The sequence below is a fragment of the Sinohyriopsis cumingii genome, unplaced genomic scaffold (genome assembly GCF_028554795.1).
Source record: "Sinohyriopsis cumingii isolate HCF-2022 unplaced genomic scaffold, ASM2855479v2 utg001180l, whole genome shotgun sequence".
In the NCBI taxonomy this organism is placed as follows: domain Eukaryota; kingdom Metazoa; phylum Mollusca; class Bivalvia; order Unionida; family Unionidae; genus Sinohyriopsis; species Sinohyriopsis cumingii.
The window spans coordinates 891,827-1,028,551 of record NW_028315969.1 but is presented as its reverse complement, the minus strand read 5'-3'; the positions used below and the strand labels follow the sequence as shown (position 1 = coordinate 1,028,551).

Sequence of the window (136,725 nt, the reverse complement as noted above, 5' to 3'; positions counted from 1 at the left end):
TCTCCACGTTGGACCAACATCTTCTTCTTTTGACGAATGGGGATTTTCTTTTGAACCATTTGGCGAAGAACGAACGTGACGATGTTTGCCTAAGCATTGTTTCTGATGTTTGGACAAAGGGATCGTGCCTTTCAAAACGTTCAAACAACATTCGCACACGGTATCGATGACCTCTTTGGAGGCTGTTTGAATGAGTTTTTTTCGTAGGGGTGGAGAAGCTTTGGACAGGACAGATAACATGTCCCCATGTTTGACTTGACGAGGAGGCAGTCCTTTCCTTTTCTTTTTCTTGGGGCTTAGAAGAGGGATGTTCTCTGGAGGGTGACATCTTTGAGTCTTCAGGAGCACCAAAACACTGATACCCTACTTTGTCAGACACTTTTTTTTATACTGGAACGCGTCGCCACTGATTGTCTTTACGTCGTATTAACTTGAGGACAGGCATGACACGTCATGCACGGGTACGTAACGGACTAAGTCGAGCCAGTTCTTGCTTGGACAAAATCCAATAAACTTTGTAACATGCCCGATCTCTCTTGGACTTTGATCTTGGGAGAAGGTACTTTGTGAGCAGCGGCCACTGCCACTAAAGAGGAGGGTCCTGCCACTGGAGAAGTTCTTGGTGTCATCAACGGAGAAGTTTTTGGTGTGATCAATGTGTTCTAAGTACTTCTCAGTTCTTGGTGTCATCAACGGAGAAGTGAATGAACCTAAGGCTACCGGAGACGCGGTCACCGTCCTTGCAGGTCGTGGTTTGCGAGTGTAAGGTTGTGTCCTGGCCGAAGTGCCTCTCTTGCGACTAGTTTTCTGTGGGCTTGTCTTTTTCTGGGGACTTTTTCTCTGTTTCTTTTTCTGTGGGCCTTTCTTTTTCCTGGGTGGTGACTGGTAAGAGGAGGGTTCCAACACTGGAGAAGTTCTTGGAGACACGAGTCTCCTTGGGGACCTGGTCTTGACACCGTGGTTTCTTTTCTTCTTGGAGCTTCGTTTGGCTTTTATATTGGGGAGAACTTTGAGAGCATTAGGATCCCATTTTAAGAGAGAGCGAATGATGACCCCTCCTAGAGTACCGCTCCCTCTAGAATTCAAAATGATTTGTTTTTTTGGTTTGAGTGTCGATGCGGGGATCGGCCAGTTGGGTAAAAGCGACTTCGTTTCGAGGAATCTGAATGATGCCTTGTAGTAATTGACGTGTTGTCACCGTGAACCATCGTAAGACTTCTTTGAGACTGGCTTCTAAAGCACGAGCCCGTATTTGTGGATGTTTTTCGCGACTGATGCCATACAAGGCACGAATCAAATTTCACGGGAAGATGCGACTGAAGGGACATCATGTTGAGACTGTGTGAGACAGACGAAAAGTGTCTAAGGTTTTTATAGATTTTTTGTGGGTTAAGTCGAGAACGGAGACGTGTACAGGACAGGCCCTCCGTCTTGGCACAGTGGTGAAACAATTGGGTACGAAATCGCAAATCATCAGGGGTAGTAGGTTTCAAATCGACGAGTAAACAGGCGTGTGGAGTTTGAGTGGCATCGTCGTACGCCTGAGTAAGCCAAGGCGTTCCTAACTGTTTGGCTAAGACTTGCACTTGCGATTTATCTCGAGGGCTTTTAAACAAGACCATGTAATGAGCATTGAGACTGATGGTGCGATGGGCTTTACTTTGTTGAAACAAATTTGAGTGATGTAGACGGCACTGGCATTACGATGATGCCCTTTGCGTGTAAACCAAAGTTTAATTTCTTCTTCGTCTTCTCCTAACATGTCGTCGAAAATGACCCAATGGATTTGACGGGAGTCAGACACGATTCCGTCGTCTTCTTTAGGAATGCCTTTCACAAACACGATGGAATCGCCTTGACTTTCTCCTAAGAGGCTGTACGCCGATTGCCACTCTTTGTAACACCACACGATTGCGTTGAGGTGAAACGATCGATCAAATGATGTTTATGTTCGATCAAACGTTTGACAAATTCGGTTCGTGTGCACTTCTTCTTGTTTGTCCCGGTATTCGTAACCTTAATTTTTAGGACCGCCACTTGCGAAACTTAAAATTTTCTCGTCGGGGTGCTCGTCTGTCCAGGCTCCTAAGCGGTCTTCTTCGATGATAGGGTGCTGTTGACTCGGGTGATCGATGTAAATGCAACTGTCCGTGTCAAAGTACAGGATACGTTCTCCTAACAGTTCTAAAGCTTCGTAACAATTTTTAAGCGAGCATGAGCTGTCACGTAAGCCGCAATGATGACATTTCCAAATGGGTCAGCTTCTACAAAGTCCAGATCTTCTTCGTAATTGACTAAGATCAAATCCTCGCGAACGACGTCCACGTGTTTCATGAATTTGGTTTTGTCGTGAATCATCTGAAAGTAGGGAGAAGGTTCTGTCAAATACTCCGTCTTGGGTAAACACGGTCGTTGTGCCATTTTACCCCACAAGCAATTTAACATCACTTTGGCAAACCATCTCCTGCCTTCGTTTTTCTCGATGTGGTCTAAAGTAATGCCTTCTTGTGCCCAGTATTTCTCTTTGAATGTCTTTTGGTCTTCGGGAGTGTGACACCAGGAAGGATAGCCACTGGCTTCTTGCTTTAGTTTCAAAAAGGCATCCACGTGGTCTGCGAAAATGCCTTTCTGACTTGGGTCACCCTTGTGGTATTGATGTGTCTTGGGAAAGTGACAAATTTCGTACACTTCTAACAGTTGGTATCCACGTCCAGAGCTTTGAACAATTCTACGCTGACCCACGTCCCCGTCAAGGCACGTTCTTCCTGGGTGTGCTGACAAGGTTGATCTTGGTTGCACGTTTCGGCACAAGTACGGCACAAGGGAAACATCAGTTTGTCTTGACAATGGTGAGGTAACACGGATGGTACAAGTCTGTGGGAGGCAAAACTTTACATTTGATCAAACCTTCGTATTGTCGAATGTTTTTCAGGTCGATGTGTTCCGTCAACAATTGTGGGTGCCCTGCAGGAAAGCGACAATATTTGCACACGTAGGGATACAGCGAACACACGTCCAAGTATTTGATTTCTTCCCCTTTATCTTCGTCGGCTTGGTACAGTAAACAGGTGGCAATGGTTCTTCCTCCGTACAAACTATCGCTCGGATCAGGGGGTCCATGAACTGGTAACTGTCCACTATGCGTTTAAACTCGGGATCGTTTTCAAACGGTGATCGTATTCGTGTTCCCACATTTCCACCACTTGGTATCCTTGCTGTTCTAACTTTAGGCGTCGCTGACAAGTGGTCTGGTACAAGTCTTCCATGGTTCGTTGTAAAAACTGATTTTTAGTGTTACGATCAGGGTAACAAACGGGACATCCGTGAAATAAGCAACCGTTAAACTCGTACACGATCTTGGGGTTTTCTCACAGTAATAACTGTATCCCAGGAATCCAGGGACACTGGTAATGGTATCGAAATGCTCAACGTGATGATAGAGGTGAATGTATTTTCCATCCTTAAAATCTTGACCTCGAAACAACAGAGACCCACGCATTTCTTGAGGGTGCACTTTCAAGGTGAATCGTGGAGCTAGGGCATCTTGCAATTTTTGCATCTCAGGAATGCCACAGGGTGTGTCTTTAGACAGTCCGGTTTGTTGTAACAGGAGTTCTGCTTCATTTCGTTGTTTGGCTCGGTCGGATTGTTGAATAGTTTTCCAGGTTCTTTTCCATTCTACCGTGTCGTTCTTGTTGGCATACGTTCGTCCCACCACGATGGCACGGGCTAAACACATCTGGTCTTGAGGGTTGTTAATTCGGACGAGACTTGTTTTGGTGATGCGAAGCTCGTCCACCAATAACATCTTCTTGCGTCCAGTCCCTTTGGGAGGAGAGACGTGGGTCATAAACAGTGTCGCTTTTCCATCGGTGATGTCAAACTGGTCATTAGATTGTTGTATGTGTTGAATTTTGTCCATGACTTTGGAAGGGGTCAATTCTGCAGGGCTACTAAACTCGATCCAAACAGGGGATTTCAAACCGTCCTGTTGTATGGAAAGTCTCAAGCGATCGTCTTCTTTGGCTTGACATTGGTGTTTCAGTGTGGTGAGCAAAGAATTACACACCTCGGTGATGACGCTGTCTGCTTTCTCTAACGGTACTTCGGACTTGAAATCTTTAAACTTCACCGTGTATTTGTAAGCCGTGGTTCTAAATTTTCTAGAGGGACGCTTTTCTGTCTCTCGAATGTGATAGTAATTTTCAGGGTTAACTAAGGGTGGTAAACTTTGTTTAGAGGAAGACTCTCTGGGCTCGGATTCTGGTTCACTCATGTCCTCTTCAAAGTCACTGGGATGAATTTGTGCCAAGACTTCAGCTATGGTACGAGGCGATAGATCACGTTTCTGTCTTTTACTTTCTTCTTCTTTCTTCTCGATTGGATTGGATCGTTTCATCTTGACTGCAAAAAGTCAAATGACTAAAGTTTAAACACCAAGGGTTACTCTATAGCCATGACATACCAGCGTATATAAAGGGTGTGTGTCTTGTCCTTCCACTATTCATTTCACTCTCAAACTGAGCAGAACAATGGAAGAGACTACACAGATCGAACTTTTCATCAGAGCTTTGCGAGGGGTCATCCGAAAATTTTCTTCAGACCAGCCGAGGGACTACTCACCCTCCCTTCGAGATAAAAGTCAAGATACTTGCTATATTTGTCAGAAGAAATGGCATTGGTCTTCAGAGTGTCCAGACCGTAAAAAAAAAACAGGGGTTAAAAGAGACAAAAGTCAAGATACCTGTTATCATTGTCAAGAAAAAGGACATTGGTCTCCAGATTGTCCTAAGAAACAACAGGAGCGAGAAGAAGAGGGAAGTGATCGAGAGGAAGAAGAGGAAGAAAGCAGACAGGTGAAGAAACAGAAACAGGAGGAAAAAAGAAGGGATGAAAGTGAGAATGAAGAGGAGGAAAAAGCTGTAAAAGTGAAGGCCTTTAAAAAAAAGAGAGAGTGAAGGGAGACAAAAAAAGAAGTTTATGGACTTTTTAAAATGTTATATGGTATTGTGAATTAGATTGTAAGATTTGTACAAGAATAAAAAGTCTATAAAACGTAAGTGTCTCTTGGTTTTGATTTTTAGAATAAGAATCTACACTCACACGCACTCAATCATTCTCACGTACTATAAGGGTAAAAAAGGATTTGTTTGAGTTTTAAGTGATGTTGGCAAATTGAAACACTATCTCTTTTCGAGAGACATGGGTGGCCCTGAAAAGGGCCTTTGGTTCTTGATGAGTTTTAAACAACAAACTTAGGAAGCAATCAACTTTAACTGCCTTAAGCCTCTGCCACGGCCAAGGCCTACTTCTGGACTGCGTACTGTCGATGATGATGATTTGGTAGAAATAATTAAGGGCGGTAAGGTAGGTGTTGTCACAGGGTTGAGTTGTTTAGCTCGGGAAGGCCTTTTTCTCTTCGGTCGTAATAAAGAAGTCTGATACATTTGTTTCAGACTTCTTAACTCTGCTAAAATGTCTAACAATATCGTGACTGTTTGACTTTCACCCTCTTGTTTCTTTGCTGCTGCTGCTTCTTGTTGTTTCTTTCTTACCTCTTCTTCTTGCTGCTGTTGCTGTAGGAGAAAAGCTTATTCCGTTTCCTTTTGCTGTTGTATAAATTTCTCTAATTCTTCTTTCTGTCTTTGTTTAAAATTCTCCACGTGCGGTAATGAAGGAGAAGGTGGCGAAAGTTCCAGAACAAATTCTTGCGAAAGAAAATCCACAAAATCCCAATTGACCTCTTCTGGAAGTAAGTCCGGGTTCACTTGGGTAGTCTCCGTGGCCGGTGCACCCCAATTCATTGTCTTCTGAGTTTGCGCCATATTTATGCTCACTGTGTCGCATGGATTGACTGCGCACAAACGCTAGTGCCTCTATATAGAACATGTGACGTCACGGACTGCTTTCTTCCGATTGGACAAAGGGTCACTGAATTTTGTAACCCGTGTTTGGATTGGTCAATGAACTCAATCCGTTTCAATCCTCCCTCTCCCTATAAATACCCACAGTTTGTTGCATTCCTTCACCTGTTCTCGTCACCAACATGTGGACCGACGTGGAATCATCAACTCTTGTCTCTTCCATGAAGTTTAGAACGGACTTACCCATATACGTCCGATCCTCGTGGTTTATTCTTAGAATGACAGAAACCTGTGTGTGGAAAAGAAGAATATACGTGGAGAGGCAAGGATGTTTAAAGAGGGTTCTCATTTATGGCCCTGAAGTAAGACAGAGTTTGAGGACAAGAAGACCAATACGATGCCCTCTATGTTAACAGCATGGTATGTTAACATAACCCAAAGGCCCTTTTCAGGGCCACTCCCATGCCTCGAAAAGACCTTGACTTTCATTGCCTTTCAAATATTTTTTTTACGAATGTGGTCTCTATGTTTATAATCCCATGTTAAATTCCCCTTGAGGCTAGAGTTGCCCAAAGACTTTTTCCCATGTTCAATTCCCCTTGACGCTAGACAGGCCCAAAATATATTCCCATGTTCAATTCCCCTTGACGCTAGACAGGCCCAAAATATATTCCCATGTTCAATTCCCCTTGACGCAGAGTGCCAGGCTTTTTCCCATGTTAAATTTCCCTTGATGCTACAGTGCCGGGACCCTGTCTGTAATGCTAATTCCCATTGACGCTAGGGTGCCCCACTACACTACTTACGCACCTCTTTTTGCTTCTTTGTTTTGGTATACTGTTAACTTCACTTTCATAATGATCCAATTGTATGTAAACTTACATTTATTTAGGTTTGTTTCATAGTGATCCAGAAGGTGCAGGTTCATATATTTTTTTATTTACACATTTTTAACCAGTCTTTGCCTATAGGTAAGAAATATGATAGTTTTGTTGATGTTTAAGGAAGTATTTTGCAGTTTTATTGTTACTTTTACCTTCTGTTTGCATTTTTGATGACTAGACAAATCAAATCTTAAGGGAAGTAAATTCATTTGAAAAGTATTGAAATATTTATATGAGAAGAGAGAATCCATCTTAAGTGATGCTTATGTCTTGTAAGTTGTGATTCTTCTTTTGTGTTAATGACATTTACAATAAAGATATAAAATCAAACTTTACCTGGTCTTGAGTTCATTCTTTCATTCAGATGTTGTACCTTTTCTTGATTATTACACTGTTAGGAGCCATCTATTCAGTACATAGGCAAAATTCTGGCAAAGCTTGACTCTCCCCACCCCCACCCGTACACATGCGTACTTTTTACACCTCCCAACCTGCGGACGTACGCTTGACGCACCCTCACCCCGATCTATAGAACGGCTTACATTTAATCCACGCAGAAACGATCAAGGATTAATAATATTAACGTGTTTAATAAAACAGATAGTCCACCGACGGTGAATGTCTGACTGCATCAAAGAAATAAGCTGCGTAACTCTAAAATGTTTGTCTTTTGTCCGCTACAATTCAAACGCCGACTGAACCCGACTAACCAGGTTAAGAAGCAGTTGTGTCTTACCCGATCCAGATGGTCCAATTATGATCATACGAACAGAATTTGGCAACGCAGCATGATGCTTGACCGGTTCTTGCTTTCGTGTTGCAGAAAAATCAATTACATTCATGATATATATATAAAAAGAATATGGATTTATATTGTGTGAAGTGCAGGACGCGTACCCCAACAGGTGATCTAACAACCATTACAATAAAAAATAACAGATCAGCGGTTAAGGGTAAGTGTGAACGATGTGGTACAAAGAAATTTAAATTTATTCCCGCACAGTCGGGTTTTAAAAAAAACGAGAAGGTGATACTGCAGCAAGTTTGCCATATTGCCTGTCGGGATAACCATTTTTTTGCAGTAACACGCGTAACGTTTGCTGCTTGTGCGAGTTTACTAATCGCTGCGGTACCCTTCGAGTATCCTCTTGGGGAATAATAAATCGATTCCATTTATAAATTACCAGCACCTAACGCTAATTCACCTTACGTACACATGGAGGGGGGTAACCCAAATGCATACGCTTGCATATGGTGTGTGTGTGTGTGTGTGTGTGTGTGTGTGTGTCTACTGATAATGGTACGTACGCATAGGAAACGGGAGGCGGGGGACATTGATAATATTTTTTCTCATACGTAAGCTGTTCGACTGGGTTCAGTCGGCGTTTGAATTGTAGCGGACAAAAGACAAACATTTTAGAGTTACGCAGCTTATTTCTTTGATGCAGTCAGACATTCACCGTCGGTGGACTATCTGTTTTATTAAACACGTTAATATTATTAATCCTTGATCGTTTCTGCGTGGATTAAATGTAAGCCGTTCTATAGATCGGGGTGAGGGTGCGTCAAGCGTACGTCCGCAGGTTGGGAGGTGTAAAAAGTACGCATGTGTACGGGTGGGGGTGGGGAGAGTCAAGCTTTGCCAGAATTTTGCCTATGTACTGAATAGATGGCTCCTAACAGTGTAATAATCAAGAAAAGGTACAACATCTGAATGAAAGAATGAACTCAAGACCAGGTAAAGTTTGATTTTATATCTTTATTGTAAATGTCATTAACACAAAAGAAGAATCACAACTTACAAGACATAAGCATCACTTAAGATGGATTCTCTCTTCTCATATAAATATTTCAATACTTTTCAAATGAATTTACTTCCCTTAAGATTTGATTTGTCTAGTCATCAAAAATGCAAACAGAAGGTAAAAGTAACAATAAAACTGCAAAATACTTCCTTAAACATCAACAAAACTATCATATTTCTTACCTATAGGCAAAGACTGGTTAAAAATGTGTAAATAAAAAAATATATGAACCTGCACCTTCTGGATCACTATGAAACAAACCTAAATAAATGTAAGTTTACATACAATTGGATCATTATGAAAGTGAAGTTAACAGTATACCAAAACAAAGAAGCAAAAAGAGGTGCGTAAGTAGTGTAGTGGGGCACCCTAGCGTCAATGGGAATTAGCATTACAGACAGGGTCCCGGCACTGTAGCATCAAGGGAAATTTAACATGGGAAAAAGCCTGGCACTCTGCGTCAAGGGGAATTGAACATGGGAATATATTTTGGGCCTGTCTAGCGTCAAGGGGAATTGAACATGGGAATATATTTTGGGCCTGTCTAGCGTCAAGGGGAATTGAACATGGGAAAAAGTCTTTGGGCAACTCTAGCCTCAAGGGGAATTTAACATGGGATTATAAACATAGAGACCACATTCGTAAAAAAAATATTTGAAAGGCAATGAAAGTCAAGGTCTTTTCGAGGCATGGGAGTGGCCCTGAAAAGGGCCTTTGGGTTATGTTAACATACCATGCTGTTAACATAGAGGGCATCGTATTGGTCTTCTTGTCCTCAAACTCTGTCTTACTTCAGGGCCATAAATGAGAACCCTCTTTAAACATCCTTGCCTCTCCACGTATATTCTTCTTTTCCACACACAGGTTTCTGTCATTCTAAGAATAAACCACGAGGATCGGACGTATATGGGTAAGTCCGTTCTAAACTTCATGGAAGAGACAAGAGTTGATGATTCCACGTCGGTCCACATGTTGGTGACGAGAACAGGTGAAGGAATGCAACAAACTGTGGGTATTTATAGGGAGAGGGAGGATTGAAACGGATTGAGTTCATTGACCAATCCAAACACGGGTTACAAAATTCAGTGACCCTTTGTCCAATCGGAAGAAAGCAGTCCGTGACGTCACATGTTCTATATAGAGGCACTAGCGTTTGTGCGCAGTCAATCCATGCGACACAGTGAGCATAAATATGGCGCAAACTCAGAAGACAATGAATTGGGGTGCACCGGCCACGGAGACTACCCAAGTGAACCCGGACTTACTTCCAGAAGAGGTCAATTGGGATTTTGTGGATTTTCTTTCGCAAGAATTTGTTCTGGAACTTTCGCCACCTTCTCCTTCATTACCGCACGTGGAGAATTTTAAACAAAGACAGAAAGAAGAATTGGAGAAATTTATACAACAGCAAAAGGAAACGGAATAAGCTTTTCTCCTACAGCAACAGCAGCAAGAAGAAGAGGTAAGAAAGAAACAACAAGAAGCAGCAGCAGCAAAGAAACAAGAGGGTGAAAGTCAAACAGTCACGATATTGTTAGACATTTTAGCAGAGTTAAGAAGTCTGAAACAAATGTATCAGACTTCTTTATTACGACCGAAGAGAAAAAGGCCTTCCCGAGCTAAACAACTCAACCCTGTGACAACACCTACCTTACCGCCCTTAATTATTTCTACCAAATCATCATCATCGACAGTACGCAGTCCAGAAGTAGGCCTTGGCCGTGGCAGAGGCTTAAGGCAGTTAAAGTTGATTGCTTCCTAAGTTTGTTGTTTAAAACTCATCAAGAACCAAAGGCCCTTTTCAGGGCCACCCATGTCTCTCGAAAAGAGATAGTGTTTCAATTTGCCAACATCACTTAAAACTCAAACAAATCCTTTTTTACCCTTATAGTACGTGAGAATGATTGAGTGCGTGTGAGTGTAGATTCTTATTCTAAAAATCAAAACCAAGAGACACTTACGTTTTATAGACTTTTTATTCTTGTACAAATCTTACAATCTAATTCACAATACCATATAACATTTTAAAAAGTCCATAAACTTCTTTTTTTGTCTCCCTTCACTCTCTCTTTTTTTTAAAGGCCTTCACTTTTACAGCTTTTTCCTCCTCTTCATTCTCACTTTCATCCCTTCTTTTTTCCTCCTGTTTCTGTTTCTTCACCTGTCTGCTTTCTTCCTCTTCTTCCTCTCGATCACTTCCCTCTTCTTCTCGCTCCTGTTGTTTCTTAGGACAATCTGGAGACCAATGTCCTTTTTCTTGACAATGATAACAGGTATCTTGACTTTTGTCTCTTTTAACCCCTGTTTTTTTTTTACGGTCTGGACACTCTGAAGACCAATGCCATTTCTTCTGACAAATATAGCAAGTATCTTGACTTTTATCTCGAAGGGAGGGTGAGTAGTCCCTCGGCTGGTCTGAAGAAAATTTTCGGATGACCCCTCGCAAAGCTCTGATGAAAAGTTCGATCTGTGTAGTCTCTTCCATTGTTCTGCTCAGTTTGAGAGTGAAATGAATAGTGGAAGGACAAGACACACACCCTTTATATACGCTGGTATGTCATGGCTATAGAGTAACCCTTGGTGTTTAAACTTTAGTCATTTGACTTTTTGCAGTCAAGATGAAACGATCCAATCCAATCGAGAAGAAAGAAGAAGAAAGTAAAAGACAGAAACGTGATCTATCGCCTCGTACCATAGCTGAAGTCTTGGCACAAATTCATCCCAGTGACTTTGAAGAGGACATGAGTGAACCAGAATCCGAGCCCAGAGAGTCTTCCTCTAAACAAAGTTTACCACCCTTAGTTAACCCTGAAAATTACTATCACATTCGAGAGACAGAAAAGCGTCCCTCTAGAAAATTTAGAACCACGGCTTACAAATACACGGTGAAGTTTAAAGATTTCAAGTCCGAAGTACCGTTAGAGAAAGCAGACAGCGTCATCACCGAGGTGTGTAATTCTTTGCTCACCACACTGAAACACCAATGTCAAGCCAAAGAAGACGATCGCTTGAGACTTTCCATACAACAGGACGGTTTGAAATCCCCTGTTTGGATCGAGTTTAGTAGCCCTGCAGAATTGACCCCTTCCAAAGTCATGGACAAAATTCAACACATACAACAATCTAATGACCAGTTTGACATCACCGATGGAAAAGCGACACTGTTTATGACCCACGTCTCTCCTCCCAAAGGGACTGGACGCAAGAAGATGTTATTGGTGGACGAGCTTCGCATCACCAAAACAAGTCTCGTCCGAATTAACAACCCTCAAGACCAGATGTGTTTAGCCCGTGCCATCGTGGTGGGACGAACGTATGCCAACAAGAACGACACGGTAGAATGGAAAAGAACCTGGAAAACTATTCAACAATCCGACCGAGCCAAACAACGAAATGAAGCAGAACTCCTGTTACAACAAACCGGACTGTCTAAAGACACACCCTGTGGCATTCCTGAGATGCAAAAATTGCAAGATGCCCTAGCTCCACGATTCACCTTGAAAGTGCACCCTCAAGAAATGCGTGGGTCTCTGTTGTTTCGAGGTCAAGATTTTAAGGATGGAAAATACATTCACCTCTATCATCACGTTGAGCATTTCGATACCATTACCAGTGTCCCTGGATTCCTGGGATACAGTTATTACTGTGAGAAAACCCCAAGATCGTGTACGAGTTTAACGGTTGCTTATTTCACGGATGTCCCGTTTGTTACCCTGATCGTAACACTAAAAATCAGTTTTTACAACGAACCATGGAAGACTTGTACCAGACCACTTGTCAGCGACGCCTAAAGTTAGAACAGCAAGGATACCAAGTGGTGGAAATGTGGGAACACGAATACGATCACCGTTTGAAAACCGATCCCGAGTTTAAACGCATAGTGGACAGTTACCAGTTCATGGACCCCCTGAATCCGAGCGATAGTTTGTACGGAGGAAGAACCATTGCCACCTGTTTACTGTACCAAGCCGACGAAGATAAAGGGGAAGAAATCAAATACTTGGACGTGTGTTCGCTGTATCCCTACGTGTGCAAATATTGTCGCTTTCCTGCAGGGCACCCACAATTGTTGACGGAACACATCGACCTGAAAAACATTCGACAATACGAAGGTTTGATCAAATGTAAAGTTTTGCCTCCCACAGACTTGTACCATCCCGTGTTACCTCACCATTGTCAAGACAAACTGATGTTTCCCTTGTGCCGTACTTGTGCCGAAACGTGCAACCAAGATCAACCTTGTCAGCACACCCAGGAAGAACGTGCCTTGACGGGGACGTGGGTCAGCGTAGAATTGTTCAAAGCTCTGGACGTGGGATACCAACTGTTAGAAGTGTACGAAATTTGTCACTTTCCCAAGACACATCAATACCACAAGGGTGACCCAAGTCAGAAAGGCATTTTCGCAGACCACGTGGATGCCTTTTTGAAACTAAAGCAAGAAGCCAGTGGCTATCCTTCCTGGTGTCACACTCCCGAAGACCAAAAGACATTCAAAGAGAAATACTGGGCACAAGAAGGCATTACTTTAGACCACATCGAGAAAAACGAAGGCAGGAGATGGTTTGCCAAAGTGATGTTAAATTGCTTGTGGGGTAAAATGGCACAACGACCGTGTTTACCCAAGACGGAGTATTTGACAGAACCTTCTCCCTACTTTCAGATGATTCACGACAAAACCAAATTCATGAAACACGTGGACGTCGTTCGCGAGGATTTGATCTTAGTCAATTACGAAGAAGATCTGGACTTTGTAGAAGCTGACCCATTTGGAAATGTCATCATTGCGGCTTACGTGACAGCTCATGCTCGCTTAAAATTGTACGAAGCTTTAGAACTGTTAGGAGAACGTATCCTGTACTTTGACACGGACAGTTGCATTTACATCGATCACCCGAGTCAACAGCACCCTATCATCGAAGAAGACCGCTTAGGAGCCTGGACAGACGAGCACCCCGACGAGAAAATTTTAAGTTTCGCAAGTGGCGGTCCTAAAAATTAAGGTTACGAATACCGGGACAAACAAGAAGAAGTGCACACGAACCGAATTTGTCAAACGTTTGATCGAACATAAACATCATTTGATCGATCGTTCACCTCAACGCATCGTGTGGTGTTACAAAGAGTGGCAATCGGCGTACAGCCTCTTAGGAGAAAGTCAAGGCGATTCCATCGTGTTTGTGAAAGGCATTCCTAAAGAAGACGACGGAATCGTGTCTGACTCCCGTCAAATCCATTGGGTCATTTTCGACGACATGTTAGGAGAAGACGAAGAAGAAATTAAACTTTGGTTTACACGCAAAGGGCATCATCGTAATGCCAGTGCCGTCTACATCACTCAAAATTTGTTTCAACAAAGTAAAGCCCATCGCACCATCAGTCTCAATGCTCATTACATGGTCTTGTTTAAAAGCCCTCGAGATAAATCGCAAGTGCAAGTCTTAGCCAAACAGTTAGGAACGCCTTGGCTTACTCAGGCGTACGACGATGCCACTCAAACTCCACACGCCTGTTTACTCGTCGATTTGAAACCTACTACCCCTGATGATTTGCGATTTCGTACCCAATTGTTTCACCACTGGTGCCAAGACGGAGGGCCTGTCCTGTACACGTCTCCGTTCTCGACTTAACCCCACAAAAAATCTATAAAAACCTTAGACACTTTTCGTCTGTCTCACACAGTCTCAACATGATGTCCCTTCAGTCGCATCTTCCCGTGAAATTGATTCGTGCCTTGTATGGCATCAGTCGCGAAAAACATCCACAAATACGGGCTCGTGCTTTAGAAGCCAGTCTCAAAGAAGTCTTACGATGGTTCACGGTGACAACACGTCAATTACTACAAGGCATCATTCAGATTCCTCGAAACGAAGTCGCTTTTACCCAACTGGCCGATCCCCGCATCGACACTCAAACCAAAAAAACAAATCATTTTGAATTCTAGAGGGAGCGGTACTCTAGGAGGGGTCATCATTCGCTCTCTCTTAAAATGGGATCCTAATGCTCTCAAAGTTCTCCCCAATATAAAAGCCAAACGAAGCTCCAAGAAGAAAAGAACCACGGTGTCAAGACCAGGTCCCCAAGGAGACTCGTGTCTCCAAGAACTTCTCCAGTGGTGGAACCCTCCTCTTACCAGTCACCACCCAGGAAAAAGAAAGGCCCACAGAAAAAGAAACAGAGAAAAAGTCCCCAGAAAAAGACAAGCCCACAGAAAACTAGTCGCAAGAGAGGCACTTCGGCCAGGACACAACCTTACACTCGCAAACCACGACCTGCAAGGACGGTGACCGCGTCTCCGGTAGCCTTAGGTTCATTCACTTCTCCGTTGATGACACCAAGAACTGAGAAGTACTTAGAAATGTTGATCACACCAAAAACTTCTCCGTTGATGACACCAAGAACTTCTCCAGTGGCAGGACCCTCCTCTTTAATGGCAGTGGCCGCTGCTCACAAAGTACCTTCTCCCAAGATCAAAGTCCAAGAGAGATCGGGCATGTTACAAAGTTTATTGGATTTGTCCAAGCAAGAACTGGCTCGACTTAGTCCGTTACGTACCCGTGCATGACGTGTCATGCCTGTCCTCAAGTTAATACGACGTAAAGACAATCAGTGGCGACGCGTTCCAGTATAAAAAAAAGTGTCTGACAAAGTAGGGTATCAGTGTTTTGGTGCTCCTGAAGACTCAAAGATGTCACCCTCCAGAGAACATCCCTCTTCTAAGCCCCAAGAAAAGAAAAGGAAAGGACTGCCTCCTCGTCAAGTCAAACATGGGGACATGTTATCTGTCCTGTCCAAAGCTTCTCCACCCCTACGAAAAAAACTCATTCAAACAGCCTCCAAAGAGGTCATCGATACCGTGTGCGAATGTTGTTTGAACGTTTTGAAAGGCACGATCCCTTTGTCCAAACATCAGAAACAATGCTTAGGCAAACATCGTCACGTTCGTTCTTCGCCAAATGGTTCAAAAGAAAATCCCCATTCGTCAAAAGAAGAAGATGTTGGTCCAACGTGGAGGAATTTTACCCCTCTTGTTAGGCCCATTGCTGAAAGGAGTCTTGGGAACCATGTTGGGAGGACTGGTGGGAGCAAGATAAAAAGGACCTCTGAAGTCCCAAGATCTCAGAATTGACCCTTGACATCCAATGGAAGGACGAAAACTAGCTTTAGTGCCTTACAAACGATGGATGGAATACCATCGTTGGCAAGAACAGCGGACCCCGCATTTACCTCCCAATCCCCATTTGAGCGAGATGACCCAGTTACAACACGAATTGCAGTCCTTGATGGATCGCCAAGATTTGTCCGAAACAGAAAAATCGCAAAAGTACGGTCAACTCTTGCAACGACTGCAACTATTTCACCAAAAAGCTTTAGACGAACAGCTCTACCCACTCTGAAAGATTTTAAGACCTTGATGAAAAGTCCATCCCCCACACCATCACCACCACTACTACCATCCCCAGGTGTCACCAGAGATTCTACCCCACGAAGACCTGAGGAAGAAGAGATACGAGAAGTTTTTCAAACACCGTCAGCAGCTCCCATTTCTAGTAAGATTGCAGCATCCTTGTTGACCCCTTCTCCCACACCCCAACGAGAAGAAATGAAAGCTTGGTTTAAAAAGATGATGTCCACTCCTCCTTCGACAGAAGTGAAAAAGAAAGAAGGGAAACCAGAAGTGAAAAAAGAAAAGAAGACCAAAGTCATTCCATTGCCACCTCCACCACTACCTTCGACTTCTACTCCCGTAGCCCATCGGACACGTAAATCCGTTTCCAAACCACCCTTTCGTCCCGCCCAAAGTAGCATCCTCGAAGAGTGGATGCCTTATTAACAAACAAACAAACAAAAAATGGAGAAGGTGTTAGCCAGCATTTACTACGATCCATCCCATCCTGCAGGTTACGGAGGTGTTCAGAAATTGTATCGTGCTGCCAAAACTCGACTGAAAAGTCTCCGTTTACCTCAAGTGCAATGATGGTTACAAGAACAAGCTACCTACACTTTACACAAACCCATTCAACGCAAGTTTTCCAGAAGTCGCACACGAATGGAAGGCATAGATCATCAATGGCAAGCCGATTTAGCCGATGTCTCTCATTTGGCCAGCTACAATCGCGACTACAAATATTTGTTTTGTGTCATCGACGTCTTTTCCAAATTTCCCTGGGCCGTACCATTGACTTCCAAATCAAGCAGTGAATTAGTGCGAGCCCTGCAACGGGTGTTGAAACAAAGTGGTCGTCACCCTCTTCGATGGCAAACGGACAAAGGCACCGAATTTCTGAACCAAGCTTTCCAAAAAGAATTAAAGAAACCTGACATTCATTTTTTTACCATCGAGAATCCTGAAAGCAAAGCCAGCATCGTGGAACGTTTTCAACGTACCTTGAAAGAACGAATGTGGAAATATTTTACGCATCACCACACTCTGAAGTACATCGACATCTTACCGCACCTGGTGCAAGCGTACAACCAATCTTACCATCGAAGCATTGGACGTGCTCCGCAAGAGGTGACTCCCGACAACGAAGTGCTGGTGTCTGATCGCCTGTTTGGTACGTCCCCGATGAGGGCTGTCCCCAAGAAAAGTGGAGTGTTGGCCGTTGGAGATTGGGTGCGCATTGACAAAACCAAACGCACTTTCGACAAAGGTTACTTACCTAACTGGACCACCAAATTGTTTCGTGTCTCTGGACGAGTGCATGGTCGTCATCCTGCCGTCTATAAATTGGAAGACATGAACGGAGAAGTGTTAAAAGGAACGTTTTATTTGCCCGAGTTACAACGTGTCGCCAAAAAAGAAGACGACGTGTACGACATCGAAAGCATTCTCGAACGCAGAACCCGTAAAGTAGGCAAACGACGTGTCAAAGAAGTCAAAGTACGTTGGAAAGGATATCCACCCGGTTTTGATTCTTGGATCGACGCTTCGCAAGTCATCGACTATAAAAAGAAGTGACCATCATGCCCTTTCACACAGACTCAGCTACTGCGACCACTCCTTCACCCAGTTCTTCTCTGCAAGATTTACAGAAACAACCCTTGTGGGTGTGGTGTGGAGAACGTGTGCCTAAAACGCAAATCGTCTTTTTCTACCAAATCTTTGTGGTGTATTGTGTCATCGGTGCAGCCATTGCCAATTTGAGTTTGCAACAAGGAGACAAACAATTATGGACCATTTTATTGAGCTTCCCAATCCCTCCCTGAAATTCTCCTCGAACGGGAACAACGGGAACCTTGTGTCCAGTGCCAGTGTCAGTCACCACTCCAACAACAACAACCCCATTTTGGGCGGATACACTCCTCTGACTTCCAGTAACTCCTCGGACAGCCACAGAACTCTGGAATTATGAACAATAACAACCAATTTTACTTAACCTTACCCAGTGACAGTTCTATGGAGGTGTTTCCCAATAACATTTTGTGCTGTTACACGGCCAAATTACCTCAGGCCATCCAATTAGATCACGAAGCCCATTGGGAAGTGGCTTTGGTAGAAATGATTTACCCAACACAAATCAAAAGCATCACTGAAACTCAAAACACTTTTGACGTCGAAATTCTGGACCAAACAGTGCAGCAAACCATGATTACCACTAATCAACATAAATCACTTCCGAAGGACACAGTACCCCGAAGCAGCAGTGACACTTCTCCTCCTTTTTACATTTATCACTTTAAAATTAACTCAGGCCATTATTTTAGTGGTCAACATCTGGTGGAGGCAATCGCTGACAAATTCCATGCAGCATTTGAGTACCATACAGTGTCTCATCGTCTACTAATCAAATCTGAAAGTGAGGAAAAAGTATACGTATTAAAGTTTGCCCTGAATTGTATGACATTTTGGGTGGAGACCTCAATATGGTCACGGATAAGCAGACCAAAAGGATTAACATAGCAGACATTGACAACAACGGACATTTTGCGAGGTATTTTCGTTTCCCGGTAGAACTGAACCAGGGACTGAATTTGATCTTTGTGTACTCCGATGTGGTGGAGTATAACGTGGTGGGACACACCTCCGTACCGTTACTGCGTGTCATTCCTTTCAAAGTGAATTCTGCCACGACCAATGACCAGGAAGGTGGAAACACTTATCACGTTCACCGCGAATTTGTACATCCTCATTATTTGCCCGTCAGTAAGTCTTATTTGGACACTGTCAACATTGCTATAAAAGGAGATCTGGGACAAAATATTCCATTCACCAAAGGAAAAGTCACGGTGAAACTCCATTTTCGAAAACGATTCTCTAACGACTCGTAAGTCATGTATCCAGCGTACCGAGGTGTTGCTCGACAGTGAGGACACGGTTTAGGAGATATGTTGAAATCAGCCTTTCGTTCAGTGGCTCCAGTGTTGGAACCGATGGTGACACGCGGATTGCACACCTTGAAAGATGCCGCGTTGACGCACGGCAAAGAATTTCTCCAAAATGTCATCATCAACCAACAAAACCCAAAGAAGCCTTTTTGAGAGCAAGCAAAAATGTCTTGTTGCAAACGGGCAAAGACATTTTGGGTCGACGAGAAACACCTATAAATGCCCTGAATGCTACCGAGTCAAGCATTCCGGCTTCCCCGAAGCCACAGCAAGGACAAGGCAGAAAGAGACGACACCCTTTTACAAGACTTCACACGTCTAAAGCTAGAAAGACAAAGAAAAGAAGAACTGTTCGAGACTTAGACGTTTTTCATTATTAAAATATTGAGAAACAGAAAAAATGATGCACCGAGAGTGTTGCCCTGTTCTAAGTCGGAACTAGATCTGTTTGCCATGCCACCCACCATGACAATCATGCAAGAATCCCAATGGGTGGAATTTCACCCTGTCTTCTCATTGACAGATTCCGCTCCCATCGAGTTTGAAATCAAAGGACAGCCCGAAGATTACATCGATCTGAATAGCAGTTACTTGTACTTGAAAGTCAAGGTTCTAGATAAGGGAGGAGAAACTATAGTAGACGAGAAAGTAGCTCCCGTCAACAATTTCATGCATTCCTTGTTCAGCTCAGTGGATGTGTACTTGAATAACAAACTAGTCAGTAGCAGCATGGATACGTACCCTTACCGTTTCTACCTGGAAAATCTCTTGACGTACGGAATAGACGCCAAGAACACCCATCTCAATGCCTGCGTGTTATGGGAACCTGACGATGCGGGCGAGTTTAACGAAACCGAAACGGATACAAGTAAAACACCACACAATGAGGGATTTGTAGAACGAAGAGAGAAAATATTAAATGGACAGAGTCTAGAACTGATGGATCGTTTGCATTTGGACATGTGGTTGCAAGAGAAATATTTGCTGAATGGTGTAAATGGTCGCTTGAGACTGAATCGCAGCAGTACCGCTTTCCATTTGTTGGCTGATACTGCTGCTACTAGTGGTGGCAATCCCAAAAGCAAAATCGAGGACGTCAAACTCTACGTACGACGCGTGGAAGTGGGAAATGACATCAGTCACACTTTGAGCAGAACGACCGCCAAGTATCCGATACGACGCGTGGAAGTGAAAACGTTCACCATTCCTGCTCACCATCATTCCATGATCGAAGATCATCTATTCCAAGGACAGTTACCCAAGCGTTTAATCCTTGGTATGGTCGAGAATTTAGCCTTCAACGGAGCCTTTACTGAAAATCCTTTCCACTTTCAACACTTCAAGGAGAAGAAAATCGAAGTCAGTCGCGATGGCAAGACCTTGTGTACCAGACCTTTCGAACCTGACTTTGAGAAGAAAAATTACTTGAGATCGTACTTGTCCTTGTACGAAGCCACCGGCCAGTTAGGAACCAACACCAGTCACGGTATTACGTACGAAGATTATGCAGGAGGCTATGCTTTGTGGGCTTTTGATTTCACCCCTGACCAGGGCAGTGACGAGGGACATTTCCACCCTATAAAATCCGGCCAGATTCGTGTGGAACTTCAGTTTGCAGAACCTCTACCCAAGACGGTCAACGTTATCCTGTATGCAGAATTCGATAATACCATAGAAATCAACAGTTTGAGAGAAGTCATTCTAGATTATTAGAAGACATGGAAGCCATGGAAGACTGTTATCCCTCTTTACCTAGTGGAGAAACTTTGAACATGGAATGTGAGGAGACCATGGAAGAAGAATCCCAAGACAAAGACGAAGAAGTCATGATGAAGTCGAGATGGCCAGAACAAGAAGCGCATTTAGTCTCCTGTTTTGCTACAGTCCTGGCAGAAACAATGAAGGAATTGATCAAGGAAGATTGCTATGGATGTCACAACAATAATCACAGTCAAATTCAACACGATAAATGTCTGATGTTGAGTCAAGAAGAAAACTTGGACGAGTATCTGGACGAAGCTTGGGGTCTCATCTCGAAAAAAGTCGTGTTGCATCAGTGGTATAAAGGCTTGCGTGAACATTCTTGTCCTCCATTAACGCCTCTGGAGATCCGTCGCATCGAAACTCTCGTGAGCCAGGGTCCGAAGTCAGAGCTAAACGCCTTTTACTTGTCAGACATTTTCCAAGAGAAAGTCAGGATCGAATTGATCACTTATCATTACCTGTGAAGAAATAAAGCCACACAAAACATGGATACCTGGGAACTTTATTATATTTTGAACCACAGTTCGTACACTGCTTCTTGGAATCCTGTCGTATGTGCTAAAGATGAACTCCCTCACCGCAAACCTCAAGAACATCAAGCTTATGTGATCAACACGGACGACAGTCATCTCCCAGGAACCCACTGGATAACCGTCTACTTTCCTCAAGAAGGGTGTGTGGAATATTTCGATTCGTATGGATTGCCTCCTTTGGAAGACGATATCATTGACTTTTTGAGAAGAAATGCTCAAACGATTCAATAATGTGAAATTACAAGGCACAGATTCCTTGGTGTGTGGCAGTATTGTGTGTATTTTCTGCATCATCGCAGTCTGGACTATTCTTTAGAACATTTAGTGACTCATTTTGATTCTCGTTCTTCTTCTAGAAACGATGTGAAAGTAGATCGATGGTTTTGTGACCATTATACTTATCTTTTGTCTCAAGCTAGAAAACGTCGTGTCCATCAATGGCACAATGACTTCCAACAGTGGAAATCACAATTTCATTCACAACGTTGTCAGCCCTGTCCAAAATAGTGTTAGTGATTTGAGAAAAAATGTTTGTTATTTGAAAAAATGTTTAATGTTAAATTGAATGGTTATTGTTAAAATCTTATGGTTAAGTGTTAGTGTTAAGTGATTTTGAATAAAAATGTTGTGTTTTGAAAAAAAAAATGCCTTTGTGGTTTGTTTGGCTATAGGTATCCTGATTTATGCTCTTTGACTTCTTACTATCCCTCCCATGACACTCATTGAACGTTCCGACTCGAAAACCGTGTAGGTATGTTTTCCTTCACGTCCGCGCTTTGACTATAAAACCGGGGAAGTCTCCAGTCTAACCATCTATTGTTGACTCATCCTCCTATGAAGATGTGCTCCAGACTAGCTAAGCTAAACGAAGCCTACGTAAATTTGCATAGGGTCAGACACAGTCTGATACCGAAGCCAGAAGAGATAGAGAATGTTTGAATGTTAAAAGTCACTGAAGACCTTATAGAAGAGCTCTTCAGAGAACAAATTAACAGGGAGAAAGAAGAATGGACAGAGAAGTACAGACTTCAGAAACAGCAGAGAGAGAGAGAGAGAGAGAGAGAGAGAGAGAGAGAGCAGCAACAGCAACAACAGCAGCAGCAGCAGCAACAACTTGAACCTGACAGAGGTTTTGTCGACTGTCGTATCGATACCAAAGAGTTCTTCTTCTCTTTCCGAAGAAGCAGACCTTATCCTGGGAGAAAGCCTATCGTCAGAGGAGGCCGCAATCTTAGAACCTAAAAGATTGCCCTAGCTTCAAGTTCACACACAAAAACAGCCCTTTTCAGGGCTACCCCAACCTCTAGAAAAGAAATAACAATAGATTGCCTATAATAAGTTAAGAAATAGAAGTGCGTGTATAAGCACATGAATTCTTTATCTTAGTTAAAAAAAAGTGTGTGTGTCTGTATAAGTATTTTATTTAAGTGGCTTGTCAACATTTTTAGGATAGTGATGGTAGTATAAAAAGTGAGTGAGTGTTTCTTTTAGGTCCGCGCGTTGTTTGGTCATGATCTAGGTAATATAAGTTTTGGGTATTAGGGGGATGTTTTCCTTCACGTCCGCGCTTTTCGTATAAATTGAAAACCGCTCGTTGATTGATCAACACTAAAAAATGAGCAGAAGGCTAGCGAAACTTCTTGAACTCCATGTGCACCTGGAATATGCCAGGGTCATACTGAATGAGCTGGCCGCAGATGCTATAGTGGAAGAAGGAAGGATGAAAGAGGAGGAGAAAAGAAAAAAAGAAGAGGAGGAAAAGGAGAGAGGAATGGCTGTACCACAGCCACAACAAGGAAATTTCAGAATCCCAGAGACAGAAGATTGGGATTCTGAAGCCACTCATCCCGCCTCTGCACTCCCAGCGAAAAGAATGAAAGGAGACTGGAGTAGGAGATGCGTTTGCGGTGCCAGGCCGGGGAGATGCAACCATTATCAGGTGTCTGTGGAGTTGAAAAAAAACAGCCCTTTTCAGGGCTACCCATGCTCTAGAAAAGAAATAGTAATAGATTTGCCAGTGTATGTATGTAGAGTAGTGTGAATATAAACACTCACTCTTTTTTCCTGGTGTGATTGTATATGTTTATGTGTGTTTGTAAGCACTAAATGAACCTTTGTGTGTATGGTAGATTGTTGGGTTTTGTAAGTGCTCAAGTACGTTTGTGTGGATAGTAGATTATGGATATGTTTTTGTTGCTTGGCGTGTGTGGATAGTATAGTTTGGGTTTGATTTGGCTGCTTTGCGTGTGTGTGTGGATAGTATATAATGAGGTTAGATTATATGGCTCATCAACTTTGTGTGGATAGTAGATAATATGAGATGAGAAAAGTAGGGGATGTTTTCCTTCACGTCCGCGCTTTTATATAAGAACCCACAAGGTTCGTCGTTCGCACCATTCTACGGAAGAACCCAAGAAAATGAGTATCGAACTATTTAATGAGCTAAAGGAGAGTTGGTACTGGATGACAGATGCAGCCTATGTGGTGGAAAGGCTAGAGAAAGAGTGGATGCATGAAGTTACGAAGGACTTTGTCAAAAGTCAAGTGACGAGTCTAAAACTTGCCAGGGATCTGACTGGGGACATGATTGAAGAGGAGGTTAAAAAGTTAAGAGGCTTCATACAACTTGACTATGTGAAAGTGGGTAAACTGAAAGAGGCCCTTGATTATGCTACTGAAGTCAGGTGTTTTTTAACAGATATTTTGGAGTGGACTGAGTGGTCCTATGTGAAATGGGGTTTAAACCAACTGATGAAAGCAGAGGAGATGATGAGGAAATTGATGAGAGAACAAGTCAAGAAGATAAAAGACATTTGGACTGTAGAAAGAAAAGAAAAAGAAAACAAAAAGAAAAAGGAAGCGTTTGAGCGGCTTAACAACAATTGGATAAAAATACAGACCAAGTTCAGAGCGTTGGGTCATCCTGACGGGATGCCGGAAAATGATGAGAAGAAGAAGAAGAAGAAGAAAGGAATAGTGGAAAAAGTCAGGAACTGGATAAAGAACTGGAGAAAATAAAAGAACAACAAGAAGAAGAAGAAACCCAAAGGCCCTTTTCAGGGCCACTCCAATGCCTCGAAAAGACCTTGACTTTCATCGCCTTTCAAAAAAATTTTTTTTAAAATGTTGTCTCTATGTTTATAATCCCATGTTAAATTCCCCTTGAGGCTAGAGTTGCCCAAAGACTTTTTCCCATATTCAATTCCCTTTGACGCTAGACAGGCCCAAAATATATTCCCATGTTCAATTCCCTTTGACGCTAGACAGGCCCAGAATATATTCTCATGTTAAATTCCCCTTGACGCCAGAGTGCCGGGCGTTTTTTCCCATGTTAAATTTCCCTTGACGCTAGAGTGTTGGGACCCTGTCTGTAATGCTAATTCCCACTGACGCTAGGGTGCCCCACTACACTACTTGCGTATCTATCAATTCAGAAACAGAACAGGCCTAGATATTCTGGTACTTAATGCAACACATCTACACTGCCCACACTTGGGTACACATCAATTTATGATTAATACATTCGTTTTTAAATGCTGTGGATTTTAATTTTACCTTATTTAAAGAATTTGTTGCAAAAGGTAGTATATACAAATACGACACATTATATACAGTTATTCATGGAGTAAAGAACCAAGAACCAGCAAAAGACTTAAAACATATCACTTAAGTTTTCACTTGACGAATCCAATATATGATGGAGTTAGATAAATCCCAATTTGTTCATGTATTATACATAATGTATTAATGCTGCTATTATATAGATATGCACTGATAATATCATTATTTGTATAATCACTTATAATGTATTGCCACTATCATATTGTGATGCATACAATACAACATTGCAAAATATTATTTTGTACTAATTTTATAAAAGATGACACTCTCAAGTGAATAAAGTTATTTGACTTGTACACTAACTGATTTTATTTCTTAAATGATGTAAAGCAAATGAAATGGCTTGCCTTCACAAATCCCCATGAATTGCACAGCATACTTCAAGACAACTACAAACACCCATGCTCATCACTCAACCAGTACCCAGGGGTCATATGTATTATCTGTCACACATATGAGGGTCTTCCTACTGTGAGTACATATATGAAGTTTATTTAGAAAATATATGAAAATGTATCATTGTAATTTCTTATATTTGACCTCTGAACTGCTCCCCCACCTTCCACCAAAACAAACTGGACCCTGGACCCTTGGAGCAGGAAGCAAGAATGTCAGCCCTCATATTAGAGACAAAGGGCCCCACAATATCCAGAACACCTTATAAGATGAATGGCAATATTAAAGCATGCATTATTTATTCAAATTATGTCATACAATTAGTAGTGTTGGCAATTAAATTAGACTATAAATTTATTTCAATGGATAACGAGACCAAGTATTAAGATACTAGTCATGTCAATCATAAGCTGTTTTGTGTTGGTCATGCATGACATGTACAGTACCATACAAGGACACCTGTATCATTATGTGTGTGTGTGTGTGTGTGTGTGTGTGTGTGTGTTTTAACATAGCGGTGATATGCACATTATGTCATTAAAGACGATGTCTTCCACTAGGTTCATCAGTTTAAGTAAGCAAATGTTTTGAAAAGTTCAGTGAAACATTGCAAGAACGAATGGAAATCTTATATTGAAAAACTATTCGATCTATTCTTCTAACTGTAACAAGGTCCAGTAATTTTCCAGGACAAAGCATTATTCATGTTTAATACCAATGATTTTCCAATTCAAACTGAGTGCAAGAAGCACAGTCTTTTCCCAAATGTTAGACCGCTTTACCTTGTATGATTAACTTATTTATAATGGTTCCATACCAGCTAAGGCCCCCATCTTGCAGGACTGATGAGAAAGAAAACGCTGGTATGAGAAAAAGCAAAACAAAGAAATAACTAACAAAGATACATATAACAAACATTAAATATGTGTCCTGAACTGCTGGATGAACACTTTGTTCATCATAAAAATTACCAAATATTATATAAAATAACAAACGCAACTAAGATGTCAAACAATTCAAGGTTTGTAATTTTTTTAAGAATCTTAAAGTCCTTCCTTACACTAATTGGGTCTTACACATCAAATGAAAAGAAATTAAAATAAAAATACAACATAACTTGTACTAAAATCTGGAGCACATGATAAATACAATGGACTCCTGAGAAATTATTGAGACCCAAGTGTCAGATAATCGGATCTGTACACACTTTTGATACCTCATAAATACTCATTTTCATATTCAATATGTATCATCACCCCCCAATTACTTAAGCCATTTAGTCCATACTTTACTGTTAAAGAAAACCATTATTTTCACTTCTGACAAAAATTATGAGACAGATCTTGTTTCTTGGGGTTTACAGATTATCTTCTTCAAGAAATAAACCCTATTTTCAGAAAAAGATAATCCTGTTTCATCTAAATAATTTCCATTCTTAACATCTTGCTGTCTAAAATATTATCAAAGTGCTCACAAAGAAGAAGAAAGTTGTCATAGCTAGTGGATAGCTCTAGTACACAGCCACATGTATGGGCATCTGGTCTCAGGGTAAATGCAGACATTGATGGTGTAAATCTAACTTGAATTTGTTTGCCAACGATCAGATCACTTCTAGTACAAAATCGCAAAAATGCTGTTATTATGTCCTTCAGCTTTCGATGTATTGCCTCAAAGCATCAAGTGTGAGCTTTTCTGCGTTTCAAATATCATCTGGTAATTGAAGCAACTATCTGTATACTTCGTCAAGTCCTGTGTTGGTTAACGATGATCTCAAATAACACTGAAGTAATGGTGACCAGCAATCTGTTACAAATTAAGGTTTTTGCACTATCTGATGGTGGGAGATATCTTTAATTAGCTTTCTGATGTTGTTTTTTGTGGGCATAATGCGTGCTTCATAGCTTGAAATACATTGCAAAGATCCTCTTCATCCACGCTATCAAAATCATTCAGTGCCATTTCAAAGATTTCCCTATCCATAGTGGGCAGAGAAGACAGAAAAATATTCAACAGTTTCTCATCTTGGACATCCTTTCCATCATCTCTGAGAAAAAAAACTTACAGCTGAATGGGCAAGTACCCTTCCTGTTTATATCCACATATGAGAACCTTGGCCACTGCCTCCCAATGTTCTCTCCTCATGATATGCACAGTTGTTGGGATTCTGATGTCAGACCCAACTGTATGTTTAATATAGAAGGTCTCCCAGAGTTCGGATACAACATCTCTGAAAACACCCCCAACATCCTCACCTCTTTCAGATACAAGTTCTACCTGTAATTGATTTAATCTAGAATCAAAGTTGGCATCCAGAAAATAATTCATCATGTCATTAAACACATGACCTCTCTTAACTATTACTTTCTTAACACTCTCATTCAAAGGAACTGTGGCATCTAGTTCTGATCTGGTATTCAAATGGTGATCCCCTGGGTGAAACGATACATTTCATTGTCAGAACTGTGCTGGTCTAACATAGAATCAAATACAACAAAAAAGGCATGATGGTATTTTCTGTACAATTTGCATAAATGTTGGCGTAACTTGCATGTTGAAGTGCATGACTGGGGGGTGCTAAGGCTTTCAACAGATTCAGATATTGACTCAGCAACTGGCTGTGACTGACTGAGTGTGACTTTCAGCACTGACTCAAATGAAAACTCTTCTTTTGACTGAAGATGTATTGGTACTGCTCTATCCAAAGGACATGCAGTCAGAATGATTTCAGCTTGTTCACAGTTTGATTCTTTAGGATTTCTATTCAGAAAAGTTACAGGTGGTTTGTGATAGGACTCTAAGCCATGATGTAATATTTCTGGTATGCTTATAGTGTTCTCTTCAGTGAGTGGCTCAGAAAGTAACGTTATTTGATCTTGAAGAATTTTTGTTGTTTTTGTTGTTGTTGTTGTAGGGTTTAACGCCATTTTTCAGCACACGATAGGCTATACATGGTGGCCAGTATTAATGGTGGAGGAAGAACCCGGGAAAGCCCGGAAAGAACCACCGACCCACGAGAAGCTACTGGCAAGCTTTCTCACATACCCACATTAGCCGAATCCGAGACTCGAACCCACGCAGACAGAGGTGAGATGGCAGTGATCCGTAACGGAGAGCGCTTTAGACCACTCTGCCACTCGGGGCCCCCGATCTTGAAGAGTGAGACTTTCTGTATTGACTGAATCTTTTTTCTCTGTGACTATATAAAGTCTCAGCAACTTACCTTTGATGATTCACATAATTCTTCAATTGTTTCATTTTGGATTTCTCTGTTGGAAAAATCTGTTAAATTAAATATTCGCAATTAGCATTGCGTTTATTCACAAAGTATTGCGTTTATTTGCAAAATTATTGCGAATATTCAAAATAAGCATTGCCTTTATTCGCAATAGTATTGCGTTTATTTGCAATGTATTGCGAATATTCACAAAAGGTATTGCGTTTTTTCGCAATACATGTATGCTTCTTTTTTTGACAGACACTATTTGGCACTAATGGGCTTCCGTAGAGTTCAAAGGCGATGTTGAAGGTTTTCATTACCAATCGTTGTATCGGATACTTGGCTGTCGTTTTGATCTAAGTTTGACTGATATCACTACCCATTTTAGGTTGGACTTATACATTGTGCACGTAAACTCTGGCTTCTTAAAACATGGTTTTGTACTAATTAGCATTGGCCATAGTACACGGTACTACTTCGATTCAGTCTCAGGTGCACACACATTCAGTTGAACAAATACTCGTTTTCAAATCACATGTCCACATGTCTAAATGCAAACGATCCATCAGTTTTAAACTGCTCCCCGTCTGATTTTGTTTCAACGGTCGTTTAATCCAACATTTTGGCCGATATCACAATTTGCAATCAGCACCGTATCGTTGAACTTGACCACCGTGCCAGGTTTCCATGCCACAGAAGCAGCCAGATGTGTGTTTTGGTTTCTTTTCCGCACGTCAAGATCTTTTCTAGGTACGCGCGGTAACTGTACGTTTTGTTATTCAAGTGAGCGACGAATGCATGAAATTGTCGATGGGAGCCACTCTGCAATCGGAACCTGTATTGGTGTTGTTCATTTTGAGAATATTGACTCTCAGTCAAAAGTGACTGCCATTTAGATTGATGTAATCTTCTGTTTTAACTTTGATTTCAAATTCCATAGAGGCTGAGTTAGTCAATGACGACACAGGACCCACTGGGAATCTTGCATCGTCTTCATTATCAGTAACATGGCAAAATAAAACGCAAACCACTCTCAACAAAAACGAAAAAATAAACAACAAAATCCACAAAATAAAAGGACGAATCATGGTTTGCGAGTGTTAGTTACATTGTTACGAGAGAGAGAGAGAGAGAGAGGGGGGTAAACCTTGCTGTTCAAACAGGACGAATGATAGGGTCGTATGTGTCAAATAAACACACGTTAAAAGCATTAAATGACTTCTCCCTTATGATGTTATCTTTTCTACCCATTCGCTTCTCAATCGACAAACCAAACGCTGCTATCGATTTAGGTTGCTATGCACTATACTTTCACCTGACAGATCAATGGAATAGTTTTGCTCAGGCAGTGGAATGTATTACAAAATATATTACTGAAATTGCACTTTTGTTACAGTCAGAAAACAAATATTGTCGTATATCTATTAATAAAAGCTGACATAAACCAGCTTTGAAAATGGGTACTACGTTATTAATCTATTAATCATCATCATCATCAGTCTCTTGACCTAGTGTGGTCGTCGAGGCGCTGTGTTGCTGAATATCTGACCGGTTCCCTCCACTTGTCTCTATCATGTGCCAATGGCTGTGTCTCCGCAAAACATTTGCTGGTCCATTCTGTGATGTTGTCAGTCCACTTTCTTTCTGTCTACCTATCTATATAATATATACGCACAAAGACCGATATGTTTACATCTTAGACTGGTCTCCTATTGTACTTAAGTACATACGGTCCGGAAACCAGGCTAACTTACCTCTACAATATTTGCATCGAAGAAAACTCGTGCCATCTCTGTAACTGATCATTCTATTTTTACCACCCACCAGTTGTATGCAAGATAGTCGTAGCTATTAGTAGCTCACTCTCGCCAAATGTATGTATGTGAGAAAGCTTGCCAGTCGCTTCCCGTGGGTGGGTGGTTCTGGTTTCCCAGGTTCTTCCTCATCAGTTATAATGAACGACGTCTTTATAGCCTATCAAGCGCTGAGAAATGGCGATCAACCCAAAGCAAACATACATACATACATACATACATACATACATACATACATACATACATACAATACGTACGTAAGTACATACCTACATACATACATGTACATTCATACATATAAACATCCATCCATACACACACACAAACACACACACACACACACACACACACACATATATATATATATATATATATATATATATATATATATATATATATATATATATATATATATATATAGATACATAGATAGATACATACATACATACATACATACATACATACATAGACTAAACTTTTACATTATGTGAAAGTGCTAAGTAAACGATGTATAAGCTATTTACTTAGTAGTTTCGTTCTGGCCAGTAACAGCGAGACGCACTATTATCGATTTTGTTGATTTTCATGTTGATTTTTTTCTCAGTCTGATTAAAAATCAGATCTCCACTGACCCATGTTTGACAGTGGAGATATAATTTTAATTATATTGTGTTGATTTCCAACCCGTCTGACAGAAATATTTTGATGTCCATTCGTAGCTACATATAATCTGTAGCGTATCATCCCGTAAGGTTCAGATTTACTTACCGTCTGTACTTGACCTTAAGTCGAGTCAAACTGCAAATAAAAGACCATAAATTGTCGTTGCATAATGATTACTCTAAACAAACTATAGTACTAATATTAGTACCCTTACTCGTACCTCGTGGACAGGGTACTAACATGAGCATATACGTGTTAATGGAGCAAGCCGGGTGTGATTCACACCCGGCACGCTTTTAGCCTAATAATAACACTTTAAACATATTCCTTGCATATAATCCAATAAATTGAGTAGTCTTCTTATTTAATACCGGAAATATCGACAATCATTGTAGAAATAGTTGTAAAATCTCGTTTACCTCTTTTAGCCGATATTTTCGTTTAGATCGTCCGCCATATTATTTCAAATAATGATTACTTCCGTTCTCAGCCTCGTTTGTTTGTGTGCCATATAAGGACATTGACGCCTTATTTGGAAATGTAAACAAATCGTAGTAAAAATTTGGCGCCGTTTGGGTCAGAAATTCTGCGCATTAAAAGTAAATACGGTTTATCGGCAACTTTGGAATTCCACCAAGAAGCGATTATTCGCACTTGATTGATAATAATGTAGCGTAGAATATCCAAAATATGGTCTGGCAAGCCTTACGTAGAAAAGGGGTCACGGCGCGAGTCTCGCGTTATCTGTCACGGTGGACAGGATAAGGGTTAGAGTAACCATGCCAATTTATTTTATCGTGTAAGGGCTTAATACATTCAAAATAAGCCAAACTTCTTTTACAACATGATTATACTCATGTAGTTGATTTCTACACTGTTTGTTTTTCTGACTTTAGTGATGATTTTGTTTTGCTCCATTACATGATATGGGATCAGTTCGTAGCCTCGACCACAACAAATCAAGCTGAGTCTACGACATCGTAGCTAAACAAACTATAGCTGGAGAATCGAGTATGATGTAAAGTTAATGTTTCACTGTTTCACAAATGCTTTTATCTGAATATCGATTCAAGATAAGTTCCAAAGGAAATTACAGTGGTTTCTAAATAATAACGAAAGTTATAGCAAATATCGGCACGTTTTAAAAATTACTTTTGACCTACCAACCATTTCCCCTCCTTGGGCCTGCATCCTGGATCCGAAAGCTTCGTTGTCGTCTGCACATCCTCGCGAAACCTTATACTAGTGTGATTAAGTGTGTGTGTGTGTGTGTGTGTGTGTGTGTGTGTGTGTGTGTTAGAAGGAAATCGAACTGAAGGACGACATTGAGCACAAACATACGATTATCCTTAGAAGTATGGAAATAAACAAGTTTTGAAACTTGAAAATAGCTCCAGTACACAATAGCAAACGCCGGAAGAAAAAAAAAAGTTGAATGACATGAGAAAATTTTATTTGCGAAAAATTCTTGAAATCTCCACCGATTGATCGGTACAGTTAACTAAATTTTTATCGCATACAAAGAACGGTTAGAGTTTGCAAGAGCCAGAATTGCCAGTATAAAAAGCAGGAGCTTTTATTTAAAAAAAAAATACAATGTTATGTATACACATAAATCTTCTTCAATATCAATACTTACGCTGGTAGGGTTTCGAAATACGTAAAAATATATGTAATGGCTGAATGTGCTCAAATTGTTAATAAACTAGAATTTACATCATAACTGTCAAGAATTGCTGCATTTGGCCAGGGACGAAGAATTTCCCACTTTTCGTCGTCAGCTAGTGACAGATAAAATCAACTAGCATAAAGAGACTCTCTCTCTCTCTCTCTCTCTCAGGCCCAGTCCTAGGATGTGCGGGGCCTAAGGCAGCAAGCGATGAGCGCGGGGCCCCAGGCCAAACAAAATGCATTGCGGAGTTGATCTCCTGACAGCGCGGGGCCCAAGGCGCTTGCCTGTTTTGCCTTGCCCTAGGGCCGGGCCTGCTCTCTCTCTCTACCTCTCCAGGGCCGGCTCAGGTCAATTTTTTGTTGTTGGGGGTAGGGGTCCAAAATTTCAAATGGTACCTGACTTTCCTCGAAAGGCCATTAAAGTATAATTCTCTAAAACGATAGTCAAATTTTAAGTGACAAGTTAATGTGTGTGTGTGTGTGTGTGTACTTTTTTATAACAGGGGTTGGATCCGGACCGCCTGATTCGGCCCTGCTCTCTCTCTCTCTCTGTCTCTGTCTGTCTGTCTGTCTGTCTCTCTCTCTCTCTCTTCTGTGTCACATAGGACATATAACTCCCGTTAGTATGAAGATACCAATTCAGCTCGCTTTCTTTCTTTAATTTTGTCAGTTACAGACAGATACAACTATACGCGTACAGAAAATCAGTCAGCCGACTTTTTCCATTTTCCGTTATAACAATCAAATGCAGATAGCACCAATATGTAAAATAAAGAGAAGCATTACCTTTCTCTTGGGATAAGGCACCTTTCTTATAGACTTAGCAATGTTTTGAATATAAGCATATTGTCTGGTACCAAGGATTACGCTAGTCGCTCCTATGAATAATTGTCTTCAATCCTGAGAGTTTCTTTATTACAGGTATAAAATATCTTATTCTGTAAATACTAGATATTAACCCTTTGTCCTTTGTATATTTTAAAGTCTTTTCTCGAGGCTTATTTCATCATAACAAGTATAAATGTTAATAAAAGGTTGGCGGACGAATGAGAGTCATTGATGCGCCGTAGAAAACATGTAAATATTTTCCAAACATGTAAGTGTTTTACAAACATGTAATTAAATTGTTCATGATATTATAATGTCATACCATCATGTCAATGTTACTTTGACTCCTGGTTAGATTAAAAAGTTGCAGTTGGCATCAAACAGAATTCTGGGGCAAAAGTATCTCTGAAATCAGAGGCATTGCAAGGCCCAAATAACTTATCGTTGACTGAACATAAGCTCAAACACTAAAATAACGTCAAGAAAGCAAAACCTGGTGTGAGACTTGATCTTTATGCGAATGCGATCAGCGATACAGCAAAGACCGGCGGCATATTTCCGCTTCTAGCAGCGATACCAGCGCTGATTGCCACTGCAGCTCCAGCTGTTGCAAAGGCAGCTGCACTCGGTGCGGTTGGAACAGTTGCCGGCATGGCACTGAAAAAGTAACAGGACATGGATTAAAGACCTCAAAAAATGGGGATGGGGTCCAATATTACTATGAACGCGGTACGGTCAAGGTCTGATACTGCTAGGCACGTATCCTTACTCCCCCCCCCCCATGTCCATTTTTGATTACTTGATGCTGCTTGGCGATTAAACATAAAAAGCATCAGAGGTGTTTTCATGCATGATCAGTTACCGGAAGGACAAAACCAAACCGTGTTGAAACTGGTATGATTAATCTCGATGGCCCTTCTGGTCCAGGTACTCACTGGGTTGCATATGCAGTTGATCCAGGCGGAGTTGTTTATTTTGATCCATATGGATTGGCGCCACCGAGAGAATTTTCAAGGTACAGCGGTACTTCCGCTCCGTTCTGGTCTTCAACATTACCAATGCAGACATTAACTGATCCACCTACATGCGGTCCAGAAGTACTTGCTGTACTTACCGCTGTGTCAAGGTCATAAGCGCAGTCTCATAAAGTCGTGCACAAATATACCACCCGTGGTTTTAGACAGGTCAGTGGTTTATAATGGTAGATATTTACGGAAGATCTGCTAAAGGCAAAGCCCAGTATGACATTGATTTGTCAGCGCATGCAAGACGAGATGAACTTGCTGATCTTATGTGTCTCTTCGGGGTTGACACGGAGGTTGTTGTTTTTCAGGATCAACATGGGCGGCTAAAGGCGAGCAATATCAAATGGGTAGATATTATCCTGTGAGTCTCAGGTGCGACCAACGATAACATCGTGGTATTTACTGATGACGGAAAAATCAAAGACTGAAGCGTATCAATCGGAGAGACTATAGGATAGATCTTTAAACGTGTTGCAAAAGTCTGCTATAAAATGACTCGTGAAGTTAGCATGAGAGGAAATTGAATTGCTAAATTGAGAGAACCAGAATCGGAAGATAACGCTGCAATGAAACAACATAACAATCAGTGATCAAATGGCCACAGTCAGGTCTGAATATAGTAATCATGTAAACGCGTTTACGAGTCATTGTAGAGCTGTAAATATAGTCACCGGTAATTTTTTGGGAGATCCAATGGCCGTCGACATTAAAGTTGCAAACGACTCGACTCGATAATAACGCCGAAAAAATCTAAAAGATTACCACTGGTGTAATTCACGCGTCTTCATTCAACAGCGCGGTATACACGTTATCGTCTGGATCAGTAACATGGTCACAACAAAACAACTCACTCAAACTTAACATTTTCATTTGTCGGAGCCACAGCGAGATGAGTTTTATTACTGGTTGATTAAAGTGACTCGTGTTCATTTGGTAGGTCGTGCAAAATTTATAAAATTTGAGTATGTGTTCAAGCGTATCTTTGAGCAGATTGATCTGGAAAGAGCTTGATCGAGTAGTAAAATAAGATTATTTCGAAGATGCTATCGTAGTCAAGGAGGTTGAGGGAATCCACGAGTTGAATTATTCAGGATAACCAAACCACTTGACGAGCTATTTTCTTCCCTTTGGTAGAGATAACTTTTTCAACTCTGAAAGTGCTTTGTTGGATTGATTTTCCTGAAGAATCTGTGATTGGAATGGTTTTCTGAACGACATCGACTACAAAGACTTCTTCAGTCCAGTTAGGAATGTATCATTTTTCCAAGGTAGTTTTTTTTTGTCTGCTGATTATGACGTGATCACGTACCTTGAATTTGGATCTAAAATATTAGGCCTTTACGACCTGCTGGTTTTTAGCTAATCGAAGAGGCTTTCGCTGCATTCATTCGAATGCTTCGATGAGAGGTATGATTGTATTTGTGACGACGTCTGGCAAGAAATCTAAGTATTGATTGGTATTATCACTGGTGAATCTCTTCCACATAGGATTTTCGAGAGTTCTGTTTAATCGTTCGAACACGGTTGCCTTGATGGGATTATGTGTGCTGTACAAGGTGATGTTATTTTTTTTTAAGCCAATCTGAGACGGTTTTCTTATAAAGTTCACTCCCGTGATCTGTCCATAATTTATGAGGCTTTCGTTCGATTTTTTCCAGTTCCTCCACGATAGAAGTTCCTTTTTTGTGTTTTTGAAATGAATAACCCGTACATATTTACTGAAGACATCGACGACTGTCATGAGATATTTGAAATGATCGTTGTGCGTGTTGAAATCTGTCATATCGACGAGATCTGCTGACCATATATTATATATGTCAACTGCAATGACTCTATATTTATATCCTGGCAGCGTCCATCCGCCGCGATGTCTGGGAAGCTTTCCGATGAGTGCATGCACAGCCATGACTCCTCCGAGAATTTGTCGATGTCCACATCCTTTGTAGTCTCCCACGCACATATTTCTTATCGAGATCCAATATCTGTAATGATATATTTTGTATACAAAGTCATGACACTAAGCTGTACCAGCGACAATGTGTGCTTTTTCAGAAGCACAAATGGCGCACCTCAATTTGATCATCTGACGATTATTTTTGGAGACTACCTAGACGGGGTCGGCACTCTCCGTTTTGGCTTGACACTTAAGACATCACGATGTCCATCCTGCCTTTTCTGTATGGAGTCGATGCAGTACCATCCACATGTGCTATTGTTGACGTTTCAGTTGTAACGAGTTACACAGCTCCCTTATGCGCTGTTTTGAGATATCGTACGACTTCATCTGGAGGAGATCAACCAAACGAATCGAAATACTCAACATCGTCACAATGAGGATCGTTGACGATGGCAACCCAGAGATTTCCATGTCCATCGTAGTAACTTTGTAGGTTAATGACGCAGCTCTCATCGGATGTGATATGTTGAGGAAGTTGATCCTTAGAAAATGTCAGTGACCTATCGGGAATCAAACAACAGCGTGGTATCATTGAGAGCCATTCTGTATCAAGTCCTCCTACAAAATGAAATACTGATCCGAAGTCACTAACTGTTGGTAAATCCTGTCTTCCTCTTGTCTGCGCGTGTCGAGAGCAGTTTGGTGACTCTCCTTTACTCTTCCATCTTCTGCAAAGATGCTGTTGTATCTTTTTCTTTTCGTCTATTTTTTTAGCTCAGCCCTTCTAGCCTGTCCTTTTTGTTCATCCTCCGTTTCGTCTCATCATCTACGAGATGTCTTTTTCTGGTGGGGCTGATGTTAAGTCCTTCAGCAATCACTGTTTGATTTTGCTGAGCTGATTCAGCGTATTCGAAAGCTGATCTTTCTTGAAGTGTTGAGTCGTGTTGGCCTCGTCAATCGTCATCAAAAGTGGTTTGAACAATTCTGCAGCCTCATCACGTTAATAAGTCATCTGACCTGCTTTGTCCTCGAGGCCACCCATTGCTCTATAAACTTTTTGAGGACATCCTCGCGCTGAAGACGACTGGTGACTTTTTCGAACGACATTGTTATATTATTCAGGGAAGGTAAAATTCATCAAAGCCTTTGAGACAGCGTTCCGGAATCGTTTCTGGTTCTCGACTAAAAGTCGTAAAATCGTGCTTGGAGTACGACATTGCTATGGTATAGGAGTCTTTAAATTGGTTCGCGGATATGCCACTGCAGTGGTCTCTCACGATCGCCTCAATATCTCGATTATCGAATCCTGAAAACAGCACAAAGCATCCCGTGTTTTGTCGGATGTATTTAGGTACATCTTAGTACGAGCGAGTGAGACAGAGGCTTGTATATCTTGGTTCGCGATAACTAAAAGTACTCGGAGATTTTATTCATGTTCTTACTTTTAATGTCGTCAAAGACGGTGATCTGGTGCATGTCTGAATCCATTTCCTCCACCAACTAGATCTCCTCTGGATCAGCTATCGTGAAAACATCAGAACATTCGTTTCCGAACTTGCTAAGCATGTTGAATTTGTCCTGATGAGGTTTAAGCATGTAAATGACCAGTCGATTGTACTTCAGCATGTTATTCAGGAGTATGTTCAGGAGAAGATTGATATTTTTCTCGACCTAACAGACCCATGATCACGTCATGAGGATGGCATTTTGGTTTTTCCTTTGTGTCGAAGTTCATTTTCTATATAATCCACCATATTGCATACATCCTTTAGAACACTGATTGGGTCGGAACGTTCGATAAATCAAGATGAGAAAGTCAACCGCACTGGGGATTCCATGCAGGGTCACCTCATCTTATGCGGTCAGATTCTCACCCATCTCGAAGATGTGAGTTATCATCCTTCAGCTGTCAATGATGTGCATTGATATCACGTGAATATACTCGCGAAGACTAAATTATGCTGTGGGGTGGAACGATGACGGAACATATCAATATGGGTGGAATGAAGTTATGCGGATTTCTTTCTGCGACGGCGAGGTCTTCTCAACCCGTGAGAGCCTCCGATCTCAAGATATCTCTGGCTCGCAAAGACGATAAAGCTGGTAGCACTATCAGGGGCAATTCTGCCATGACTGGAACGTTTTCCGTAGCAGGTCAAGTGACGAGCGATATGTTGATGTCCTCTCCAACATCTGAAACCTAGTCTCAGAATCCACGACCCGTGGGTGTGTACAGCGGACTCAGATCGTTCCAGCTATATCGATAGAGATGTTGGTGGAGATTACACACCCATCACAGTTCAAGCGGTAGAAGGATTTCGCATCAACAACGCCAGTTAATACGATTTGATGGATGTCAATGGTAGTCAAATTATTCTGTAAAGACGACAACGATGCAAAACCAGAAGCTGTATGGACTTCCTACCACATGGCCCATCATTGATAACACTCAGGCGATTTCTTACTCCCAGATCAGCTTATCTGGAAGCACTACATTATCTACAACAGGAGGAAGCATGACAGGAGCGCTATATAATCTATGTTGGGGTTTGGGTCAAGACAAGGAAATCCCAGTCAAGGTGTTACATCACATGTCTCCCCCACTCAGCAAGCCTCGTGGGAAGAAATTTAATCTGACCCCGCGACTGGGATTTCCTTGTCTCGGTCCAAACCCCAATGTAGATTATTTTACTCCCCATATATTTTCCTTTAAAGTAAAAGAACTCTTCAATAGTGTAATATTATTCACGCCCAAATGTATACATTCGGCTCATTAATACAGATATGTTAATGAGGGCTGTTGTGTGACCATTGCATCCGAAATACACAGCTTTTGCGCGTGAGCAAAGAAAAATAACAACATTAAACGTCTCATAGTAATGAGGCATTATTACATTTAATTTATGAATGTTATATGAAATATTAACAATAAATAATTAACATTTATTACAAGAAATGTATCATTTTCATCAGTTCCCATTTTGAAAAGTTATATTGCAAATAATGAAACGATACTGGGTAAACATCTCTCCTGTAGTTATAATTAGTACAAGATGTAATGAAGAGTAACATATTGCATTAGATTATTCATGGGTAATTAGAGATCTGTCACTATCGTATATAACTCTCGTTTTCTTTGGAGGAGGTGAAACTGACATAGTTGTGTTGTAATTAATATTGATTGTAAAATCACCCCCGTGTATGAAAGACCCTCCAAATACGGACCTTAGCGATAACCATGTGCTGAACTATCACGGCTTCTTTGAAAATGTATTTTTCTGTCTTGGAAATATGGAAAGTGCTACAGTGAAATTTGCGTATGGATTAATTTGTGGACGGATAAATGATTCCTTTTCACTGGTAAGTGCATTATTTGTCATTAAAGATTGTAGATATATTTTGGATTCAATTGGGGCACCATGAAGATGCTTAAAAAATTAGGAGAAAGCATGTTTCACATAACACATTTGTGGCTGGTACTAAGTTTTCTGTAGTTGTTGAAAGAGTTGGGATTTTTATGGCAGGTAATGTGTATAGCCTGAGTGTCCCGTGATTAATATAATCTTTGTTGGGATTTTGGACCAAGACAAGGAAATTCCAGTAAAGGAATTATATTATTTGTCTCTCCACGAGTATATAAAGTGTATAAGCATTGTCTATGTGCATGGATCAGTGTTTTCTGTCATAGCTCATTCCACATAGCATTGAGAAGTTTATCCTATCTGTAACACAGTCCATTTTCAGGTCAACGTCATTAAATGTAGCTAGCTGTATATAATTTGTTTCACACTAAGTATTTAAAACTAGTTAGGTAGCTTTAGCTACATTTAATGACGCTGACCTGAAAATGTACGACTTACGCCTGCATATAGGATAAAATTGACCATGATGTGTGAGACTAACACATAAATTACCAAACAGTTCGACATCATGTGCGTTTGTGTCTCTCGAGACAAGTTTTGTGTGGTGTGTTCTCACAGATAGATTGACCTTTAGTTCCTTTAGTTATGTATTTGTTGTTATTGTTGTTTGTTTTAAAAACAACTACGTCAGGCCACAGGATTTTGACGTTTTATCAATAAAGTTCGACGAAATCTCTGACAACATGAAATCAAATAGTACCGAAAAGGTGACTTCATGTTGTCAGAGATTTCGTCGTACTTTATTGATAAAATGTCAGTCTCCTGTGGTCAGACACATTAAAAAGAAAACAAGTTTTTTTTTTTAAATAAAAGCAGTTCTGACTGAGACGACTGGTCTGAGATGACTATACTGAGATAAGAAAAGTAAGGTTAGTAAAACAGCTCGATTTCTCTGTCGCATGGGTGAGAAATCATCATCTCGGGAAACACCATTACGGTTTTCCCATGACTTATCCGTCGAGCAACGATAAAGCGGCGAGTTATGGAAATGTGAAAAGTTATGTAGTCTACAAAGCGGATACATAGTTACTGGCAAAGTGTGTTTGGCTGCTGGACCACGATTGATGATCACTGGCTATCATCCAGTACTCGACACAGAGTCCACATGCGGAATCAGCAGCTCAGAGAGGCCATCGATCGACACTGGATGGTCTTTAAATTTTATAATGACAGAGAGTAAGCATGATTAGTTTGGGTAATCGAGGGTTTCGTCCATGGTATCATTCACGAATTACATCCGGACCTCGTGAACGACATCATGAGAGCAGGCACTGTCAAATGACAATTTGGTCGAAAGGAGGAGGATGAGCCACACAAAAAGATCACGACTGCATGGACAAAGTGGTATCACGGAAGCGCTTTCGCGGTAATAAAATACTACGTGACTCTATCGAAAAGCGTTAGCTTTTACAGCAGGTTGGTCTGGAATACGAGGACGTTTACATGATCATGACTTTCATGGCGCTCGACGAACGATCTTCTGCGGAGGAAGCGATGATGAAGCACGTGCGGAGACATTTGTTGCTCAAACGTTCTGATCTACATGCATTTGTATCATCATGGAAATATGTAGCAAGGTTTCATCCCTGGACTTCCACGCTTGATAAGAGCGTGATGCTGTGCGCAGTACTCTCTTATTTAAGACTTGTTGCACTTTTTCGTACTACCCTGAGGTAACCACACACACACACACACACACACACACACACTTTTGCGTCCCAAATTTATTTTCCTGACAAAATAAACAGGCAATCAAAGAAATGAATGACCGGACTATTTTATATTGCATCTCTGTTAGCGCAAGGATAGACTAAAATCTTGCCTAGTATAAATCGGAATCTGATCCAGGGAAAGACTTTTTTCTTAGAGATGATATTGCTCATCGACTCAGAACCATTGCTCGATCGTTCCATGATACTCAAGTGCCATATCCCAGATCGAATTCCGCTCTGTACGAGTTGATGGAACGAGTTAGACGAGATATCAGGACGATGACAAACAATCATCCTGAAAGCAAAGCTTTTCGTCGTGAGCACAAAGCACTGGCAGAAAGACAAATACTCGCCAAGCAGCAGTACCTGAAGCAACTGCAAGACAAGCACAAGACTCTCACAGGAATAAAAGCTCAGCCTTCCATGTTTCTTCAACTTCAATAAGAAATTCTATGTCGATCAGGCAGAACTGATATCAATCTAAAATCTCCTCAACGATAACGCGATCACATCACGCATCTTCCTCCACCCAGACGTACCGAAAAAGCTCAGGGAGGTGCTGACAAAGGAACACCAAAGCATCGACTGTGGATCAGAACCAAATCCTTTATCGTGTATCGCAGTGATGATTTCAGTCACATCGTCGACATTGCCTGGTCGTTTATCCAGCGTCGCATCGAAGATTATCAAAAGTCAGGATCAACATGGGTCTTTGCTGGAGTCAGTTCTATCTCGTTTCAAACTTTCATAGTCACACCACTGCGAGGAAGCAAGTACGTACCACTACCCAAGCGAATCCGAGCTACCAAAGCCTGTATCAATGTCAAAACAACGAAGACTACTGACTCATGTGGGCTACCCTTTCTGCGCTACATCCAGCCGAGGATAATGCCGATCGCGTCTCCAATTAGAGGCCGTATTTTGATACAATCCACACCACCGGAATCATCTTTCCTGCAGCCCTCAAAGACGTCCCTAAACAGAATGAGTTCAACAAGGGACTCTCCATCAACGTGTTTGGACTCGATAACAAGAAAGCGGGCGATAAGCAGTTCATGACTGTCCGATGCTGATCTCCAAAACGGTCTCACAACTAAGCATCAAATTACCTTATTACCAAAATCATTTCGTTTATATTAAAGACATCAGCCAGGGCTATTTCTGTTATCGCTGAATTCTTTCCTCAATCACGACGACAACACGATCACATCTCGTCAGGATACTGTCAAGAACTACAACCCGTTCAGATGCCAAGAGAGGAAACACTACAGTTCAAACACCACTACAAAAATACACTCACATGTATTACATCGCCACGAGAGGAAACACTACAGTTCAAACACCACTAAAAACATACACACACATGTTTTTACATCGTCTTTGATTCGGAAGCGATCCTTTAAAATGTACGAGGACCCTTTACTGATCCAATCCATTCTTTTACTAAAGTAGAACACAGGCACGTATCATACGCTATCGGAGGATTGCGTCGTCTGGTTCTTTGAGAAACTCGTCATTAGCAATCTCACCTCGTCACAACTGACACAACACACCTCAGCACAGCAATGCCACATTTTCGAAGAGTACTTTAAACACAAGATAAAAGATCAGAGATCATTATCATGTCACAGGTCACTATCGAGGAGCTGATCATACAGATAGTAATCTACCCTTCAAAGATCCAGACTTCTTTTCTGTCATCGCTCATAATCTACGAGGATACGATGGACACTTCATCGTAGCAGCACTCAGCCATCCACGACTCAAGACACTTCTCGCTGAAGTTGGTTCCTGTCTTATCAAATGTATTCCTAATAATTTCGAAACATACATGTTCTTTTATTGGTTCATTTCGTTTCATCGATTTGTTGCAGTTTATGGAGTGTGGCTAGAAAAAATTGCTATGCATTTAGAAAAATCAGTTGGAGCTCCTGCAGCGAAAAGGAGTTTATCCCAACGAATATATCGATACGGGGGTCCAGATTCGATGAAACGTCATTGCCTACTCTTAACAGCTTCTATTCTCATTTACATCTCTCCCACATCACTAAGGAAGAATACCAGTACGCGAACAAGATATGGAACGATATCGGATGTCACACTCTCGGAGATTATTACGACCTGTACCTAGAAACGGACATAATTCTATTCATGGATGTCTTCAAAATTTCAGACGCATGTGTCTAGATCATTATCTACTCGATCGACTGTGGTATTTTTCCTCACGGGGCCTCTCCTAGGATAGACTCCTCAAGACGAGTCAAGTGCAGCATGAGTTCTTCAAAGATCCAGACATCAGCCAAAACATGCCGTTGCTAACAATAACTACATGAAACACTACGATCCCACTAAATTCTCCATGTACACCCTCTATCTTATACCAATAATCTCTATGATTGGAACATGTCACAACCCGTTCTCGTAGGAGATTTTCATTGGATCACAGAAGAACAATTCCTTCAAGAAAGACAATCAGGATATCATGACCACTGGGCTATTTCGTCGAAGTAGATGTCCTTTATGCATCTCATCTCTACGACGCTCAAAAATGTATCTCTTATGCACTGACCAACTCCTCGTCACACCCTTGATGCTTTCTTCACTAGAACTCGAAAAAAAAAAATCCCATTTCGGAATCGGTTATGCCAAGATCCAAAAACTTGTACCCAATCTAAATCACAAAACACGCTAAAAGATATATATCATCGACTACTCGAACAAGCTCTTCAACATTGATTCCTTCTTGACCAAGTTCATCGAGCTCTCAAGTTTAAACAATCTCCATGGATAAAATCTTACGTCGACATCAATATCCAACAACGAGCTAAACCACTACGGACTTCGGTAAAAATTTCTTTATAATCATGAATAACAGCGTGTTCGGAAAAACCATGGAAAACATTAGAAGCAGAAAGAAAAATCGAAATCGTCATAACCAACGACGACGAGAAGGCTAACGATGCCTTCGTCAGCATGAAAATCTGTGACGAAGAACTCGTCGCCACTAAATCCAGAAAAACGGATCTCATGCTAGGTAAACCCATCCACGTCGGTCCAGCTGTTCTCGACACCTCCAAAATGCTCATGCTTGAGTTTCATTACGACTTCATCAAAAGACGCTGCCGAGATAAAGCCAGACTGCTCATGAATGATACAGATTCACTCATCTATAAAATTCGCACCGACGACTTATACGCAGATCTCTATCAACATCGAGATCTCTCTTATCTTAGCGATTAGAAAAGAAACTTGGAAAGTTCAAAGGTGAAACTTGCGGAATACCCATCACAGAATTCATAGGACTTAGATCCAAAATGTATTGCGTCACGTTCAATGACAATGCTATCAAGAAAAACATAAATGAGTCATCAGTCGCATTGTCACTATCGACCATTACAGACAGTCATTACAGGGACATCTATGTTACTACTCCATGAGAACTTTCCGATCACAACATCATCTCTACACTATGCTCATCAACAAAAAAGGACTATGCTCCTTCGACAGTAAAAGATACTTCACACACTCGCGTATCGACATTATCGCACGAAATGACCCAGCAGGATTTACCATCACAAGTGAGACCCCGCCAAGTGAGCCAGAAACCCCATAACAGAGTAGTAGGTTTAAAAGGGGACACTCTCACTCATTCTTTCATCACTCACTGATGTACTACTTACAGGCTTTCCGTGTTTAGCTCCGCTAAATTTAGGATATATACGGCATATCAATGGCGTCATTCCATCGATAGATTTTCCGGAACCGTGTCAGTCGTGTTAAATCAAAATACCGAGAAAACATTCATACTGAATCTAGAAGACAAAAATTTGACCGCAACGAAGTATTGGTGGTGTCAGGAATTCGTCGCGCAAATACCTCAAATGGTAACTTAGTATATAAGATAATGAATTTCACACAGTCCTTTCGATACAATCGAGCATGTGGTGGAAGAAATCGCTGAAAGAAATCATCGACGAGCATATGACAAAACAAAAAAATATGGCAGACAAATCATAGGCATCGACAATGTTGTATATGCAGTCTCCTCTCGCTGGTCGGTGAAACAGCGACCTTAATTGGTACGTTATCAGTGACGCACGTGATATCACCCGTAGTTGGAATCGGTGTTGGTGTTGTCGGCATTGCTGGTATCCTTAATATTATTACGAAAAGCTACACGTGCCGGTAAGAAATTACATGAACACAAAGAAATAACGTACGCGGCCACGTATGCGTGTATAAATATGTAATCGATGCTGTCAGGGTGTAAAAGATGGTGCAATATCACAAAATGAATTATGCACTATAAAGGCTATTTATTATCGGTATCACAAGAACGCAACCGAGCCTCTGCCAACGTTGCCAACGGCACATTTAGAATCAGTCGTATAGATAATAAGGACCGCACAAATATCCACAGACTGGAACAGATCATCGCAAACACAATGGCGCCAACGACACAGTCATATCAGCGACGTCAACGTGGCCAGAATTTAAAATCAGTTTTTCAACTCCGATAAAAGCCCCCAATGGTCAATCACTTGACATTGCACTGGGACAATTACGACTTTAGTATAGATGGCCAAATATCAGAGAAAAATCATTTGGTGGTTTAGACGCCAAAAATTCGCTGGTATTCGCTTATAGGAATATTGAGGGATCCTTCAGTGGAGATTCGTTGGCATTCCAACAGGATCATATCAAATCGAACAAATAAATGATGAACTTTATGTAGAATTAAATCAATAACAGGATAAAAATATACGAGCGCTGTCATTGAAATATCGACACCGGATTACGCTGTTGACATATTTAGGTCGTAATTCAGAACTATGTTGGAACGGCCGATGGTAGCACCAGTTACTGTTGGACCACCACAACCAGAGCGATCTGATCATTTACCAGACGTACAAAGATCCGTAAGAATTCCGGGGTATACAGGACACAGGCAGTGGATATCTAGGGAAACCGTGATACATTCAGTATTATCCTTGAAGAAATTAAAAGTGACGGTAACAAATACCCGGTATTGTTCTATGATGATGCAAGAATGGCGGAACCAGCATCAATGGAACCGTACACAGTGGGGATTTCTAAAAAAAAAACACGTATCGATAAAATAGTTCAAGAGCATACAAATACACAAGATGATCTGAGAGAGCTGCTTAAAACAGTATATAGTTGAATGTCCTAATCAAGATCTTAAATGCAGAATCATGGAGACAGTTGAATATCTTAACCTGGTTAAATGTGATGCAGAAAATTCACCGGAGTGGTATTAGGGTAAAAAGTGTTGCAGTAGAAGACAAAATATTATTTCTTGCCTAGTTTACGATCACCAAGGACCAACTGAGTACATTCGAGCTACCGGGGTTGGATATCGATAAAATGCGGCGGGATCTCAAATAAATAATTGATGAAAATTTCTCAAAGATTTATGCAGCACGATGCAAAATAAGGAGCCCTCCAGATATTCTCCGACATAACAATGATCCCACAGTTGTGGTTGTCATGCATCGCCAGGCAGTGTTAATTTCACAACGAATGTTTTTGTAAATAAAGTTTTTGACGCATTCGACAGTAGTTACACCTCGTCTGGGCAAGCATCCCAAAGTCAGGCCCAACAGGGATATGTACTTTACAGCTTTTCTCCAGAGGTCCCGCCTGGTCATTTGGTTATGTCAGTGCCTGTTAATCCTGTTTATTTACGATATCATAGTCCAGAGCTGTCGCGAATACATTTTCGTCTAACCGACCAAAGCCGTAATTTATAGTACACGCATGGAGAGGAATTGACTGTTAGTTTGTATACGCGTGACAGACTGTGACGGACCATCCTGAACGCTCCACCATGAAAAATAAAATTAACGATAAAAAATAACATCATTTCTGTCTTTTTTTTATACTGTCACATTGATATTCCGCCAAGATGGATTCAGGAATTCTAACGAATTCCAGTACAGTATGTTTTAGCTGCCTCGCATGCACACTTACAGCCGCTTGAATTTCATATTGTCGAGATAACTTTGATCGCATTTGCTCAATGTCGCATGCCAGTGGAACGAATTTAACTAGCTCATGTTATTCGAGTAAATCCGCCAATAAAAATTCCATTTCGCGTTGGAGTAATTTGATAAATATATACTTTTCCGATAGTTTATATCTGCCCTCTTCCCGTAGCTGCTATATCATCTCAAAATTATCGTTGATTTTTTCAACATCAAGTTGAACTGCAAGACCATCTTGTTGTAACTGTTCAGTCTCATATATAATTTTGTTAATATTTTGTTGTTCCATTATACATTATAATGTATTTCTTTAATCAAATATTTTATCAAGACCAATTCAATAACGAGTTGTTGGATCGTATAAACTTATCGTGATGGATCCATGCGTGGTTTTCTTGCAGGTGCAAAGACGTTTTAAAATTTATTTATGTCTATATCACCATCAAGTCTATGTCACCATCATGAAATCAAGTCTGATGAATATTTCGTAGCGTACGAAACAAAATAACCAAAAACTTACAGCTATCTCTGATCACCTTGGGGATTTGAGTGTATCGCTGTGTAACGTAAACGACATCTGTGTTTTTATGCCTGCCCCGTGAAAATATTCTGGCTGCTTTTGCTTGTTTGTCAAGCATGACATTAGCATGAACGACTAGATTATTGATATCTCCGTTAAGATCCTCGACGGACAGCTCATCATCGAGGTCAGTGATAAATTCAATAACATCATCTTCATCCTTTGCCTTTTCATTAAATTCCTTAAGAACATTATAGCATTGTCGGTCATCCACAGTTGGTGTTACTAAATAAAGTTTGTCCCATTTGAGAAAACTCATTATCAGATTGAGCAACAACTAAGTTTTACAAGACCCAGACGGACCAATTATGATAGTTCGAATATAATTTGGTAACAGGGGATGGTACTTGACTGGTGCCTGATCTTGTATCGCTGTTAAGTCAATCATTTATTGTAGAAATATAGTATTATTTATAGTCATGAGATTATATTGTGATCAGTGCAAGACGCTAACAGATACAACTGGGTTAAAAACAACCACGTTGAAAAATAACACGCGGGCTCTCACAGGTAAGTGTGTGAGATGCGGCATAAAAAATATAAGTTAGTGAGTGCCGATACAATCACTGGGGGTGATAATGCCGCGACACACGGAAAATTGCCAGGAACACCATAGGCTCAGTACCCAGGGGAAAAACATCTTCCCGGATCTAATTCTTGCGGTCCTGGAACCTGACTTGATATTACACTTGACGAATATTAGTTTCACGATGGAGATAATTGTCCGAGTAGCTATCGAACTTTACCAGTAATTGTTCGACGATACTTTTAAGGAAGGATGCGTCGTATGCTGAAAATGAAAATCACGTGCTCAAGCAGACCGCGGAGATTTCAACCAGTTGAAAAATTTGTGTAAGTTATCAGCATAATAAAGTGCACATAGCAGTGGAAACACAATGAGATAAAACTGTCTCATATTTTGGTTGTATATATGGGACAACAATAGCTCAGAATAACCAACGACAAGTATGTTTCCGCATTTAAATTTTGTAATATTAGAGAATCGAAACGGCTGGCAAAACATCGAAGGAATTGTACACACGATTGTCTAAGAACTGCATCTCAGCATCGTTGATACCGTAGTGAAATAGGATACAAATTAAACAACGAAGATGAAGCACACAAAAAGATCATGACTGCAGGACGAAATAGTATTCAAAAAAAGATTTCATGGAAATCGAAAACTGTGCAATGCCATCGACAAAAAAATATTCAACATGCATGATTAGAGTACGAAGACATCGATGTGATTATGGAAGTGATGGCGGTCGACAACAAAAGGCAGTGGTGCTACTGATGATTAAGCGGCATCAGATACGCCGGTGTTTGATAAGGATAAGGCCATATAGGCCTTATTTTATGTGATGATGCACGGCAAACATAGAAAAGTTGATCCAGATCTGGCTGAGAAAGTGTACAAAATACCATGACAATTTTCATCTGGAAGAGACTAAAAGTACTGAGATTTGTCTAGTTGACGCCGATGGCTAATCCGATGATGCTGATTCTATCCAGAGTCTGACTGGCCTTACAAACGATGATGAAACGCGTCGAGCCACGACTACATGTCAAAGAAACGCCACTAAGCAGGCCATGATGTCGCATCAGGAAATCCTCAATAAAATACACTCGTATCTTCGTGGAGCCCCTTTGACATGCAATTGCTCATCGGTGAGATGAGAACCGTCGACGATCTCATCGTGAAATGGTGGACATCCAGTGTGAGTTGACGTCGCTGACAAACGATGATGAAACAAGACGAGCCACGACCAGAGGCCAAACAAACACCACTAAGCAGGCCATAATGTCGTATTAGAAAATGCTCAATAAAAGACGCTGATATCTTCGTGGAGCCATTTGACATGCAATTGCTCATCGTCGATATAAAAAGCGTCGACGATCTCATCATGGACATGGCAGATATTAACTGCGGGTTGACGTTGCTGAACCGATTCGTAGAAGTCGATGACAAAAAAATATTTCACGGATTATATATAGAAATTGTCCGGTTACGGCAGCTATACTGCCGGTCTTGATGATGACAAGTATTTGTCACCAACGTGATCTTTCACAGTCCAGAAGCGCTCCGTGAAGCTATCACGACTGTGGTTCGAAATGAGGTTTCTGTGACGCTGGCCAAAACTCAGAGAGCAGCGCTCTAACAGGTATAACTTACGCGAGAGCGTCTTGCTGAGTTATCCTGAAGCGGCATCGCAAGTTCTCTTACGACGAGGATCGGATCAAACAGCACATCATGCGATGCATCAGCAGAAAAACGCTGCAAAAAATCTTTAAAATATCTTAGTTGTAAGAATAAACATCGAGAAAGTGGGTCCAATCAGCTCGGTTGCCATACCAGTCAGCAATGATGCCACATCTATCAATTCCGAAGCAGACCCAATCAACTCTGTTGATTAGACTGGATATCTCACGTACGTCATCGTGGAAAATCGGAAAGATCTTGAGAATGCTATCGTGAACGCTTTCCATCTCAACATAGATAACACCGACTTTCTCGCGTTCACCAAGGTGGCCGGATTATGAACCGATCTCATCCTGCTTACGGCGGAACGACATAATTAGCTCTACAATACTGGCATGCTCAATATCGTCTACGATAAAGATCTCATTTTCAAGCACTGCATCACCTGCATGCATCTAGAAGAGCACCTCAAGTTGTTGTACAAAACCCTTGAGGCATAAAACACATTTTTATTTGTTAATACAAATTTGTTTTACTATCCGTTCAGATGAACGACGGAGTACCCTATTAGAACAACTCCACGATGAGCTTCAAACACAAAACGATGACGGTGCATCGTGGTCCTGATTCCATGGATGTATCAATGAACGATGCAGTATCCGGTGGTGCTGAACCTAACCACGTGTCTGATCTTCGCGAGCGTGCTACGTACCTCTCCCTCCAGATTAGCTTCGTAACGACTAAACACGGGATAAACTTTCCACGGAGTACCAGTTTCCCGAGGCGTGGTTAAGTTTGTTGACAGCGTCATGCTCAATCTTTGTCAAAACCTCGTCGAAAATCGCCTAATGTTTTTTGAGTTGCTGACTGGTTTTCTATTTTTCACAGTAATATTTAATCGCCTGATGTTTCGATCACCGCAGCGCAGACACACCTGGAGTTGGCCTAGACCTCCTTCTTGACAACCCATGCAGGGCTTAAATCTAGGACTTTTCCGCTTGATGACGACATTATGCTGAGCGCAATACTCTTCTATGCACGATTTATTGCACTTTTCCGTGCTGCCTTTGAGTAACTACACGCATCTATTAGGTCCATGCAGAGGCATTTTGTTAGATTACATTTTATCTCACAAAAAATAACAAACAATTAAAGAGATAACAAAATTAACAAGCACTTAAAGAAATGGCAGACAGGACTAAGTTATATACACATCTATAATCGCAGGAATAGATTAGAATCTTGCCTAGTATCATTGGAACGTAAAATGCCTCACAATGTAGCTGAAGTTCCAGGAAAAGACTTATCCAGCGGTATGATATTGCTCGCGACTCAGGAACGTCGCTCGATCTATACAAGGTACCCACATGACCTATCGCAGATCGAACGAGTCAGAGGAGCCTTAAAGTCGATGTCGAGAAGGAATCCTGCACACCGTAAGGTCGTGAACAAGTACAAAACCCTGGCAGTAGATGAAGCAACTGCGAGACAAGTCCAAAGAATCACGGGGAAAACTGCTAAACCTTTCAAATTCTTTCAACTTCAGCACAAAATCATGAGCCAATCAAGACGAGCTGACATAAAAAAACTAACCAAATTGATCCATAATCCATTCATCGACAATGCGATAAGAGTCTTCCACCACGGAGGCCCGTAGAAAAAGCGTACGGAGGTGCTCACAAAGATTTATTTAGTCTTAATGTGCTTGAGCGAGGCGTCCACAAAGAACTCATGCAACGCATTCTAAAACCTACCACAGATGCAGAACTGTGGACACACACGGCTATCAAACTCGGAGTAGCTCTTAACGTTCATTTTGTGTGCAGCAATAAAAGAGCATCGATTTGTGGATCAGAGCAAAATCGCTGATCGTGTATCATAGCGACAGTTTCAGTCGCATCGTCGACGTCGACTGGTTGTTTATCCAACCTCGCTTCGAAGCTTTTCAAGAGTCGGGATCAGCATCTGTCTTCGCCGGAGTCAATTCTGTCTCGTTTCAAACTTCTAAAATCACACCGTAAGTAAGCATGTGCCCGTTCCAAGGCAAATCGTGGCCACCAAATCATGAATCAATGGAGAAAAAAAACAACGATGATTATTCCTCTTGTGGACCATTCCTTCCGCTTTACATCCAGCAAAGAACAATGCCGATCGCGTCTCCAAGTACAAGCATTATTTTGATACCACCGAAACCACCAGTATCACCTTTGCTTCAGCTGTCAAATACGTCCCTAAACTAGAAGCGTTCATCGTTGGACTCTCAACGTGTTCGGACTCGATCCAAAGAAAACGGGCAATAAACAGTTCGTGGTCTATTCCATGCTGATCTCGAAAATGGCACCTAAGCGCAGTATCAATTTACTGTATCACCATCACCAGTTCGTGTCTATCAAAGACTTCTGCCGGTTATGTCGAACACAGTATACTGCCGGTTATGTCGAACACAGTATATGCAACATTACAAATGGATATTTCTGCTATCGCCGCTTTCAGTGTTTTCCTCAACCACAGAGATTACACGGCCATGTGACGTCTGGATACTGCCAATGACTACAAACCCTTCAGATGCCACGAGAGGAAACACTACAGTTCAAAACCCACTACAGAAAATACACGCTTACGTTTTATATCGTCTTTGACTCGGAAGCGATCCTTGAATTAACATGACGTCGTCGCTAATACAACCCGTTAAAACCTGTCCTGAGTTTACACACCTAGAAAAAGAATTTGAAATCCACGCAGGTCTACTCCAACGAAAAGGAGTTTATCCCTACGAATACACCATTACGTGGTCGAAATTCAATGGAACCTCGTTGCCACCACAAGACGCCTTTTATTCCCATTGAATTTCTCGGACATCACCGATGAGGAATACACGAGCAAGATATGGAACAACTTCGGTTGCCAAACTCTCAGAGATTATCACGACCGTTACCTGATCTTCGAAGATTTCAGGCATACATGCTTGGATCATTACCAACTTGACCTACCCTGGTATTTCTCAGCACCAGGCCTCTCGGGGATGCTCTCCTCAAGACGAGTCAAGCCAGCTTGAACTCTTTACCGATCCCCATATGTTCATGTTCATCAAACACATGATTCGCGGTGGAATCTCCGTCATCAGCCCAAAACATAAAACACTGTGATCCTATCAAGCCATCCACGTATATCCTCTACCTCGACACTAACAATCGCTTAAAATTGGTGATGTCACAACCCTTTCTCGTTGAAGATTTTCACTTGATCACAGGAGAACAGTTCGTTGAGGATGGACAAGCGGGAATGATGATGATCATTGATATTGCTATCTCTCGCATCTCTATGATGCTCATAATGATTATCACTTCTGTGCTGAACCAGTCCTCATCACCAACTCAATGCTTTCTTCATAGCAACTTGAGCAAAAATGACAATTCGGGCTCAGAGACACCAACGTAAAAAATAGCACCAAATCTCAACCACAAAACATGATACAAGATACATCATTGACTTCTCGAGCAAGATTTCCAACATAGACTCGTTCTTGACAAAGTTTATCGTGCTCTCAAGTTTAAACAACCTCCATGGATGAAAACTTCAACAAAAAACGAGCCAAAGCTACTACGGTAAAAATTTCTTCAAACTCATGAACAACGTCTTCGGAAAAAACATGGAATAACCTACGACGACGAGATAAGCTCGTGGTCAACGGTGCCTTCGTCAGCGTGAACATCTTTGACGAAGAGCTAGTCGCGATCGAATCCAAAAGAAACATATCTCAAGCTGGACAAACCCGTCTACTCTGACGCAGCCGTTCTCAACCTCTCAGAAATGCTCATGCACAATTTTCGTTATGATTTCATCAAACGCCATTACTGAGACAAAGCCACACTGCTCAAGACCGATACCGATTCACTCATCCACGAAATTCACACCGACCACATCTACGCGGATCTGTATCAGCACCGAGACCTTTTTGATCTTGAAACTAGTCCACTCCACTGCAAAGATAATGAAAGGGAACATGGAAAGTCCAAAGATGAAACTTCTGGGATACCCATCACAGATTTCATAGTACTTAGGTCCAAAATGTATTGTCACAAACTCGATGATGATGCCATCAGGAAAAAGCAAAAGGTGTTAAAAAACGAAATTATCGATTACTACAGACGGTCACTACAAAGATATCTTCGCTACTCTTCCATGAGAACTTTCCAATCACAACGACATAACATATCTACCATGTCCATCAACTAAAAGGGGCTCTGCCCCTTTGACAGTAAGCGTTTCTTAGCCGATGTTATTCACACACTCGCACACGGACATTACCACACTCAAAAGAAAACCCAGAACAAGGGAACACTCTTTATCACGCAGTGAGCCACCATACACCTCCAAAACACACCCATTTTTCCTGCGCTGGAGTCAACATGGGAAAGTGAGACAGAAACCCCATACCCCATTAGTATATAGACCCATTGGGGGTCTCTCGACCACTTTTTATCATGCAGTGATAACAGTGAGCCAGAACCCTTAGTTACATATACTACTGTCGTTGTTTTAGCGTCAGGATAAATTCAACATCAAGATCAAACTGGAGCTGGGATTTTTGGTTATCTCGCGGATAATCAGCTTCTTTTTCTTCACCGCGTTGTTTCTTGGTGTAGTTGATACAACAGGTGATGTTGGTGGCTTCGCCAACGCCTCCGTAACGAAGAAGCCGATATATTTGTGTGACTCGCGATACAGCCAGATAAATTAAATTTAACCATTCGATGCGATCATCTTCAATCTAAATACTAGTATCTCAGAGTGTTAGTCCAACACAATGGATGCAGTTGTCGTGAAACTACTGGTTGCGTCTCCTACGCCGGCAGCGCCTGCTGTACAGCATCTACTGGAACCTCGACGACATTATTAGGAACCAGTCGATCTTGTGTGTCCGTTCCAGGAAATGTCAACGTGTATATTTTGTCGACGGGTATATGCAGGGCGATAACATGGTAGAACTGGCAGCGTTGGAAATTGTTTTTTGTTAAGCTCAGATAATTTATCCTGATGCGAATCCCGTACAATATTCCTGGATACAACAATCAGATCATTAGGTTGACACGAGTTTCAGAAATAAAACACTAGTGTCTCTGTAATTACGGTACGCATTATTTCACAGAGTTTTGTCTAGCTGTAATCTGATTAGCGATTTCAACTGTCGTAATGTTTCTTCGCTCGATCGGTGGTCATACAATATTTCTTCGTAGTGGCTAGCCAGTCGAGAAACATTTTTAACGTGTCTTCTGAGACCGCGCATATTTCGTCTCAGATGATGATTTTAGGAATATATTTTTCACCCATTCGCTTGGGGGGGGGGGGGCTACAAATCACCTTGCATCGAAAGAAGCTGTGATACCTGCACGACTTATCTCCCCGATCTTTCATCTCTCTGGCAAGACGGTGAGTTGGCGTTAGCACAATCATGTCTGAGTTTTTAAATAATTCCATCGCACGTGTTGTTTTACTAAAACCTCCAAGACCATTAATATAGATCGTGATATGTCTCGTGATTGGATCGTTCACGGACGGTGAAGATGATGGTTCTGATGTGTCGTTTCAGTAATAAACGCCGACTGGTTTAACATCAGCTGATTTAGAATAATTACGTATTTGTTGACATTTTTTTCTCCATTGACCCCAGCGGGTCTGTCCGAGACCATCATCGTCATCACTAAATGGTTTGACAAGGCCCATTTTTGATCGACTTATATAAAATTATTCCGTGGCGAAACTAACAGCATCCGCTAAAATCGGTTGATCGTGGATAACAGGTTTATCGACGAATATGTGAGCATTAAAGATTTCAAATGAGTAAACTGCACCAAATCACCATCGTAGTAGCTGGATAACGTGCCAGTATTTATTCCATCTCGCGTGATTGTATTTTTCCGCGACAACAATACTTCTCTCGACGTTGTATTTTATTATCAGATGACGCAGAGAATGTAAACTTACCGATGATTTGTCTGAAAATATCTTTATCATCTTGAGGAAGCCAGATAGATTGTTGTGGCCTGCACGGTATTATCTCAGAAGGTAGTCAGAATCGTTAAAATACTCATATCTAATAAGCACCGTAATATCACTACTGGATCACAGTCACGCTGATTTTTCGCAACAATCGTTTAGATTAACACTGGTATCCGGTTTATTGTTATTGTTATAGGGTTTAACGCCATTTTTCAGCACACGATAGGCTTTACTTGGCGGCCAGTACTAATGGTGGAGGAAGAACCCGGGAAAACCCCGGAAAGAACCACCGACCCACGAGAAGCTACTGGCAAACTTTCTAACATACGCATATTGGCTGAATCCGAGACTCGAACCCAGGCAGACAGAAGTGAGGTGGCAATGATCCGTAACGGACAGCCCTTTAGACCACTCGGCCACTCTGGGCCCACCATTATCCGGTTTATTAACATGACGACCAGACCAGATGGGTATCACAGGATAAATACTCGTTGAGAATTCGAATGATTCAATCTCGGCATATCCAGTCAGATCGTAGTCAGTCGGAAGTTTGCCGTTTATTGCTATTCTGCTCATTTCGTGTATTGGATTACCAAATCGTTCAAAATATGGTTGACATTCGCCGTATCCAAGGAAACTAGCCTGATAAAATGCCACATTGTCAACTGAGATAATATCGGCGGAATTATATTTTGAGTTCCAGAGATCACCATGTCCAAACTCTACACAAGATCGTGTTATATCGTCGAGAAATTCTTTTGGAGTTGGACGCCATGAATTTTGTTTATTATGCTATACGAACCACAACAAACGACGTAGCAAAATTGTTATTAAGTAATTCAACACTGTCGCCGTCATATTTTACCGCAATCTATTTCATCGCACGATGGATAGATTCCTTCCGATAAAGTATACCAGATGGTAGCACAAACTGATCAAATGTTGATTCGTTTGGAGCAGATTTATCTGTGACAGATAAATCTGCGTCGTCACCGTGAAATAGCCATACAGATACAGGGTCACGCGCACTAATATATTAAATCTCCTCAAAAATACCGCCGTCATGAAATCTTGTTCTTTCTCGTACAAATTTTTGTTACCGATTCAGTCTTGGCGTGTGAATTATGGTCTAAAATCAATTTTGGGGCGCCCTTACTGCTGTATTTTCCGCAATCATACGTAATCTCGCTTGTCATTGTTTTACGAGGATCGGAAACTTCAATGTTTATCCCAACACTGCTACATCATTTATTTTAGCTCCACCGACAAGAAAATCTTCCCATTCGTCAATTTTTTTATTCGTGATTCTGTTAGTCCGTTTCCACGTCTCGAGTTAACTAAATGTTCTCTGACACGTTGGGCTACGCAATTTAATGTGCCTGTTCGCATCGGGGCAAGAACATTAATATCAGGATCGTTTAAACGGTATAGGGCATACACAAAAGCGAATACTGGATACGCGTTATTGTAATATGGTTTGTCTATTATGGTAAACGTGTCTGGTTTAAAGTTTTTGTCTACGCTGACGATATTGTTATGTCGCCGTGATTCCTTAACATGGTCGAGTTTATCACGAATAATCCAAGTTGGACCATCTTGGCTAACGTGTTCGACAATAAATTTTATCCTGAACAGATATCGTTTGTCATCCACACGATTATTAATAATAGTAGCTGATCGTTTGTCGTTCATGGTGGAGTCTGCAAAAATACCATCGCCTTCTATCCTAAATGTTGAGAAAACATCAGACGCATCATCTTGCGTAAACTCAGTGTTAGCCATTTTGATAAATTTGTGTAACTGTAATTAAAATTGTGGACTTTTTTTGTCACCTGAGAATCTGTCAAAGTCAAATCTAGTGGTGTGTTGTGATTCAATCTCAGATAATCTTGTTCGTTCTCGTTCAAAAACCTTGTATCTGCCTTCCTCTGGTTCTATCGCCGATAATTTCAATTTCACTCGCGGTTAATGATTATTTTATTTCTTTATCCCAGCTAGACTAAAATACTGTTCTTGCAGCTGCTTTACAACAGTAGAATTAGTCATTCGTATAAATAAGAAAAGTATTTTCTTCAGTTGGACTTTATCCAAAGATTATAATATGCATCAGGCAAAACATAGTTGCAGAAGGTTCATGATCGGATCAGGCACATATTGTAAAAACAATTGTCGTTGTGAGTATTGTGCTTATGATATGGCCAGTGTACGTCGTGGCACTACAGGACCACAACCATGTCTGAATTGCGGAGTTGGCGTCAAGTTGAAATCACAGTTATGTGTATCTTGTGGAGGAGGAAAATATCGTGAACTTAAACGATATTACGAGAAACAATTGCTTCTGATGACATCAGACTAAAAGACGGAAATGATTATCTTGAGAGATATTCCTCTGCTGAGAAGTAATGCTATATTGGATGATTTTTTTATATAGATGGAGCAAGTTGAGATTAATGTAGATGAATTTAGATGTCATAACGTATTTACACATTATGAAGCAAACAGAATCGGTGTGATCAGAAATTGTCGTCTTAAAAAGCCAGTCGGTCTTGTCAGTAAACAGGGATATTATTATCGGTATAAGAATACCCTGTACAAAGAATATATCTTGGTCCCATATTTGTTTACGAGTGCTTCAATGGCGTTATCAATGACGCTCTCGTGTTTGATTATATCACTTCTAATAAACAAGATAATCATATTGAATATCTGCAAGCGACACACAAAGAGAGAACATAATACGTGGAAAACCGGGAAATGCAAAAAGACACCACGTCCAATTAAATCAGTTAATCTTGATACAGGAGAAGTAAAGCATTTTTCGTCAATATCAGCTGCTGAAAATATGTTAATATTTGCAAAAGATCATTACAATTTACGGCAGTACATATACAAAATTCATCTACGACAAAACGACTTAACCAAAGAAATAAAATTCACATACATCACACAATAAACATCTCTGCTACCAGACCACATACAAATCAGTGGACATAAAAGATTTCAGTACATTCAGTAACGAAACATAATTTTTTCCTCCTACATTTAACTACCGAAATTCCAATTCGACTCACAATTTAGACATCCCCGTGCCATGTGTTGGCTGTGCTAAGAATAACAGAGCCTAACCTAAATATAGCTGTGACGCGTTGACACACTAACAGGAACACACGGCTCAATCAAAAATCAACACCTGTTACGATTTTACATGATTTGTGGTTTAAAATACTGAATTATCTGTTTATAAATACGTTGATACTAATAAAATTCCCTGTCTTTTTATGCTGATAAAATTATCTGTGATCACCGATGTTATCGTTTCTGTAATTTATTTCAATTGTGTATTCGCCACCGTAACACGTTAAACAGACGACATGTACAACAACTACCCGTTAAGCGGATGACATGTACACAATTTCAAATGCGCGTATATTGTTATACCGCTTATTTAAAATTCCCGCAATGTACTGACCAGTAAGTTTCCACTGAGGTCAGAATAGACCAGACTGTGAGAAAATCACGTAGTATGCACGTGATAGGAATTTTCCGTTTAGGTCAGAATGGACAGTAACCAGTGCCAGTAATTTTCCATTAAGATCAGAATGAGCCAGAATGTGAGAAAATCACGCAGTGTACACGTGACAGCAATTTTCCGTGGACAGTAACAGGTGCCAGTAATTTTCCATTGAGCTTGATAACGGGAATTAATGGGCGTTGATTGCTCGGCGGTAATCTACACGCTTCAAATCTCTGGGGTCTTCTCTTGTTAACACCTGGATTCTACACGCGCAAAGGCGGTCGCCCTTTCAAAACAATTTTTTTTTACGGTTTTCAGAGATCCACTATTTAAATAAATAAATAAATAAATAAATAAATAAATAAATAAACTTAAAGCCATCATTTTAAAAGTCTGCACGTTATTTGAAATTGCTTTGCATTAGATGTTAACGAACGAGAGGAATGGTGACCAATTTTCTCATACATGTGCCTTTCCTCCATTATTCCACTGCACCTTTGGAGAAGATTAATGTATTGGCTCCACCGAAAGCATTTGTGGACATAGTTACCTCCTTCTGCAAATTGAAAAAGGCATTTTTTCTTCAAACGATGGAAGTACAATTATTGGTTAATATGCACATCTTAGACTGATGACCATGGTACGTGTAAGTACAGTACCCATGCAAGGATACTAGGCTAACTTTCAACAGTACGCAACCCTCCCCATCCCGCACCCCGGCATCGTTTATTATATACTTTCAAAATGAATACTTCATAATGTGGCATTGTTCGTTGGTATTAATTTCATTATTTAGTCTACATAGAACTGGAGTAGGTTATAGTTGTTATGTAGGAGGGAACGAAAATTTAAAATTAAAGTTCAACGACGCTCTCTTTTCTTTCATTCATACATTCTCCAGCAATTGTGTCCAAAAATAATTTTCGGTCACCACTTTTTGGTGCCCCCCTCAAAACAAAAATTGGTGCCCTGAGCGATTGTCTAGTTTTCCTAGTCGTTAAACCGACCCTGATCCAGTATCACTAACATATATCTGTATCTACAATACTAATTAATGTATCGCCGTATGTCACTCATACCCTAGCATGTGCCGATCCACATGAACCACCAACCGCTGGCCAAGGCGTCATCGTCACATGATTTACAGGCACACTGGCAGGTTGACGGACTTTGAGGCCTACTATCCATTACGAGACAAACTGGTACTATATATTTATATAGAAATTCATATAGTGAATATAACAATTATCTATGCAATCAAAGTGTAACATTATTTCATACTGAGCAAGCGCCAACACAAAATAATTTGATTTTATAGGATGCACTATGCTCTGCATTACCTTGGAGTAAAACTTTTGGATATTAGAACAATGTTTGTTCATTGGTACTAGCTCTAAGGTTTCATATTTTGCATAGGGTTTGAATTTTAAAGAGAAAAAAAAATGTTCCGGTTTTCTGACTGGTTATACTGTCTATTACAAAAAATCCTTGTATATCTTAATATTGTTTCTAGAACCCTAAATTCACTTTATTTTGGTGTATGATTGATGGATGCAATATGGATTATAAATTATACAGCTTGGCCTTACTTCAGATGTTCATCTCTCAGAAAACTGCTAACTCCGTTTGGTCATTTTCATTTTCTGGGCTTCAGAGGTAAATTGTAAAGAAAGGAGCCCATACTTTTTTTTACATTTTATTTTTTGGTAATTAATTCATTTCACTTTCAGAAGCTGGTATTGTCTAGTCTTGCAAAATTCATTTTCCCTCTCTCTCTCTCCCCCATTTATTTCTACTCTTCTTTCTCAATTTGAATTTCCACCATTTCTTTCTGAAGCTGAAGCTTTTTAAGTTCTAATTGCATTTTATGCCATAATTCCTTTAATTTTTATCAAAACAAGATACAGACTTACTAATCAAACCTGAAGCAATATCATCTAGAATTTCCATTCCCAACAAATACTTGATTAAAACTGTCTTTATCTCCTACTTTACAAAAGATGCTTTCTCTTCAAGAAGCTCACCATGTCTAGCAAGCTCAAGCAGCTAGTCCTTTTTCATTGACTTTAGCCCTCAATGGATAGGACCAGAAACAACATTAATTGATATTGTGAATACTTAATGGTTTCACTAAATATTTCTCAACTGTGTGAAATTAAAATCTTTACCAAGGGCAATACAAATTTCGAAGCAAAGTGAATGGAAATTGTAAAGATAATGTTAATATCTTTGAAATGTTATTTAAAAAATCACATCCCGGACGAGCCCCAAATATAGTTATACTCTAGGTATAAATAAGTAAAAGAGAGCAAGTGAAACCAATTTAAATAAAAAAAAATTAAAAATGTATTTCCCTGTAATACAAAATTAAACTTCAAAGGACTCTTCCAATACTTTGAATTAAATCCCAAATAATCCTAAATGTTCTATCACACGTCCAAGAGTATAAAATGTTCTGAATGAAATCTAATAGTCTTGAATGTGTTGATGAACCAAAAGTATTAAAGTCCTTATGTGCCAGCAGTCTTGAATGTCTAGATATAACTGTAGTCTTGAATGGACTGCTATACCAAAGATGATCTGTAAACTATCTTTGAAATTTCAGTAAATAAATAAAAATAATGAACAAGCAATAAGTAATTCCTGCGAATAATTATATATATATATATATATATATATATATATATATATATATATATATATAACGCCAGTCATCAGTCTTTCACCCGACACAAATTTTGCGCTAGATTTATCCATTTAATTACATTTGTATTATTTCATTGTTTTTATTATTATTATTATTATTATTACCCGATAGACCATTATCTTATCATCTTTGCTTCAGAACTTCTTTGGATGAATTATAAAAATTTCTTTACCAATTTCCTACGATGCAGTTGATCTCTTGACACGCTGTTTCCATCCTTTGTTCACAACTTAGAATTTGGTAGAAACATACTGGTTCGCTATGTGATAGAAGCAAGAACCCGCTCGTAAATTATTTTTGCACAACTCTGTATTGATATTGGTCTTGTAAAATTGTCCCTAGTGATGCTAAGATGCAGGAGTCTAACATTTTGCTTAGATATTGTTTTCAATGTTTTGTTTTGCATATGTAAGTTTTTCTTTTCCTGACTAAGAGAGTGTTTAGGCAGAAACGTTGAAAATTTCTTTTGTATTTTCACTGTTACCAATTTTGTTATATATATATATATATATATATATATATATATATATATATATATATATATATATATATATATATATATCTGTGTGGTGGGTGGGTGACAGAGGATAGACGACATGACAAATATGTCAGATTTAAGAAAGTCCTAATGGATAGTGAAAATCGATAGAGAGAATGAATGGATAATAATTAAATGGACATTTGTGCTTGCTAGCGATACACAATAGTTAGCATTGGAACATAAATCACTTTATCTCATATGAAAATAAAGGCCGAAGTAATATGATCCGAATAACATAAAATATAAACATAAAAGTCACTCATTAGTTTTGTTGGTAAAACACATCCTTTGCTTTGCGACATATACTCTTTCACACATCATCATAGTACTTAGTCATTAGTGAAACATGACTTAATGAGTTATTAAAAGTATCCATTACATTCACAATTGTACTTAAAAAGCCACCAATGCTATATGACGCTACGCATAATTGTTCCACCATCTTGCTTTTGTAGGAATAGAACAGCACTAAAATAAAAGAATTCAAATTTACATGCGGAGGTAGGCGCAGTATAATTGTATTAAACCATTCTTGTCGTGTACGGAGGATACCGCAACACTAATAAAAAAAAATTACTAGCCAACTAGAGTGGTAAAAGATAATTTATTAAATTTTAGTTTATGTACAACTTGAGAATCTTGAGTTAGTTTAGGTACAAATTGCCTGTTTTGCAATGGGCTTGTCTGATAATGACCATTAAGGTAGGAATTGTTGGTGTGGTAAGCTGAAGTAACGTCGAATTATAAGGCTTAGTCAATGGCTAACACTTGAATAGGGGTGTTATACATGTGCCTTAAAAATGAGAGACGGAATTATGCAAGAGACTATTATCAGCCTCTTTACTTGCTGCCTTCATGGGGCTTGTTGGAGGATCACGGGGGGGGGGGGGGAGGGGATGGACATGATCAGAACTTTTCCTATGGGTTGACATTGGCAGCTGAATTCAAAGAGCCAACCAAAGTGTATAATCTTACGTAACATTGATCATAATTTAGATTACCACGGTATCAGTCATTTCTCTGACTTTTCAAAGGTACAGACAACGGATTTAGAGTCTCGGCATAAAAATATTCTTGTGGATTTGTATTTGATTTGAATCTGGTGGTTTTCCATAACGCTTAAACAAACTTTCTGCTAATCTTCCTGATCTTGCTCTATTTCGGTTGGAATTCACATCGCTGTTGTGACTCTTATCCGTTAGTAGTCCACACTTGGACAACGTTAAAAATATGGCTGACAGGAATTGCAGAGGCCGCCGTAACAGTAGAGTCGACCGTCTTGCTCGCCATCAATGGCTAACTATGACGTGACATTACCAGGGAATTAGTCTCTGCCAAAGCTTAGACAAGAACTTTCTAGTCGAGGCATTCATTAAGGAAATATCGTTTAATTCGTTTGTTTAGGGAATGTAGCAGCAACACTTATACTGATAGCTTATTCTCACAACAGACATTTCGCCCATGCGCAACTGGAAGTACTTTCAACACAGCAAAATGTTTAGCCTAGACAGTGAAGCAATTGTCGAGGACGGTGTTGGAGATGAAAAAATATGGTGGCTCCGTTAGCAGAAGTGTTCGCTCTTTGATTGACTCTAGGATTATTGGCACGAAGGAAGCACGGACCAATCCGACCCACTATTCATTAGGTCTCACTGGATCGTTTCGTATTTTGACACCCACCCACCCCCCAAAAAAAATAATTTTAAGGTAGAAGGAATAATAATAATAATAATAATAATAATATAATACAGACTTTATTTAGAGAAGGTAACTCAGTTAGTTACAGAACCTTCTATCTGTTATGTACAATATATACAACATGATGTGAAGAGTCTGGCTTGACAATAAATAATTAAGTAATTTTAAAATTCAAAGTATCAAGCCTGGAACACATTCACAGGCATCAGTGAAAACATAAACATATATAAAACATAAAATATAATCCTGCATTGAAAAATTCAGCTATGAAAATGAGGTAAAATTACAGAAAGCTAGGCGGTAGTTTTTGTACTAGAACTGTTCAATTTTCTAAAGATTTCATCCATTTAAGACATTGATTGTAAAAAGATGAAATGTTAGGAGCCTGACTTATGTTACCGGGAATGTTGTTCCATACCAGTAGACCAGTATATTGAAAACTTTTTTTTAAAACAATTCCTTCTTTGGCCTTGGTATAATGTAATTTTTTCTTCTTATGGACCATAAATTTGGAGTGCCATCAGCATCTCTTTGGTGAAAGATATTGCTTATTTAGACAGGAATGTCTTTCCTGGATACTTTATAAATCAATTTGGCCTTTCTAAGAAATATTCTTTCATGTATTGTTAAAACCTTTATATTATTCATTGCATCCTGAAAATTGTCTATACTTTGATCTAGAATTTAATGACAAGCCCTCTTTTGGAGTCTTAAAAGTGTTGTTATGTTTGAATTAGAGGTATTACCCCAAATTACATTACAGTAGTCCAGATATGGCTGAATATAACTTTTATAAAAGATGACCCTATACTGAAGAGGAATGTATGTTTTGATTTTCCCCAGTAGCCAAAGATAAGAATTAACCGTTTTATTTATTATAAATATGTTTAATGTGAATAGACCAAGTAAGATTGTTATCCACGAATACACGAAGAATTCTATCTTGAGAGGTCATATTGAGGCTCACGTTGTCAAATAGAACCTGGAGTTTGTCGCCATCTAGCCTTGCTCGTTTTTGTTGTGTTGTAACTAGTAGCGCTTTCGTTTTTTTCTGTATTTATGATTATACTGTTTTCCTTGCGCCATACTTGAAGTCTGTTGAGAGCACCTTGTAAGTTAGTTTCAAGTACTGTTTTGTTTTTAACAATCTCATACAGAGTAGTATAATCTGCATTGAGGTCAGTGGAAGAAAGTGAAGTTCCAATCTTAAGAGGTAAATCGTTGATAAATAGAATGAATAACAGAGGTCCAAGGATAGAGCCTTGTGGTACTCCACAATTAATCTTTTTACTTTCAGAAAGTCGACCATTAAAGATACTTTTTGCACTCTATCGGTTAAGTAAGAAGTAAACCAGTTTAGGGAGTTTTCACTGCATTGATAGATTTTTAGTTTTTCAAGCAAATTTTCATGGTCTACAAGATCAAAAGCTTTACGAAAATCAACCATAATAGTGCCTACCATTTCTCCTTGATCTAATGCTTTCAGTTATTTATCAGTCAAAGATAGAAGTGCAGTGATTCTGGCGAAAGCCAGACTGATTATCATGAATAAGATCATAAGTGTTTAAATAGTTGAGAAAATAATCATGTACATGTTTTTCTAATAATTTGGAGAGACAAGGAAGGATAGAGATGGGTCTGTAGTTATTTACATCATCTTTTGTTCCTGCTTTATGCAATTGTATAACCTTGGCAGTTTTCCATGTTTGTGGATATTTATTAGACCTAATACTTTCATTGCAAATGAAAGCTATACTCTCTACAATTGTAGGAACGGCTACCTATAGTAGCCTTGGTCCAATCATATCAAGTCCTGTAGCTTTACAATGATCCATTTTTTAAATATATTTCAACACAAATTCGGACTCATTTCAGGAATTTCAAACTTTATATTGTTTGGTAGTTTTTTAGCACAAAAATGTTCGATTTCCAGATGATCAGATGAAGTTCTGGGTTCTTTAAGTTTTTCAGCAATTTGAACAAAAAAGTTGTTAAAAATATTTGAGACGTCAGTTGGATCATCAGTGTAAATGCCCTTATGACTGAGGGATACAATTTCAGCTTTACTCTAACATTTGCCTGCAGCAAACCCTGTAAACACTTTCCAGATAGCTTTGGGATTATTTTGGTTTTCATCAAGCGCTTTTGTATAGTGCGCTTGCTTGGCTTGATGTATCATTTTATTAACTTTATTCCTCCAAACTCTATATTCAGTTTGATTTCCTACTGATTTTAGTTGGTCTATTTGCTTTATTGCTTCTAACGTTTCTGGGGAGATCCAGCCTGGCTGGTGGTCTTTATTTATCCTGTGTGTTTTTAAAGGGGCATGCTTGTTCACTATACTGATGAACAGATCTGTCCAAGTATCTAAAACATCATCAATATCTTCAAAGATTTGGATTGTATTCCATGGAATCTATTTCAGAACTTCTAGGAATTTAACAGTATCAAAGTTTTGAAAGGATCTATAAATAATGGATTTATGGATATTATTTTTTGTTGATTTGCCACTGACGTTACGTGTTGGAAAAATTGCAAAGTGGTCACTTACACGAATCTATGATCTATAAGTGTTTTAGAGGTAGATGTTACTCTGGTGGGTTCATTTACTAGTTGCTCCATACCTAATGAAGCAATACAATTCATCCAATTCACTTTTATTTGATCATTGAGAAGGTCTCTATTTATATCGCCGCGAATGTAAAATTCTTTCTCTTCCTTTGAAATGTTATCTACTTGAAGTTCAAAATATTCACACAGATCAGTATGTGATGATGGGGTTCTGTACACAAAACCTACTAAATAGGGCTTATGAGCCTAATTATCACAATCCTAGCATTTATAAACCCACGCATAAGCTAAATCTGTAATGTGGTTTACATTTACTTTGAATTAGGCTGGGGAATGGGTTGGCTTTTTGGTGACTGCCTGTCACAGTTAGACGAGCATTGGAGATCAAATGCGTAACTTTGGATGCAAATGAGCAGCCGACTTGGCTTACGTATTTACGCGTGTCTGCTACAGAGGTAAACATCTAAAAAAATCTAGATGGTTGAAGGGTGATCAAAAGTATGCTGATTTGTTACAGTACTAGTGAACTTTATTCATGCATAAGGCACATACTGATTCCTTTAGCTGCCTTGTCACAGGAAAGTATTAAAAATAGCTCATTATTGTCAAAAATAAATATAAAAAGAGTGGTTGGTGGCAGTGTTGGTTGAATATAAAAGTCACCATTTGCATAAGGAATTAACCTGATTGCCGCAGTCAAAATCTCACATGCCGGCTTTCTACAATAATCATTAGTTTGTTTTTATTTGTTGTTGTTGTAGGGTTTAACGCCATTTTTCAGCACACGATAGGCTATACATGGCGGTCAGTATTAATGGTGGAGGAAGAACCCGGGAAATCCCCGGAAAGAACCACCGACCCACGAGAAGCTACTGGCAAGCTTTCTCACATACCCACTTTGGTTTAATCCGAGACTCGAACCAACGCAGACAGAGGTGAGATGGTAGGGATCCGTAACGGACAGCGCTTTAGACCACTCGGCCACTCGGGGCCCCTTGTTTTTATTTGCATCTTCAGTGTAAAATTATTCTCATCTTTCTGTAATAGGTCATTGTCGGATGAAAATTCACCAGATAAGCTGTCCAGTGAGACCTTAGGGCATGCAGAATCATTGTCGCCGGATGTTCCCGTCTTGGACAACAATGCAGCACTAAGGGAAGCCAACTTTCACCGCTTCAGTGACGGTCGCAACATAATCACATGTCCGTTTGAGCGAACTTCAGCAAATTTCGTTAAAATGACCTATGGATACGCGGCAGAGTCGCAAACAATTGAAGAAGGTGCACAGATTTATCAAACTCTCACCTTATGCAAAGTAAATCTCAGAACATGTCCCGGAATTACCAACACTAACAGCCTGGAAGTTAAATTGACCATTTTAATACAAAGTGCCCTTTCACCGTGTTCGATGGAAGCTTGCAGGCACAGTTGGGAACACTACATCGATTTTTTAACCACTTTAAAACTCCACAGCACTTTCCCTGTTTCAAGCGGTCCCACTAAGCACCGCTGATAGACAAAGTCATGCAAAGTCAGACAAAGTCTGTTTATTTTTGCTTCATTTGTATATATTTGTATGCATTGTACAATATTAAACTTTATTTTGACAATATTATAATTAAAATAAGTGCATTTTAATGTTGTTTGAACGTACAATTCGTACATACACACCCTTAATTGTGTCCCTATATTTCACATTATGACAACGGTATATATGCCGAAAATTATTAATGAACGTTCATTAACAAGTTATGGAACAAAATAACTATATTATTGAGATACAATTATATTATGACAGTTTTATAGTACATAAGTATAACATAAATATTTAACAGAACATAGGCAGATAGAGTATAACAGTCATGTAACCCAGCGTATGACAAAGGCAGACTCAATGTGACCAAGCCAGATTTAATAATTTTATAAAATAATGATATTATTTCGAGACAAATAATAATATTATGAAAGTAATATACTGCATATATTAAATATAAATGTTTAATGGAACAAAGGCATATAAAATTTGAGAAAGACTAAAATTAACCAGATATCGTATGACCAAGGCCGATTCAATGTGACAAAGACAGATTTAAAATTTTTATGTAGATTATATTATTATTATAGAAAATATATTTTATTTTATTTATTTTTGTATGTTTATTCTTTTAAATTATGTTTCAATTTAATATTTATTTACATTTGTGATGTACTTTCATCGAAAAAGATAAACCTTGACAACATATATACACAGTACAAATACGGAATGTAATTTCACATGTAAATGTTCTAATTTATTTCATCGTAGTCATAACAGATTCTTCAGCAGTAATACAATTTTTATATTGCTATTGATGCTTGTGGTATATGTTGTTGCTGCTGCTGTAGGCTTTAACGCCATTTTCAGCACAATATAGGCTATACATGGCAGAGGAAGAACCCGGAAAAAAACCTGGAAAGAACCGCCGACCCGCGAGAAGCTGCCGGCAAGCTTTCTCCCGTATCCACATTGGCCGAGCCCGAGACTCGAACCCACGCAGACAGAGGTAAGACGGTAGTGATCCATAACTGTGAGAGCTTTAGACCACTAGGCCAATTGTGGTATATGTTGAAAAAAGCGATCATGTTACAAACAGTAACAACTTATTAACACGAAGACCACTTCCTGCTATCAGACTTTTATTTGCGGCTTGAGTTATTATTTTCCTAACATTTGAAGGCATAACTTCAGTACTGGGTAATTTTACTGGCTGTGGTTTTCTTCGTATTCATCGTGCTAGTCTATCCTTGATTGCTGAGAGTGCTTTACTAGCAACATCACCAACAGCACCAATACCTTTATCACGAACAACTTCAATAGCTTTCATTCCCAGTTGCTTTGCAATCGGTATTGCTTTTGGGGATATCCTTTTAAATAAGCCGTGAACAACATCACCGAGTCCATCACCGTAAAATGCTTCGTATGTTGGTAATCGCGAATTATTCACCCTGACCATTGTAGCTCTAACTTGAGAATTATGTATAATCATCTTGTTAGTAAAGCACTCTCAGCAATCAAGGATAGACCACTTCCAGTTTTTGGGCCAAAATATTTATAATAAGTTTTATCAATTATTTCTTTTGCTGTAGGTTCTCGTTCTTCCTCATCTGTTGTTTTATATGCTTTTTCTTCCATGTTCTTGAGACTGATTTTCTTTCTGCTTTTGCTTTTTTCAAGCTGTTGCTTCATTTATTCTTGTTTTGTCTCCTTTCCTGTTTTGTTTGTTTAATATACTCATCTACTGTCTAGTTAAAACTATTAAAATTATTAACATCTTCCCCAGATCTGATTTGTGGAGTATCAGTAGCGATGCGGTATACAGCCCTAATCCAATCGGCAGATTTTGGAGTTCTACCATATTCGGGTTTTACATACTTTGCTCTATTATGATATCCAAAAGTAGAAATTTTAAGTAATTGGTCTGGGTCATGGATAGTGGCAATACCTTCGGTCGTAAATTTATCTATTATCTTGGTTATTATCTTGGTTCTAGCTTTTGGCGGTTCAGGTTGTGGTTAAGGAGGTTGTGGCTGAACTTCAGGTTGTGGTTGAGAAGGTTTCTGGGATGGTGTTTGAGCTGCTTCAAGACGGCCAACAATATCAACAGGTAATGTTTCAAGAGCCTTTTGAGTCGCCGCAGTTGCTTTAACAATTTTCTTTGTTGGTTCGACACTTGGTTTAAATATTTGTTCTGCACCTTCTGCAAATTCCACCTTAGACTCCTGAAGTGCTTGTAATTTTTTGTCTGACAGAATCACGGACTAGAATATATTTCTTATTGCCTCTAGTCGCTCTCGAGCTAATCTAGCGGTGCGAGATTCCATTATTGATATAATAATGACCTAATTACTCCACACCCACACAGCAGCAGGGAGGCTGCGACCAAAAATGAGTGTCCGACGGGTAAACAAAACACGCATTAAAATTTAGAAAAACACGAACGACAAAGATGAAGTAACAAAATAAGCTTTCCAAATTAGAGAAACTCTCAGTGTTTAGTTAGAGGCTTCGGTTTGTGTTATTGACCTTATATTTTCAATTTTTTCTTCATAAATGGACTTTTAAGCGAGTGGTCTGTTCATCCTCCCTGCTGCTGTATCTATGTAAAACTCCTTGTCATTTAAGTGTATTCCGTGCACTGTTTCTACTCCCGTTATAATCAAATCCCTGGTCACTGTTCGATATATTATGCACAGTTTTGGATCTGCACATTGTTTGAAAAATGATTAAGTCTGCCGCACTCTCTGGAAGGCACACATCTAGCCCGACACTGCGAGTTGTTCGACTGGTGATTCCTGTTCCCACAATTCCCACATGGTTTGTGTGTTGTGAACTGCTTGGGTCCTGCTCTATTTTGATGTTAGGTCTGATGTGTCAGCGTTGACTTCATGGTTTGTTGCCAGTGATATTCTCTGGGTTTGTTTCCACCGCGTGTCTGCACTCTACTTTTTCTTTTATCGACAGCGTCTACATCGTTGTTTGGCGTGCCGTTTAAAATCTACATTGATTTCAATTGCTGCTGACAATATTCAAAGTTTTGAACAATCTGGATAGCTTTATCTAATGTCAACTTGACTCCTTCATTAATCAGTTTGTCTCGGACTCTCTGACTGTTCGTCCCAAATACGATTATATCCCTTATCATATCATCGGCATCATGAAAGCTGCAGTCTCTGACTTTGAGTCTTAGCCGTGAAACGTAGGAGTCAATTGATTCCTCCCCTTGCACATCGGTATTGAAACGATACCGCGCAAATATGGGGTTTAACTTGGGTTGCACGTGCGCCTTGAAATGGTCATAGAATGTTTGGAGCTTCTTCGTGTCTTCATTTGAAATATCAATCCACGTTTGGTAGACGTCTCTCTCTTTTTCCCGAATCCACAACAAAAGGTATGACACCTTTTCAACTTGTGTTTTTTCTTTAAGTGGTCCATTAAAAATCAGCGCGATATGTAGTTTAAACTTTTCCCACTGTTTCGGCAAGCTCGTACCTTCCCCGTCCGTGACTGGTGGCAGAATACCACTTAAATCCATGACTGATTTTTTTCTTTCAAATCTTAAATAATGCACACACTTCTAATTTAGGCGCAACTCCAAGTTAATGTACGAATCCAACGTAATGCACCAATCCAACTTTTGACACCAATGTCTTCTTCCCGCTCTCATAAGCGTGCTAAACTCTATCAGTAGCCGTGCGTTGTTTGAAAACAGAATTGCACTAATGATTCTACCCATTGTGATTGTTGTGGAAGTTGGGTACATGCATTATGTGAAGGCATCACGGATAGTGAATTAAATGTCATTTCCGGGACTTATAATTTTATGTTCCAATTTTGCATTAGGAATAATGATGGTGATGAATATAGCTACAAGAATGCTCTCTTTTGACTGAACGAGGTAAGTGATAATTGTATAGTTTGTTGTATATCTGCTGTATAAACATGTGCTTTTTTAATATTTTAACTATGTGCAATTAAATAACTTAATACACGCTCAAGTTACACACTATAGGAAAATGCCAGTCGTGAATAGTGATAGGGGATACTTTAGCGTCAGTGGAAAATACATACAGACCCCCTTGGGAACGTTAAGCGTCAAGACGTTTCAAATCACCCTGGGAAAGTTTAGCGTCAAGGGGAATTGAACATGGGGAATATTGGACCTGTATAGCGACAAGGGTAAGTTGGGTTGTTGTATAGCAATAATAGGAATGGAACAAGTGAGGTGAAGTCACGGTGCTGGACATTGGTAACAATGTAGCAAGGGTTTGACATGAATACGCGCTACTCTAAGGAGATACAAATACAGGAGAGATATAGACATAGACATAAACATATATAATACATAGAACACATAGACATAGATTGATGAACATCAATCTATCACATAAACAACTATACAACCGACACAAAAAAATTGTAGGCAAGAAAGCAAATCTTTTCGAGGCATATGAGTGGCCCTGAAAAGGGCCTTTATTTGTTTCTTTTTTGTTTGTTTTGTTTTGTTTTTTGTTTTGTTAACATCATTCCTTTAACACAGAGGGCATCAAATGGGTATTCTACGATTTCTCAAACTTCTTCTGTCTTCTGGCCCGTAGATGAGGACTCTCTTCAGACAGACTTGTCTCTCCACATAGTCTTCTTTTCCAAACGCTAGTATCCGGGGTCCGAATGATTGTCCATGATGATCTGACATACATGGGTAAGTCCGTACGGAACAGTATCGACGATAGGAGGGTAGATGATCTAACGTTAGTCCACATCTTGTGACGAGAACAGGTGAAGCGTTGAAATGAACCACAGTAATTTATAGCGGAAGAGCGGATCGAAACGGATTGAGTTTTTTTCACCAGTCCCAATAATCGTTAGAAAATTCAGTCACAGTACGGAGTCTGTCTTCCATTCCAAAGAGAGACACATGTGACGTCACATTCTCTATATAGATGCGGTAGCATCTGTGCGCAGTGAATCAATGCGACAAAGTTTTCAAACATGATGGAAACTAAGAGGACAATGAATTGGGGTGCACTGGCCGTGGAGACGAGAAACGATGGCATAGCAGCATCTATCAAAGTCAACACAGTCCTACTTCCAGAACGGACAGATTTTAATTGGGATTTAGTGGATTTTCTCTCTTCTTAGCAAGAATTTGTTCCTGCACCAGTACTTCGCCACCTTCTCCTACTTTACCACACGTCAAGGATTTTAAACAGAAACAGGAAAAAGAACTGGAGAAAGCGGTGACGGTACTCTTAGACATTTTAGCAGAGTTAACGAGTCTGAAACAAATGTATCAGACTTCTTTGATACTACCCAATAGATAAAGACCTTCCCAAGCCAAACAACCCAACCCTGTTACTACACTTGAGATAAGAGCCATAGTGATTTCTACCATGTCATCATCGGCAGGACCAAGTCGAGAAGTAGGCCTTGGCCGTGGCAAAGGCCTAAGCTGATTACTTCCCGTTCCTCAGTTTGTTTTTTCTTCTAAAAATACAAACATCCAGCGGTCCTTTTAAGGGCCACCAACCTCTCTCGAAAAGAGTTAATATTCATTTTACCAACATCAATTAAAACTCAAAATCCCTTATTTTGCCCATGATGTACGTGGGTGAGTGCGTGAGTGTAGTTCCTTGTTCTAAAAAATCAAAACGAAGTTACACTTATGTTTTTCTATCTGGTCTATTCTGGTACAAATTTTACAATCCAATTCACAACACAACACTTTAAAAAGTTCATAGACTTCCTCTGTGTGTTTGTTCATTCTCTATGTTTTTGTTTTTTGAAGTTCTTCACTTTCATCGGTTTTTTCTCCTCCTCTACTCACTTTCTCCTCGTCTTCTTTTCTTTTCTTTGTTATCTTTCTGGACGTGTTGGGGTTCTTACTTTTGGGCGGAAGCCTCTTCTTTCTGTTCTGATCCTATCTATTCCTCTTGCTCTTGTTTTTTTTTTTATATAAAGGCATTCTGAAGACCGTTGTCTCTTCTCTTGAAAATGATAACAGGTATCTTGACTTTTGTCTCATCTGTAACCTGTCTTGCTCTTTTGACGGTCTGGACATTATGTAGCCCAATGCAATTTCTTCTTATAGATAAAACAAGCATATTGACTTTTATCTTGAAAGGAGGGGGAGTAGTCCGTCGGCTTGTTTGAAGAAAACTTTCGTATAACAACTCGCAAAGCTCTGATCAGAAGTTCGATCTGTGTGGGCTCTTCCATCGTTCTGGTCGGATTGAGAGTGAAATGAATACTGGGAGGGAAGACACTGACCCTTTATACTGGGAAGACACTAGTCCGACATTGATATATGGACCCATAGCGTTTAAAATGTAGTCATTTGATTTTTTCCAGTCAAGATGAAACGATCGCATCATTTCGTGGAGAAAGGAGACGAAAGTAAGAGGCAGAAGCGTGATTTATCGTAGAAGCTGAAGTCTTGGCTCAAATTCATGCCAGTGATTTTGAAGATGATATGAGTGAACCCGAATTCAGACCCAGAGAGTCTACACCCAACCATAGTTCACCAGTATCACCCTAAAAGTACTACTACATTCGAGAGATGGAAAAGTGCTCCTCTAGAAAATGTAGAGCTACGGCTTACACGTACACGGTGAAGTTTAAAGATTTCATGTCTGAAGAACCGCTGCAGAAAGCAGAGGGGTTCATCATTGAGATTTAAGATTCTTTGTTAACCACCCTGAAACGACAATGTGAAGCCAAAGAAGACGATCGCTTTAGACTTTCCATTCATTACGACAGTTTGAAGTCACCTGTTTGGATCGAGTTTAGCAGCCCGGCTGAACTGACACCTTCCAAAGTCATCGACAAGATTCAACACGTGCAACAATCCAACTACAAGTTGATCATCACCGATGGAAAAGCAACACTTTTCATGACCCATGTGTCTTCTTCCCAAGGGACAGGACTCAGAAAAGTGTTTTTGGTGGACGACCTTCGCAGCATCAAAAAGAGCCTCGTCCAGATTAACAACCCTTAAGACAAGATGTGTTTAGCCCATGTCATCGTCGTAGAACAAAAGGATGCCGACAAGAACGACACGGTAGAATGGAAAAGAGCCTGGAAAATTATTCAACAATCGGACCGAGCCAAACAACGAATAGAAGCAGAACTCATGTTGCAAGAAGCTGGCCTGCCAAAAGACACACCGTGTGGCTTTCCCGAAATGCAAAAATTGCAGGACGACTTATCTCCACGTTACATCTTGAAACTGTACCATCAAAAAGTGCGTGGACCTCTGTTGTTTCGAGGCAGAAATTTCCAAGACGGAAAATACATTCACGTCTATCATATCGATGCCATCACCAGTATCACTGCATTCCTAAGATACGGTTATTAATATGAGAAATGTGACTATGGCTATAAAATTAGAGAGAAACACAAGCACTGTGGATCGAAATGCCCAGAATGTTTGGCCTCTCAACCCTGTCTTGACGAACGACAAGAACGAGTGCATTGCCCAGCTTGTCAGCGCACTTTTGTCTACTCTACCTGTTACGAACAACATCTGAAGACAGAAAAGTGCTTGCCATCTCCTGAGATTGTGCCCTACTTGTGGACAAGGCATACGTACCAACAGTACCAAATTACACGTTTGTCGAGGAAAGAAACGATGTCATATATGTCGCCAAATCGTGGACTTGGAGCACGAATGCTACATTCAAAAATACCATTCCAACATAACGAGGAAGACGATGACGAGAAGAAAGAGAATTTAATCTTTTTCGATTTCAAATGCATGCAAGAGACTGGCATTCACATTCATAATTTTTGCGTGTATCACCAAGCGTGCGAGAAGTGCATCCAAGAACATATCTTTAGTCATTGCCCTCACTTCAGCAAGATTCATGGAGGACGTGATAAAATATTTCGGGGACCGAACACGCTAGCCGATTTCGCCCATTGGATCTTAGACCCTATCGAGGAGACGTGGAGCCATGAGGACATAAAAAATTACGGAGATCGTCATCGCCATGCCACGGTGATGGGTGATGGCTCACAATTTATCGGGCTTCGATGGATTGTTTCTTTTGAGATACTATGCGGAACAAAGTACCAAACGTCTTAAAGTGACTTTGAACGGAGCCAAAATTATTGACATGCAAGTGGGACAAGTGCAGTTTAAAGATTCGATGAGTTACTTGGCCATGCCATTGAGCTGAATGCCTAAAACGTTAGGAATGACAGAAGTGGCTAAAGGCTATTTTCCGCACTTTTTATTCCTATATGTAATCAAGATTTCTTAAAAATATGTAACATTTGTCACCAACTGTAACAGTATGTAATACTATATGGGCGACAAAGAATATCAGATAGCATCAGGTGAAACAACAGGTGAAGATGTAAGCTTGGTCATTGACAGTTCTATCCTCTTTATCATCCTTTTCTTCTTTTTCTTCCTTTATCATTTCTCTTAACCTTTCCATGTGTAAAATTAATTATAAAACAGTTCATATAAGAAGCTGGCCTTTTGTTGTTTTGGGTTCATATTCATGCATTCTTGATGACACCTTTTTATGGATTACATAAATGTATACCTGAGGGTCAGCAGTCTTTACACATATAAGATCTATTCATCCTAATGGGGTGAGAGATAGAGAAAAGGTGGGAGGGAGAAGGAAAGTAAGAAGAAATAATAAAATAGGCTTAAATATGAAAATACATGTCTGAAGAACATATATAAGGGTATATATACTTCCTAAATGGAAAATTAAAACAGTTCCCAAAAATGTAAGGTTTGATGTATCTATCAGCATTTAATGGCATGCCAGCACAATAATGGCTATATGGTGCCAACTAAAGTAAAGTTCTAAAGATGTAATTAAAAAGAACTCCACAATATGATAAACCCTTCCAAATAAATATAAACATGAAAAACTACAACATAAAAGATAAAAGGTCAAGATGCCAAAATCATGTAAAATGTATATAAAATAAAAAGGAAAAATTATAAAAATCCTTTAAATATGGGTTAATTCTTTTTATATAAACACATTCCCCCCCCCCAAAAGTCCAAGGTTTTCTTTGGTGGAACATCATCAGAAAGTTCTTTAATTAAGTTCATATCAAAATACTTCTGTCTAGATACTTGACAAGAATGCATTTCGCTATAAGTGGACAATGTCAGTGCATCCAGTCAGGTTGAGGTTTCCCCACCTGGAAGTAAGCACATGTCAAGTGACTGGCACAATACAATAAATTTGTTCTTTATGAGGGATGCAACTCCCCAATGATGGGTTTCATAGTATCATGCTTCTCTGAGGTGTTGTAATTACACATATTTTTGCTGATTATAAACAATATGCAGATTTATATATCAGTTTATGGATGTGTGTGTGTGATTTGGATTTTTAGCGTAGCTTTAAAAAAAATCAGTCATATCGCTAGGATGTCTGCAGTGTGACAGTTTATAGTGATGTCTAGCACTGGGGAATCATGCCGCAGACATGTAACATAATGTTCCACCCAGTCACATTATCCTGACACCAGGCCGACCAGTCCTAACACTAACCTCATAATGCTGAGTGCCAAGCAAGGCAGCTGTTAGTACCATTTTTTAAAGTCTTTGGTATGACTCGGCCGGGGCGGATGCTCTAACCACTAGGCCACCGGATCAGTATATGGAATCTTCTATTAAGAAATAGGTGACTGCTGAGCAGCTTTGGTTGATTTATATGCTCTTTATCACCTTTAATTCGAATGTGACATGGCTTCTAACAGCACAGAATACTTTTTCAGATTGTATAAGAAAATCATGTTCTGAAAGATCTGGGATGAAAAGAATTAAAAAAAGGTGTCACTGCAACCTCTACTTTATATACTTGCTTATAAATCATGTGTCAGCAGATCAGGGTGTTTGTTGTTTGTTCTGCTGATTACTTCAAACTTAGACCCAGACCCAGCACATTATTTGTGCAGTTTGTAAGTATCGATGGTATATATATGACCTTTGACTACATACCATGGACTCCACGAGGGTCCAAAAACAAATCTCTCTTGATAATGGTTATTACATAGGTTACCTTAGTATAGAGGTAAAAGAAGAGATAGAGTTAGAAACAGCTGGAGGGACAAATGGAAGGTATATAACAATATCCACTGCAAAAGCATATATATATATATATATATATATATACACACACACACACACAGAAGATTGTTTTTAACAATTCAGAGTGGACAGGAATTAAGAACATTATATCCAAATTTGTTTACTTTTTAAAATCTTTATAAACTTGTTCATGTCAATGATGTTGGACATGAATGTAATAAATAATATGCAGAAGTATGATTACTGTCAGAACTCATATATAATTGTAATATAAGTTTCAAATATATTTCTATATATACAGGATATCATGAAGAAAAAAATGATCAATCAACAAGTTTTACCAACTGATGAAAGTATCAACATACATATAGATGTATCAGCCAGGGAATCATAAAATAATCACTTCATGGGAAAACATCTTTGCTCAATAACTTAAAGACGTAAACTAGTCCTTTATTTATTTGGATGGAAAGAAATTGTCTAGTTATGTTTTATTAATCTGAAGTCTTTTGTTGATATGTTCGTCAATGACATTCAAATGCTCATGAATACTCAGTTTGTAGGTACAGTCTAATATTTGATATGCTAAACTGAACTGACTGGTGCCACATACAAAGGCTGGTATTGAATCATCAGGAAGAACTGTAAGCCTTTCTTTAGTCTTTTTACCACCATGGCATCTCTCCCCTTTCATATGTAGCCTTTAGTTTGGGAACATGTGAGGGAAAAAAACCTGCTTCATCTGCATTAAATAAATATCTTCGTTCATACAATTTAAATTCCTGTCATAAAATTTTGTTTTCCATTCATTTAAAAGAGTTTCACAAACCACTGCACTATTACCATTCACTGCTCAGCTCAGGATGGCACTAAAATTATGTTCTGTTGCAATATTCAACTGTTTACTGGAAAATTTTCACATTTTACTGCTTCCAACAATGCCAGAAGACCCTCCTCCACTTAATGACTAGCACATGTTTGTAGCCATTTCATGCTGGAATCATCTCTCCATAAACATTTAAACTCATTATTTGTTCATGATTATACCAAATATTCCCAATCATTGAAAGAAGCAACTCAAACAAATAAAGGATATCCTTTCATGAATGCCTTGCTCCTATTTCTCATATTACAGTCCTACCCGTTTATGTCGACATCTTAGGGCCCGAGGAAATATTGTCGACATAGGCGGATGTCGAGATAAGTGGGGGGGGCAAGTCTGAAGAAAAAAATTACAAGTTAAATTCGTCAGTAAGGGGTGACCTGTCGTCAGTGAGTAGCATTTACACTTTGAGAAAACAAACAATGGAAATTTTGAGTACATCAAGACAAAATCAGTGTGAAATACACTTGTACTTTTGACAAATTACATTTTGGTTACCTTTATGTAATATAATCCACAATAAAATATTGCATCGGTCACATCCTGATATGAAAAATGTTCACTACGATATTCAATGTTGTTATCAGCACATGGTTGCATAGTTGTTATTTATGTGCTTCAAGTGCATGTACTTAAATTGTCCTAGATTTTGGTCAGTCTGTTCCCATCATAATGAGGCTACCAAGGGGATGGGGCTATTTACGGGGAAGTGAAAACATGTTGACAAGTTGGTTTAAACAGTACCTGTATTTAGTTACAGAAGTCATCGTGAAAAGTACATAAAGTGAACAAGAGCTATGCGGCTGATATGATTAATGAAGGCATAATACTGTATTCATTGACACGTGCTAAATAAAGTTAAAAAGGAAACTCAGAGCACAATAAACTTGTTTTTAATCACCAATCACGTTGGAAAATGCAAGAATCAATCAGATTTCATTGCTTTTATCTAAGTCGCCGTGAGAGGCCAACTTTATAGGACCAAACAAAAGCCTGTTCTTTTTCCCTGACCGCGACATTAAAGCCTGGCGGCAAGATCAACTAATTGTTGAATAAAGTACAGGTCAGAGATGGCCGCTTGCTGACGTAAATAATTAGGTGGGAAAATTGAAGCCTGTTGGCAAGATCAACTAATTGTTGAACAAAGTATGGGTCGGAAGTGGCAGCTTGTCAACATAAATGATTAGAAAACAAAGGTATTGTTCAAGCTGGAACCAAGGGCTTCTGTCGACATGTACGTTTATTTTTTACCTCGACGTCGACATAAGTATGACAATTTTGGTAGTAATAGTAGACCAAGGGACCGGGACTTTGCTTTTTGTCGAAATAGGCGGCTCGTCAACATAAGTGATGTCGATATAAGTGGGTAGGACTGTATTTGTAGCCTTGTGTATAATGAGACATTCTTTTTCATTTTCTGACCAGAGAATTTTCAACCAGTTTCACAACAGTCAGAATTCAAAGTGAACACAAGAAATCTGTTTCAAGCTGTACTCAATTAGTTAACAAAAAGATACAGAATATTTAGAAAACATTTCTAAAAATTATATAATCAAAAAGTACAAAACAAAATTTATTCTTTTCATACATTATTGACACTATACCATCAGCCCATGATTATAAAGAACCAATTATGAATGAGGTGTGGTTATCATACCTTTGCTAGGCCTTTATTATTTACTGATTATGCATGATATGTGATTATCTGGCTTTTGTTTCCCATTGTCTTTGTTTTTTTAAATGACCACTATTGTTTTTTCTGGTTTCTGTGCATCAGACGATAAAAACATTATAATTCAGCTAAGTTTCTCTGGTAGACCACACAAATCAAACACTATAATCAATTAAATTTTTTAACAAGGGAACATTATAACAAAGCCTTTGGAATATATATTAATTTGGAACATGGCTGGAGAATTTAAAATCAAATGTTGTAACACAGGACATATATCCAAGAATGTAAAGAAAACAATCTTAACTGTATAAATACATATATAACAGAAATGAACGTTCTTTTTTCCCTGTTCCAGATTCAATATGGCAGTCCTTTGTGAAGAAAAGAACAAACAGTGGCGATCAGCATCATGAAAGTATTACCTTATACAAACTGTTCTCATAGTAATACTAATGTTGTACAATCACTATGCATAATGATTATACATGTACAAATATTACTCATACTAATATTAACACCACACATTTATCTGGTTATTTACCTTCAAAGACGTACAGATTAAAGAATTAAATTGATCAAGTATCAAGTATATAAACATTTGCTACAGCTGCCAGTGAAGTGTGACAAAAAATAGTAGGCATTGTCCATAAGTTCTAAGGACTCATAAGAAAATAAAAATTAACCACAATGCTTTCACAAACACAGCACATTTAAAAAAACAATCATGACTGAATCAACTAAAATACAATGGTAAAAAATCAATCAGCTTGGAATATCCATATTATAATAAGGTAGGTAATTTACACAATGGTTCTCAGATAAAGAATCAAGGTTAATTCCCTTTCCACCAGCTGCTTTTCTTTTCAACACTAGGATTAACAACTAATAATAGTTCCCCATTGCCTCCTTTTAATTGTTTCTGTAAAAAATTTAGAAATTCAGACTTGTTGCCTATTTCATTAGGAGCCGAAAATTTGGAGTCCAGATTATAATATACACCATTTATTTCTCGTATTCCAAACCAATGTTTCCTTTTCATGGGTAGTTTTACAAATCCAAGGCTGAGGCCACACGGAATGTTGATGATAAATCCTTTAATGTTGCTCAAATCCAGAAAATTCACATCTCTGAAGAAAAGAATGGGAAAAGATTAATCACTTAAGAATAATAAGGTAAAACTAATATGCGACAGAGCTATTAGATAAAGAGGTGTAGTGAGACACAAAGAAAAGCCACTGACTTGCTATTGATGGGGGTGGCTATCAACAGGATGCAACAATTATGGGAGGCTGGACTCAATTTTGATATGATGGTACTTTTAATAACATTTTACATAGCCCATATATGAACTTAAGGAGAAATAATCTGTGCATCAGATCAGACAGATGAAACAAATATCAGTAGATTTTCTAGCTCTGTTTTATCAAGCAGTCAGTTCTTTTACATAGGCATACCTTCTCTTATCAAACCAGACACAGGAAAGACCTTTTAGCTGGAGTGCTGCCATTATCACATTTACATCATAGTTGCCCAAACCCAGAACACTTCGATGTGGGTTGATAAATTTATCTGGTGAAAGGCTGTAATCAAAAAGTAAGTAACAGTCATTTAGCACATACACTGATAAAGCCATTGGCATCTTTATACATATATGGAGTTTAACAGATCTAATACAACTGTTTTACAGATCTGAAATGATACGGTATCCTAATTTAACTAACTTCCATTTATACTTTTATCTGACTAAGGCTTTATTATGATGATATCAATCAAGATTTTAACAAATATTCTGACTGGAGCACAAGGGGTTGTCTAGATGCCCGGTCAAGACTAATCTACGTTGAATTCGGGCAGAGGCCTACCGTACATTGATAACATAACTTGCCCAGAGGCCTACCATACATTGATAACATAACCTGCCCAGAGGCCTACCATACATTGATAACATAACTTGCCCAGAGGCCTACCATACATTGATAACATAACTTGCCCAGAGGCCTACCATACATTGATAACATAACTTGCCCAGAGGCCTACCATACATTGATAACATAACTTGCCCAGAGGCCTACCATACATTGATAACATAACTTGCCCAGAGGCCTACCATACATTGATAACATAACTTGCCCAGAGGCCTACCATACATTGATAACATAACTTGTTCTGCAATTGTTAAAAAATACTCCACTGTATACAAATATTTCATAATGGAAAATGATTTTGGATACAATAACAAGGGAAAGTGTGAGTGATTTAGATTTTTAACGTAGCTTTTAAAAAAAATCAGTCATATCGCTACGATGCCTATAGTGTGAAAGTTTATAGTGATATCTAGCAATGGGGCATCATGCCACAGACATGTAGCATGATGTCCCACCCAGTCACAATATCCAGACACCAGGCTTACCAGTCCAATAAAATAACCTCTTAATGCTGAGCACCTAGCAAGGCAACTGTTAGTACCATTTTTATAAGTCTTGGGTATGACCTGGCTGAGATTCAAACCTGTGACCTCCTGCATCCAAGGCAGGCACTCTAATCACTAGGCCACCAGATTGGTCACAAAGGAAAAACAAAAGAAAGGAAAAGTGAAGTCTTTAGGCAATAAAGTCACATATTAAATGCATCAGCAGCTCAGGATCTACCAGGTATGTTGTTATTTCTACTGGTTAGGCCCAACAAACTGCACAGAACCTGATCTGCCAGAACAGTATGAAATGGCAGATTTGTGTCTATGCAGTTTGCAGTCAGATCTGACTTGTATGAGTGTATACAGAGTAAGCTATGGATATCATTATTATTCATACTGGCCTGGTGGGCCCCTATCCGATTTTGAAAATTAGTCTCCATGAAACAAAATAAAGTTAAAAATATAAACTTAAAATTAATTTCATGCTATGCCTTTTTTCATGACAACAATCTGTGTCCACTTAAAAATAGGTCTTCAAAAATCTTTTTCCTACTCCAATATGTAAGATAGGACAATCGTCATGATTTGTGGTTCAAACTGATGGTTTAGATTTTTAAAGTACAAGTTTTATTTGAAGAAAAAACCTAACAACAACCCCAAAATATTTATGATAAATCGACTCTATTAAATGATCACTGGACCCTGGTAATAAAAGCATATTTACAATCAAGCTGTTGAATGCAAACAATTACCCATAAGTTATTGTCAGGTTGTTACCATGGACCTATTTACAATCAAATCCAATAGGCCAGTAAAGTTAAATTTGTAAAAATGTTACATTATTTATAAAAATGTTGGTGGTTAACTGACTAGACAGCTAAAATTTGCAGACTGTAGGAGCTCTATGTAGTCCATTCTTCCATCAAGTTTCTGGTCCCAGTGTTTCAGACATGAATTTCTTATTTAAGTGAATTAGAAACTGACAACACATCTTACATTATAAATACACAACAGTACATCCTACAATAAATAAACTGACAACCACACATCCTGCATCAAAATAGACAGAAACATAAGCAGAATAAATAGAAAACAACACAGATTTAAGATGTTTTAGTGCTCTGAACAGAGGTTGATGGGAGGGTTCTTAATGAGCAGAGAGCATGGGGACTAGGAAGAGAAGGAAAAAGTCCAGCTATTTCTGCCCAGCTGGATCACTGTTGTTCAACTTTCCAAAAAACTGGTTCAATGTATGATAGATTGGAAACTTGAAACATGTGAATGTAGACTTTCATTCCTATGGACAGTTATAATTACTTTGTAGCTGATGTTAATTCTTGAGTTGTTATAGTGGTGGATGGTCATTGATTTCTGCAAGGCTAGTGCCTTAACATGTTACAAAAAGTCCAATCGCCCCCAAAAATATCTTTTGTGATAAGAATTGATCTCTCATGCAGCAATCTTTAATTGTGAAAAGTTTCAAAACAAAAATTATATAACTGTACTACATGTAATACATCAATTCAGATCTTTGCATAGTGTGAAAATTTAAATAATTTACAAACCTTTACTGAAAAAAATAGTGAAGGGCTTTTATTTAACAAATACTTTTGATAATGAGGGGTTATGTATTAAAATTGTATTCATTTTGTTTTCACACTTGTTTTATTAAATCGTAAATATTTTGATTATTTGAGAGAAAACTACACAAATCAATGTTTTCAAACAATTCTGCCTTGTAAGGTTAAATTAATTCAGTATTTCTCATCATTAATATATGACATGTTGGAAAAGTAGTGATAATGGTTGGCATTTTTGTCACTGTGACGAGTAATGATTACCCTTAAAGATAGAAAAGTGAAAACAAGGCAGAAACAAACAAACAAAAAAATGGTTAAATAGTGGCACTAATCATTCAATTAGAAACTGAAAAATATATGTGCTTACGTTTTTTATACATGTACAGAAGTAATGGAAGGCCAAAATGTGCTTCTTATTCTGTGTATAGTGGTCCTCTGCTTAAGAGGCCACCCATTCTGCAGTAACAAAGCTAGCTTTATAAAAAAGTGGCCTCTTCAGAGGTACCAATTTTTTATGGATTTTTTTAGGCAAAAATACAATTATTCTTCAAGTACTTCCACAAACCCCACATTTAAAAAAGAACCAAGTATAAAAAGATTCACTTTATACTTATTTATACACACATAATTTTTTAATAATCTATTAACGTGATAACCAATGCATTCTTTAAAAAATTGTGTAGAGAATCAATAGGTGGACAAATAAGCAGAGAATTTGTTTAACAAGTCAAATAATGAAATGAGTAGTAAACAAATACAGTACCTTATACAGATTTCATCCAGGTCTTTCTTTGTAAATGCCTCTTTGTCCTGAAGCACATTATTTAGGGCATGGAGAGCACACAACTCCCATTTTTGTTTTTCATGGTATATTTCACTACTGGCCCCTTCCATCCTTTCCCTTGTACATCTGTGCAATTTATGATGTTGATAAACTGCAAATAATTTATTTTCACATATACAATACTTAATAACAGAAAATATGGAAATACATTGGTTGGAAGAAATTTTCTGAAAGTTTGAAGGCTGATGCTGGGAACAAAGTAGGTAGGATTTCATTCCTGTATACGTTCTGCTGACACAGGTAAATAATTTCTATGAGTACCGGCAAGTGAAGTAACTTCACACCATCCAAGTCTATAAAAACCATTACTCTACAGCAATCATAATTAACTGCTGTCTTCTAAGTTGGATATAGGTAAATTTATATTTAGGATATAGTGAAGTTGTATTCTGGATATAGTGATGTTTGTATTCTGGATATAGTCACACTTGTATTCTGGATTTCTATGTAGTGAGGTTTGTATTCTGGATATAGAGTGGTTATTATTCTGAATATAAAGAGGTTTGTATCTTGGATATAGAGAGGTTTGTATTCTTATTGATTGTGCAAATATAGCTGTTCCTCATTATAATGCCCATCATTATAAAATGATAATAGATATACTGCAATTCTACAAATATGACCAAAATTAAACCACGGTGCTTAAATTGGGCTATCAATTAGTCTATTATTGATCTCTGAATTGGTTTATCAATATGGGTTAAAAGAAAACACGATGCCCAGTACAAGTAAAACCTCTTATAATGCAATTCGCTATTATGCAATTTCACTTATAATGCAATGGCAACATGGCTCCCATTTTTTAATTTAAGATGACCTCTCTAAATACATGCCATCAGAAAAGCCAGTTATTCATATCCCTAGCAGATTATATGATCATGACGTTATTTAAAACTGATCACACTGAAATTTCAATGCACATTTTCTATGAGGAAGTTTTTCAAAAAATTTGTTAACACAATTCTTCTTATATTGCGATGTTATTCTTTGGACACCAAGCATCGCGTTGTAATGGAATTTACCTGTATTACATCTTTACTTCCTTATTAAAACAATATTTTTGACAAAATTAAATTCACAAATGCTATGAAGTAAGAAAATAAGTTACAAATGAAGCCACCAATTTTTACAAATGTATAAAATGAAATGTTCAGTATGAAGTAGCTCCTGACTATTAAAGGGCCTCAGTAAAACACAGTCACTCATATAGCATAAATATAGTCATGTACCCCATTGTACTGGTTGAATTATATATTTTCACATAATGTTTCCCATTATAAGGTGACCAAATCTAGATCACAGTAAATTTTCATTGTTCCTCCAGACAGTGTTATACTTGTATATACAGATGTTTCAAATGAAAATTTTGAAGTAATAGCATGCCTTGAAACTTAATTACAATATTCTCCAAATATGTAACCCTACTGAATCTTTTGGAAAGTAAGCTGCAGAAAACAAGTTATGACCTCTGGTTGAGCATTTAAAACTGCAGAAACTTAGGACATGAACTCTGGTGGAATATTTTCAGTATAATGCATATTTTGTCATGTATTTCATGTTTAAATTTTGTGCAACTAGTTACTTTCTCAAATGTTACCACATTTCTTTCAAATAGCATTCAAAGGGAAGTTTAAAAATTGCAAAAATAGTCAACCAATCAATAATTTACAGTAGACTGGCTCCTGAAGTACTTATCAAATCACCTCACATTTGTTGGCATGCTTGTGACCAACCATTTTGGAAAAGATTTTTTCTTTCTTCACTTATCCATATGGTTAACTGTCTATATCATAGCATTTTGATGCAGAGACTTTTAATTTTGAAAATATGTGTCAAAGAAATTATTTCAAAAATTTCTATGATATTTGTATCCATGTGAAACATATATATGATATATACTTGCTTACAAGTCTGGTCCAACTGCATACAATACAGATCATGATTTCTGTTGCATAATGCACTAATACATCAGGGTCTAAGTTTACTCTACTGATTGCTCCCATGAAAACTGTGTGTACCCCCACCCAACACAGACACACACTATTTATAGTGCAAACCTTTCCCAAAATGTTTCATCCAGAAGTTTCTTGTGAAATCAAAATGGAACTGAGTGTTGGATCAGAGCAAATCAAATGAGACAGATCCTGATCTCTACTATTAACAAAGCAATACGGTATGAAACAAGCACGGGACTGTGTGTTTTTAAACTAATTAAGCATGCAATACTTCTGCTTTGCTCAGTGTCTAAGTACAAGTACAGTACAAGTACTTCTGGCTTTCCTAATTAAAACTACAAGTACTGGTATAAGTACTTTTCAAAGAGTACTTTTGACTTTGCAAATAAATATAATACAGAAAACAATTAGTAATGTATAATGTCTGGATAAAAACAAAAGTAAAATTACATGAAGTTTCAATTATTCTTCAAACCATGCAGTTACCAACTAAAAGAAAGCAAACATTGATTTTTTTGTACAGAGTTCATATACATGTACATGTAATAACAAAAGGCCACATTAGCTCAGAGAGTTGAGCACTTGATTCATAATCCAAGGTTCTCAGGTTAGATGCCGGTCCATACCACCCCAGGTTGATTGCCTTAGTGTGTCCTTAGGAAAGGCACTTAGCTCCCATTTCCTTGTCATGATATTGCCATTTAGGTGGTGACAGTGCTGTTAAACTGGACAAAAACAAATCATAAATAACCATGAAGTCTGATATCTTGTTTTCATGAGCAAAGATAGTATTAAATCAACATTTTAAATCCTAAGTGGATTGCCTCAATTTGTGCTATCTTAAGTTTAGATTGAAACTGCCAATGTTACAAGTTTATATCTTTTACTTAATTAAGAATAAGACTTTGAAACGCAGTATTGCCAGCTAAAATCATATTGTCAGCTAAAAGTAGTATTGCCAGCTAAAATCAAATGGTCAGATCAAAGTAGCACTGCCAGCTAAAATCAAATGGTCAGCTAAAAGTAGCACTGCCAGCTAAAATCATATTGTCAGCTAAAAGTAGTATTGCCAGCTAAAATCATATGGTCAGCTAAATGCACTGCCAGTTAAATCATATTGTCAGCTAAAAGTAGTACTGTCAGCTAAAATCACATGGTCAGATCAAAGTAGTACTGCCAGTTAAAATCATACGGTCAGGTAAAAGTAGCACTGCCAGCTAAAATCACATGGTCAGCTAAAAGCAGCACTGCCAGCTAAAATCATATGGTCAGCTAAAAGTAGTATTGCCAGCTAAAAGTACTTTTGCCAGCTGAAATCATACTGCCAGCCGAAATCATATTGCCAGCTAAAAATAGTATTGCCAGTTAAAATTATACTGCAATAAATTGCAATATAGAAAACTGTATAGAAATATATATCAAGATGTATTGCTACTATTTTGAAAACCATGTACTAATACCAATGGTTAGTTAGATTTGTTGAGTCTGTACGTATTATTATAATAAACAAGAAGTTCTACCAACCTTGTTTTTCCTTATTTAAAAGAAAGGAAATGAGAAGGATTAAATGCTTATGGTCAGGTAATAAAAGGAAGATTACAGATAAAAAATAATGATAAAATAAAATCACTTGAAATTAACAAATAAAATTAGATTTGGCATAATCTCCAATGATGATGGGCTTTACATACAGTATGGTTAACTAATGGTAAACAGCAATACATGTACTTAATTATAAACTGATTTTTCGAGAGTAGTTTGGACACATCAGATGAACTAGACATATCAGATAATCTGGGGCTAATATTCATGGATGTGATGCTTGTGTATCACAAGAAGCAGCAGTGAGGTTGGACAGACCATTAGGTCTAAGAATTAGAGAACATAATCAGAGGAGGCAAAAATGGACATACAAGGTCAAGAATGATAAATCAAAGCCTCTAATGCATCTGGAGGCTGGACCATAGACCTATGCGCTGTCCCTCCCTGCTGCTGTAGATGATCAGGGAAAAACTGGTGGAAGATCGTCACTGATTGTCGGCACTGCTGTTTACAGCCAGGTGCTGGACCACAAGCATAAAGATAGTAGCTGCCGGCAACAGGTCTCTCAACCAAAATTTTTATCAAGAACAATGCAATATCGTGACTGAAGATCAGGCAGATTGATAGTAATAAACCCATGTGGCTCCCTCTGCAAATGTGAATCATATCCATATCACTGAAACACCAAGTCTGATGAATATTTAGCAGCATGTGTGTATCAACACCAGTGAAGACAACCAAATGATTGCAGTTATCTCCGATGACTTTGGAATCTCTAATGTTGTGTGACATAGGATCAAGCTGGTGTTTTTAGATCTACTTCATGAAAATAACCAAGCCAGATTTGTCTGTTTGTCGAGCATGACATCCTTGTATACTACTAGATTGTTAATGTCACCATCAAGATCTTCAACCCAACGGAGCCTTATTGATGTCAGTGATAAAATAAATAATATCATCATCATCCTCTTCCAGCCACTTCGCACTTTTGTTGAATTCCTTAAGAGCACTATAGCATCACTGATCATCCATGGATAGTGCCACTAAATAAAGTTTGCCTCACTTGAACCATCTCATTACCAAGATAAGTAACAACTGAGTTTTACCAGACCCAGCAGGACCGATGGTAATTCCTCGAATGGAATTTGCCAATGCTGGATGGTACTTGATGGCTCCTGCTCTCGTACTGCAGAAAAGCCAATAACATTTCATGTTGCACAAATATGATAAAGTATATGAATTTATATTGTGTTTGATGCAAAGGATTCACCGATACCAACGAATTAACAACAGTGACAACAAAGAATCGTTAATGTGCACTTACAGGCAAGTGAAGCGTGGTTTAAAAAAATACAAATTTGTTTCACTTAGGAGATTGCCAGGGACTCCATGGGCTAAGTATCCTGGTGAGATGCATTTTCCAGGATATAATTATTGTGGTCCTGGAACCTGATTTGATATCTGACTTGATGAAAAAAAAATCAACCAAAACCAGGAGAGTATCCAAGAAATGTGATTGATCAAGCATGCCATACTCATTACATCACGTATAAAAATTGAGATCTACAACACAATGACATATCACAGACGCTGAATTGATTCACATGCTGAAGTCTGTAAAAAAATAAATCTCTCAGAGAATCACTCGCCAAGTGGTTGATAAGATCAGCAATAAGCAGTAAACTAGCGGTAGGAGTTGGCAATTATTTACCGATAATTAATAATGGGGAATCAATTTATTATAGTTCAAGAGGATACTGGTGGGGTCAAGCGGCTATTAGAAACTCGCTGATGTGGCAGGTGTCACACGTGCTGCTGCTGCAGTTTGGCTGGTCCAACAGGAAATATTGCAAATCTATCGGCCATGGCCTAAAATGATTCAGTACAGACGGTTTGATGTTAGCACACCCAACGAAGTTTACCAGGCAGTTATTTTGTTCTTGCCCCAATGATACTAATGTAACTCGTATATGTCGTTCACAAACATAAAAATATGGGTTTTGGCATTTCGGTGTTTCTATGCACTGGCCTGCGATGACCACAGTTGCTATAGGATGATCATGGCAAAAAAATGTTTGGAGCGGTTACATCACTGATGAAGCAACACAATGTCAAAATTAGGCGATGACCCTGTGATCAGGCAATTGTTGAATGATTTAATCAACACTTGCAATCGACTGATATGCCCAGGAATTACTCAGCATGGACAGATCTCATGAATGGGCTGCAAGACTATCTAGTGTGAGTGCTGCGTTAAGCAATGAAGTCACTTGTGGAATTTCTATGAAGCCCATCAATGCAATCTTGAAGAAACACATACCAGTGAGTGCACGCCAGTGACTAGACTCTTTCTCACCAGTACTCGGTAGCATGACTTTCAGGTATATATATATGAAACAACTGAACTTGAAGGTGGTATAAAAAAAAGCAATCGATTCTATTTGGAGTCTAACCACACATAAAATTTCCAATGTGGTAAGATCTACAGGCAGGCCTGCAATCTACAGACTAGATTCAATGGCTCATCAGCGTGGATTTGTTGGAGAACAATTTAAAAAAATACTGAAAATACACAATTACCAGCAGCATGGATTTGCTAGCAAATCAAAGCACCAGCTCCAAGGTGCTTGTGCCCTGATGTTGGTTACATTCAATACAAGTGAACATCATGTTCACACGTGTGTGTCCGAGACTATTATTGATTCTGTCCATGGTAAATTGTCATGGGTCATTAGACAAAAACTGCCACAACATTACTGTGTTACAGCATGCACAGTGATTGTTTTGTCATTGTTTCAACTCCATGATGAACTCAACATCAAGATCAAACTCACATTTATGCTTTTTGTCGTTTTGCTGATAACCAAATAATTTTTTCACACAGTGTAAAATGCTGCATCACTGGTTTTCTGAACTTGATTACCTTCCACAGCCATCTTGCAATTATCTATGATAACCCTCCGTAGTTGAGACATTTTCGTAACCCTCCATACTGCTAAGTACACTATATTTGACCATTCAATGTGATATTGGCAACTGAGATTGTTAGTCCTTGTGACAAACGAATGGTTATAGCATATCCTAAAGTCCATGGGGATTGCAAATCTCCCCTTGGAGTGCTAGCACTTGCTGGCTCCGCTAGCACTTTCTCAACAACATTCACAGGGACAACAATGACATCATTGAGATTGAGCTTTTGTTTCCTCGACGAACCATTGTTTGCTAGCACACAGGGAATCTCAACATCAACATTCTGCTGACAGGTATCTGCTGGACGACAACACAATGGGACTGGAAGATCTGGAAATCTTTCGCTGTGAAGTGAGAATAATTTATGTTGAAGTGAATCATGAACTATTTTCCTTGAGGTGACTATAAGATGGCCAGGCCACCATAAGTTCCAGAAATCATCAGTTGTAGTCTCTGGAATTACCTCATGCAGTATCTCACACTGAATCTTGTCAGACTACAGTTGTATTAGCTCTTTTAGCTCTCAGGTGGTTGGTGGTGGTGGCTGACCATGAAAACCACACGATAATTGCCATTGATTTTGTCAATAACCAGTCAAAAAACATTTTAAAGGTGTTCTTGTGTACCATGCATATCTCATCCCAGATAATGATTCTAGGAATATATTTCTCACCCATTCTTTCACGAGTCCATGCATCACCATGCCATCGAAAGAAACTGTGACAAGTATGAGACACCTCGCTGCTTCATCTCCCTGGCAAGTCAATGAGTTGGGGTTAGTACTATCATATCTGAATCCCTAAACAATTTTAACGTGGGTATATATAAGCTTTTCCAGAACCATTCAGATAAACCGTTTTATGTTGCGATACAGGATCATACACCAATGGTACCAATGATGGCTTCGACAAATGTCTATTACTGTATTACCCGGGAACAGGTTTATAATCTGCAGACTCAGAATAATCAAGTTTCATCTTGTTTTTTATTTGCCAGTGCCCCCATGGACAAGTTCCCATGCTTTTCTAAAGATAAATTTCCAGGTTATTTCCAGGATGAAATTATATTTTTCAAGGTTCACATATGAGAATTACTGAATGAAATTAAAGAACATTTTGATTATAAAACATGCATTTTCTAAATCTAAAGATGTTTCTCTTTTAAAACTCTCCAAAAACATTGAAGTCAGAAAAGATGATCATGTACAAAACCTCAAAATGTATCACACGAAACAAGTCTGATTACAATCCTATAAATTGGCATGTAAAGTCATTTCAATGTACAGAATACAAATTTGAACTTTATTCTGCAGCATTATGTTCACTGTCGCAACGTGGGAACAACATAATGAACATAAATTATGTTTTGTTTCCTTTCAAACTTTTAATTCTAAAGAATTCTACAGCAATATATATACATTGTGTATACAATATATATATATGTGTGTGTGTGTGTGTGTGTATCTCATAGAATGTAACATTTCCTATTACTGCATTAAAAAAAATGCAACTACATGTAATTAGACTCTTGAAAAGAGTTAATCCCTGAATTTATCTGTGCCAATAAAATCCCAAACAAGATTTTTCAAACGACCTAATCTCCTTAAGATGATCTGGTTAAAAATTCATCATTTAAATAACATTTTCAAAAGGGTTGATTTATTTTGACAAAAGACCTTCAAAATTATATACTGTTGTATAAACAAGGACTGAATTTTCTGTAAAATCAACTTGTCTTCTTGTAATTCGCTAAATCTGTCCCCAAACTAGAGACCGACCGAAATTCGGTTTCGGTTTCGGCGCCGGCATAGTTCCTGTTTCGGCCGAAGCCAAAAAGTAAGCTTTCGGTTTGCTTTCGGTTTCGGCTGAAACTGATATTGACTTTCGGTCATCAGCTGAAGATCTATTTTAACTTTCAGAATGCAACGCTCATGCTGCGTCTATTACTCTGCTTGTCGGCCGGTCAGTCGGCGCTAGGCAATTCTAGGCACTGTTGCATTTCCGTCTACTCGCGTGTTGAATACCGAGTTTTCGAAGTCGGACAATATTGATAATTTCAGTTAGTTAAACTGTAGCGAGTTAATCTGTGTGAGGCAGAAAATTAAAGTTAATAATAAACGGATTAGGTAATCACCGCAAAGAATGTCGAAAAATGCAGTGTGGGGTTACATCACAAAAATCGGTTCTGATGCATGCTAGGCGCAGTACAAAGAATGCAACAAAATGTTATCACTTGGCAGCGATAAACTAAGACTTCAGACAGTTTCAGACTTGAAAGGTCATCTGGTCAGCTGCCACACGGAGCTCCATGGTACGTATCTCATGAGGTCCATGAACGACGGAGCAGAGCGTGCCTCGAAAAAGATGATGATGGAAGAGAAAGCGACTAAACATGCCTTACCGAATTTTGTGCAGTCGTCCTTGACATCAATGGTCGAGAGCAGAATGGTCTGGCCTGATGACCACGTTGCAGTTCAGAGAATTGATAAGTGCATCATGGACCCCTGATCGTTGTCGACATGTTACCCTACTCGGTTGTTGAAGTGTAGCATTGCATCATGACCCAGGTCTATTTAATAAATCTTGAGTTCGGCAACTTCGATTTATCTTTCGCTTTCGCTTTCGGCCGAAGGTGTAGTTAAACTTTCGGTTTCGGCTTTGGTTTCAAATGATCCATACTGCACCCTCCAAATATTCTGGTTAGAACTAGATAAATTTAACTAATGATCAGTTTAGTTGTGACTCAATTACGTGATTGTTTCAGGTGTCAAGTGGTGGTGGAAAATTCCTGGGGTTTTCCCTGACTTTGCAAAATTCAATGACTTTTAACGGTCAGAAAAAAATTATCATTTCTCTCAACTTTTTCCCTGATTTCCCAGTAGCATGGGAACTCGGCATGGAACACTGCCCTTAGGAAATTTATCTAGCGGCATTATGTTTGGATCACTAGCGACAGACTTGCTGATAGAAAATGAGTGCGTGGCGACTGACAGCATCCTTTGGAAATTGGATGATCATCGATAGCAGGTTTATTGATATATAAGTGAGCACTGAAGATCTTACATGAGTAAAATGCAGCGAATCACCATCATAGAAGCTGATAATAGTTTCTAGTTTGGTTCCATCTGGTAGATTTACAAGTTCTCTATCCATAAATACATTTTATAAAGTTGAGTTCTGCATCGTCAATGATCAATCTTGTATGACATCATTTATTACCAAATAAGGCTCCATGTTTAAATTTACCAATGATTTTTCAACCTATATCATTGGCAAATGATACATCCTGGGTGCCGTTGCTTTCTGGTTTGAATGCCAAACCTCGGTTTGTGGTCTATATAAAATTACTGCCTCACTGTCAGTGATAAAAATATCTTTGCATAAAGCATATATCTCAACAGCACTATTAGCGCCCAACAGTGTTCATTCTTTGCGCAGCTGTCTATCTCTGAATTTGGTTCCTTAAAATGATGACCAAACCAAGCAACAATAACCAGATGAACATTCTCAGCCAAATTTGACTGATTCGATCTCAGCAAATCCAGTGAAATTAAAATCAGCAGGCTAGTTATCTCAACTTGAGTTATTTCATGTGTTGGATGCCAAATTCTCTCAAAATAAGGCCTATATTCACCTATTCCAAGAAAGCTTCCGGGATAACATTCAACCATGTCAATCGAGATAACATCCTTGTGATCATATTTAGTATTCCAGAGACCTCCGTGTCCATGTTCAATACATAAGCACTGAATATCTTCAAGAAATTCCATACGTTTTGGTCGCCATGAATTTTTCTGTTCAGCCAACTGAGCAAGGACAGATGAGATAGTAAAACAATTATTTCACAATTGTTTTACTAGATCTGTGTCGGCTCTGTGTATTTTAGCGCAACCTTAATAATTTGTTTATAAAGAGATTCTGTACAATAAAGTTCACCAAGTAAAATCTATAAAAAAAATTAATTTCTAGTTGGAAATTTTGTTATACTCGTGGTCCATGCATGAGCATTGTGGTCAATCATTACTATCTCCATACCCCTCGATTTATACTTCGACATGTACAAGATCTCATTGGTTGTTTTCTGTTCTTGTATTGGGAATTTTATTTTATTTTCCAACTCAGGGATCTTTTATTGTGGTTGCATTTTCTCTTGCACCTTCAGCCCATTCGTTTATTTTTCTGCATCGCAGATCTATTAGAATATTTCTATTCTGAAAAAGTATATTTATCCATGGATTGCTAGTGACCCTGCTAGATAATTGATGACTGTTGCTGCTGGCTTGTTGTTCATCGTAACATCGACGAAAATATCATCTTGCTTTATTCTGAATGCTGACCACACATGCATCATCACCCCCTAAACTCGTTCTTGGCCTTATGAATATGGTTGAGTAACTGTAAATTTGTTACCTGCAGATTGATCCAGCGCTTCTATCAAGATCAATGCTGGAGCTCAAAGGCTTGATCACAGATAATCTTGAAAACTCCTCCATTATATAATTAAGGCAAATATATAATTTAATCAACTTAGATTAGTATACAGTGACTTCACGAGCAATGAACAGTCGCAAATGGTTAATGATTGGATCAACAGGCCCATGTGACAAACAATGCTTTCATGAATTTTGCAATTTTTACCAGAGATCGCTAGCGATACACAGGTAGAAATAGAATTTCCACCAGTGTCCATTTAATATTCAATAGAATGGTAAAATTTCAGTATCTCAAATCCTACATCAAAAGGTGCATTAAGGGAGATACCTCCGCTGGGACTAAAGTCCCCAATTAAACAGCATGGTAGCAATTATCACCAAGACACCCCACCTCCCAGAGTCTAGAACATTGATGGGAAAGAAGTTGGGATTACTTGCAATGCAATGTGCACTGATTTTGTCTGTCTGTGTTATACCATTATACAAAATCAGGATACGAGTTCCTTCATGGCTTGTGCTTGCACATCTTATTTGTAATGCCTATATCTGCTGCCTACACCCCCCCCCCATACTTACTTGGTGTTTGGCCACGAGGGGACTTCAACTTATTTCTCTTCAGTATGGCTAATGGGCTATTTTATGTCTGGACCGTAGACTGTTCTTATGTTACATGTTTAGGCTCTGATAAACAGTAACAAAAGAATGAGTGAAAACAAGCTTTGAAAAATTTAACAAATAATTTCATTCCTTGGAAAAACAATGTAAAAATGAAAAAAAAATAAGAACTTATGGTGTTAAGAATCAAATCCAAAAATAATCCAAGAATAATCCACAAATTAAATTTTAGAAGTCCTAGTAATGAAATGTTCTAATGAAATTTGAGTTCAAGTCCTGATGAAAAATCCAAAATGGAAGGCGAAGACATAAACTGTAGTCAATATGGTGCTGTAGTGTCTACAGTTCTTTGTTATTCCACAGACAATAATATTCCAGTGTTTGAATTTCCAAATAAAATTTAAAGAAATGTCTTTGTCCAAGAATTCAGTATGAGCACTCAAATATTTCCAGGAAAATTAATCAATTAGAATCCAAATAATTTGAATAAACATTCAAATGTAACTCCAAACTAGTCACAAACAAAACAAACACCTTGCGTCCCAGCGTTTAGAAGCCTGACTGACCAATTTCTCTATAAACAAAGGTTATACAGACAAATAATGCGCAAAAGAGATACCCGTATGAGTGTCATGTGATCACATTCCAGACTGGTTTAGAAGGCATCTACATGTCTAAGGTCACGTATTCCAGTACAGCCTCGATTTCACTATTATCATTCACACATTAAAAATGAACAAAAGTTGTTAACTTGATTTTCAATCAAGGCCAAGAACTAGGTCAATAAATGATACAAAGTTCAGTGTTTAAGACTAACAGTCAGGTCAAACTAATTTCTGGAGAATATCAAATTCCTAGTAAACAAAATTACACTACTCTGACATGTAATGAAATTAAAAATAAAAGGTTTTTAAAACTTACAATTAAATTAAATCAAATATACATAACACTGTAAACAGTCCAATGGTCCATTGCTAGCGATTTACGATTCATCATTTCATAACAAATTACTAACAACAAAAAACAATCTGCATTTGATTTTATTATAGTAATAAGTCATGTTCTAGACATAAAATAGTCCAGGTTTTGGTATGAAAAGTGGGCACTATTGTTATTAATTCAGCAAAACTGCTGAGTAATAAAAATGGCAGCTGATTTTCATACCCAAATGTGGGGAAGGAGTGCATCATTTTTTCCAGCAATGTGTAATCATATATACAAGTTCTAAGTATATGATAATGAAACTAGGAATGTGGCACACTCGTAGAGCATCTAACTGCATAATCACAATAGTGGTCAATCAGTACATGTTCGATTCATAACGACAAAAAAATTTTTTTCTATATAATTGAGGAGATGGCTGGGCTTTGATGAGATGTTGTGAGGTATAATTTGAAATCCAACCTTCGTGAGATACTGATCGATTTCAATTACCTGACTTAGGCATATATAATTCCTGGGAGAAGTCAGATCACCTAGATTGCCCTCTGAACTTGCTAGAATGTTGTTAAACAATCTAGGGATTCACATGGGGGTAGTGTCAATGCATAAATTAATGTTGATTGGTAATGAAGCCTGTTGGACGTAAGCTTACGATACCCCCTGGGAAATACTGCCAAGGGTCACCACACCTGCGCCTGGTCATCTCCTTTGGTGCTAACACGTTAGAATATGAAACATTCCATTATTTAAAGTAAAGAAATATTTGTATGATATAATGAATTACAAAACTATTAATGCATTTATTTCTGTGATTGAAAAATTACGGCATACAACTTACTGACCAACTCAATGCTTAAAAAATCACATATAATTTTGAAACATTATAAGAACCAAAATCTGAAGGAAGATACACACTCCCATCTGAGTACAGGTTCATCCAACCTCTCCAGGGGGCAATGATTTTTGTTGTTGTTGTAGGGTTTAATGCCATTTTTCAGCACACGATAGGCTATACATGGCGGCCAGTATTAATGTGGAAGAAGAACCCGGGAAAACCCCCGGAAAGAACCACCGACCCACGAGAAGCTACTGGCAAGCTTTCTTACATACCCAATTGGCTGAATCCGAGACTCGAACCCACGCAGACAGAGGTGTCCAGGTTGCAATGAGACTGTCTCTTGCTAATGTCAGTGATCATGATACATAAATTCAGCAATTCATTCCACTTGCAATAACATAGAAAAATTTAAGATTGTGGGAATGCGTGTAAAACAGCTAAAGAAATTTATGTTCGATCATACTAGTGAATCTGAGTCTGTGTTAGATCGCTAGTAATCCATCCTGAATGGTCCGATTGTGACATGGCATTCTGCATTCCGAGCAAATTTTTTTTAGTGTGGACAGCAAAAGATATGCATTTTTTTTAACTGTTCAATCGCTTGTGATCTAGAAACACTGTATGGTGGATCACTGGATGATCTGGACACTGATAAAGTAAGTAGTATATAGGGGCGCTTTACGGACAATGGGAATTAGCATTAAAAACACCCCTGGGTCACTTTACGGACAATGGAAATTTAACATGGAGAAAAATCGTGGGTCACTTTACGGACAAGGGGAATTTAACATGGCAATAAATCGTGGGTCACTCTACGGACAAGGGGAATTTAACATGGAGAAAAATCGTGGGTCACTTTACGGACAAGGGGAATTTAACATGGCAATAAATCGTGGGTCACTCTACGGACAAGGGGAATTTAACATGGGATTTTTTTTTAAAAATTTTTAAAAAAAATTTTTTAAAAAGGGGTAGGCAATGGAAAGGCTATCTCTTTTCGAGAAATATGGCTGGCCCTGAAAAGGGCCTTTGGGTTTTCTTCTTCTAATTTCTTCTTTTCCTCCACCAAATTCTTATTTTATCTCCAACACTCTTTCTCTTCTTTTTTTTCTCCTTCTCTTCTTTCTTCTCTTCCTCCTCTTCTTCTTTCTTCCTCTTCTCATTTTCCTCTTCTTTTTCAATTTTTTCGTTCCATGTTCTTATTCTTATCTTTTCCTCTTCATCCTCCTTCTCCTCCTTTATTTCCTTCATTACACCACTAATCTTGTCCTTTGCTTTTCTTAAATTGTTAATTTCCATCTTTACACGATGGGGACTATAGGAATAATGGTCTTCAACCAGTCTTATTAGCATCTGTTCCATTATTCCTAAGTTGTCTAAAACGTCTTGCAAGGTTTGCATCTTGTCCATTTGGTTTGACGCCATCTTCTTTTTATTCTTTGCAGAATGGTTTGAACGATGAATACTGTGGGTTCTTATACGAAAAGCGCGTACGTGAAGGAAAACATCCCCCTAAAACATAAAATGGATCTTACCTAGATGATGACCAAACATCGCGCGAACGTGAAGGAAAACATCCCCCTACTTTCTCATTTCATATAATATAACCCTAACTATACTCTCCACATTTGCTAAGAAACCCATAATCTACTATTCACACAAACATACCTGAGCTCTTATAAACACACAAACCCAAACACATACACTTCCACTATTAATAAAGAGTTAGTGTTTATTTTCACACTGGCAAAATTGTTAGTTATTTCTTTTCTAGAGTATTGGGTAGCCCTGAAAAGGGCTGTTTTTTGAACTCCTGATGCACCTATCTAATGGTTGCACCTTCCTGGCCTGGCGCCGCACACGCATCTTCTTCCCCAGTCTTCTTTCACCTTTCTTTTGGGGAGCGCAGAGGGAGGATGATTCGCTTCAACACCCCAATCCTCTGTCTTGGGAATATTGAACGACATCCTCTCTTTTCTTTTCTTTTCCTCTTCTTCCCTCTCTCTTCTCTCCTTCTCTTCCTTCTTTACTCTTGCTTCTTCTACTATAGCCTCTGCTGATAGTTCGTTTACTATCCGCCTGGCATATTCCAGGTGCATCTGGAGTTCTAACAGTTTCACTATTCTGCTAGTCATTCTTCTGGCTGTGTTGATCAATCAACAAGGGTAACTGGACTGCCGAACGAGTTTCAATTTATACTGAAAGCGCGGACGTGAAGGAAAACATCCCCCTAAAAACATAAAATTCATCTTACTTAGATCATGACCAAAAAACAACAACGCGCGGACCTAAAAGAAACACTCACTCACTTTTTTATGCTACCCATCACTTCAATAGACTATCCACATACGCAAAGCAATCCAATCTAACCCCAAATTTACACCTCAAACAGCCCAAAAAAACAAACATCTTTTTAATCTACTATCCACACCATCCCACTTTATCACTTACAAACACAAACTCAAACACACAAACACATACCCTCACATTTTTTAAGAAAGAGTTAGTGTTTATTTTCACACTACTCTACCTACACACATTGGCAAATCGATCGTTATTTCTTTTCTAGAGTATTGGGTAGCCCTGAAAAGGGCTGTTTTTTTGTTTTGCTATGGCATTCTTTTTTAGTTTCTAAGAATGCGATGTCCTCTGAGGATAGACTTTCTGGCGATAGGTCTGCTTCTTCGGAAAGAGAAGAATTCTTTGGTGTCGATACGACAATCGACAAAGCCTCTGTCAGCTTCAGGTTGCTGCTGCTGCTGCTGCTGCTGTTGCTGTTGTTGCTGCTGTTGCTGCTGTCTCTGAAGTCTGTACTTCTCTGTCCATTCTTCTTTCTCCCTGTTCATTTCTTCTCGGAAGAGTTCTTCTATCAGGTCTTCAGTGATTTTTAACATTCTCACATTCTCTATTTCTTCTGGCTTCGGTATCAGACTGTGTCTGACCCTATGCAGATTCACGTAGGCTTCGTTGAGCTTAGCTAGTTTGGAGCACATCTTCTTAGGAGGATGAGTCGACAATGGATGGCTAGACTGGGAACAACCCGGTTCTTAAAGTTAAAGCGCGGACGTGAAGGAAAACATCCCCCACACGGTTTTCGAGCCGCAACGTTCATGAGAGGGATAGTAAGAAATGAAAGAGCATCAATCCAACATTCTTATAGCTAAACAAAAGACAAAGGCATTTTTTCTAAACACAACATTTTTATTCAAAAATCACTTAACACTAAACAACAACATTTTTAACAATAATCCAACACTATAACATCAAACAATTTTTTTCAAATCACTAACATTTTTTTCTTCAAATACAATCTACTTTAAACAAGGCTGACAACGTTGTGAATGAAATTGTGATTTCCACTGTTGGAAATCATTAGGCCATTGATGGACACTACGTTTCCTAGCTTGAGACAAAAGATAAGCATAATGGTCACAGAACCATCGATCTACTTTCACATCATTTCTAGCAGAAGAACGAGGATCAAAATGAGTCACTAAATGTTCTAAGGAATAGCCCAGGCTGCGATGATGCAGAAAATACACACAGTACTGTCCACACACCAAGGAATCTGTGCCTTGTAATTTCACATTATTGAATCGGGTGGTTTGAGCATTTCTTCTCATAAAGTCGATGATATCGTCTTCCAAAGGGGGCAATCCATACGAATCGAAATATTCCACACAGCCTTCTTGAGGAAAGTAGACGGCTACCCAGTGGGTTCCTGGGAGATGACTGTCGTCCGTGTTGATCACGTAAGCTTGATGGTCTTTAGGTTTGCGATGAGGGAGTTCATCTTTAGCACAGACGACGGGATTCCAAGAAGACGTATACGAACTGTGGTTCAAAAGGTAATAAAGTTCCCAGGTATCCATTTGTGTTTGTTTTCTTCTTCACAGGTAATAATAAGTCGTCAATTCGATCCTGACTTTTTCCTTGAAAATGTCTGACGAATAAACGGTTATTCGTTCTGTTTCCTCACTCTGATTCAGGAGAGCTTCGATACGATGGATCTCTTGAGTGGTTAATGGTGGACAAGAATGTTCACGCAAGTCTTTATACCACTGGTGCAACACGTCTTTGTTCGAGATGAGACTCCAAGCTTCGTCCAGATACTCGTCCAATTTTTCTTCTTGACTTAACATCAGGCATTTATCGTGTTGAATTTGACTGGGATGATCGTTTTGACATCCATAACAATTTTTCTTGATCAATTCCGTCATTTTGTCGACCAAGTGTTTGGCAAAACAGCAGACTAAATGGGCTTCTTGTTCTGGCCATCTCGACTTCATCATGATATCTTCTCCTTCCACGGTCTCCTCACATTTCATCTCCAAAGTTTCTCCACTAGGTAAAGAGGGATAACAGTCTTCCATGGTTTCTAGTAATCTAGGATGACTTCTCTCAAACTGTTGATTTCTATGGTATTATCGAATTCTGCATACAGGATGACGTTCACCGTGTCTGGTAGACTAGCCGCAAACTGAAGTTCCACACGAATCTGGCCGGATTTTATAGGGTGGAAATGTCCCTCGTCGCTGCCCTGGTCAGGAGTGAAATCAAAAGCCCACAAAGCATAGCCTCCGTCATATTCGTCGTACGTAATGCCGTGACTGGTGTTGGTTCCTAACTGTCCGGTGGCTTCGTACAGGGACAAGTACGATCTCAAGTAATTCGACTTAGTCCTATCGACGATATTAAAAACTGGTTCGAAAGGTCGGGTACACAAGGTCTTGCCATCGCGACTGACTTCGATCTTGGACACTCTATAATGTTGAAACTCAAAAGGATTTTCTTTATAGTCACCATTGAAAGCTGAATTCTTGACGATGCCAACAATCAAACGTTTGGGTAACTGTCCTTGGAAAAGATGATCTTCGATCTTGGATCGGAGTCCAGAGGCAATGGTGAACGTTTTCACTTCTACGCGTCGTATGGGATACTTGGCGGTTGTTCTGCTCAATGTCTGACTGATGTCGTTACCTACTTTAGGTAACACTTCCACACGACGCACATAAAGTTTGGCTTCTTCGATGAAGGTTTTGTAAGTGGCATCAGCAGTACTAGTCATCAAATGGAAAGCGGCACTGCTACGATTCAGTCTCAGGCGGACATCCACCCCGTTCAGCAAATACTTTTCTTGTAACCACATGTCCAAATGCAAGCGATCCATCAGTTCTAAACTACGACTTAGATGAATTTTCTTTCTTCGTTCTACAAATCCCGTTGTATTTGGCTCCTCCCCAGCAACAATTGTATTTTTGTTGAACCTAGTCGCTTGGTCAGGTTTCCATACCACGCAAGCATCCAGATGAGTGTTCTTGGCTTCTTTTCCGTACGTCAAGAGATTCTCCAGGTAGGCTCGGTAAGGGTAAGTATCCATGCTGCTGCTGACCAGTTTGTTATTCAAGTACAAGTCCACTTCGCTAAACAAGGAATGCATGAAATTGTTGACTGGAGCTACTACATCATCATTGTCTATGGCACCGTTGTTCGCTTCGGTTACTTTGACTTTCAAGTACAGGTAACTGCTATTCAGATCGATGTAATCTTCGGGCTGTCCTTTGATTTCAAACTCGATGGGAGCGGAATCCGTCAAAGAGGAGATGGGATTAAATTCCACCCACTGGGATTCTTGCATGGTCATCATGGTGGGGGGCATGGCAAACAGATCCAGTTCCGTCTTGGAACAAGCGCAAGACTCTCGGTGCATCATTTTTTTCCTCTTTCTCAATAATCGAAAACGTCTAAGTCTCGAACGGTTTTTCTTTTCTTGGCCTTTCTAGCTTGAAGTCTGGTGAAAGGGTGTTTTCTTCGTCGTCTCTTTCTGCCTTGTCCTTGCTGAATGCCTGACTCGGTAGCGTGCAAGGCATTTATAGGTGTGTCTCGTCGGCCCAAAATGTCTTTGCCCGTTTGCAGCAAGACATTTTTGCCAGCCCTCATGAAGGCTTCTTTAGGGTTTTGTTTGTCAATGATGACATTTTGGAGAAATTCTTTGCCTTGCGTCAGTGCCGCATCTTTCAAGGCGTGCAATCCGCGTGTCACCATCGGTTTCAACACCGGAGCCACCGAACGAAAGGCCGATTTTAACATGTCTCCTAAACCGTGTCCTCGCTGTCGAGCAACCCCTCGGTACACTGGATACATGACTTACTTACTTACGAGTCGTGAGAGAACCGTTTTCGAAAATGGAGTTTCACCGTGACTTTTCCTGTGGTGAATGGAATATTTTGTCCCAAATCTCCTTTTATAGTAATGTTGACCGTGTCCAAATACGACTTGCTGACCGGCAAATAGTGAGGATGGACAAATTCGCGGTGGACGTGGTAAGTGTTTCCACCTTCCTCGTCAGCAATTGTGGCAGAATCCACTTTGAAAGGAATGACACGCAGTAACGGCACGGAGGTGTGTCCCACCACGTTGTATTCCACCACATCGGAATACACAAAGATCAAATTCAGTCCTTGGTTCAGTTCTACCGGGGTATGAAAATACTGGGCAAAAGACTCGTTGCTGTAAATGACGGTTTTTTCTTTTAGTGTTTGTTCTACTTTCTTCCTCATCTTTACGTTACCACCCAACATGTCAAACAATTCATCACAGAAATAGAAACCCATGATTTTTTCCCCCTCAGGAAATTTCATCAGGAAGCGACGAGCTGTTTTGTGGTATTCCAGGGTGACAGGTTTGGCATTCTTGATATTCTTAAAAGCTTCCCCAAACACGCCATTAAACTTGGAGGCTATGGCGCTGACCAAATGTTGACCACTAAAATAATAGCCTGAGGGAATGAACAACTCATAGTCCATCCAATTTGGATTGACTTTGTTTTGTTTTTTATGGGGATATTTGCTACTGTCATTCATCCACTTTTTCAATGGTTCGTCATAAACTTCCACCGTAAATTTACTTTGATCGTCAATGACATTGAGGACTTGGGTCGGGTGAATCATTTCTACCAAAGCCACTTCCCAATGGGCTTCGTGATCTAAGGGGATGGCCTGAGGTAATTTGGCCGTGTAACAGCACAACGTGTTATTGGGAAACACCTCCATGGAACTGTCACTGGGTAAGGTTAAGTAAAATTGGTTTTGGTGACTCATAATTCTAGAGTTCTGTGGCTGTCCGAGGGGTTAGTGGACGTCAGAGGCGTGTCTCCGCCCAAAATGGGGTTCTGGTTGTGGTTGTTGGAGTGGTGACTGGCACTGGCACTGGACACAACGTTCCCATTCGAGGAGAATTTCAGGGAGGGATTGGGAAGCAGGTAACCGATGCAACTGCTCAATAAAATGGTCCACAATTGTTTGTCTCCTTGTTGCAAACTCAAATTGGCGATGGCTGCCCCGATGACACAATACACCACGAAGATTTGGCAGAAAAAGACGATTTGCGTTTTAGGCACACGTTCTCCACACCACACCCACAAGGGTTGTTTTTGTAAATCTTGCACAGAAGAACTAGGGGAAGAAGGAGTGGTCGACGTAGCTGCGTCTGATGTGTGAAAGGGCATGATGGTCACTTCTTCTTTTTATAGTCGATGACTTGCGAAGCGTCGATCCAAGAATCGAAACTGGGTGGATATCCTTTCCAACGTACTTTGACTTCTTTGACACGTCGTTTGCCTACTTTACGGGTTCTGCGTTCGAGAATGCTTTCGATGTCGTACACGTCGTCTTATTTTTTGGTGACACGTTGTAACTCGGGCAAATAAAACGTTCCTTTGAGTACTTCTCCGTTCATGTCTTCCAATTTATAGACGGCAGGATGACGGCCATGCACTCGTCCAGTGACGCGAAACAGTTCGGTCGTCCAGTTAGGTAAGTAACCTTTGTCAAAAGTGCGTTTGGTTTTGCCAATGCGCACCCAATCTCCTACGGTCAACTCTCCACTTTTCTTGGGGACAGCCCTCGTCGGGGACGTACCGAACAGGCGCTCGAACACCAACACTTCGTTGTCGGGAGTCACGTCTTGCGGGGCACGTCCGATGCTTCGATGGTAAGATTGGTTGTACGCTTGCACCAGGTGCGGTAAGATGTCGATGTACTTCAGAGTGTGGTGATGCGTAAAATATTTCCACATGCGTTCTTTCAAAGTGCGTTGAAAACGTTCCACGATGCTGGCTTTGGTTTCGGGATTCTCGGTGGTAAAAAAATGAATGTCACGTTTCTTTAATTCTTTTTGGAAAGCTTGGTTCAGAAATTCGGTGCCTTTGTCCGTTTGCCATCGAAGAGGGTGACGACCGCTTTGTTTCAACACCCGTTGCAGGGCTCGTACTAACTCGCTGCTCGATTTGGAAGTCAAGGGCACGACCCAGGCAAATTTGGAAAAGACGTCGATGACACAAAACAAATATTTGTAGCCACGATTGTAGCTGGCCAAATGAGAGACATCGGCTAAATCGGCTTGCCATTGATGATCGATGCCTTCCACTCGGGTGCGACTTCTGGCAAACTTGCGTCGAATGGGTTTGTGTAAAGTGTAGGTAGCTTGTTCTTGTAACCATCGTTGCACTTGAGGTAAACGGAGACTTTTCAGTCGCGTTTTGGCAGCACGATACAATTTTTGAACTCCTGCGTAACCTGCAGGATGCGAGGGATCGTAGTAAATGCTGGCTAAGACTTTTTCCATTTTTTATTTTGTGTTGGTGTGTTAATAAGTCACCCACTCTTCGGTGATGCTACTTTGGGTGGGTCGAAAGGGTGGTTTGGAAACAGATTTACGTGTCCGATGGGCTACGGGAGTAGAAGTCGAAGGTAGTGGTGGAGGTGGCAATGGAATGGCTTTGGTTTTCTTTTCTTTTTTCGCTTCTGGTTTCCCTTCTTTCTTTTTCACTTCTGTCGAAGGAGGCGTGGACATCATCTTTTTAACCCAAGCTTTCATTTCTTCTCGTTGGGGTGTGGGGGACGGGGTCAACAAGGATGCTGCAATCTTACTCGAAATGGGAGCTGCTGACGGTGTTTGAAACACTTCGCGCATCTCTTCTTCCTCAGGTCTTTGTGGGGTAGCATCTCTGGTGACCCTTGGGGATGGAAGTGGTGGTGGTGGTGGTGGTGGTGGTAATGATGATGATGGTGCTGGACTTTTCATCAAGGTCTTAAAATCTTTTAGAGTGGGTAAAGCTGTTTCGTCTAAAGCTTTCTGGTGAAAGAGTTGCAGTCTTTGCAAGAGTTGACCGTACTTTTGCGATTTTTCTGTTTCGGACAAATCTTGGCGATCCATCAAGGATTGCAATTCGTGTTGTAACTGGGACATTTCGCTCAAATTGGGATTGGGAGGTAAATGCGGGGTGCGTTGTTCTTGCCACCGATGGTATTCCATCCATCGTTTGTAAGGCACTAAAGCTAGTTTTCGTCCTTCCATGGGGTTGTCAGGGGTGAATTCTGAGATCTTGGGACTTCCGAAGGCCTTTTTATCTTGCTCCCACCAGTCCTCCCAACATGGTTCCCAAGACTCCTTTCAGTATGGGGCCTAACAAGAGAGGTAAAATGCCTCCACGTTGGACCAACATCTTCTTTTTCTGACGAATGGGAATTTTCTTTTGAACCATTTTCCGAAGAACGTGACGATGTTTGCCTAAGCATTGTTTCTGGTGTTTGGACAAAGGAATCGTACCTTTCAAAACGTTCAAACAACATTCGCACACGGTATCGATGACCTCTTTGGAGGCCGTTTGAATGAGTTTTTTTCGTAGGGGTGGAGAAACTTTGGACAGGACAGATAACAGGTCCCCATGTTTGGCTAAACGTGGTGGTAGTCCTTTCCTTTTCTTTCCTTGGGGTTTTCTGGAGGGTGACATCTTTGAGTCTTTAGGAGCACCTAAAAACACTGATACCCTACTCGGTCACAGGCCTTTTTTATACTGGAACGCGTCGCCACTGATTGTCTTTACGTTTTATCAGTTTGAGGACAGGCATGACACGTCGTGCAGGGGTACGTAACGGACTAAATCGAGCCAGTTCTTGCTTGGACAAATCCAGTAAACTTTGTAACATGCCCGATCTTTCATGGACTTTGATTTTGGGAGAAGGTACTTTGTGAGCAGCAGCCACTGCCGCTAAATTGGAAGGTCCTGCCACTGGGGAAGTTCTTTTGGGGGTCATCAACGGAGAAGTTCTTGGTGTAATCAACGTCTCCAAGTACTCTTCAGTTCCTGGTGACATCAACGGAGAAGTGGACAAACGTGAGGCTGCCGGAGACGCTGTGGCAGGTCGTGGCTTGCGAGTGTAAGGTTGCGTCCTGGCCGAAGTGCCTCTCTTGCGACTAGTTTTCTTCTTCTGTGGACTTTTCTTTTTCTGAGGACTTTTTCTCTGTTTCTTTTTCTGGGGGCTTCTTTTCTTTTTCCGGGGTGATGGTGGTGGTGTCTGGTAAGAGGAGGGTCCCGCCACTGGAGAAGTTATTATTCTTGGGGACCTGGTCTTTCTCTTTTTCTTCTTGGGGCTTCGTTGGACTTTTGTCTTGGGGATAACTTTGGGGGCATTAGGATCCCATCTTAAGAGTGAGCGAATGATGACCCCTCCTAGAGTACCGCTCCCTCCAGGTTTCAAAATGATTTGTTTTTTGGTTTGAGTGTCGATGCGGGGATCGGCCAGTTGGACCAAAGCGACTTTGTTTCGATCGAAAAAGCGTTGGGTTTGATGAGGAATCTGAATGATTCCTTGGAGTAATTGACGTGCCGTCACCGTGAACCATCGTAAGACTTCTTTGAGACTAGCTTCTAAGACACGGGCTCGTGTTTGTGGATCTTTTTCTCGACTGATGCCATACAAGGCACGAATCAATTTGACGGGAAGATGCGACTGAAGGGACGTCATGTTCACACTGTGTGAGACAGACGAAAAAGGGTCTGAGGTTTTTATAGATTTTTTTCATGGGGAGTGAAATGAAGTCGAGGACGGAGACGTGTACAGGACAGGCCCTCCGTCTTGGCACCAGTGGTGAAACAAGTGGGTACGAAATCGCAAATCCTCGGGGGTCGTAGGTTTCAAATCGACGAGTAAATAGGCGTGTGGCGTTTGAGTGGCATCGTCGTACGCCTGAGTCAGCCAAGGCGTTCCTAACTGTTTGGCTAAGACTTGCACTTGCGATTTATCTCGAGGGCTTTTAAACAAGACCACGTAATGCGCATTGAGACTGATGGTGCGATGGGCTTTACTTTGTTGAAACAAATTTTGGGTGATGTAAACGACACTGGCATTACGGTGATGCCCTTTGCGCGTGAACCACAGTTTAATTTCTTCTTCGTCTTCTCCTAACATGTCGTCGAAAATGACCAAATGGGTTAGACGGGAGTCAGAGACGATGCCATCGTCTTCTTTAGGAATGCCTTCCACAAACACGATGGAATCGCCTTGACTTTCTCGCAAGAGTCTGTACGCCGATTGCCACTCTTTGTAACACCACACGATCCGTTGAGGGGGCCGATCGATCAAATGATGTTTATGTTCGATCAAACGTTTGACGAATTCGGTTTTGCCTGAACCGCTAGGTCCAGCAATGAGCATGTTAAAGGGATGGCGAAGATACAAAGCCTCCCAACTGGCACGATCTAAGTGTTCGTCGATGACTTTGACAGTAGAGGAAGAGGGAGCAGAGACAGTAGAGGTAGCCATGGTGTGAGAAATGTCACTTGTGACACGAAAAACAAACAAGACAAGAGTTTATATACTTTTTTCAGAACACGTTTATTGAATGTTTTTTTTCAAACATGAATACGAAAGACAAAAATACATAAAAGCCAAAGGCTTAAGTACAAGGATAAAAGGCACATGATAACGATGAACGTGGAATAAACACAAGTGTCTGTACAACAACCACATCTTTTGGGTAATGTTCTAACCAGTTCAACAGGGGGTAAGGTCACACAAGTGTCCTCCCGAAAGGGTCTTTCAGGTCTGTCCACGACAGTCCTGTCCTGGGTGACGGGTTCTTCTGGCACCGTCACTAACACGGGTTGAAAAGTAACTTTTTTCCTTGAACAACTCTCGTGCATACTGGGCCACTTCTTGGGTCCAAGCCTCAAAATCCCATTCTTTCCAGGCACGGACATCTGTCCAATGGGGATGTAAGTCACAAGCTACACACACATCGTCATACACGTCTTGGGTAGCTAAAAGTTGACGAATCTTTTTTTCCCGTAGAGGTCGAGAAGTATCCAGATGAAAACGCAAGGCTTTGAGCAAAAGAAGTTTCTCGTGACCATTTAAGGCCATGGAGGTGGTAAGTACTGATCGTAAAGAGTCCACAAAGAATCGGCTGGTAAACGAAATCCCAGAAAACAAGTCACTAAGACACACACCACTTGTCGTCCCAAATTGAATGGATACAGTTCTTGTAATAATCGATGGTAATGATCCACGGTTTGAATATGGTCATTGAGTTCCTTCCACGGAATCTGTTGGATGACATGTGACATAAACCGTGGCATGGCAGCCTGTTTTTATATTCTCTTTTTTTCGGATGCAATAGACGTACTTTCTAGCCAGAGATCTTCGTTCTCCAGTAGGGAATCTAAATCTTGCATACTGTAACCGAAACGTCAGAGTTCGTTTAGGTGTTTCCTCTTCCTCTAAGTAGATTCCACGTAAAATATGTTGGTAATCCTTTAACTTGTCTTCCTCAATGTATTGCTGTAGGTGAATCTCGAAGTAACCATAATCATGAACATGTCGATCATTAGCGACCTCAAAGTTTTGAACAAGGTCTGACCATTGAAAGAATTTCTGACGAATCAGTTCTCTTATACCATTCAGGTACCAGTGGTTAAAGATCTGGTGACGTATCGGATGCAATTGTTCTTTACGTTTCACTTGTATTTTGACCAACTCTCGGTAAATGCGTTCTCTCAACTCCACAGGCAAAGCACGAATGTTCTCTTGTAAAGTATCCATGAATAGGTCATACTAAATCCTCTTTGGTCTGACACAAGAAATGTACTCTTTGCACAAACATGGTTTCACTTCAGTGTCGAATTTAAATCGTTGAGTCACTAATCTACACATTACAATTCGTTCAGAAGTTTCCTCTTTCACAAAGTTGACATTGTGTTCAAGATGTTGGTAATTCGTTAACTCTTCCTCTGGAATTCGATGCAGTACGTTTACAATGATGTAACTACAATCGTCCATACCAAACCAATCCTTTTTAAAACTAGAGGATCGTTGATCAATGTCTGTCCAATGGAACACTTTCAATTGAATCAGTCCTTGTATAGCCTTCAGGTACCAATGGTTCAAAAACCGGTGACGTAACGGATGCAATTGTTCTTTACGTTTCACTTGTATTTTGACCAGCTCTCGATAAATGCGTTCTCTCAACTCCACAGGCAAAGCACGAATGTTCTCTTGTAAAGTATCCATGAACAGATTATTATGGTAAAAAAAGTTACTTCAATGTCTCGGTCCCACTAAAGGTAAGTAATGACAATTCGGTGACCATCGAGCATGTTCAACGTAGGCCGAATCTTGCGGTTCCCACTGGTGAAGTGACACACCACAACTGAAGCACTTGACTTTATTTCCTTCGCCCAAGTAGAAAAATCCGGCTCTGGCTAATTCTTCGGGGGTCGGTCCTCCCAGATACTTTGGCCATTTTCCTTTGAACGATTGAAGACGATTTTCAAAGTCGCAGTATTCCGACAAACGCACAGGGAACGAATATTCGTTTTTCACAGGTTCGTTTCGATGAGGGTTGGGTGACAGGAACAGGAGTTTGCTCAGGGCTGGATGACATCCGTAGGGGGGTAGACGTGAAGGTGAACATTCCCCTTTAAACCCGGTAAAATGTCTAAAAGGACGAGCGGCATCGCTTTCGCATCCCTCAGGTTTGACACGCACAGCATCACTTTCCATGACAGGGGCAGTGAGAACAAAGTTCCCATGATGCTTTACGGCATCGCTCAGGTCACAAGGTACAGCATCGTATCCATCGCAAGGCTCACAATCGCACTCATCTGCAAACTCCGTTACGCAATTACAATGGTAACCACATGGACAATCGCAGTTTCCTTCCGGACATTTTCCGTCGCAATGCATGGGTCTTATCCATCCAGTATTAGTCACACTAGAGGAAGATACAACTTTTTTACAATCCCCAAACTGGAACGATGTCTCTTTCAAACTATTCATCTTGTTCGCTCGGTCTTGGTAGTCACAATGAACTATCGATCTTGCCTAGGGTTCTTTTTTTATATACAGACCAATACCGACGTGACCGTACGGTAAGGTGAAATGATTGGGAAGTCTCACTCGCTTCTGGTACACGATTTGATAGACTTTTTCCAAGGGTCGACTGACGATGTGGTGAGTGGGTAAACGTACAATCTTGTTAGGTTGGTGAGTGGTCACTTTAAAGTTTCCATCCTCTCCCGATTGCAAGGCTTCTTTCAATACCCCAAAGTTGACCACTCGACTGGTACGATAATTCAGAGTCAGTCCTTTCACTTTGCACGTCGTGTGCACTTCTCCTTGTTTGTCCCGGTATTCGTAGCCGTAATTTTTGGGACCGCCACTGACGAAACTTAGAATCTTGTCGTCGGGATGCTCGTCTGTCCAGGCTCCTAAACGGTCTCCTTCGATGTTAGGGTGATGTTGAATCGGGTGATGGATGTAAATGCAACTGTCCGTGTCAAAGTACAGGACGCGTTCTTCTAACAGTTCTAAAGCTTCGTACAATTTTAAGCGAGCATGGGCTGTCACGTAAGCCGCAATGATGACATTTCCAAAAGGGTCGTCTTGTACAAAGTCCAGATCTTCTTCGTAATTGACCAAGATCAAATTCTCTCGAACGACGTCCACGTGTTTCATGTATTTGGTTTTGTCGTGAATCATCTGGAAGTAGCGGGAAGGTTCTGTCAAATATTCCGTCTTGGGTAAACACGGTCGTTGTGCCATTTTACCCCACAAGCAATTTAACATCACTTTGGCAAACGATCGCCTGCCTTCGTTTTTCTCGATGTGGTCTAAAGTGATGCCTTCTTGTTCGTAGTATTTCTCTTTGAATTGTATTTGGTCTTCGGGAGTGTGACACCAGGAAGGATAGCCGCTGGCTTCTTGTTTCAGTTTCAAAAAGGCATCCACGTAGTCGGCGAAAATGCCTTTCTGCCTGGGATCACCCTTGTGGTATTGTTGTGTCTTGGGAAAGTGGCAAATTTCGTACACTTCTAACAGTTGGTATCCCATGTCCAGAGCTTTGAACAATTCTACGCTGACCCAGGTTCCCGTCAAGGCCCGTTCTTCCTGGCTGTGCTGACAAGGTTGGTCTTGGTTGCACGTTTCGGCACAAGTACGACACAAGGGAAACATCAGTTTGCCTTGACAATGGTGAGGTAAGACGGGATGGTATAGGTTCGTGGGAGGCAAAACTTTGCACTTGATCAAGCCTTCGTATTGTCGAATGTTTTTCAGGTCGATGTGTTCCGTGAACAATTGTGGGTGCCCTACAGGAAAGCGACAATATTTGCACACGTAGGGATACAGCGAACACACGTCCAAGTATTTGATTTCTTCTCCTTTCTTTTCGTCGGCTTGGTACAGCAAACAGGTGGCATTGGTCCTTCCTCCGTACAAACTATCCCTCGGGTTCAGCGGGTCCATGAACTGGTAACTTTCCACGAGGCGTTTAAACTCGGGATCGGTTTTCATACGGTGATCGTACTCGTGTTCCCACATTTCCACCACTTGGTATCCTTGCTGTTCTAACTTTAGGCGTCGCTGACAAGTGTCCTGGTACAAGTCTTCCATGGTTCGTTGCAAAAACTGATTTTTAGTGTCACGGTCAGGGTAGCAGACGGGACATCCGTGAAATAAGCAACCGTTAAACTCGTACACGATCTTGGGGTTTTCTAAGTCCCAACCATCGACCGAATACGTTCCGATGGTCTTTTCGCCCCCTCCGTTGCGGGCATGCTGAATCCACTTGTCTTCCTTGTCGCACAAGTAATGTAACCAACGTAGGGCTTTGACCGAGTATTGACGTTTGACAAAGTGGGTCGTTTGAGGGCTGATGACAGCCACGGTGTTTTCAGGCATGAATCGTTGTCGATACACTAAGGAACACGCTTTGGCAATGGTGCAAGCTTCTTTCAAAGGATCGACCCCTCCGTGTTCCATGAACAGTTCTCGACATTTTCCACAGCAACGCCGTAAAATGTCCACGTCGGAACGACAATACTTTAGCATTTCTTCCTGAAAGTCGAAAGGGTCCGAGGCGTGAATCTGGTACCAAGCATAGAAAGCTTCTCGTTGTTCGGTACGCATGTTGTCGGGGTCGTAATAGTGAGCCTCAGGTAAATGGGGTAGAACGGCGTGTTGATTGGCTTCCGTATTGAAAAAGTGTGGAAAGTACCCTTTAGCCATTTCTGTCATTCCAAACGTTTTAGGCATTCGACTCAAAGGCATGGCCAAATAGCTCATCGAATCTTTAAACTGTACTTGTCCCACTTGCATGAAAATGATTTTGGCTCCGTTCAAAGTGACTTTAGGACGCTCGGTGCCTTGTTCCGTATAGTATCTGAGAAGAAACTGTCCATCGTATCCAGAGAAATTGTGAGCCATCACCGTGGCATGACGATGACAATCTCCGTAACGTTCGATGTCCTCTTGGCTCCACGTCTTGTCGATGGGGTCTAAGACCCATCGAGCGAAATCGGCTAACGTGTTCGGTCCCCGAAAGATTTTTTCACGCCCTCCAGGAATCTTGCTGCAGTGAGGGCAATGACTGAAGATAGGTTCTTGAATGCACTTCTCGCACGCTCGATGAGCCACGCAGAAATTAGGAATGTGAATGCCGGTCTCTTGCATGCATTCGAAATCGAAAAAGATGAAATTGCCTTTATTCATGTGACCGTCCTCTTTCTCTGGTGGGGGTTGGTATTTTTGCACGTAACATTGGTGTTCCAAGTCCACGATGTGGTGACAAATGTGACATTTTTTTTTTCCTCGACATACGTGTGCCTTGGCAGCATTGGTACATATGACTTGTTCACACGTAGGGCACAATCTCAGGAGTTGACAAGCACATTTCTTCTGTGAACCTTGCGTTTTCAGATGTTGTTGGTAACAGGTAGGGCTGACAAACGTGCGCAGACAAGTGGAACAAGGTACTGGTTCTTCGCTCAGACAGGGTGAAGAGGCCAAACATCCTGAGCATTTCGATCCGCAATACTTGTGTTGCTCTCGATTGTTATAACCATGGTCACATTTCTCACAATAATAAACATATCTCAGGAATCCAGTGATACTGGTAATGGTATCGAAATGTTCATCGTGATGATAAAGGTGAATGTATTTTCCGTCCTTAAAGTCTTGCCCTCGAAACAATAGAGGTCCGCGCACTTCTTGAGGGTGCACTTTCAAGGTGTATCGTGGAGCTAGGGCATCTTGCAATTTTTGCATCTCAGGAATGCCACAGGGTGTGTCTTTGGACAGGCCAGCTTGTTGTAACAGGAGTTCTGCTTCGTTTCGTTGTTTGGCTCGGTCGGAACGTTGAATAGTGTCCCAGGTTCTTTTCCATTCTACCGTGTCGTTCTTGTTGGCATAGGTTCGTCCCACCACGATGGCACGGGCTAAACACATCTGGTCATGAGGGTTGTTAATTCGGACGAGACTCTTTTTGGTGTTGCGAAGGTCGTCCACCAATAACATCTTTTTGCGTCCTGTCCCTTGAGGAGGAGAGACGTGGGTCATGTCCAGTGTGGCTTTACCATCGGTGATGTCAAACTGATCATTAGATTGTTGTACGTGTTGAATCTTGTCCATGACTTTGGAAGCAGTCAATTCTGCAGGGGTGCTAAACTCGATCCAAACAGGGGATTTCAAACCGTCGTGTTGTATGGAAAGTCTCAAGCGATCGTCTTCTTTGGGTTGACATTGTCGCTTGAGTGCAGTGAGCAAAGAATCCCACACCTCAGTGATGAACACTTCTGCTTTCTCTAACGGCACTTCAGCCTTGAAATCTTTAAACTTCACCGTGTATTTGTAAGCCGTGGTTCTAAATTTTCTAGAGGAGCGCTTTTCCGTCTCTCGAATGGAATAGTACTTTTCAGGGTTGACTAAGGGTGATGAACTTGGTTTAGAGGGTTCGGATTCTGGTTCACTCATGTCCTCTTCAAAATCACTGGCATGAATTTGTGCCAAGATTTCAGCCCTGGTACGAGGCGATAAATCACGTTTCTGCCTCTTACTTTCTTCTTCTTTCTTCTCGAATGAATGGGATCGTTTCATCTTGAAAGCAAAAAGTCAAATGACTCAAGTTCAAACACCATAAACTACTTTATAGTCATAGCAGACCAGCGTATATAAAAGGGTGTGCGTCTTGTCCTTTCACTATTCATTTCACTCTCAAGCCGAGCACAACGATGGAAGAGACTAACCAGATGGAACGTTTCGTCAGAGCTTTGCGAGGGGTCATTAGAAAATTCTCTTCAGACCAGCCTACGGACTACTCTCCTTCCTTTAGAGATAAAAGTCAAGATACTTGCTATATCTGTCAGAAGAAAGGGCATTGGTCTTCAGAGTGTCCAGACCGTCAAAAAAGAAAAAAAACAGGGGCTAAAAAAGACAAAAGTCAAGATACCTGTTATTATTGTAAAGAAAAAGGACACTGGTCTCCAGATTGCCCAAAAAAGAAACAAGAGGAGTCAGAAGAAAAGAGGAATTCTTCAGAAGAAGAGAGGGATTCTTCAGAGGAAGAAGAGGAAGAAAAAAGACAATTCTATTTAAATGAGGCAAAGAAACACGAGAAGAAAAGAAGAAGGGAAGAAAGCGAGGAGAAAGAAGAAGAGGAAAAGAGTGTGACGGTGAAGAAATTCAAAAAACAGAGAGACTAAACAAGGAGAAAAGAAGAAGAAATCAATGAACTTTTTATTAAAGTGTTGTGCTGTGAATTGTGAATTGGATTGTAAAAAATGGAGAAAAGAATAAATGAATGATATAAGGTAAGAGTCTTTGAGTTTTGATTTTAAAATAAGAAGCTACACTCACGCACTCATACACAGACACGTACTATAAGGGTAACATGGGTGAGTTTTTTTTTTTTTGAGTTATTGGCAAATTGAAATTGTATTTCTTTTCGAGAAATGTGGGTGGCCCTGAAAAGGGCCTTTTTTCTTCATGGTGTAGGGGTGAGTTTAAGCAATCAATTTTAACTGCCTTAAGCCTTTGCCACGGCCAAGGCCTACTTCTGGACTGCGTAATGTTGATGATGATTGGGTTGAAATCACTAAGGGTGGTACGGTAGGCTTAGTCACAGGGTTGACATGTTTGGCTCGGGAAGGTCGTATTCTCTTCGGTCGTGATAAAGAAGTCTGATACATTTGTTTCAGACTTCTTAACTCCGCTAAAATGTCCAACAGTACCGTGACCGTTTGATTTTCACCCTCTTGTTTCTTTGCTGCTACTTCTTCTTGCTGTTGTTTTTTTTCTTACCTCTTCTTCTTGTTGCTGTTGCTGTAGGAGAAAAGCCTGTTCCGCTTCCTTTTGTCGTTGTATAAATTTCTCCAATTCTTCTTTCTGTCTCTGTCTAAAATTCTCCACTTGCGGTAATGAAGAAGGTAACGAAGGTTCCGGAACAAATTCTTGCGAGGAGAGAAAATCCACAAAATCCCAATTCACCTCTTCTGAAAGTAAGTCCGGGTTCCCTTGGGCGGTCTCCCCTGCTGGTGCACCCCACTGGATCGTTTTCTGAGTTTCCGTCATGTTGAATCACTTCGCATAGATTGACTGCACACAAGCGCTAGCGAATCTATATTGACTACGTGACGTCACAGACTGCTCTCTTCGGATTGGATGCGGGCTGACTGAATTCTGTAACGCGTGTTCGGATTGGTGAATGAACTCAATCCGTTTCAATCCTTTCTGTCCCTATAAATAAGCGCAGTTCACTGCATTGATTCACCTATTCTCGGAGCCTCAACATGTGGACCGACGTTGAATCTTCAACCCTTGTGTCAACAATGATGTTCAGGACGGACATGCTCATGTATGTCCGATCCAAGTGGACCGTTGTCCACAGGACCAACAGCAGCCTGTGGATAAGAAGAGTCTATATAGAGAGACAAGGTTGCCTCAAGAGGACTCTGATGTATGGCCCTGCTGTAAGACGAAGTTTGAGGAAAAGAAGATGTCGCAAATGCCCTTTATGTTAAGGGCATATTAACATAAACCAAAGGCCCTTTTCAGGGCCAGCCATATTTCTCGAAAAGAGATAGCCTTTCCATTGCCTACCCCTTTTTAAAAAAAATTTTTTTAAATTTTTAAAAAAAAAATCCCATGTTAAATTCCCCTTGTCCGTAGAGTGACCCACGATTTATTGCCATGTTAAATTCCCCTTGTCCGTAAAGTGACCCACGATTTTTCTCCATGTTAAATTCCCCTTGTCCGTAGAGTGACCCACGATTTATTGCCATGTTAAATTCCCCTTGTCCGTAAAGTGACCCACGATTTTTCTCCATGTTAAATTTCCATTGTCCGTAAAGTGACCCAGGGGTGTTTTTAATGCTAATTCCCATTGTCCGTAAAGCGCCCCTATATACTACTAAAGTATCTATTTTTTACTTTGTGAAACACTGTATGATGAACAGTTGAGACTATATGGTTGACCATTTCACGATCGAGCCGCTCATGAATTACACCCACTTCAATCATTCTGACATGCTCAGCAATGTAAGGGATTCCACTAGTTATATCTGCAAGCATTTTGTTGATAGCAATCAATTGATGTTTGAATGTTGGTCGATTAACTAGCAAATTGATCCAACTGTTAATCTGGGCAAGCGTAAGGCTCCAAAGAAATCATCTATGACTTTATCAAGTTTCTGAAAGTTTTTGCAAAGATTTGTAAATATATTTACATGAACATCATACTCAGCTCGCAATGAGGCTAATTTATCACTAACTGCAGTGTTGCTGTCATCAATGTATTTCTTTGTTGTGGTGTCAATGTTGGATGCTGGTTCTATCAAGAGAACAATTTTATTGTTATTCATATTAAGTTCACCTGTCATTGTATCACTGGTTTACTGACCTCATTGTAGATCTCATTTCTGATTGTCCCGATTGATACGCTTGAATCTGATTCTTCTGCCATCAGTAAATACTGGGATATTATCGGTGACCGCACAGAAAACTTGTCGGACAATATCAACCCACCTAATATTCCTTGTCTTTAACCATCCATGCTAATCCTGAAAAACAGCAACTTCATCCTCATCAACCCCAGTGAGGTTCATAAGATCAGTGAACTCATCTTTAGTTGCATACACTGACATATCAACATCGCAGAGACCAGATTTCTTCACCATACTGCTAGTGTGAGATCTTCCATAAATATCTACCATTATAAACTATTAATCTGTTTAAAATGACCGCTAGCGTACTCATGCATAACTTGATGCGTTGGTGGACCATCAGTGGTCCATGACCTTGATAAAGCATCTAAATTGTTAGTTAATCAGGACCACATATAGGTGGATATGTTAATGTCTGTGTTGGTAACGGTGAATACCAAGCCGTTGGAGTGCCTCAATCGCTAGTGATCTGCACCCTGCTAATGATTCAGCGGATATATTTGAGAAATTCTTTTGGTGTTGCCAATCCATATCCATAAAAAAATGACACCACGTGGATCAACAGCATATGCAACCCAGCGAATACCTGGACAAGAATGACCATCGAGATTAATGATACCAGTTTCAATGCGATTTAAGAGCGGCATCAAGCAAATCAAAATTAGGCATTGGAACGATCTGCATTCTAAGTTTTAGTGCCATCATTGCAGCTCGACCATACCATGAATAGGGACGTACCTGGCCAGTCTTAGACACTCGTTCCCACTTTCTTTTCTTTGTGGTCAGACCTTGTCCTGTCACTTTCTTCAATGCCATCCTGGCAGCAGTTCCAACAGTACCAAGTGCAGTACTGATGCTCTTGCCACAGTCAGAGCTGCAGCTTCAATTAGCGCTGCTATAGCGGCAAAAAGTGGAAATATATCACACGTTTTTTCTAAGTCTTTAATGGCACCTGCAAAAAGATCAAGTTGCATGGAAGTCTTTGATTTCTTGGCATCACTGTAGTGTTTGAGCTTACAATGAGTCAGTGGTAATTTATTTGGGCCTCGCAACACCATTGATTTCAGCAATAATTTTAGTCCAGAATTCTTCGATGATGCTAGTTGTAGCTTTTTAATCTGATCAGGTGTCAGAGTAACATTCACATGTTGAAATGACATTATAATATCATGGACGATTTAATTACAGATCGCTTGGATGGAACACACATGATCTAATTACATGTTTTCCACTGGTGCATCAAGGACTCATTCATCCACCAACCCCTTCAAGCTACATTATTTTGTCTGAAAGTATAACAGCGATTGCTCTAAAACCACTAGCGCAGTTGTGCTACACAAGCTCAAAAATGTATTTAAATGACTGACTGAGCAAATCCAAGTGTTCCAGTGACAAATAATAGATTGGATATAATGTTGTGAAGTCCCACTGAGATATCTGCAAACCAGAATCAACATTCTGATCATGTCCCATGAATGTCATCAAACGATGATATGCACAAGCAACCTGACTGTTATCAAAATTCAGTAACACTTCTTCAGATGGCTCTTGATGTCCATTTATTCTCAGAGAAACTTCACTAACCCCAAGCACTGGGTAGCGCACTTCTGAACCTACACTGGCGTTTTCCTGAAGCGCTATAAATACATGTTGTGGTGCTGAAACTCCCTGATGTGATGCTATCTGCCATGTGAATAAGCCAACAACATTACTTTGAACTGTCTTTGGTCATCATCAACCACAACAGCGTTGACTTAACGCAGATATCCATGAAAAAGAGCAGCCTTTGTTCCTGTCAGCGATGGTGTCATTGTTGGCATCCACAATGAAAACTTTGTCAGTTTCACTTTACGATCATCAACACCAGCAGGACGCCAGATCACATCGTTGTCTGTTGCATTTCGAACTAATACTATTGTGTTTACCACCAAAAATGAACTTTTCTGACATTTCTGCAGAATCCAAAGTTGTGTGACAGGTAAATTGTGCATGAAAATTCTTCTTCACTGTTTAACATCAATTGACATGCTGCGAATCCTTGGTTGAAATCTTCATTCATGTATGCGACCTCACTTCCAGCAGCATTCATTTTCACATTACTGCTCTTGGGGTGATAAGTGGTATCATTGGCAAACGTCACTGATGGACCAGAAGACTGCAAATTATCATTGCTGTACCATACTAATCCAATAATTATCATAGCAACATTGACATTTTCGAGACAGGATTCAATATTCTTTCCATCAATCATGTATGTGACACAGTTGAACAATGCCATAACACCATTATTAACAAAACCAACATATCTGTATTATCTGCTTTTAAAAGCTGACCTTCAATCTCAATGAATGCCTCTGTGGACAGGAAACAGCTACTTGTATCTAGTACTTGTAACTCAATTCATGCACGTGCAGCAAGTACACAAGCATCATAGGAATAATACTCATAACATGCACCAATTCATCTTTGAGGACTGGTGTGTCTATGTCAAGGGTAGGATCAGATACCCAACTGAACATTTCATTTATATTTGCCATTATTTAAAACAATGTCGAATCAGACCACCCTGCTATCAGACTTGCTGTTATATTTGTTTCACTCTTGGCGGCCTGTTGTTTTTCAGTGGCATACCAGCTAATTCTTTCAACCATTCATTTGCAGCTTGATTTATTATTTTACTGACAATTGCTAGCATCACTTTGTTGCTTGGAAGTATAACTTCCTGTAGTTTTAGTGGCTATGGTCGGACCACTGGTGATCTGTGTATCAATCGTGCAAGTCTTTATTTTGATTTCTGCGAATGCTTTACCAGCAACATCACCAATGGTGCCAATAGCCTTGTCATAAACAAAGTCAATGGCTTTCATTCCTAGTTGCTTTGCAACCGGGATGGCTTTTGGGGCTCCCATTCAGAATAGACCTTGAACAACACGCCAAGTCCATCTCCATTGATAACTTTATATGTTGGCAATAATAAATTTATTACCCTGGCCATCTCAGGCCCACTCTGAGTATTGTGAACAATCATTTTGTTATTGTCATTCATCCCTGTAGTTATCATCATTAATTTTATTGACAACTGTCCAATAAATGCTGATATCCATGACACCACCTATGAATAATAACTGACAAAAAGCGGCTGCTTCTTTGATGATTTCTGTGGAATTATTACCAGTTCATCCCCCACCAATCAGGATCTCTAGCTGATCAACACTGGCAAGGATGTTATTGGGGCAAAGTTTATCAAGGCCACTTCCTCAAGTGACACGATTGCTAGCAATCAGACCACTCTCAGTTGTTGTGTCTGCTTTTTTCTTTCTTGCCTGTTCAAGTCCCCCCCACCCCCACATTCCTTTCTGTCCTCATCCCATTCTTCTCTTGCTTGTTCAAGTTGCCTCCGCATTCCCTCCTGTCTTTGTTCCCCCTCCTTCTTGGCTTGTCTCATCCAATGACTGGCTAAAAAGTCACACATTTTCATCGTCACTTCTGACTTCCGAAACACCGGCAACAATGCAATATATAAATTTATGCCAAACAGCATGACTTTTCATACCTCCAAAATATTCTGGTTTTACATATGTCTCTTTCATCAAAGTAAATGCAGCAATATCAAGTATTTGATCTTTATCCCTGATAACTGCAAGACCTTCCTTGGTAAATTTATTTATCATATCAACTTTAACTTTTGTCAGCTGATCTGCTTCTAGCTCTAGTGTAACAAGATCCCTCTGCATGAACTTCATTGATACCTTCCAATAATTTTAGTTGAGTATCTGCTATTTCTCAAAGAATCTATTTGATTTTTTTAGTTGTTTCTGCTCTTTTCCCAGTTACTTTGGAGGTTTGCTTTAACGTGGGAAGAAGACCTTTAGTAGCCTCTTTGACTGGTTTAAAGAATCCTGCTGCACTTTCTGCTGCAAATCCCTCTCTAGCTTCCTGAATCTGTTGCAGTTACTCTTTGACAGAATCATGGACAGGGAGATATTTCTCAATAGCCTCTAGTATTTGTCAAGCTAATTTAACTGTACAAGATTCCATGGTTAGCACATAATCACTCACTGTTATTGCAATGATTTAATTACAGACCTGTCATTGGCAGCTACTATCTTTTTGCTCATCGTCCAGCACCTGGCTGTTAACAGCAGCACAGACAATCAATGACGATCTACCAAATGTTGTTCCCTGAATATCTACAGCAGCAGACAGGGACAGCGCACAGGTCTACGGTCCAGCCTCAAGACGCGTTAGAGGCCTTGATTTATCCTTCTCAACCCTGTATGTCCATTTTGCTTCCTTCTTTAATTGGGTTCTCTAATTCATGGACATAATGGTCTGTCCAGCCTCCCTGCTGCACAAGATTAGTAGTCCCTCTGGAATATTTTACACTTTCAAAGCACATACTACAATAATAATAATAATAAGGGCTTTGTATAGCACCTAACCTTTAGAAGCTCTAAGCACTTTACAACATTAGACAACACCTATAAGATAAAAAACATATAATGATATGATTACAAAAACAAACATCATGAAATTAGAAAACATTAAAAAAACATGCTGAGAATATTTAAGCTAGGAAACATTAATAGGTCTTTAAGTTTGTTCTTGCAGTCAAAATAAGTGAGTTTTGAGAGCCCTCTTGAATGTGATCACTGTGTCTTTGTGTCTAAGTTCAGTGGGCAATTCATTCCACGTTGCTGGGCCCTGGTATGCAAAAGAACGCTGTCCATATATCTTTGCTTTCATAGTGGGAATAATGAGTATACAATTGTCAGAAGAGGAGTGTGGTGTGTACACATAGGTGAGGTCAGATAGGTATGTTGGACTAGAGTCCGACTGCAAAACGTAGCACAGAGAACAAATTTTGTGTTTGATTCTGGATTGAATGGATAGCCAGTGTAGTTTACAGAGCAGCAGGGAGGTGTGCTCTGATCGTGGTACTCTAAGTATGATCCAAGCAGCTGTGTTTTGAACTTTTTGAAGTTTCTGGAGCAGATATTGAGATGAACCAGACAGAACTGAGTTACAATAGTCCAGTCTTGAAAGTACTAATGAACACACAAGTGTTTTAGTGGCATCAACTGAAAGATATTTGCGAATTGAGTTGATGTGTCTCAGCTCAAGAAATACAGCCTTGCATATGTTCATGACATGTTGGTACAATGTGAGAGTACTGTCCAGAGTAACACCTAGGTTTCGTACTGATTGTGTGAATTTAATGTTGGTGTTGCTGATATTTATTGTTTGAGGTGTCATCAGCGTACAATTCGTGAGACACTGGATGATGATCTATGACACTGAGAGCAGCTGAGTGTATAGAATGAAGAGAACAGGTCCAAGAACAGACCCCTGTGGAACACCTCAACACAGATCAACTGGGCTGTATCATGAATGCCAAATACATGCTGGAGACGGTGAAGTAATATATCATGGTCTATTGTGTCAAATGCTGCAGATAAATCAAGGAGGGTGCGGACTGTAATCTTTCTGCTATCCAACGCAGAGAGAATGTCATTAACTACTTTCAGAAGAGTAGTTTCAGTACTGTGGCAAGGGCGATATGCAGATTGTACATTGCTAAGAAGACTGTTCGAATTCAGATGAGATACAAGCTGGTATAGAACGACCTTTTCTAAGATTTTTTATATGAATGGGAGATTAGAAACTGGGCGGTAGTTCTTTAAACTGTTATGGTCTAGTGTTGGTTTCTTCAGCAGAGGCTTTACAATGGCAGTTTTGAAAAATGATGGGAATTCTCCAGATGATAGACAGGTATTAATAACATCAGTTAGTGAAGGCAATACTGGATCTAAGCACTCAAGCAGCAGTGATGTTGGAATTGGATCAATTTCATATGACTTTGGTGCACTCTTCATCAGGATTGTACATGCAAAATCCAAAGAGACAGGTTCAAATGCTGCTAATGGTTGCCGGTCAAATTCTGTATGCCAACTGTATGGTGACGAGTCAATTGAAATTGTGGTGTCAAGCTTATCTCTAATGGTTTGTACTTTGTCACGGAAGAAATCTGTAAACATGTCCGGAAGGTCGACTGGAGAGAAGGTAGTTGGAAGTGGTGTAGATTTGTTCCTTGACATTAGCTTGTTAGTAATCTCGAAGCGCTCTTTGCAGCTGGAACTTTCCATGATCTTAGTAGTGTAGTGGGCTGATTTCGCTGCATGAACTATATTTGTGACATTCTTCTTAGCAGCTTCATAGATTTGTTTATGAATAGTGAGTCTGGTGGAAACCCAGAGCCTCTCAGCTTTACGGCAGTCTCTTTTAGCAGTGCGAAGCTGGTCCCCAACACTGCTATACTATGGAGAACACTTTTGAATTTATACTCTGCACTTGGTAGCTGGGGCATGTTTGTCAAGCAATAAACGCAGACAGTTATCAAGTTGTTCTGCGGTAGGAGGTAAGCAAGTTGTTAGGTTAGCTTGGAAGTCGTGCATTAGTTTGGTTCTATTTATCATATGGAGGTTTCTCTTAGTAGCAGATAAAGGTGGAGGGTTAGGGACTGATACATCAAGATGGCATATAATGCAGAGGTGATCTGATGCAAGGTCATGGCATACCAGAGAGGACCATAGAATGTTATCATCAGGTCTATGAAGAATCCAGTCTAAAATGTGACCATGTTTATGGGTGGGTTGGTTAACTGACTGTTTGAGGTTGAAAACATTAATGGAATCTATGAGTTTTGATGTATCTGAGTTTCCGGGACAGTCAAAGTGAAAGTTGAAATCTCCAAGAATAATCAGGTTGCCACCTATCAAATTTCCATAGTCCAGGAGATTTGGAAACTGCTCCAAAAAGAGAGAGTCAGCCAGATTGTTTTTTCTAATAGGAGGATGGCGGTATAGGCAGAAAAAATGGACTGACCTTTGCTCCAGTGTGAGTGTGGTTTGGACTAGATCAAACGATGTGTGGTCGAAATTGAATGTTGTGGTGTGGTTAAGACGTTTTATCATGGAGTTCTTTGTGATGATAGCAATTCCACCTCCACAAGAATTACGGGAGAACGACTTGATGGAGTAACCAGTAGGTGTTAGATCCACACACTTGGGCTCATCACCTGATGTTTTTAGCCATGTTTCTGTCAGGAAAAATACGTCAATATTCTGGTCGTTGATAAAATGAACTATTTCTGTGCACTTTTCCAGTGGTCCTACTGACTGGGCATTGAATAATGCAATGCGCAGAGGTATTTCTTGGATAGTTGACACAAAGGTTGACGAATTAATAGGGATTTGAATTAGGTTATCTAAATTAACGGTCAAATTTTTTTAAAAGTTGTTGAGCCAAAATAAGGGAGATAACTGGAATTCTTCTTCCTGTTCTACGCCAGCCAGCTTTGAAACGTTTCTTTTTTCACTTCTGTTTACATTTAGGTAATGATGAATGTAATTCCAGTTCATTTAGTCTAGAGCACAATGTAGTGTGGAGAGCCAAGGAGTGAACATTTAAAGCAATTAATGAGGGTCCATCATAGCAGTGGCTGATCAATATTACCATTCTGGTTACATTTAAAACCTGATCATAAGATCTAGATTCATTAATGACTATCAGTCATACTATAATAAGCATCTGAATGGTTAAAGTTTAAGTTCTTACCTCTATATTATACTTGGAAAATAAAAATCTAGTTCCACCACCAGTCTAACTAATACACAGTTGGGGGAAAATACCAATATGAATTACGATATGGTAGCATATTGATATATAACTACACCCCTAATGAATAAGTCAATGTACAGAAGATTAGCAACATCTAATGATGTGTTTACTGTCTAGTAAGTAGCCAGAGATTCCTCTGACTCTCCTCACCCCATTTGAGGCATCTGGATAATTACACAGCTGTCAAAACATCAAAAATGGAGTGAGGAAGGTTGGAAAAAAACTATTTAACCAGATAGGCATGTTTTCAAAATGGAATCAAGTGCAAAAGAAAAAGACGAACTTCTGGTTTAATGCTGAACATGTCTTTAAAGCACTTAGTTCATACACTGCAGTTAATTGTTCAGGTATAATGACACTAATAGTAAAGTCAAAGAAAGGATAAACAATCTGGTCAAGTCAGTTGATATCCAAGATATATAGGTACTGGTAAGTGGGATAATTGTTCCTGTACCTTTTATGATCCCAAACAACTCAACCTGGACATGGTTATAAATCACATACAGTGATAAATTTGAAACACAATTCAGCGGTACATGTATATATTACTAATGATGTAGCTTTTACATTCAAATTGATAATAATAATTGAAACTGATTGAAAAGGATCATATTTCATCTTATTCCAAAATTCAATGACTGCAGTACACAAATAACAGTAACATTTTATAAAAAAAAACAAAAAATAACAAACAACTGCCAGTAATAATAGATTTTGGCAAGTTGATTTCCTCACCACTTTCAACAATTGACTAGTAAAAAAAGATAATTCCAGCCCTGAAACTACATGCACATATTTGCTTTTTCAGATAAACTAAACCTTGTTTTTCCCACAGGAGATGCTGGGAAAATGATTCTAGGTTCATAATAAAAGTAACTCAAAGAAATGAGCAATCATCTTTGACAATAAAGCAATACAATTTTTTACGAAGATTTCTAAATTGAATCTTTAACTTAAAATGTTGGGGATAAAATGCAAACAAGTGCAACAGTCTAGATTTTTTTAACACTTCAAAATGTACTCTGGAAAACATGGTACTATTTCAAAAGTACATGTACATTATACGTACATAAACAAAGTCATATAGACAGCGTTCTTTTGCATACCAGGGCCCAGCAACGTGGAATGAATTGCCCACTGAACTTAGACACAAAGACAGTGATCACATTCAAGAGGGCTCTCAAAACTCACAGTTTTCGACTGCAAGAACAAACTTAAAGACCTAATAATGTTTCCTACCTGAAATATTCTCAGCATGTTTTTTTTATTTTTTTAAGTTTTTCTAGTTTCGTGTTGTTTGTTTTTGTAATAATATTATTGTTTCTTATCTTATAGGTGTTGTCTAATGTTGTAAAGCGCTTAGCGCTTCTAAAGATTAGGCGCTATACAAAGTCCTCATTATTATTATTATATGCATGAGCTGTGAACTTAAATGCCTTAAAAATACAAGTACTAGCATCGGTATGTGTATTTGGATTTTCAGGTCCCTGGTGCTCAAAGTAACTGAGTACAATATAGTTTTCTCCATGCCTGTTATATACCAAGCTACAAATCCAATCAATTGGTTTGCAACTTAAATAGATTATTTGTTCACATAAAAAAAAAAAAAGACATCCACTTCAGTATAATAACAACTTTTGTGCATGGATTAAGAATATGCATGTGCTATAGTGCATGTATCATGAGACATCAATACAAAAGGTTGGGGGCCCCGAGTGGCTGAGTGGTCTAAAGCACTCTCCATTACAGATCACTGCCATCTCACCTCTTTCTGCGTTGGTTCAAGTCTCGGATTCAGCCAATGTGGGTATGTGAGAAAGCTTGCCAGTAGTTCTTTCCGGGGTTTTCTTGGGTTCTTCCTCCACCATTAATACTGGCCATCATGTATAGCCTATCATGTGCTGAAAAATGGCGTTAAACCCTACAAAAATAACAAAAAGTTGATCAGTGGTTCTCAAAAATTAGACCATGCCTTCGTTCATATTAGGCATGCGGATGTGGTTTGATTCAACACATTCATGAAATGCAAATCCTAAGTAAACAGCTGATTTCCATAATGGATATTGATATACTTCTCATAAAGGGGTAGAACTCATTAATGAATGTATCAGAGGTCTTGCTAGGATTTTAAAACTAGGAGTCCAGGACTCCCATTTTGATAAAAATGGGAGTCCCACCATCAAAAGTTGCAGTCCCTTCTTTCCTTCAGAATCAACACAAACTTGAGTGCAACTGTTTTTAGATGGAGAGGTTTTCATAATGTAATCACTCACTTTAATATAGCTTCATTACAACAGTTCATTGACAGGATTGCAAATTTATGGTTTATTTATGTCTACGTCCTTGTAGTAATTTTAGGCAGTGGTTAAATGGTATCTGATTTGCTGTTCTTTTCCCGTATTTTTGCAAATACATGTCAAGTCAGAAAACGTGCCAAGTCAGAAAACAGCTTAGACCGTAAACCGCATCTCGTAAATTCCACAACATAGCCATGTCCATATGTTTCTGACCTACATAATTTGCATTTTAAAGTTAAATCTTTAATAAAATAATACCTTGGCTTTGCTTTCAATGATCTGTATATTTTTTCGGAAAATGTTTGCCCAATGATTTACGAAAACAGACAATCTAATAAACTGGTACATCCCAGCCTTAGCAAAGTCTGCCATTATTTCCCGTTAGGCCTACTGGTTCACTTACAGTTTCAAACTAATTTTTATGATGAAATAGTGTACATGAGGCAGTAAATATATATCCAGATCACCGATTCTAATCTTAAAACACATGTTTGTATGTTTTATCATCAAAGGATATCATGCAGGAAATTGATAGTTGCTACCTTACTCGGAAAAAGGTTAATGGTCAATCAGCTATCAAAACATATGCTTGTGAATGGGCAAGAGTTTGTTTTGTCAACGTAATTGATATAAAAACTAGGCCTATCTACTGATGTCTTAATGAATACCGTTTGCTACAACACTAGAACTAACCAGGCTAAGGCGAGGGGCATTTTTAAAAAAAAGTATAGTCAGTCAATGTACCTCTTAAATAGCTCTTGTTTGTCCATCAGAGTGATACTGAACTTTGTCAATTGGCGTCCAAATACGCGTAATTAAGTGTTTCCAAGATCTCTGAATGTATGCATATATACTCCTATGAGTGTTGCAGACTGAACATATAAAAATCTTGCTGGCATTATATGAACAGATGCAGTATGTGTTTATGCATAGTTTAGTGAGTAGATATAGAGATGGGAACAAAAGTGTTTCTGAAATGGTCCAGACAGGTACATCTGATCTCATACATGTATGGCAGTACTGTATGTATAGCGCTTAGAGAGGAAAATAGTATATGTTGATGTCTGTTTCAGTTGCTATGGTTTTATTGATGTTAGTGGACCTGCTTGTATTATCTGCATAAGTTAGGTAGCGCTGGTCTCAAAAATGAATCCAAAATAATCAGATCCACACAAAAAAACAGAGTCAGAGAAACATATACATGTATTTATGTTCAGATATATGAACGTAATTTAAAATCATGTCTATGTTATATTCTAAGGGAGTTAACTAATAATATGATGTTGTTGTTGTTGTTGTTGGGTTTAACGCCATTTTTCAGCACACGATAGGCTATACATGGCAGCCAGTATTAATGGTGGAGGAAGAACCCGGGAAAATCCCGGAAAGAACCACCAACCCTCGAGAAGCTACTGGCAAGCTTTCCCACATATCCACATTGGCCGAATCCGAGACTCGAACCTACGCAGACAGAGGTGAGATGGCAGTGATCCATAATGGAGAGCGCATTAGACCACTTGGCCACTCGGGGCCCCCTAATAATATGAAGTTAAATGCAAGTAAATATGCCCTTAATCAAGTGAACATTAGATTAGTCCTAGGTGTTACTTGTCTGACAGAGAATATCATGCATTTACATCTAGGTATAACAAGTATGTGTGAGATAATTGTAGCGATCAAAATTAAAAGATGTTAAAAAGGACAAATGTTGAATTAATATACAAAAGAGAACTTTGTACCATCAATACAGTTATCTTATCACTGGAACTGTGACAGGTGTATAAATAATTTTTTTTTAGTTCAGAATTTTAATTTTTTTTTTACTTCATCTGGGATTATACTCTGTCCTTCATGCTGTTAAAAATAAATATATACAAATAAACACATAATAAATCAATAAATAAATCAATAAAGCCAAATTTATTCTCAAATCACAACTATTTTAAGCAAAACAGTCCCTTAACTAATTCTCATTGCCATTACATTCTAGATTGCTTTCATTCATTTGGTTTATAATAAAAACTAAAGTCATGCTCAGTCATTCTAAGCATGTGGGTGACAATCTAATTTTGTCTAAAATACACGTGGTGAAAGTAAAGATTGTTTGAGTTTTTAAGTTACTTGAAACTTACACATTGGAAAAGAATGAAAGCAATGCTGAAGTTAATTGTATTTTTTGTCACTGTAGTGGTAATTAGCTTTACCAGGTATATGTTCTTTAGGTATGATACACGGTATCTTACATTAAAATATCAGAAAAGTAGGTAAGTTGCAGTAGATGGTTAAGATTTTCTCTGCACAGTATGACATATAATTCAGTTGGTTTTTGTCTTTGTTTTTTAACATATTCTGAGTATTATTTATATGTATAAAATCTCACTTTAAGTTCTTTTTTCATTTTTAAAATCATTATATTGACATAACTATTTTCAATATTTAGAATTCTTTTTTTACCATAGTATAATGTCCAAATAACAAGTACCTTGTTTATCTTGTGTATCACAGGTATTAAAGGTGTATTGGTGTATACATGTATTTGTATATTTTGTTGCTATTGTTACTGGGTTTAATGCCATTTTTCAGCACAAGATAGGCTATACATGGAAGCCAGTATAAATGGTGGAGGGAGAACCCTGGAAAACCCCAGAAAGAACCACAGACCCATGAGGAGCTGGTGGCAAGTTTTCTCACTACCCACATTAGCAGAACCAGAGACTCGAACCCACACAGACTGAGGTGAGATGGCAGTGATCCACAGCAGTGAGCGCTTTAGACCACTTGGCCACTCGGTGCCCCTGTATTTGTACACAACACTGACCCTAACCACTTGATGTGAATAACAGACAAAATTAGAATGCACACAAATTTTTATGTAGATTCTTCACTAAAATTAACAAAATTTGAATTCCCTCAGAGCTTATAGCACCTTGAGGTTGCCAAGAAACAGGAAATTAGAGCACACAGAGATCATCTTGTTGTTCATTAAAACAAAAGATTTTCCCACTAATATGTTTATTACACACATGAAATACACATATAAATAATGCCTATCAAGACTTATTGCCTTCACTTTTGTACCACAGTTGTTCTCTCAGGTGCCCTACATTTTTGTTGATCAGGTTTTTTTCCTCACATTATTTTTATGTTGTTTTTACACATTTTTAATTGAACTTTTGAAGCTTAAACATGTTTGAGTGCTTGCTGGGTTCTTTGGGTAAGAATGCTAAGAGCATTTTCACTTATTTTGTCTCTTCGATCTGTGACATATGCCACTCCTATGCATCAGCCATGTCTTGACACCATAGCACTGTGTCATTTAAAACCATCCTTTTCCTAAAGGGCACAATGCAGGCGTATAAATTAACTTTCATAATTTCCCTATAATATCAAATAGTTCTTTGAATTGAAATTGTTTTCAATTAAACTGCTCAGTCACTTCTGTTGTTTGTCCAAAGGTGTGTTACTGCAGAATCTCATAATGGCACATAAGTATACTTTTTAATTTTCTGATAAAGATATCCTTTCCAATAAGGTTTTAAATAATTTGTATTTGTAAAATACATCCCTAAGTTTAAACACTTGATATCAAATTCAACATCATCATTGGAAAATGCAATATCCAAAATCTGCTTTAAAAATAATATTTATAACCTTTTCTCTGCATCTAAGGACTTGTTTCACTTCAAGTGTCAGTAACTTTGTGATGTCTGGTGACATGGTAGTGTCATTGTTATATATTTATTAATGTAATAAAATATGTATATATATTTGTTAATGTAATAAAATATATATTCAGAAACCAAGATTTCACGAATTTAATAAGTGCTTTAAATGAAATATTTATGTTCATTAATATTTGCAAATTTTACAAAGTTTAGAATGAAAATAAAATAAGTTGGTTTACTTGTTAAAGACGGCACTCACAAGATAAAAATTCCATGATGATAGTAAAGTATGCTTTAATATTATGTTACTCAAAAATCAATAAAAGTCTGTTTTTATACATTACTGTTTGACATTATTAAAAGTCATCTATACTGGCCCGATATATGAAAAGTATCCCAAAAAAATTCAAAGGCATAATTTAATTTTTTCATTGCAAATTAATTAAAATCATTTTGGCTTTTAAAAAATTAAGTCTCAAGATGATAGCTCATATCTATTTTTTTCTGATTTCGGCTAGGAATTTATATAGATTTTGTGTAAATCAAAAGAACTCACATTCTTTTACCATCTACTGCAACTTACCTGATATTTTTGTGTAATATTTGATACCCACAGAACATATACTTTGTATATTACGTGTACTAAAGGGTATATTTGGATGTCTTTGGTACAGATTTGTGTTTCGTGTGACTGGAGCAATCTTATTTTGATCAAGCTAATTAAGGCCTAAGAGTCAGTAATTCTGTTTCTAAAATACTCAAGCCCACCCCAACCCCTTAAATTTTTGTTCCAAAAGCCATTAAACAATAATAAAAAAAAAATAAGTGCCCTAATTATACTAATTTTATATACCGAGTCAACATTGTGGATGTTGTAGATCCGCCAAAAATTGCGTTTTTGTGAAGCTTTGTGTTCACAGGACCATTAAATATCAAACACAAATTTTACATTGCAAGGCATATCCCAAGCTATTGTTGTTTTGGTGTAGTCCTACGATGTAACACGTATCACGTGTTAATTATGTTTTAGTAGACGCCCAAAACATAAATATCAGCGTCAGGTTTTACATGTAGACTAGTTTTGGTACTACAGAACAAAAATAACGTGATAACGTTACGTCCCAAGTTGGACTATAACACAACGGTTTGAACCACTGGGTTTCGTTACAAAGAAAATTAGGAGTATCCGTCAATGAATCAAGGGATGGGGGGTGAGTCTAACTTCATATTGTTACAGGATAGACCCCCACCCCCACCCCCGATTCATTGACGGACAACTTGCTCCAATTTTCTTTGTAGCGAACCCATGTGGTTTGAACAGACCGTCGTTTCTTCATCCGTAAATTTTGTACTGATACCTTTTGAATGTCATGAGCTAACTAGTTTGCATTTTTATCTACACTCACCACCCCTTTAAATAAAAAAGTAAAACAAATATATAAAAAGTAGCATCGTACCTTAAGGAGGTGGAATTTTTTAATTATTTGGTTTGACAACGTGCATTTAACGTCAGAGGTTTTTGTCTACTTTGGACTGATCTTCATTTGTTTCTTCTGAGTACAAATCTAATAAAAGACTGGACCCCTACACCAAACATTTCTGCTGGACGATATCTAAAAATAGTCCGGTGGAATCAAAGGTATGACAAATAAATAAATAAATAGATAAATAAATAAATAAATACATTTGGTTTTGGAATCAAAAATGATATTTCCAAAACTATTGTATCATTTTCAAATTTAATCTTAATTTACACAAAACTAAAATATACCACCATATGATTTAATTACCGAATTAGTGTTGCCCCTTCAAGCAAATTCAGAAACGAGGAAATGGGATGGGAGGGGGGTCGGGGAAGGCTAATGAGCGAGAAACAAACCCGAAAATTCGCTAGCCTACTTGTTTACTCTCTCCCTCTGAGGCCGATAAATCAGTCCCACACCTATAATAATACTGACCGGCGGTTTAGGGGATATTATCGACTATTCGTTAATAACTGAAAAATCTGCAGACATTATTGTCTACAAACATCGGTGTATATTTATTACATTTACCAGTATTTCTCGCGGCTGCAGGATTCTTTTGGCGATATGTACATACTTTTTAGGACCAAATCCTATGTTTGATGACTTGTAAATCCACGTGGAATAACACAAGCCTTTGTCCTGTGGCCATTTTGAATTTCTCGCTAGATCTGGTTGTCACGAAAATATCGGTAAGTGTCAAAACAATACGTGGGTGTGTTTCGGAAAGATCATAATGCAGCAAAATTACACATTTTAATAAACGGGTAACAACAGACTTAAATATAGTCCATCAGTATCAACACAGATCTGGGGGGTTGTTGGACTCTCTCCCTCTCACCCCAAAAATATGGCCGGATCCCGCCTCTGAAAAATATATACGCGTGACGGACCTTATATTCATTAATTAATAAACTAATTTTACTATTCTAAAATCGAG

At 39.5% G+C, this 136,725-nt stretch overlaps 1 protein-coding gene across 9 annotated transcripts; it reads right to left on the bottom strand.

Annotated features, from left to right (window-relative positions):
- Window positions 1–77,468: 77,468 nt before the first annotated feature.
- Window positions 77,469–135,763, bottom strand: LOC149772746 (josephin-1-like). 9 transcript variants are annotated; one of them, XM_089947383.1, is made up of 5 exons: window positions 135,720–135,734; window positions 99,217–99,438; window positions 86,188–86,359; window positions 82,886–83,011; window positions 77,469–82,558 (listed from the first exon to the last, which is right to left on the bottom strand). In XM_089947383.1, exons 2-5 carry the CDS (start codon window positions 99,227–99,229, stop codon window positions 82,264–82,266), a joined length of 606 nt encoding a protein of 201 aa, XP_089803509.1. In that variant the 5' UTR covers window positions 99,230–99,438; window positions 135,720–135,734; the 3' UTR covers window positions 77,469–82,263. The 9 variants fall into 9 exon arrangements, with proteins under 9 accessions (XP_089803509.1, XP_089803508.1, XP_089803511.1 ...); XM_089947382.1 differs by lacking the exon at window positions 135,720–135,734 and adding an exon at window positions 120,578–121,337; XM_089947385.1 differs by lacking the exon at window positions 99,217–99,438 and having other exon boundaries at window positions 135,720–135,763.
- Between the last annotated feature and the right edge of the window lie 962 nt (window positions 135,764–136,725).

What these genes read in the sequence shown, in the direction of transcription:
- LOC149772746 (XM_089947379.1), bottom strand. Translation starts at nt 86,483, where the DNA reads ATGAAATCCTACCTACTTTGTTCCCAGCATCAGCCTTCAAACTTTCAG. An exon ending in CTGGATGAAATCTGTATAAG is followed by an intron (nt 83,012 to 86,187) that starts GTACTGTATTTG and finishes TTTTGATTACAG; the next exon opens with CCTTTCACCAGATAAATTTA. An exon ending in GTCTGGTTTGATAAGAGAAG is followed by an intron (nt 82,559 to 82,885) that starts GTATGCCTATGT and finishes TCTTTTCTTCAG; the next exon opens with AGATGTGAATTTTCTGGATT.